The sequence below is a fragment of the Calypte anna genome, chromosome 3, assembly GCF_003957555.1.
Source record: "Calypte anna isolate BGI_N300 chromosome 3, bCalAnn1_v1.p, whole genome shotgun sequence".
Lineage (NCBI taxonomy): Eukaryota > Metazoa > Chordata > Aves > Apodiformes > Trochilidae > Calypte > Calypte anna.
The window spans coordinates 112806031-112948459 of NC_044246.1; the positions used below are offsets into that span (position 1 = coordinate 112806031).

Here is a 142429-nt window from a genome sequence, read left to right on the forward strand (position 1 = left end):
GCTCCCAGTGTCTCAAAATCATCATCAGCTTCTAAAGGGTACTCATCAGACTCATCTTACCTGGCAAGGTGATCTTCTGATTCTTACAATCTTCATGGGTGTGGAAGGAAAAGAATTTCTCACAGACAACAGTAGGAGTCAAGTTGATGCCATTAAAATTTCTGTTTCTGCAAAACATCTCACTGGGACCTCAATGGCAAGTTTACATCTTATTCAGTCTGGATGACTTCCAAACAATTTAGTTTTCATCTTCTTCCCCAACTCGAGGTTTCATCAGAGAAGTGTCACCTACTGTCTGGCTCTCCAGACTTGATCATACTCAGTTTTTCTGAGCTTGTGAAGGTTTTCCCAACAGGGGAAACAAACTAGAGGTATATTCAGAAGAGAAGAACTGGTTCTGAAAACTGCTGTGGACAAGAAGCTGTGACAAATTGGCAATAAGTGAAGAAACAAACATTAAGTAGGCCAGGGTGGGCTTGATTTTCAATCCAGAATGGGTTGAAAAGTTCAAGATAGAGCAGAACAGCATTGGAACGTGTCATTAGAAAATCCAGAGTTCCACACACTTTTAAGATCATGGACATTATGAGTATTGCTGATAAGATTCACTTGCTCTGACTTAGATAACTGAAACTCTCCAAACTCAAGACAGTGCTGCTCAACTTTCTCTTTGATTCTTGGAGAATAATACTCACTTCTTCTATCTAAAGAAGGAGAGATGAATCAGTTTCTGGAAATACCTCTTTCTTTCCTCTGACTACAAAAGCAGCCAAGGGTGATTCTTTAGCACAATGTGGCCACTTTCTGTAGGCATGCAGCAAATTCTTTTCTGTAAGAATGAGACAACATTCCTGCTGTCCTTTCTTCCAGCTACAATTCATCAGAGGAGTTCAAATATGAACGTCCAAGGAGCAAAGCCAATGTAGATGGTAGAAGTCTTCCTTGTTTCCTAGAATAACAAAGCCTACCCCCTCTCAGCCAGCCTCCCAGGCTCACATCCCAAGGCTAATTTTAAGCAGCATGGCTTATCAGATTTTGAGCACTATTTTTCTAACTTGTGAGCTTGTGCTTTAAGTATCTGAGCATTTTCTAGGAAGGCATTAAAGGAATCTTCATGGACATCCTGTCTTCTCAGCCTTTTTGGGTTAGGTTTGTGCCTCACTGTCTTGCTGTTCCTCAGAGATTAGGAGAAGGGGAATTGATTCTTTTACAAGGATATTTTTGTTGTTGTTGTTGAATTTATCATTTAGATGGATTTTTTTGCTTTAAAATAATGATCATAGCTAAATAAATGCCTTTTTCAGTGAGGCAACACACCTGGCACATGGCTCCATAGTGCTCGGACTGCTTTTTCACTTTTCACCAAGCTTCAAGAGGAACCCCTCATTTAATGAAAGCCCAGTGCAGAGGAGCACTGTGATAAAATTCATCTAATCCTTGAACTTTTCCTCTTTGAAGGGATAAGAATTGTTCCTCATGAGGGATTTTGTCAAGCTCTTTACTTTCAGATGAGCCAGATTGATACGAGCTCTCGTGACATTAGGACTGATAACCAGCACAGGATGGGTTTTTTAGAAAAAAAGGAGGGATTTTTAAAAAAACAAGGTGCAGTGGCAGGTTTGCCACGTGGAGGAGCTCCTCAGGGCAGGATGGAGGGACCTGGGCTCCTACACAGAGGGATTTTGCAGTGAGGAGCTGAGGAGTGATGGGGCAGCTGACTGCAGGAGCCAAGACTGATGGGAGGATGCAGTGTCTGCCAGAACTGATGTGTGGCTGCTGGTACAACCAAGAGCATCCCAGTCTTGTACTGGACTCCAGCTGTTTCTTACAGCTTCCAGTATAAAATCTCAAGTGGGGAAGGGATTGAAAACCTTGGAAAAAATTTTTTTCTTTATCTCCATCAAGCTCAAAACTTTCCTCCAACCACCTCTGGCTGGAATTTCATTTAGATGAAGATTTCAGATGAGATTTGCAAAATATGGGCTTTATTTTTTTTTTCTTTTAACATCAGAGACCATCCTTTAGCATCCTTTTTTCCTTTCCTAAATCATTCCTTCTAAGTAATTCTGCAGCCTTTCCCACCTGAGTGTATTTACTGACCTCACCATCTGGAGTGGGGAGAGAAGCTGCAAGAGGCATTAATCCCACTCAACTTTCACTGCCTAAAAGTTGAAGCACCAGGTCTGACCTCTTGGCATCTCTACCATGGGTAGAAGGAGACTGGAGAGGAATTCATCCCATACATCTCACACCACTTTTTTGGGCTCTAACTTTCTGGCAAATAACTTGGTCTCAGTTAAAACTCCACCTAGTTACCTGAGTGAAGGCAACTTGAGGAGACAGAAATTGCTGAATCAAGCACTAAATAAATTCCTGAAATTCTCTTCAAGGGACAGGGATATTTTTGCTGTAAGCCTGTATTTTAGGTGATTATGAAGTCAGCTGGATACCTCTCCTTGGAGCTGTGATTTAACCTGCAGCCTCAGTTCATCCTGACTATTTTCTGGTTACTGTATCTTCTTGCTTAAATAAGATTCTATTTGTTTATAAAGTAAAATCCATGTGTTTGACTAAATTAGCAACTTACCATCAGGCTTCTACTATTTTAAAGCTTGTTTAACTCAGAGAAACCAAAGCTGGTTGCAGTAAGCCAGTAATTCTTGCTAAACATAAGCAGATTTAACATTGAATTAAAAAATAACTTTTTTAGCTGTGGTCAGAACATCCACCAGTTCCTCTTTTTTTCCCCTTATAGATCACTTTTTCACCTTTTGATCAGTGAACTCTGCTATTTCATGATGAGCCAGGTACTGCCAGTTAACAAACAAGAGTACTCACAGGAATGCTTATAAGAATACATCAAAAAAGGATGTCCTAAGTCTGGTGGTCAGGTCCACCATGTTGGAGGGAAAATTCAAGTTTCTGGCTTCACTGCCCTTCCTTCTGTCTCTATAAAATCAAAGATAAAGACCTGATCTTGTCCATGCCAGCTAGAGATGCTGCTAGGGAGCAAGTGCAGAAACCAAGATGGCATAAGGCACTCCAGAGTCCTTAGGTCAGGGTGTAGCTCATGGAGAATGACTTGGAACAGGGGGAGAGTTTCTCTCTTAGGAGAGCATCCATAACCTCTCATTGGTTTGGGTTTCAGCAGGTGTGGATTAAAGCTTGGGCATCACCCTTCTTGCTGTCATAAATGTCAGTGGCTGGCCAGTTAAGTGTCCCAATGCAGATGTCCCATCTAACACAGCTGTCTAGATCCCCACTGCAGTCAACAGAAAAAGAGACATTTCTTGAAAATGATCCAGGAGATCAGGATGGGAGGAGGGCCCCACACAGACATTTTACTCCTGGTTGGCTATAGGTGGGTGCATGGCAGGGGTAAGGCCTTAGTACCTACTCTGTGGAGTTTCTGCTCTGCTTCCTGCTCCTCTCTGGAAATAATTCTACCTGCTGTGGCCACACCTGATAGATGGAGATGATTGTCTGCTTTCTAGAACATCTTGGCACTTAGAACTAGTAGTTATTTCAGGTTCTTTTTCTGTTTGTTTGATTCAGTATCTTGAACTCCTGGTAGTCAGGGATGTAAGGGATTATCTCACCCCTCATAAGTCAGTGTAAGAAACTTCTCCACTTGAACTTGTTGTGTATTTTACACTTATTGTGCATACCCCTGTGTATACCCCTTGTGCTACCTGAGCAGAACAGGCACTGCCAGTCTGTGATTCATCACATTTCGGCCACCTCCATGACCAGAAGAAGAATCATAGCCTAAAAGTGGCAGTTTCTACCAGACAGGGTGTAACATGAGATTGTTGACTGTCAGTCTCAGTGATTTGGCAGGATGGATGGATCTCACCTTTGGAGATCTCCCATTATGTCATTTGACTCTGACCTGCTGCATCTAGAGGTGCTCGGTGACCTCTGCCAGTGGTCCATGTAGGATGGAACATCCACCCAGTGCTTCCCTGAGGGTTTAGTCTTCCCTGCCCGTGAGAACAGAGAAAGTAATTTGACTGCTGTGTAAAGCAAACTTTCCAGCAGGGATGTATCTCCAAAGGAGACCATTGGAATTATTTGTATCTCTTTTGACAGAGCTGAAGGAGTAGTAGGAGCTCATTTTATACCCATTAAGTCCCATGCATGTGTTGAGGGCACGTGGTGGGTGAGATAGAGATGTGAGCAGAGAAAGGGATGATCTCTATTTGCAGTGTCACCACGAGTGAGAGACAAGCAGCACAGTGATGGTTCCTCTCTGGACACTGGGATGTTGTGCTGTGTTTTCAGAATAGACACAAAGATGAAGTTGAAGGACCTCAGATGCTCTCATCCAGCCCCAAGAGACAGGGCAGTGGGCTGCACTGACATAATTCTGGGTTAATTCTTTTGAGTCAAGAGGTTGAATTTGGTTTCCCCCAAGTGATTTCCAGAATCAGCTCCTTCATGACATCTTCTAGGTCCCTGCTTCCTTAGCTGTGAACTTGGCTTTTTGGAGTAGGAGCTGAGCATTCTCTTTGAGTTCATTCCACACAGTGGGTTATTTCCTGGGCTGCAGTTATTTGCATCTCATCTTCATAATTTAAAAAAAAAAAAAAAAAAAAAAAGGAACTCTTTCCAAACTCATCTGTGGAGTCACGGGGCTGGTAGGGATGCTCCTTCATGATGGAACTCATCTCATCCACACCAGAAAAAAGCAGATCACTGAGAATGTTAAGTGCACAAACTCAAACCCCAGCTGTGGGAAGCTGAAAAAAAACACTTTACCTGGTGAAGTAGCAGTTTGGTGACACCAAAACACCTCCAGGAGCTCAGTGGGGTGGCAGAATGCTGTGACTCAAACACACCAACGTGTCCCTCATCGAATAGTTTTTTTGGCATTTCTTTAAGTGTTGGGGTTTCGACCAAGTTTTCATGCTTTTTTAATTGAGGCAAAAGTCCGTGCTTGTGAACTTGTGAATTTGATGTGTTATTTTGTATCTGTTTAAAAGAAAAAAAAAAAAAAAAAAAAAAAAAAGAGAAAAAAATGAAAAAAAAAAAAAAAAAAAAAGAAAAAAAGTATTCAAAACTAAAGAGCCGTTATTGTGCGGGGTTTTCTCTCAAACTGGTGCATACACTTTACATCAGGGACCTACTATACATAATCAAAATCAGTGCTACAGTTACTGTAAAACCAGATACACACCTTTTACTGTAATAATAACTTTAAAAACCTTGCACTGTAATGGTTACTATTAAAAAAAAAAAAAAAGAAAAAAAAAGAAAAAAAAAAAAGAAACCTCTTGTCAGAACTGATTTTGTATCTTTGATTATATCTGAAATTTTAGCATTTTTGTATACTGACCATGTCAACAACTGCATCCTCCATGGTTACTTTTGGGGTTCTGTTTCCTTTCCCTCTCCCCCCCAACACGCGCGTCGCCCAACGCCGATGGGCAGGGTATGGCCATGGGGACCCAGTTGGTCACCCCCAGCTCTTGTTCAGAGAGGTGAGCCTGAACAAGCCGAGTAGAAAGAAAAGCAAAGACTCCCCCCAAAAATTATTTGGATGGTTTCTGAGGTCAGAGTTCCAGCTGCCCCCATGGGATTGACCTCTCTTTATCCTGGCGTTGTTCCGGCCACATTGGCTGCCCAGCTCCATCCCATTGAGAGTAGGGAGGAAATCCAAACCAACAAGTTAACTTTGCAGTCACTCAGTTTATTGTTTTGGGTTGTTTCTTTATTTTTTTTTTTCCTTCCCCTTTTTAAATATTATTTTTTAAATGAGATGTATTTGGAATCAGCACAGTGTTGCAGTTCTTTCTGTTTTTAAATACTGATACAGTCTGTGTGTAAAGTCTTGTTTCTTAGCCAAGAGGATCTTAAACGTGGAGCTAAATTTGAATCACTCTTTTTCCTTGTTGTACTGTGATTTGGGAATTATTTGGATGTAATCCTTTTAATTTGGTAGAAGATTTCCCACACCTTCTCCCTCCTTCCTCTCATCATTTCATATTTTTTACAAAACTGAAAAAAACAAACAAACAAACAAACAAACAAAGGAACAAATAATCTTTTTTTCTCTCTGTAGGCTGTGTAATGTTGTGTTGTCCAGATTCTGTATAAAAATATGTATATGATGTATCTGATATTTGGCAGTGAACGGCTGCAACTTTAACCAATATAATTAACAAAGAAATGCATAATGTTGGTGTTTTAAAAAGTAAAAAAAAACAAAAAAACAAAAAAACCTAGTTAAGATGTTTGTGTAAACTTGCATGGTTTAAAATGTACTTAGTGCATTGAGAAATGTTGTTAGGGTCCTAAGTGAAAGGCTGGTTTACTTTTTGATTCTAATGGTGATTGGTTTGTTGATCAGAATATCCCCTATACTGTCTGTCTTAGTTTACTTAGCATATTTCTTTCTCTTTCTTTGGTTTTGGGTTGTTGCGTTTTGGTTTATTTTAATTATTTTCTCAAGATCTAGCATAGTGTATCTATCTCTATGTAATACTGTTCCTTAAAACCAGGTTGTGGAAACTGCGTTTCGTCCACCAAAATGCTGTTTTTTGCATCATGGTTGTGATTCAGTTGCATTCCATTTAATTTTGCTGTGAAGGTCCAGGTTTGACTTTCCCTTTGGGATCTCACTTGTTGGTGGGGAGATGGCTAAAGGCCAGGCTGCCAGTGCCACTGGGATAAGGAGGACCCAGCTGGCTTGCTCCTGTCGGACACCAGGACAGCAGCATCAGGCTTGGCAGTCCCTGAAAATGGAGGGGTCTGAGGGCAAGGTTTGGTCCCTCCTGCACAAACCCAAGGCTGGGATTTTCCTCTTGGCAGCGTGGGTTTTATCAGGATCACAGCAGGCATCTCCCTGGGGGTTTCTCCCAGCTCTTGAATGGATGAATTTGGTTTTCAACCAACACGAGCTCCTGGCAGCAAGGTGTGGATGGATGACCACCAGGAGGAACACAGTGAACCCCCAGCAGTTGCAATAAGCTCCATGCTTCCATCCAGAAGCACAAATCCACTGTCTTGAAGAGGAGCTGGCTTGGTGCCCTGCAGCCCTGAGTCTGGCTGATGGGTGCCAGGAGAGCTACGACCAAACCTCCAAGCAGTGGCTGCCCGGGCAATGGACATGGTTCATTTCTCCAAACCTTCTTCCCAGTTTTCTCCAAGCTTTGCTTCTGCTGAACCACCAGAATGGGGACATTTCCCAGCCTCTAGTGGGTACTGCACCAACCCCATCAAAAGCTGATGGCTTTAGTGACCATCCTGGGACTGACCTTCTTCCACTGGATATGTTCTTGTCTCTTATTATTGCCTGAAAGATCTCCAGTGGCCTTTCCCAAAACCAAGACAGAGCTGGACTTAGATACATAGAGCTATCCAATTTCTTCATGTTCTTCATCCCAGAGGATCTCAAAAGGGCTTTTCCAGAGTATCAACACCTTGTTGTGCATCCTGTAAGGTGGCAGAGCACTGTCACTCACCTCCAGCCACCCCTGATGTCTGCCAGCCCGCAGTGACTCTATGCAACAGCCTAGGGCAAGAGGTGTGGATCACATCTTTGGGAGAGCTTAGCAAATGTAAAACATGCACAAATCCCAGCTAAGTCCACGCTGAGACCAGAGAGGAGAGGTTGATTAATTTAATTTTCTTTTTTACTGAGCAGTTTTCTTCTTTTTTTTTTTTTTTTCCCCATCCTCACACCAACATCGGGGATTGAGCATTTCCAGTTTGCTTTGATCAGCTCATTCTTTCCTAAAAGCTTTTATAACACTCTTTTCATACAGGAGAATAGGGAACAAATTGTCCTCTCCTCTGTTCCAGAAATAAAACAGCTCCATCCCTCCCTCTTTCCTTGCCTCCCTTCCTTATACAAAGCTCCAATTAACCTTCAGTCTTCTCTGATCTCCACTACTTCTTTCAAACCAGGGTTCCGCTCAGATTTTGCTGCTTGACGTTCTAACTGGTTTTAACCCTGACAGAAATAAACAGCCTGACATTAGGGACTGGCAGGAATCCTTGCTTGGCATGCAGATCTGTGCACTGTCCCATGGCCAAATCCTACAGCTTGATGGATGCCAGCTTGTGGCCTCACTGCTGACTACAAATCCTGTGATTTGTTGCAGGATTGGCTGCATCTCTGAAAAGCTGCTCCTGGTGATGGGCTCCCCAGCTTGGTAAGCTTCTTACTTTGTTCCCCATTCAGAGTTTCTCCAGTAAAAGAGTGGAAATACCCAAACACTGGCTGGCTGGCAAGAGGAGGAGGTCACTCGGTTGATGGTTCCTGGTGTGACACTCAGTAGATCTCTCTCTTCTAAGTCTGAAGTCTTCATATAGAAAAGCTGAAATTAAGGTACTTCAGACCCCTGGAGCTCATATGTGGAGCATCCTCAGATGGAGAATGCCAGTATTCAATCCCTTGCAAGAGCCTTTCCTAATAGTCAAGATTTGCTTCTGCAGAGCTGTATCTTGACCACGTCTGGGAGAAAGAGCTGGGCTCTATTAGAAAAGAACTTATTCCTTGGATAGATGCAATCTGGAACCATGTTCATGGAATGTCACCTTGCCTTTGGTTTAGCTGACTGTGGCCTCACACACATCAAGAGGAAGGTGGCTTTTAGGGCAGCATCCTGCAAGAAAGTCAACCTCTGGTGGTCAGGTCTTCTCCCATGTCTGGAGGCCAGCATGAAAATGTTTTCATTTGAGCAATTAACCCTATATCCAATGTAAATTACCAGAGGGTCCAGAAATAACTGGGGCTAATCTCTCAAGCTCCAGCCAAGGGCAGGCACAGGTCTCTTCCAGCTGCCAGAAGGATCTTCATCTTTTAGGTGTCTACCAAGCTTTGATTTGTACTGTAGCAGCATGTTCTGGATAAAAACCCTATTTAAAAATATTACACCAGTTCACCAGCTGGGCACACTGCTTCATCCACCCTTTAACCTCACCCTCTAACCTCATCCTCACCAGCAACCCATGAGAAGAATCTCCCCATGTAGACAAACTCTCCCTTTCCTGCCCTTAAGAAGAAGAAATCTCATGACCAGCTTAAATTCCCACCCTTGAAACCAAGTAAAAATAAAACCAAAACAAAACCAAACAACAAACAAACCTTAAGCTCCAAACCCTGAAAACCTTCAGCAAAGTCCAGGTGAGGCTGAGATTTTGCAGGCCAGAGCTGTGGATTTATGCAGGACTTTACATGACTGTTTTCTTTCCAACGCAATAAAGAAAAACCAACTTATTGTAGCAAACCTTGTGCCAGGTGCTATCTCCCAAACTTTCTGCATGGGACAGTCTGCCCTGGATTCTCTCTGCCTAGCAGCACTTTGCAGAATGTTGGAAGGGAAAATTCCCCTTTTGGCTCTGTCCCAGCAGGGGCAGATTGCAAATGGGGAATACTGTGGCTTTCCATGTGGTTTTCCTTTGGTTTGCTCTCTCTTCTCTTCTCTTCTCTTCTCTTCTCTTCTCTTCTCTTCTCTTCTCTTCTCTTCTCTTCTCTTCTCTTCTCTTCTCTTCTCTTCTCTTCTCTTCTCTCCTCTCGTCTCCTCTCGTCTCTTTTCGTCTCTTCCTTCTCCTCTCCTCTCCTCTCCTCTCCTCTCCTCTCCTCTCCTCTCTCTCCTCTCCTCTCCTCTCCTCTCCTCTCCTCTCCTCTCCTCTCCTCTCCTCTCCTCTCCTCTCCTCTCCTCTCCTCTCCTCTCCTCTCCTCTCCTCTCCTCTCCTCTCCTCTCCTCTCCTCCCTCTCCTCTCCTCTCCTCTCCCCTCCTCTCCTTCCTTCCTTCCTTCCTTCCTTCCTTCCTTCCTTCCTTCCTTCCTTCCTTTCCTTCCTTCTTTTTCTTCCTTCCCCTCCTTTCCCTTCTTCCCTTCCCTCCTTTCTTCCATTTTCCTTTCTCTTTCTCCCTCAGTCTCTCTCACTCTCTTTCCCTTTTTGCTTCTTCCCTTCCTTTATCCTTTCTTGTCAGACCAGGACGGTCAAGCCCCTGACTCTTTGATACCCAATTCCTTGAGAATTTCCATCACAGTTTCAAAGTTCAGCTGAAAATATCCTTGTGGAGAGCCCACAGATGTCTCTTTGGAGCTACCTTTTTTGTGGTGGTTTTGTTCATGTAACCCCTCCTCACCTGACTTCTTACCTCTTCTGGATTATCTTTCAGTGGTGTCATGCCCAGTGACATTTTTTGATCTTTAACATGCTGAACCCTGGACTTCAACCAAAAAACCCAAAACAACAAAAAAAAAGGAATGTTGACACATTGTCCCAGGAGCTCCTTGATCTGTCTCTCCCAGCTTCCAGCAGACAGCCACTTCTCTTCTTTAGAGAGGAAATGCTGCTCAGAACAAGTCTGCCCTCAAGGATCCCTGGATCCTGACCTTAGCTTCATCTCTTACTTGCTCTCTACATCATCGAAGTGTGCCTCAGTTTACCCACCCAGGTATAATAAAATCTCCTTCATGGGGGTGTTGTGAGGCTCTGTTACTGAGACCTTGATCTGGAAGGTGGGGTAGAAATGTCCGCTGTTCACATCTCAGCTCATCAGCATTCCCTGTACCAAGTTTTTCTTGAGACATCAGTGTTGGAAGAAGTCAACGTTGTTATGAGGTTTATTCATGAGCTGATGATTCCAGGGTTTGGGGCATTTTCAGACCAGGCTGGAGATGACATGAGGAGGAGATCAGATCTGGAAAGCTCTGCTCTTGATCCAAAGACAGCCAAAACAACCACCACAACTGCTGACAAAAGGGGTTTTGCCCTCCTCTCCCAAGTCTCCAAAAACCACCAAGTTGATCTCTCTGCCACCATGAACATCCAGGCTTTGGATTGGGAAATCTCAACCTTTTGGCTGGAGATGAGCTGCCAATCCAGGCTGTCCTACAGGAACATCCAGGGAAATGTTTTCTGGTTGCAAGACATTTTGAAATCCTTTCTCTGCTTTGCTAGGGGTTTAGCACCTTGATGATCCTTGACCACACACACTTCAGTAGAGAGATTTAGGCTCTAGAAGACATGGATCAATCCATGTCTCAAATCCATTGCCTCAAATCCCAGCAAATGGCACTGGAGGAGAGGAGGACATTCCTGAAAAATATTCTTATCACATTCCTGCCTACCCTGTAGTCAGCCAAGGATGCTGCTTCATCCCAAGCTTTATCTCAACCACGGTTAACACAATAAAAACCATTAACACCAGTAATCTAAGGACCTTCACTGCAGTGGCTTTTGAAAGCTGCAAGAAAACTGGATGAAGACATAAAACAGTAAATGGAAACAAACAAAAAAGGAGCAAACTTTCCTCCCAGAGGTGGAAAAGGAGTCCACAAAAGACCCTTCTTGTGCACCCTGTGATTCTGGTTACAGGAAAACCTAAGGATAAAATATCTCCTCTCACCCACACTGGTGCATGGAAATTCATGGACACGTTTCAAGTAGGTTTCCTTCACTGGAAAGCAGCACTCAGAGAACTTCTGTTTCATTTGACCTTGGAAAACTGAGCTCCAGATAGAAAAAATCCAGAAGGGGAGAGCTTTAGCTAAGCTGAATCAAGTTTTCTGCACAGGGGAGTTGGAGAGGAAAGAACTGTTCCATCCCTTACCAATTGTTGTGGATTTGTTTTTCCAAGCCCCGTGGAAAGCTCAAGGCTAAGAGCAAGCATGAAACAAAACTGCATATGCCAACCAAACCACTTTTGGTATCTTGGAGGGAGATGGTGTTGACATTTCTCTGTTTGCATCCTCCTTTTTAATTATTATTTTTTATTAATTACCTTGCATTTTGAAATGAAAAGCTGTTACGAAATATAAGAAAAATAAATAAAAAAATAGAAATTAATGAAAATATCAAAGAATGTCTTGGAGAGCCTCAAATCACGCCCTTCATTTCCCCTTGGCTGTGGTATTTTTCAGCAGGAAACAGCCTGAGGCTGACATTTCCCAAGGAGTTTTAATTGTGATTCACTGACTTCTTTTTTGGGGGGGGGAAAAAAAAAACATTTTTCCAACCAATACCCTTCACAGCCCTTGACCTTCTAACCCACACCCCCCCAACCTTACAAGGCTCTCTTTTGCCTTTGATATTGGAACCCTGAGCCCAAAACAACATCCAGATTATTGCAAAGTTTCTCTCAGGATCTTTCCTCACAGGATGGCAACAACCAAGTCCCCAAGAAGTCCTCAGCTTGCAGAGCACCAAGGAGAAGAGCACAGGAAAAACCACCTCAAGTTCTGCCCACTCTTCAACCCAGCCAGGATGGGGCTTTTTTTTCTTTACAGAGCTGATAAAATCTCCTACTGCCCCAAATCCAACCAACCAAAGAAAATCCCCTCTTTGGTTGATGCAGTTTAACCTGCAGGACCTGTACAAGGCATCAAGAAGTTTGACCTAGAGGTTGGCAGGAAGATGTTCTTTCCTCTCAGTTTTAATGTAACTGTGGTTTGGGTTTTTTTTCCCTTTGGGATGGAACTTGGCAATTTTACTGGAAGTATGGGAAAAGTCACCACTGTCCAACCAGAAAGTCCATCAGTAGCTCACATCCTGCCTCAAGCAGCACCTTGCCCATTGCCCCATAGTGACAAGCACATGGTAGAGGGACCACAAGACCCTGACTATGGTGACAAAGAAATAAGCACATTGTTGAGACTAAAGCACACCAACCAGCCTGCTCCATGATCCTGATAAAAACCCACAAACACTGCCCAGGAAGGAATTCCCCACTTTTCAAAGGTCCCAAACCCACATTTCACACTTCCCCTTCCTCCTTTCCTGCTCTGCAACCTCTTGTCTGGACATCACCCCCCACACACACCTCCTCAGGCCAGGTTTACACCACTTAAAGTGGTTTTCACCTTCACCACCACCAAGAAAGGAGCTTCTGCAGAAGGTCCCCATCTGCCAAGGGGTGATTATCCCAGGAATACCCCTGGGAGCTGCAAGGGAGCCTGGAATGACCCATGTCAGCAAGCAGGTGGATCTCCAACCCTACCTTAGGTCCATGCTGGCAGCTCTTGGAAGCTTCCCAAGTGGCTCATCCATCCCAAAGCTCTTTTGTTTAGACCTGGCCAACCCCACCAAGAGCTTTTGCATCAGATCTGGGCTTTGTGCGCTTGGCCTCTTCCCTGTCCCATTTTGCCCCCGCTTTGCTTTCTGAGCTGGTTTGTTGGGGTTTTTTTGGGGTTTTTTTTTGCACTGTTGGGAATTTTTTAAACCGTGTTACGTGTAGTCAGCTGCATCCTGTTTGTTAGGCCTCTCCACCAAGCTCTTTACTGAACGTCAGTGGCTGTCTTCCCTTGGACAATAATGAATGTATATATCGTAAGTGCAGACTATACAGAAAAGTGGCTAAGTCAAGGATCAAGAGGGTTTTGTAAAGCCTGTTTATTTTTTTAAATGAGTTTGAGCATTTCTATTTTACCACCATTTACGTGGTTTTGGGGAACCCAGATTGTGTCAAGATCTCATGCCAAAACAAGCCAAAAGTTGTTTGATTTCAACCTTTTTCTTCCATGAACCATATTTTAAATGATACTTTTGTCATTTTAAGTGTTTTCTTGAAACATGTACTGAAGAAAAAAGAAAAAAAAAACCACAAAAAAACCACAAAAAAGAAACGAAATGTCATCTTGACAAAAGATTTATACATGAATCAGAAAGTATTTATTTCAATTTTGTACCTTTCCATTTTAATACATTATAATGTATTGACTCAACTGAGATAATATAAACAGTTCATTTTAATAACACGGTTGCAGTGTGCTCTGTCTTTTCCTTTTTTTTTTTTTCCTTTCCACTCCATGCTGGACACAGAACCTACAACACCAACAGCAGATCTGCAAGATTGCAGAGTTTCTTTTAAACTGACTTGTTCCAGTACTTAAAGGGGGGGGATAAAAGAAGATGGAGACTCCCTATGGACAAGGAGTCCCATGGACAAGCCAAGGGGCAATGGGCACAAGTTGCTCCTGGGGAGATTCAGATTGGACATGAGGAAAATTTTCACTCCAGAGATTGGAATGGTCTCCCAGAAGTGGTGGATTCCCTTTGGGGCTGGGATGTGGAGGAGATGGAAGAGAAGAAGAGGAGGACATAGGGATGGGGCTGCAGGGATCCCAGGAGAGTGGGAGAAGCTATGAAGGGACCAAGGGGAAGAATAAAAAAGCCAGGGACACTTTTGAGGGTGGGAGAGAGGCAGAAATGCATGTCAAGGGAAGAACACCAAGGGGTTCAACTCACACCAGAGCTAGAGCAGGGCAGCAATCCTGGAAAGACCTAGAAGGGTGGGGAAAAAACAAGTGAAGAAATTGCTTTATACAGCAATTACATCTTTCTTCCTAACACCCATCTGCAGGTCATAGGTCTGACAAACAGACTCCCTGTTCCCTTTCATCAATCTGCCAAGTTCCCCTTCAACATTTTCCTTAATGCTTTTCCCTGGCTTACTACTAACAAAAAACTTCTGGAAAGGACACCTTCAGCTCAGCCTCCAACCTGACTGCTTCTTACCTGGTTCCTCCAGCAGACTCCTTGCACGTTGCAGCACAAGGTAGGTAGCAGTTTGCCTCCATTTAGACCAAAACTTCAATGTGAATTTTCTGGACACTTGCCCAGTCCTGGCCTGAGACACTGCCAGGGATGGGGCAGCCACAGCTTCTCTAGGAAAACTGTTCCAGCATCTCCCCACCCTCAAATTAAAGAATTTCTTCCCAAGATCTCCTCTCCATCTCCCCTCTTGCAGCTGGAAACCCTTCCCCCTCATCCCATCCCTCCAGTCCCTTGTCCCCAGTCCCTCCCCAGCTTTCCTGGAGCCCCTTCAGGCACTGGAAGGTGCTCTAAGGTCTACCTGGAACCTTCTCTCCTCCAGGGTGAACACCCCCAACTCTCAGCCTGGCTCCAGAGCAGAGCTGCTCCAGCCCTTGGATCATCTCTGTGACCTCCTCTGGACTCACTCCAACAGCTCCACATCCTTATCATCTTGGGGAGCCCAGAACTGGGCACAGAGCTGCAGGGGGTTCTCACCAGAGCAGAGCAGAGCAGAGTAGAGCAGAGAGGGAGAGAATCACCTTCCTCAACCTGCTGGTCACACTTCTTTTGATGCTGCCCAGGATACAATTTGCCTTCCTGAAATGGAAGTAGCAGCTGAACCATGATGTCTGATGGCACCTTGCCCTTCAGCAAAGTGTCAGACCCCTTTTCAACCTCTGTACCCTTTCTGCAGCTGCAAAGTACCCTGCTGGGGCATGGAATCATTCCATAGATTCACAGAATCACTGAGATTGGAAAAGACATTGGAAGATCCCCATGTGCAGCAGTTGTGATGTGGGAGGGAATGGTGGCAAAGTGGAGGCTCCTGTGCCAGAGCTGCAAAGAGAAAAGTTGGTGAGTTGGCAGAGTTCTTGATTCAGGCAACTCCAGTGATACCCCCAGGTAGGAAAATTGAGGTTGGATGTAACCTCCCCATCCAGGGAAGCTCTTGGTTTATTCTGATTCACTTTAATAAGAGCCTGCAGGTCAATTCCTACACTTCTAGGACTCACCTGCAGAAAAAGCAACTGCAAACTGTGTTTGCTTTGCCTGATGGGCATAACTCACATTTCTTCCCTCTGATCTACTCAACCAGGCTTGCAAACCCTGGGGACAACCCTTGTGACACTGATCAATGGTGGTATGGAGCTGCCTGTTCCTTTTGAGCTCTGTGATCAACACAGTGCTCAGCTTGCTCGTGAAAGATCTGTAGCAAGATTAGGAGATCTCAGGACTTCCCCACCCCTAACAGGCACTGGTCCAAAAGAAGATGGCTGCATCCATCTTGCTCTTGAGAATAATTTTAGGATCATCATCATCACATCTTGTGCTGTGCTGTCAGTGTCAGCTCCAGAGTCCCCACAGGCTTGGGGAAATTCCTTTGATGTCACTCAAGTGTCTGGGTTGTAGGGAGAGATCCAGCTGGGATGAACAGAGCCAAAAATGCACAGAAAGTGAAGTAAAGGCAGGAAGGTTGCAAGCACCTCTGAGCCTGGTACCCACCTTGCTGGCCCCATCCCCCCCTGGGGAGACCCTTGGAAGGGAGAAGGGGGGAAATGAGATTTGGGGGTGTTCAGTCTGGAGAAGGCTCTGGGGAGACCTTAGAGCACCTTCCAGTGCCTGAAGGGACTCCAGGAAAGCTGGGGAGGGACTTGGGACAAGGGTCTGGAGGGATGGGATGAAGGGGAGGGTTTGAAACTGAAAGATGGGAGATTTAGGATGGACATTAGAAGAAATTCTTTGGTGTGAGGGTGCTGAGCCCCTGGTTGCCCAGGTTTCCCAAGGAAGCTGTGGCTGCCCCATCCCTGTCAGTCTCTCAGCCCAGGCTGGATGGGGCTTGGACATGGAGGTGTTGAAGTGAGTCCAGAGAAGGCTGCAATGGGGAGACCTTAGAGCACTTTATAGTGCCTGAAGGGGCTCCAGGAAAGCTGGGGAGGGACTTAGGACAAGGGCCTGGAGGGATGGCATGAGGGGGAAGGGTTTCCAGCTGCAAGAGAGGAGATGGAGATCTTAAGAAGGAATTCTTTGCTGTGAGGGTGCTGAGCCCCTGGTTGCCCAGGTTTCCCAGAGAAGCTGTGGCTGCCCCATCCCTGGCAGTGTCTCAGCCCAGGTTGGATGGGGCTTGGAACACCCTGGGCTGGGGGAGGTGTCACTGACCAACGAGGGGTTGGAACTGGATGAGCTTTAAGGTCCCTTCCAACCCAACCCATTCTGTGATTCTATGACATCTGTTTAGCTGGACTCCTGGTTGCTTCTTGAAGACTTCTTTCCCATTGAAGACTCAAGTGGATTCCAGGTACCAGGAGAGGCTCTGAGCACTTTGGAGCCTGTGTCACTTCCCAACCTATTTTCCCTGCATTTTCCTTTCCTTGAGGCTTGTCTTACCACGGGCTTCATGGGGGGAACCCCCTTTTCCAATCTGGGAAAATAGGAAAGTGCAAGAAGATGAACTGCCCATGAAGCATTGCAGTGCCCATCAGCCCAAGGCAGCTCCTGGCATTCTCCAGTCAATGTCAGTGATGAGCTCACAGGTCAAAGTAGTGAGTGCAGATGAGAGAAGGGAAAACCAATGTGTAATTAAAGAGCTAATGAGCCCGTGTTGGCTATTTTTAGTGCTCTTTTTATTTTCCAGTGGTTGCTCAGACAGCCCCGAAATGACAGTACTGGGTCAGCCTTGAAAGTGCAACTCTGCTTTGAAAAGTGAGCAATGTCCTTGTGGGTTTCCTTCTTTATTTCTGTTCAAAAAAGCCCTAAATCTCTTTTGCTGTGTTTACAAAGCTGAAACCTGCTGAGATTGGGAGCAATGTTGGTGCTGAAATCTTCTGAAGTCACCTCCAGCCTGCCACCTGAAGTTCCCAGGCAACTAGAACTAATGAATAAAATGGGCTATAAACTGGATGCATTAAAATACTTTAAAAACTGTTGCAGATCAATTTACTTTATATTTATTTACATTTTTTTGCCACTGCTGACCAGTTTGCTGCTTGATTTTGACAACTCATTAATTGACAAGTCATTCTCATTAATATGAGAAATATCATCAAAGTGATAATGTAATAATCACCAAAATACATCAAAGTCTGTTTCATGACATTTCTAGGCTGAGCTTTACCCAAGCTGCAAACCTCCAAGTAGCCACATCAACCCTCTCTTCCTACCCTAGAACCTGCACTGTTCAATTCCATTTGGCAATCTGGGGGAAGACTGAAACACTGTTTTTCCCCCCAAATTTAAGATGCAGTTGGCCCATCTTGTCTAGACAAAGCTTTTGCCAAGAAAGGTTGGACCAGATGATGCTTGAGGTCCCTTCCAACATGGTCTCCTACAGTTCTATAGAACATGCAAAGCTTTTGCCTCCTGACACTGTTTCTTCTGGGCTTGCTAGCATGTCACCTACAGTTTCAGGTGGCCCATCCTGCCCTGTTCTCTTCTTATTTCTCCTGCAATGGTTTTATAAAGCCTGTGTTTGCTGACAGCTGCACATTTCCTGCTGATTTTATCTGTAGCTGATGGTTGCTGAGCGTGCATCTGTGCAAAGACTCTTGACCAGTTTGCAGATCTTGCAGTCCTGGTCCATGGCTTGGTTTCCAGCCCCCTCCTCAATCTCCTCTCACATCAGCCTGGTCCTTAATGCTTTCTGACCCTGCCTCTCTTTATCTATTTTTTTTTTTAATCAACCTGCCCAAGGCTGTTCCAAAGCCCTGAGCTGCTGTCCATGTCTTTGGGATCCTCATCTTCACCCCTCCTGTTGATGACAACGCAGACTGCCCTTGGGTCCTGCTGACTTTTTGGCTTCCTGACCTTCTCTGGACTTGTCCATTAAGGACTCTCTGGTGTCAGGCCTCACCCTGAAACTCAGAGCAATGCTTCCAACCCACCTGCAGCACAGCCAAGAAATCTGACCACCAAACCATCAGAATAATTAAAAACAAAATTAAAATCAAGAACCTTGAACACCAAAAACTCCAATCTGTGCCTGGCATAGAGTCATGGAATGGTTTAGGTTGGAAGGGAGCTTAAAGATCCTATTACAAGAAAGACATGGATTCTCCTCCTCAACTCTGCTCTCATGAGACCCAACCTGAAGTTCTGTGTCCAGTTCTGGAGTCCCTGTGACAAGAAAGACATGGATGTGCTGGAGTGTGTCCAGAGAAGGGCCAGGAGAATGCTCAGAGGGCTGGAGCAGCTCTGGTATTGGGAACAGACTGAGAGAGTTGGGGTTATTCAGTCTGGACAGGAAAAGGCTCTGAGGAGACCTTATTGTGGCCTTCCAGTATCTGAAGGGGCTACAAGAAAGCTGGGGAGGGACTTTTTAGGATGTCAGGGAATGATAGGACATGGGGGAATGGATTCAAACTAGAGGAGGGGAGGTTTAGATTGGAAGTTAGGAAGAAGTTCTTCCCCATGAGGGTGGTGAGACCCTGGCACAGGTTGCCCAGAGAGGTGGTGGAAGCCCCATCCATCCCTGGAAGTTTTTAAGGCCAGGCTGGACAGGGCTCTGAGCAACCTGATCTGGTGGGAAGTGTCCCTGTCCCTGGCAGGGGGGTTGGAACTGGATGAGCTTTAGGGTTCCTTCCAACTCTGAAAATTCTAAGATTCTATGATCCTCTCATTTCCCCCCCTTGCCTCAATATCAGTCTCATTCCTCAGCAGCACCCAACTTGATATTTCAGAATATCTCCACCAGAGATGTCAGCTGTTAGTGCTTTGATTTCTACATCCTGCCCGTGCCTCAGTTTCCCTCTCTGCAAACCACAGCTGCCTTTCCATCTGCTCCCTTTACCAAACCTCTTACAGCAGGACTTCAGCTTCTCATCCCACGAAGCCCAGGCTGATGGAATAACAACAGCAAGAGCAAAGATCCTAAAAGCCCACTGTGCTCATGGAATAGAAGGAAAATTGCCCCAATTTCTCCCTGCTGCCTCTTATCATAGAATCATAGAATTAGCCGGGTTGGAAGGGACCTCAGAGATCATCTAGTCCAACCCTTGACCCACCGGAGCAGTTGCTAGACCATGACACTGAGTGCCACATCCAGTCTTTTTTTAAATGTCTCCAGGGACGGAGAATCTACCACCTCACCGGGCAGTCCATTCCAATGCCTGATCACCCTCTCCGTGAAGAAATTCTTTCTAATATCTAACCTAAACCTCCCCTGGCACAACTTAAGACTGTGTCCTCTTGTCTTGTTGAAGGTTGTCTGTGAAAAGAGTCCAGTTCCCACCTCGCTACAGCCTCCTTTCAGGTAGTTGTAGACAGCAATGAGGTCTCCCCTGAGCCTCCTCTTCTTCAGGCTGAACAGCCCCAGCTCTCTCAGCCTCTCCTCATAGGGCCTGTGCTCGAGTCCCTTCACCAGCCTGGTTGCCCTCCTTTGGACCTGTTCCAGGACCTCTACATCCTTCTTAAACTGAGGGGCCCAGAACTGGACACAGTACTCGAGGTGTGGCCTAACCAGCGCTGAGTACAGGGGAAGAATCACCTCCCTGGACCTGCTGGCCACGCTGTTCCTGACACAGCCCAGGATGCCATTGGCCTTCTTGGCCACCTGGGCACACTGCTGGCTCATGTTCAGTTTCTTGTCGATGCAGACTCCCAGGTCCCTTTCTGCCTGGGAGACCACTCTGTCCCCAGCCTGTAGCGCTGCATGGGGTTGTTGTGGCTTCTGCCCACCCTCCCATTCCCTGCCAGGCACTGCTCACTGCTCCTGGGTCCTTCACTGGAAGCAGTTTGAGGAACATCAACTCCTCACCTTGTTTCTTCTCCTCACCTGCCCCAGTAGCTGTTCTTTGAACCCCTCATCTCCTGGCTGTGGGCACTCATCCTGACAGCTTTTGCTCCACGGGTCAGATGTTGTTAATCTCTTGCTCCTTGCCTGCCACTCCACGGGTGACTTCTCTGCTCCTCTCCTACATCTGGGGACCAGAGCTCACCTCTAATCCGTGTGTTCCCTCGAATCATTGTCCTGAGTCAAAGCTGTCTGCTCAGTTTAAGGTCTCCAGGGCAGTCTTGTCCCTTGTGCTTCCATCACACCTCTCCCAGGACTCACTCAGTAAGCACTTCTCCTCTGGCCTTGGGCCATGAGCACACAGGGGAGGTTGGATTTGCCTCACAGCTGATCTGTTGCACAGCCAGGACTCAGGTTCTGGTTCTATTTCTTGCTCTTTTTTGCTCTTTTTTTTCCTTTTTTTCATTTCCTCTTCTGCCTCATCACATCTCCCTTCTTGATGGGGCGTTTGAATGGGGCACAGAGAAGGAAAAATGGGAGTGCTGACTGCTGCTGCTTTGATGAGATCCCACCAAGGTATCCAAGACTCCAAGAAAGACCTGGAAAAGCTTGAGGAAAAGGTCTGGGTGAGACTCATGAGGTCCAACAAGGCCAAGCACAAGGTTCTGCAGATGGGTCAGGGCAACCCCTGGGCTCCACCCAAGGAGGAAGGGATGGAGAGCAGCCTTGAGGAGAAGGACTTGGGGGTGTTGGGTGATGAGAAGCTCAACATGAACCCAAAAATTGTGCTGGCAGCCCAGAAAACCAAGCAGATCCTGGGCTGCAGCACCAGCAGTGTGACCAGCAGGTCAAGGGAAGGGATTCTCCTCCTCTACTCTGCTCTCCCCCCTCAATGCTGTGCCCAGTTCTTGAGTCCTCAGCAGAGGAAAGACATGGAGCTCTTGGAATGAGTCTGGAAAAGGGCTAGAAAAATTATGAGAAGGCTGAAACACCTCTCCTGTGAAGACAGGATGAGAGAGTTGGGGTTATTCAGCTTGGAGAAGGCTCCAGGGAGACCTTACTGCAGCATTTCAGTACTTAAAGGGGGCCTAGAGGAAAGCTGGAGAAGGACTTTCTAGCAATAGTACAAGAGGTGATGGTTTGAAACTGAAACAGAGGAGATTCAGACTCGCTATAAGGAAGAAATTTTTTACAATGAAGGTGGTGAGACACTGGTCCAAGTTGCCCAGAGAGGTTGTAGATGCCCCATGCCTGGAAACACCCAAGGTCAGGGTGGACAGGGCTCTGAGCACCCTGATGTGATCTGTTCCTCCTCACTGCAGGGATGTGGGATCAGATGACCTTTCAAGGTCCCTTCCAACCCAAAACATTCAACATGTCTCTGGTTCTCCATTTGAAGTAGGGAGGATGAATTCAGATCCAGACATCTCCTGCAGGCATCTCGTGTTGGGGGAACTCAACTCCACCTGCAGGTTCCTCTCTATCAGCTCCAAGGGGGTCACTTCCCAGATGCCACCCCAGTGTCCATAGGTAGCAAGGGACTGGTGGAGAGCTCCCTGTGGCATCAGCCCATTGCTGGAACCTGTGGACCTTCTGTGGAGCACATGAGCTTCTCTTTAGCTGGGAAATGTCATTATCTTAGAAATGAAGAACAGTTTGGGTAGGGACATCAAAGCTCATCCAGTTCCAGCCCCACTGCATGGTCAGGGACACCTCGCCCAGCCCAGGGTGCTCCAAGCCCCATCCAACCTGGGCTGAGACACTGCCAGGGATGGGGCAGTCACAGCTTCTCTGGTAAACCTGGGCCAATGTCTCAGAACCCTCTAACTAAAGAATTTCTCCCTAATATCTCGTGTCCATCTCCTCTCTTTCAGCTTCAAACCATTCTCCTTCGTCTCATCGCTCCAGGCCCTTGTCCCAGGTCCCTCCCCAGCTTTCCTGGAGCCCCTTCAGGCACTGGAAGGTGCTTTAAGGTCTCCCTGGAGCCTTCCCCAGGCTGAATAAACCCAACTCTCAGTCTCTATTCACACAAGAGCTGCTCCACCCCTCTGCTTAACATCATGGCCTCCTCTGGACTCACCTGAACACCTCCATGTCCAAGCCCCATCCAACCTGGGCTGAGACACTGACAGGGATGGGGCAGCCACAGCTTCCTTGGGAAACCTGGGCCAGGGGCTCAGCACCCTCACAGCAAAGAATTTCTTCTAATGTCCATCCTAAATCTCCCCTCTTTCAGTTTCAAACCCTTCCCCCTCATCCCATCCCTCCAGGCCCTTGTCCCAAGTCCCTCCCCAGCTTTCCTGGAGTCCCTTCAGGCACTGGAATGTTCTCTAAGGTCTCCCCAGAGCCTTCTCCAGGCTGAACACCCCCAAATCTCATTTCCCCCCTTCTCCCTCCCAAGGGTCTTCCCAGGGTGGGATGGGGCCAGCAAGGTGGGTACCAGGCTCAGAGGTGCTTGCAACCTTCCTGCCTTAATTTCACTTTTTCTGCATTTTTGGTTCTGTTCATCCCAGCTGGATCTCTCCCTACAACCCAGACACTCCAACCTGTGAGTGGCATCAAAGGAATTCCCCCAAGCCTGTGGGGACTCTGGAGCTGACACTGACAGCACAGCACAGCACAGGCTGCAGCCACCTTGTGCTCGATAACGATGTGCCAGGAGGAAAATACCCTCCTCAGATCTCTGAGCCCTGAATGATCTTTCCTGTGCTGGCTGTTGGGAAACACCTCTTTTTAAGTAAGGCCCTTGGGAGGACTCACTGGAGAACTCTGAACATCTTGCCCACCAGGCATCTTTAGTGCTTCAGTTTGCAGAGAGGAGCTACTCCAAGCAGACTGGAAAGAGGATTGCAGGAGATTTTCTTAAGAGGGCCATAATCACCTGAATCTTCTCTTGGATGAAAATAAATATCCAAGCACACAAACGTATGTTTCTTGGCTGTGACTCCAGCTTTTACTCAGGTATGTAATGGTGAAATCAAGTAACTGCCCCTGGTGGGATCTTCCCTTCTTGTGCTGGGCCTGATTTCACTGCCCCAACACAAGGAGAACCTGGAGCTGTTGGAGAAAATCCAGGTGAAGCCACAAAAATGATCCAAGAGCTGGACCAGCTCTGCTCTGGAGCCAGGCTGAGAGAGTTGGGGGTGTTCAGCCTGGAGAAGGCTCCAGGGAGACTTTAGAGCATCTTCCAGTGCCTGAAAGGGCTCCAGGAAAGCTGGGGAGGGACTTTGGATAAGGGCCTGGAATGATGGGACGAGGGGAAAGGGTTTAAAATTGGAAGAGGGGAGATTTAGGATGGACATGGGGTGGTGGGAGGTGCCTCTGCCCATGGCAGGGGGGTGGAACCAGATGAACTTTAAGGTCCCTTCCAACCCAAATTATTGTATGATTTTATAAACTTAAATGTCTTTAGGATCAGCACTTTAGATTACTAATCTTCAAGAGCTGTGTCTGCACCTGTGTAGAAGAATTTGCACTTTGATCTCAAGCGTTCTGTTAAGCGAAGAGCAGCTATGACCTCATCTTTGTTTTGAGCTGGGATCTTTTGCAAGCAGGGCAGTCAGGTTTGGGAGCAGAAGGGGATTGATGGAGTCGAATATTAAGGCTGGAATAAAAAGGAGAAACAAATCTCAACCTCAAGGCATCCTGTAACAGGAATGAGTTCCCATCTCCCCCCCTCAGTGATGTCTTTATAACGCAGCAAAGCTGCCTCAAACCTTTAGGGATGCTGCTCCCTACTGGAACCGGGAAATAACTGCACTGGCTTCTCAGCCAGATGACTTTGCCCTTTCCAGACCCAAAACTGGAAGCTGGATTGGGAAACTGGATTGGAAAACTGGATTTGGAAGCTGGATTTGGAAGATGGTGTGAAATGGTTCACCCTGCAAGTGACCACATGAAGACCTAAGGCCGGGACTGACACAATTTAGTTATTGTACCAGAATCACACAGAATCATAGAATTGGCTGGGTTGGAAGGGACCTCAGAGATCATCAAGTCCAACCCTTGATCCACTCCCCCCGTGGTTCCCAGCCCATGGCACTCAGTGCCACATCCAGGCTCTTTGGAAAGAGCTCCAGACACGGAGAATCCACTACTTCCCTGGGCAGCCCATTCCAATGTCTGATCACCCTCTCCAGAAAGAAATTCTTTCTAATCTCCAACCTAAACCTCCCCTGGCACAACTTGAGACCCTGCCCTCTTGTCTTGCTGAGAGTTGCCTGGGAAAAGAGCCCAACCCCCCCCTGGCTCCAACCTCCTTTCAGGGAGTTGTAGAGAGTGATGAGGTCTCCCCTGAGCCTCCTCTTCTCCAGCCTCAACACCCCCAGCTCCCTCAGCCCTTCCTCACAGCAATTCTGCTGGATCCCTTCACAGCCTCCTTGCTCTTCTCTGGACCTGCTCCAGCACCTCAATCTCCTTCCTGAGGGGCTGAGGGGCTCAGATCTGGCTTCACCTCACAATCTTTAAAAACCAGGAGAAGTTTTTAAATTTTAAAATTTCAGGAAAATTTAAATTTTCCTGAAGTTACCCTGACAAGCCCAGCTGGGCTGCAAGAAATCTCTTAAAAAGAGCCTGGATGTGGCACTGAGTGCCATGGGCTGGGAACCACGGGGGGAGTGGATCAAGGGTTGGACTTGATGATCTCTGAGGTCCCTTCCAACCCAGCCCATTCTATGATTCTAAGCTGGGATGCTGTCCAAACCCTGGGAAGCCATCCCATTGCTCTTCCCTCTTTTCTCCTCCCCCCACGACGAGCACAGAGTTTGGGGAAACCCCAGATCAGCCAGGGCATCCACCTCCTCCCCCCAAGATCCATCCCCACACCCCATGATCCATCCCCGCCCTTTGAAACCTCAGCCCCTTCCCCACCCCAAGAACTCCCTCACACCCACTGCCCCTCTGGGGTCCCTGAAACACCCTCTGGGAACCCAACCCCGGCTCGCAGCGATTTTCGCAGCGTTTTTAGCGACTCCGGGGCAGCCCCGACCCCACCCCCGGAGCGGCCCCGATCCCTGTGGCAACCTGGGGCGCAAGCGCCGTTTATGTTTTGCTGCTTATAAAGCTGCCTGTTCAATATCCGAGAAGAAAAGCGGTCGACAAGGGCGCGCAAGACACAAAAATCCATTCCTAATGTTTGAAGATATTTCTTCATATTTAAATTATTTTTTTTTTGTTAAAAAGAGACCAATCCTCTCGCTTACACTTAGAGTTTTAGAGCAGTCATTGATGCGGATTTCTAAATTCCGCGTCCGCGCTTATAAAAGTCCCCAATGGAGGGGGGGGATGTGAGCTTTAGAGCGGCGTTTCCTCACTACGCGCCGCAGAGAGAGAAAGGTCCCCAAGATGGCGATGCTGGCGGAGCGTGAGTGCAGATCCCCGGGGGGAGGAACCGCGCCGGAGGCTCCCTCAGAGCGGGGCCGGGCGGGGGGGGTGAGGGGTTTCCCCTCAGAGCGGGGGCTCGGGGCTCAGAGCGCTCCCCTGAGGGTGGCTCAGGAGCTCGGAGTCATCGCCTCAGAGCGGGGCGAGGCGGGAACCCCGGGTGCTCCCCACCCCACTCGCTGTTCCCTCCCCAGGGGCCCCGCGGTGCTTGGGGGGGGGGATTGCGGGGCTCTGATATCTCTCCTTGGAGCGGGGATGAGGGGCGGTGATGTGTCGCACACACAGGTTAGAGAATTTTCCTTCAGGAAAGTGGGGGTGTTGAGGCTGGAGCAGAGGAGGATGAGAAACCTGGACAGACTGGAGAGTTGGGCTGATTCCAATGGGATGAGGTTCAACATTCCAAGTGCCGGGTCCTGCACTTTGGCCACAACAACCCCATGGGGAGCTCCAGGCTGGGCACAGAGTGGCAGAAAGGGACCTGGGAGTCTGGATTGCCAGGAAGCTGAACAGGAGCCAGCAGTGTGCCCAGGTGGCCAAGAAGGCCAATGGCATCCTGGGCTGTGTCAGGAACAGCGTGGCCAGCAGGTCCAGGGAAGGGATTCTGCCCCTGTGCTCAGCCCTGGGGAGGCCACAGCTTGAGTCCTGTGTCCAGTTCTGGGCCCCTCAGCTCAGGAAGGAGATTGAGGTGCTGGAGCAGGTCCAGAGAAGAGCAAGGAGGCTGTGAAGGGATCCAGCAGAATTCCTGTGAGGAAGGGCTGAGGGAGCTGGGGGTGTTGAGGCTGGAGAAGAGGAGGCTCAGGGGAGACCTCATCACTCCAACTCCCTGAAAGGAGGTTGGAGCCAGGGGGGGGTTGGGCTCTTTTCCCAGGCAACTCTCAGCAAGACAAGAGGGCAGGGTCTCAAGTTGTGCCAGGGGAGGTTTAGGTTGAATATTAGAATTTCTTTCTGGAGAGGGTGATCAGGCATTGGAATGGGCTGCCCAGGGAAGTAGTGGATTCTCCGTGTCTGGAGATATTTTCAAAGAGACTGGATGTGGCACTGAGTGCCATGGGCTGGGAACCACGGGGGGAGTGGATCAAGGGTTGGACTTGATGATCTCTGAGGTCCTTTCCAACCCAGCCCATTCTATGATTCTATAAGCATTTGGATGATGCTCTCAGGCACATGGGGTGATCCTGGGGGTGCCCTGCACAGGGACAGGAGTTGGGCTCCATGATCCTGTTGGATGTTCCCTTCCAACTTGGTGTATCCTATAATTTTATCATTCTGTGATCACTGATATCATTAGGGGGTTGGATAAGCTTGTGAGTGTCAGGACACTTGTAACATGAGGGCATAGTTTATTTGGTTAACTGCAGAACAAATGGAATTAAGTATAATTAATATCAATAAATGATGGAAGTGAAAAGACTAATTAGAAAATGTGGCTTCCAGTGAAAAAGACAGATGTGAATCAAGAAAAACAAAATTACAGTTTCATGTACAGTTACATGTGTAATTTTCTAATTTGTTTTTTAAATACAGACTTTATTGGTGCCATTTCTTTTTTCAACATTTCTTCTTTATTTTACTTGTTCTTGGCACCTTTCAGGAATCACAGAATAGTTTGGTTGTGAAAAGGAGCTTTAAAAGTCACCTCACCCAACCCCCCTGCAGTGAGCAGGGACATCTGCAGCTAAATCAGATCACTCAGAGCTTCATCCAACCTGACCTGGAATGTTTCCAGTAGGATGGGGCAGCTCTCACCTCTCTGCACAACCTGCTTCTGTGTTTTTAATGTTTTATAAGCATTTCTCAAGTGAAATGTTTGAAAACAAGCCCAGTTCCTGAGAGCCCCATTCCCAGAGTTCATACCTTTGCATCTTCAGCTGCCATGCTACACATGGGAGTTTTTCTTAGAAGCTCCACATCAAGTTCTGAGGATTTTTTTTTTTTTTTTAATTTATCCCCCCCAAAAAGTTGCAGGAGGGAATTAATTGGACTTAAAAAGTAATTCCTGAGTGTTACTCAGGACAAAGAACAAGGAGTGCCAAGTGGAACACAACAAATCCCATCTTTTTTTTTATGGGATGGGTGTCCAAACACTGGAACAAAGTGCTCAGAGAGGCTGGGGAGATATTTGGACCCAAACTGGACACAGTCCTGGAGAACCTGCTTAAAGCAGGAGGTCATGGAATGGGTTGGAAGGGACCTTAAAGCTCATCCAGTTCCAACCCCCTGCATGGGCAGGGACACCTCCCCCAGCCCAAGTTTTCTGTCATTTTTCTCCTCCAAAAGATGAGATCATCTTTTATCAAGATTCATATCATTGTATCATCTTTTATCAAGATTTTCTTGATAAATCCTTCCAGCTTTCATGGTGCTGTGAACTAAACTGAGAAAGGAGAAGTTTGATCATTCTGTGCTTGTGTGGTGGGAATTTAAAATTTATTGGAGAAAAGGCCAAAGTTTTATCTTCTAATCCTCTATTTTTCACCTTTTAAAAAATTCTTTTTATTTTCACTTAACTATAATAAATTGCATATTGTATTAGTGCTTATCAGGGAAAAAAAAGCCTATGTTAATGATGGGTTTCATAGCTTCAAATGAAAATAAAATCCATTCTGAGTCCAATATATTTTTTCCCAAAATTTTTGGAGAAACTTCACCTGTTTATGTCTTTCCATGCTGCATTTCACCACATTTGGACACACAGCAAGCAGGGGGTTGAGCAGACAGGGAACTTTCAGAAACTCAGTTGAACACTGAGTTAGTCTTAGTAAAAGGGTTTTAGTAATTATTTTTTTTAATTGTAAGGTAGCCAAGTGTCAGGGTTTAACACTGGCCTGGCAATTAAATCAAATAACAGATGCTCTCTATTAATCCCCTTCCCCTTCCTGATAAAGAAAGGAGAGAGAATAAGGGAGAGAGACTGATGGGCTGGAAACTAAACTACACAGCTTTAATGAAACAGTAATGAGAAATAAGAAAAATGACTAAATCTATACAAATATACAGGAAAATTGATCCCAGGTTCCTCCCCCCTTTCCCCCAATAACTCTCCCATCCCCACTGAGGCTGCAGGGCAGCCCTGGGAAAGTCCAGGCTGGAATCCTGGGGTCAGCAGCAGTTGGGAGCTGGAGGCAGGAACACACAGATTCAGGCTGGCATGGATCAGGAGCACAGGCAGAGGAAGGGATGGAATCCTCCCAGGATGCCAAAAAAAAAAGGGACAGGTGAAGAAGGGGAAGCAGGAAGGGGTTTGAGCCTGGTGATCCCTCAAATTTCTCCTGAGTATGAGGTGTATGGGATGGAATACTCTGTTTGGTCAAGTTTGGTCATTTCTCTTGTCCATTTCTCCCTAAGGGAGGGTTTCAGGTGGGACCTTTTTACTCCTTTTCTCCTTCTGGAGGGCCAAATGTTCCTCAGAGCTGAGCAGTTCCTTGGTTCTGCAGCCCATTCCCAGCTGTAACTATAACCATGGAGTGGGATCAGTCCCAGCAGCAGACACTGCCTGAGAAACTTGCTGTTCATTTCAGCAAGTGCAGCTCCTGACAAGAGACTGAGCTGGAAGCAAAAGTACAAGACAGAAAATCCCCTTTATCCTGGCCCAAAGCAGGACAGCAAGTGAAAAATTACCCAAGGAACTGATGGTTTTGTCCACTGGGTGGTGCTGCTTGCCCAGAGTTGTGTTACTATCTCTAGTATCATTTGAACAGCACAGGTTGGGCTTAAGTCCTCAGCTCAATTTTTTACCTGGGTGTTAATATATTGCTGCTTTTCTTACTCCAGGACATGTTTGATCTGGTCCAGGTTCTGTTTGATTTTTGTTTTTGCAATGAAAAGCTTTTCTTGAGTTGGTAAAAAGAACATATAAAGAAATATAAAAGAAGTATAAAGGAAATATAAAGTTGTTTGAATTTTTCCTTCCTGCTGCAGCCCGTAGAAAGCAGAAGTGGTCTGTGGATCCACGGAATAGTGCTTGGAGTAAAGATGAATCTAAATTTGGCCAGAAGATGCTGGAAAAGATGGGCTGGTCTAAAGGAAAGGTAAGACCTAAAAGAAGAATTGTGTAGCTGGAAGGTGGAAGACTGCTGGGGGATTCTTGGTGTTTAATAGTGCCATGTTTTTCTCTTGTTGTTTTATTCTTTTTAAGTCTGGAGAGAATCTGAGCAGTGTTTTGTTTCTGGAGGTTGTCACAAAGGTGCTTGGTTGCTCATGCCTGTCCTGCTCTCCAGGTTTTCTCCCTTCTTTGACAAGGGAATGTCCCCTGGTAAGAGGAGGAGCTGGCACCTTAAATCAGGTGATGATTAAAGGCTTTTAGGTGCCTTTATGCCCTCACTGAAGCAACTCCAGGGTTTGCTTTACCCTTTTTTAATCTTGAACCTTTTTAAAGGTTGCTTCTCATCTGATCCTCACATGGCCAAAAAGCAGAGATGTGGGGGCTCTATGCACATCAGCATCTTAAGTAAAGCAAAGACACACAGACCTCCCACCACAACTCACTGAATTCTTCTAGATTTCCTCTCCCAGCCTTTTTTTGGAGAAAGGAATGAAATTAGGATCATTCTTGAGTTCTGTGATTGCATTTAAACTCAGAAAAATTATCCTGCTCTTGGATTTCTCAGTGTAGCCTTCTGTTGCCTCAGCTTTCTTATAGTTAGCACATAGAAATCTGGCTTTTTATTGCTTCTCATTCCCCAAACAAGCAGTGATACCTGATTCCAAAGCTGCTGAAGTCAAGAAACTGGAATTGGCTTCACTAGAAACCAGACTGTTAAAAAGTACAAAGCTCAAACACTGTCTTTTTATGTTAATTGTGTGCATAGGTGGTTTATGTGTGTAAGATTAAAGTAGATGTGGAAACCAGAGTTGGAAAACAGGCTGTTAAATGTTCTGGTTGTATTTTCCAGCTTCTCTGACTGCAGGTAGCTCCTTAGCTGTTAAAATACGGGTGTGAAAGGAAGGCCATGGGTTGTTTTTATCTGTGATCTCCCTCATCTTTCCAGCATTTCCTACTTGGGATCTTCCTTTACAGCAATTACAGCTGTACAAGAAGGATTTATATCTCCATTCCACTATAAGCTCAGACAAATGGAACCTTAACTTGATCAAATTAATGGGGAAAAGCCCATTTGTGCAGCAAAATGAAGCTGCTTGCACTACTCCTGCTATCAGTTTTATTGGAATTGGGTCACAGCAGGGTGTGTAGCCAACTGTCCTGCTTCTGTCCAGACTTTTTGGTTAGCAGAAGTTTCAAGGTGATTTTTCCACCCAGCTGACCAAATAAACACTGCTGGAATCCTAAGAGCCAGCAGCCTTTTCAAAATATGCCTCATTGCTTCAGATATGAGCTATGCCCAGGATCTATCCACAGGGTTTCTCCCCACTGCTCCACCACATACATGTTTCTTAAAACCCCACACTGAGCTGGTGATTTATTACTGGTGACAGATTAGGGAAAAAGCAAGTAGATACCAAGAACAAGGTTTTAAACCAAATGCTCAGTCTTCTTTTTCTCCTGATCATCCAGCTAAGGAAGAGAATAGAGGGCTGAAATGTTTTTTCCCAGACTTGTATGAGTGTATCTTTAGGGTAGACAAACCTGACACTTGTTTGCTCCAATGTCTTCATCAGCTTCTTAGTGTGAGATGGAAGAAGTTGTTAATATCCTGCTAGCTCCAGCCTGCCTCTTCCCCTCTTCCTTCCCCCTCTATAATATTTTTCTGTGCTCTGCATTCTCCGTGGCATCTGTCTCATGGAATCACAGAATATTCCAAGTTGGAAGGGACCCCTCAGGATCATCAAGTCTTAACTCCTGTCTCTTACTCAGCTGCCTTCCCACTGAAGGAGGTATTTTTCATAAGAGGCATGTTCTTGTGTCTTGTTTTGGAATTGTAAACACTTAGGGCTTGCCTAGGAATGTCAGGTGGCCTCCTGATTAATCACCCAGCTACTTAATGTTGTTGCTATTTTAGTGTTAATAATACTTTGCTGGAGGCTTAAGTAGTAAATTTAAAAAAACCTTAGTACCTTGTGTGTACTAATGCCTGGAAATTAATTCAGTTAAGGCAAGCAAATAAATAGTAAGTTGTGGGTTCTTGTTCTTTTTCATTGCAAACTGTCTTACAGTACAAAAGCTCCAGTTGCTTGGTCACTGCTGAAAAATCCTTACATTTTTTTACCCTTAAATCCTCCCTTAGGGCCTTGGGGCTCAGGAACAAGGAAATACAGAACACATCAAGGTTCAGGTGAAAAACAACACACTGGGGTTAGGAGCAACCATCAATCATGAGGTGAGCAATAGATCCAGGTAAGGAAATGGCTCTCATTTCAGCTTCAGGACAGTCTTTGGGATGGTACTTTACCAAAATCTGTGGTCACATCTGGTGGCAGCATGTACCTACACAAATGCCTCTGCAGAAACTCTTAATAGGAGTTTGGTTCTGCTTTGTTGGGTATTTTAGGAGTAAGAACTTGCTTGGAGAGGTCACAGTGAATTCTGGGAGCAGATTATTCAGAGATTTGGTTTTGCTTCCAGGCAAATCACTGAAATACTTTCTGCCCATGTTTTTTGCCTTGCTCAGCTTTATGCCTTCTGTCCCTCTTCCTGACACAGTCACCTTTGGCTGGGGTTCAGATAGATCAGCAGAGCACAACATGGCCCTAAAGATGCTTCTCTCATAATCAACATCATTAGTAATATTCTTGCTGGGGGGAAAAAAAAAATCCTTCCAACTTTTGAAAACTTCTCCTGTAAATGGGGGAGACACAGAGAGCCAACAGCAGCTCTGTTGTTTAAGGAGTTCTAAACCCAACCCTTATCATTTTTGCACATCAGAGTGACTGAAGTGAGCTCTTGTCAGCATTGCCCCCTGTGGAGCTTCTGAGGGTCCCTCCCACCAGCAGAGATTGGGCATATATAAAATGAAAGTGCTTCATAGAATGGAGAGTCTGTGTTTTGCCACAGCCTCTATTAGTGCTGAACACTTGCTTTGTATTCATGTGGGTGACATTTACAGGACAACTGGATTGCTCATCAGGATGACTTCAACCAGCTTCTGGCTCAGCTGAATGATTGTCATGGACAGGGTGAAACAGGTAGGTTCATGCTTTGCTCAGCTTAGCAGAGTTTCCCTTCTTTGTTTACCAAGGCTGACTTGACTGATGCCCAGTCCTTTGGGCTGCTGCTGGTCTTCTTGCTGAAGCTGACAACTCCTCCCTCTTCCCTTTCTTCCCCCAAATCAGCAGGAGCCAAGGGAGGTGTTGCCATCCAACCCTGCACACGATTTGTCTGCTTGGACGTGTAGATCTTGGTGGACTGGTTTTCCTCTCAGGCCCCTGTGAAATGCTTTTTGTAGGGGAATGCACAGGAGCACCCTGTGCTGGGTTAGGAACTGGCTGGAGGGCCGGGCCCAGAGAGTGGTGCTGAACGGGGCTGCATCAAAATGGCGGCTGTGGTGTCCCCCAGGGATCAGTGTTGGGCCCAGTTCTGTTCAATATCTTTATTGATGATTTAGATGAGGGGATTGAGTCCATCATCAGCAAATTTGCAGATGACACCAAGCTGGGGGGAGTGTGGGTCAGCTGGAAGGCAGGAGGGCTCTGCAGAGGGACCTGGACAGACTGGAGAGTTGGGATGATCCCAACGGGATGAGGTTCAACAAGGCCAAGTGCCGGGTCCTGCACTTTGGCCACAACAACCCCATGGGGAGCTCCAGGCTGGGCACAGAGTGGCAGAAAGGGACCTGGGAGTCTGGATTGCCAGGAAGCTGAAGAGGAGCCAGCAGTGTGCCCAGGTGGCCAAGAAGGCCAATGGCATCCTGGGCTGTGTCAGGAACAGCGTGGCCAGCAGGTCCAGGGAAGGGATTCTGCCCCTGTGCTCAGCCCTGGGGAGGCCACAGCTTGAGTCCTGTGTCCAGTTCTGGGCCCCTCAGCTCAGGAAGGAGATTGAGGTGTTGGAGCAGGTCCAAAGGAGGGCAACCAGGCTGGTGAAGGGACTTAAGCACATATCCTAAGAAGAGAGGCTGAGGGAGCTGGGGGTGTTCAGCCTGGAGAAGAGGAGGCTCAGGGGAGACCTCACCACTCTCTCCAACTCCCTGAAAGGAGGTTGGAGCCAGGGGGGGGTTGGGCTCTTTTCCCAGGCAACTCTCAGCAAGACAAGAGGGCAGGGTCTCAAGTTGTGCCAGGGGAGGTTTAGGTTGGAGATGAGAAAGAATTTCTTTCTGGAGAGGGTGATCAGGCATTGGAATGGGCTGCCCAGGGAAGTAGTGGATTCTCCGTGTCTGGAGATCTTTCCAAAGAGCCTGGATGTGGCACTGAGTGCCATGGGCTGGGAACCACGGGGGGAGTGGATCAAGGGTTGGACTTGATGATCTCTGAGGTCCCTTCCAACCCAGTCGATTCTATGATTCTGTGATAACATTTAGAACTTGTTTATTTTATCCAGGACCACAACCTGAGGGACATTTTTTGGGGGATGTACAACAGCACCACTTGTTTCTTCATAAAGCAACCAGAGCCAGTGTGAAGGTTGACAACACAGTCATCCACCACTGCAATCCATTTGCCTGCCTTTCTTTTACTAATGAACTGTCACTTCCATGCTCTGGTGATCCCTTCAATACCTGCTTTTCCTGTCCTCAGAGAGCTGCTGCTTAACTTTTGTCACAAGAGTTCTGCATCTCTGGTTGGAGCATGGTATAAAGTGATTTGTGGAGCCCTGATGTAGGACACACAAGTGGGGAAACTCCACAGCTTTCCCAAAAGGGCTATTTATAAAGCCTTTTAATTTTTAATTTAGTTTGATTTGTAAAAAATGAAGTTATGCTGAACTGGTGGGTGTGAGCTTACAGAGAGAACTGTACGTTCCAAGTGGTATAGTTAGACTGGCTTGTCTGTCCAGTTTAAAATCTACTCATGGATCTTAACACTTCTCTGTGGAGTGTTGTTAAACTGAGGGCTTCTGCTAGGACACAGCAGCCTCTCCTCCTCCTGCTAGTGACAGAGTTGCCAGCTTAATAAATTTAACTACTGTTCATTCATCCTCAACAGCTGAGCACAGAAGGGTTTCTAGGAGAGGAAAGGTAGAAAGAGGTTGAAAATCAGATGGCAAGGATCAAACTTGATTTCTGCTCTTTGCAAACCAGCATTCAAATTCTGAACCTGATGCAGTATTTTAATTCCTGTGTAATTTATTCTTGTGCACTGGAGCCCTTGTTGTGGTCTGAGGCCAAAGAGTGCAGAGTTCTGTAGCTGAAGTCCTCGAGAGGTTGGATAGCATATCATGGGGAAATTCCAGAAGTTCCTTTCTACCTTTATAACTAAATCCTCCCCAAGTTCCAACTTGAGCCCTGGGAAGCTCAGTTAGGTGTAACTGGTGGGAAACCTGCAAGCTGATGAGCAGAGAGCTGAAATGACTTGCCCAGGGACACAGTGAGTCAGCACAGAGGCAGGTTCATTGAGCAAGGCTGTCCTGTTCCTAAATCTGTGTAGTTATTCCCTGGATCATCTGAACTTGATCTTTTCAGGAGCTGGGACAAAACTTTTCAATCACTCAGGACCAATTTGAGCTCCTGTTGAAAACTCCTGGTCAGTGCCACCTTGGGTGATTTTTGCAGACTTCAAGCCTTGCTCTTCAACTTGGTTTTGTGGCCGTTCTTGAAGCTGGCAGAACTCATGCAGATCACTCTGCAGCTGTGCTACAGGATCAAGTGTTACATTATTGGCCATCATCCAGACTCAAATTGCATTAAAAGTCAGCTGAAAAACTTCATTGTTCTTAAAGAAGTAGTGGAGTTGCCAGAGTTGCTTTGCAATTAAAGGTTGGAAAGGAAGGGCCCCTTGGTGGTTAGTATGCCAACATTCAGATACCCTTGATCTACATAGTTTTAGCTTTCTTCTGCTTTTTTTTTTAATTTTTTTAATAGCTGAACACCTAAAGAGGAGTTTTGATTCCTGTCTCTTACTGCACTACTAAGGGATGATGAGTGTGACCCCTTTTCCATTCATAAAATGCAGCAGCATCATGCTGGCTGGGTCTGTATCATGCTTTGGAATGTTCATCTCTGTCAGATTTGCTGTAGAAATGACACGTGGCTTTATTGCTAATACTAAATTGCTTTAAAAAGCACATTAATATTCTGCAGTGCTTGCTCAGAGGATTTGCCAGTATATACCTACAAGTTCAGATCAAGTGCCAGCACGTTTCAGCAGCTGAAATTCCTCCTTTAAGGCACAAGGTGGTGCTGCTGCCCCTTTTGCTGTAAGAATGAAGAGGAGGAAACCCTCTGGAAATCCTTTGCAGTGTCCCCTTGGTCCAAGGGGATTGGAGAGCAGACTCAAAGAGCTTTATCTCTGGTCAGGATATTTTAGTTGTGATGCTTGTTTTCCCCACAGACTCTTTAATAAAAAGATTTTCAAGTTGACTGCAAACTCTGTTTAGCACTGGGTTTGTTAGTCCTTCCCCTTCTTGTTAGAGCTTAGTGTGTAGAAGAAGAGTATATCTCAGAGTAGAGAGGAAGAGTAGAGTATGAGTAGTTCTCAGACTGCTTTCTGGTAGTCAGCTCTCCCACTGCAGGCTGCAGATTTCATTTTTAGGTCAATGACTCTGTCATCAGGGGTCAGTACCTATCAAACTGCTGTAATTCCAATATCAGAAAAGCTTGGCCTGGGGAGCTTTCAGGGGTGGGATCATGTGAAGAAGGTGACTCAGGTTGGTCCTCAGGCTATGGGTTGATTTCCCTACCCATCTCTGTTGCCACTGGGAGGAAAAAAAAAACATCTCACCAGAGTAGCTTTTTCTAGGGTTACAGAGTACAGAATCTTGTGCCTGTTTCTTTTCAGGACAGGACTAATAAACTCTGGACAGCAGGTTAACTCCTTCTGAAAATTTCTTGTAAATTACCAGGCTCTCTGGATGTAAAGGGTATGTCTGTACCAGCAAAATATCCTGCAACAGCACAGGAATTTGATATCTCTACTGTTAAATATTTAGACTATTCTTTCACCTGGTTTTGACCTGCACAAACTAATCTTCTCCCAAACAACTCCTGAGTAAATTTGGGACTTGGCCAACTCCAGAGCTCGTTCCCAGTGGACAGTTTAGCTGCAGCCCCTCTTCTAGGAGAATTAAGTAATATGGATGTGGCAGTTTATTCTAGCTGGCCTCAGGGTCAGAAAAACTCTACCACCACTTGAATTTCCTTACACAGATAGTGTCCAGATAGAGGCACTTTGGTGGCATTAGAAGTGGAAATCCTGCCTGTGATTTAATTTTTTCTCCCTTTTCTTTCTACCCAGTCAGGTTCAGCATTTTAGTTTGTACTATTTCATGCATCTTTCTCAGACTCTGGCACTGGAGATATTTTGTAACAGCACAATAAATCCTTTCTTAAAGTAGAAATGGTGTTAAGTGAGACTTTGCCTTTGACCTGGAGTACTCATATCTGCCTGTGCAAATTGTGTCAGATTGGAAATGGGAAAGGAAAGGGATGTGGCAAAAAAAAGAAGTCAAGTAGTAACATGTCTCAGACAAAACCTACCCTGCTGCCTTCAGTAATATATTGTGATATATTGTTGAGGTTTGGTTTTGAGAGGGAAAGTTAAATACACTCATGTTTGAATGTGGTGGGTAGAGTGCCTCTAATAGGGTGGAACCTGTTTAGTTTTCTTTTTTTGGTTTTTTTTTTCCTAAGAGTCCCCAGTGAATAATCAGAAGACCTTCAGTCTAGAAGAAAAATCCAAATCTTCCAAGAAACGTGTCCACTATATGAAGTTTGCAAAAGGTAAGAGGAGTTTTGTTGTTTCATAAGCTCTAGCCAAGATTAGGGGAAAAAAAAACCCATAAACCAAACGTGTCAAGGTGATTTGTTGCCTTCTGGGGTCTAAATGTGCCAAGTAAGATCTAGGCTTAGAAATACCCCCTGCAGCAACTTACTTAAAGCTATAATACACTGTCCCTCTTTATTTTGAACAATTTTGGATGACTTTAGGCTGATATTGTTGAATAAAGCAGTTTTCTCTCTGAAGGAACCATGAGCTGAATAAAGGAGCAGTGAATATTCTGAATGATCTGTGCGTGGGCAGGGGATTGGAGGGGGAGGCAAAGGTGCTCAGAGAGTTCCTTGAGCATCTGCACCACACTATCCTCTGCAATCTCCAGTAACCCTTGCTAAGAGATCATGTGGATAAGATCAGTGATCAGATTAAACCTGAATGCAGGAAGAGGAAAACCCTCTTAGATCTATCTGGTGCTTTACTGGACAAACGAGGACAGCGGTTGGTGGCCAGAAAAACTCTTCTCAAGAACTTATGGAGTTTGGTAATTTTTTTCTTGGAGCAGTGACATTATTTCAGCCATCCCTGGTGTGGGCTCCTGAGCACTGGTCAATCCCTTGCTGTATTCATTGGCGATTTAGATGAGGGGATGGAGTCCATCATCAGCAAATTTGCAGATGACACTAAGCTGGGGGGAGTGTGGATCAGCTGGAAGGCAGGAGGGCTCTGCAGAGGGACCTGGACAGACTGGAGAGTTGGGATGATTCCAACGGGATGAGGTTCAACATTCCAAGTGCCGGGTCCTGCACTTTGGCCACAACAACCCCATGGGGAGCTCCAGGCTGGGCACAGAGTGGCAGAAAGGGACCTGGGAGTCTGGATTGCCAGGAAGCTGAAGAGGAGCCAGCAGTGTGCCCAGGTGGCCAAGAAGGCCAATGGCATCCTGGCCTGGATCAGAAACAGCGTGGCCAGCAGGTCCAGGGAAGGGATTCTGCCCCTGTGCTCAGCCCTGGGGAGGCCACAGCTTGGGTCCTGTGTCCAGTTCTGGGCCCCTCAGCTCAGGAAGGAGATTGAGGTGCTGGAGCAGGTCCAGAGAAGAGCAAGGAGGCTGTGAAGGGATCCAGCAGAATTGCTGTGAGGAAGGGCTGAGGGAGCTGGGGGTGTTGAGGCTGGAGAAGAGGAGGCTCAGGGGAGACCTCATCACTCTCTCCAACTCCCTGAAAGGAGGTTGGAGCCAGGGGGGGTTGGGCTCTTTTCCCAGGCAACTCTCAGCAAGACAAGAGGGCAGGGTCTCAAGTTGTGCCAGGGGAGGTTTAGGTTAGATATTAGAATTTCTTTACCGAGAGGGTGATCAGGCATTGGAATGGGCTGCCCAGGGAAGTAGTGGATTCTCCGTGTCTGGAGATATTTCAAAAGAGACCGGATGTGGCACTGAGTGCCATGGGCTGGGAAGTGCAGCGGTGGTTCAAGGGTTGGACTCGATGATCTCTGAGGTCCCTTCCAACCCAGCCAATTCTATGATTCTATTATTCTATGATTTCCTGTTGCTTGTGTCCCCCAGTCAGCCTCATGCACATGCTGTGGGCATGTATGTGTGTCAGGATAGGATCAGGCTCCATATACAGCTCATTTATTGGCCTTGTGGCTCTGTGGGATGTTTTCTAACAACAGATACCTGTGTTAAATCAAAAGTAATTGGTGCCTGACTAGAGACCCAATTCTGGTATCAGGGCTTGGGTTTTCTGATAAAATAATTCAGCTTAGAAGTCAACCATGTTAACACAGCCCTGCCACTTTTAAACAAATTGTTTCAAGGCTTACAAGTCCAGAAGCCATGACCAGTTTGAACTAGTAGCAAAAAGGATTTCTTTGGATTTGAATTTGACCTTTTAATATAGAGGAATAAAGAAGTGCTTTTTGAGCATGTAAAGTACAAGCAAGGCTTTCCTGTTAATATTCCATAATTGGCTGAAGGGTTTCTATGAGCCAGACCCCTGCTTGATTGAACCCTCTGTGGTCTACAACAGGGAAATTGGCCTTTTTTTTTCAAGGAAAGAGGAAAAGTTATTTGAGAAAGGCTAATGTTGTTGTGTCCCTTGTTGTTAAAGTCCAGTCCTGCTTCCTTTTAGACTAAACAAGATGAGCTCACACAAAAGCTGGAGAAGGGAGCAGCAAGGACAGAAAATGCAGCTTCCGTTTCTTGGGGTGTTTTGTGGCCTCACTGCTGGAGGAACGTGGGCACCACACATAACCTTAGCAACCACCTTTGGATTGAGGAAATACACACCAAGATGAGATTAAGGCAGTGATTTCAGCTGCTTTTCTAGTAACTGTTCCACTGTGATGCTGGACCATCAGCTGAGTTGGGTTTTTTTATTAGAGAATGCAAAACAAGGAGGAGGATACATTTGAAGTGGGGTGAAGGCATGGAGAGAAAGCTTAGAGTGAGAGGAGGAGCACTAGGAATGGAGGAATAGGTCTCATGTTTCAAGCTTTGGCCAAGTTAAAGCTGGAAACAGCCACCAGCCTCAGCCAGCTTCCTTTGACTGCCCAGTGAGGTACCAGAAAGTTGGGTAGCACTTTCTCCTGTATGTTGATGTGTCTGCCTACCCACTGAGGGCAGATCCTGAAAAGAAAAAAAACAGATGGAATAGTCAGATTTTTATTAATTTTTTTTGTCCCTTACAAGTGCTTAAGTTTTATTTTGAGCTCAGTGATTTTGGAATCAGTCAAGTGGAGCAGGAACCCAGTAAACTCCTAATAAGTTGACTTTTTGCTGACTTTTCTTCAAAAAGAGTTTTCTGAAACAATCTGTGGACAAATCATAAAGGCTTCTGCTTTGTGGAATTGACTAAACTTGCCAACATTTCAGAATATCACACTGCACCCTTGTTTTTCCCCCTCCCTGCTCCATGTTTGATACTTATCCAGCCACACAACAGTCAGGTGGGAATAATGGTCCTGCAGGAACTCAGAGAAATCTTTGCTTCACTCTTAAAATTGTTTTAAGTTGAAATAGTCCAATGTGTTGCAGAGATGGAGGTTTTGCTTCATGAATCAAAAGCCCCCACTGAGGAGAGATGGATTTTTTTTTTCCTCACTTTACAGAGAATCTTTAATTCCCTCACTTTGTTAGAAATGGGGAATTCTTGTGATAACCCCAAGATGTGCAGCTTCTCCTAGAATTTTCCTTGTGTGCAGGTAGTTGCAGCTTCTCTTACCCTTTTAGCAAAGAGCAAGTTTTTTGCTTCATCTTACAATTGCATTATCAGGTGGGGGGAAACAACCTGTTATCATCACAGTGACCAGATTTGAAGATTTTGGTGGGTTTTTTTCCCTCCTCTTTACACTTTCAGGTAAAGATCTGTCCTTGAGAAGTGCAGATGATCTCTCCTGCATATTTGGGAAGCGACAGAAGAGTCTCAAGGCACAGGTAAACAAAGAGGCTTCACCTTTCTCTTGTTCCCTGACATTTTATCCCTTTTAACAAAACCATATTTAAATGTCTTCCTGCTGCTGAGCTTACCACTTGCCCATCAAAAGCCAAGGGGTCATCTGCCTGTGAAACTCCTGTTGCTCCTACCTGAGGGCTGCATGTGGAGGGCTGTGCTTTGAGCTGTTAGAAAACAAGAGTGAATTTTATACTGATTTTGATGAATCACTGTGATGTAAGGGCTGTGGAGTTAGGAATCTCCATTTTCTTACTTTACTCTTCGTTAAGCAACAGGCATCACAAAGTAAATCAGTTTGGTTTCTACTGAAAGTTCCATGAATCTCCAGAAGAAAATCTTGACACTGAGCAGGAACTGGGCAGTCTCAGCAAACTGCTTTTGTTTTTGACAAGAACTGGGGAAGGCTGAACAGCTGCAAAGCCTTGCTCATCTTTGAACACAGGCTTCAAAGATGGCTCAAACCCTGATAAATATTTAATGCACAGACTTTTCTCCAACTTTGTGTCATGAGATCCAGGTTTGTGCATTTATTTTATTTTATTTTTGTATTCAGTGGCATTTTCCACTTGCAGAGAGTAGGCCTGCTAGATCAGTATATAAAATGACTGATGTACTCTGCAACATGACTAATGGCTCCAGAAGAATTCTTTGGAAAAGACAATCATAGAAAGGGTTAAGGATCTTAGAAATCATCTGATTCAACATCCCTGCCATGGGCAGGGATGCTTCTCACCTAGACAAGGTTGCTCAAAGCCTGCTCCAACCTGGCCTTGAAATAACACCTGAAAAAGCATTAATTAATACATTGCAAGTATTGCCCTGTTGGTTCAGAGGTCTCTGGAGTCTCTTTTAGTTAGAGGGGATGATGGGGCTGAAATGAAATGGAAATTTCTGAAATACCTGGGATTTGTTTGACACTTTGTTCACTGTGCAGTACTCTTGAAAATTGTTCTGTAACATCACTCGAGGCCATGATGAAGTTTGGGAGGAGAGGAACAGGGGGAAGAATGTGCTAGGAGATCATGGGTGGCAGTGGAAGTAGGTTTGTAGCTGTATAAATGTGAGGCAGAATGGCAAGGGAGCTTGTGAAGAACAAATAGGGTTTCACTGGGGATTCTTCACTGGAAAAAAATGGCTGTAAAATATACTTCAGTGGAGTGTCTTGAATTAAAGAGTTTGAAGGATTTGTTCTTGCCATTGTGTGTTTATAATTTTAGTGAATCTGCTGTAGGCTTTAAAGTTATTGGTAGGAGAGAGAAAAATGTCAAATCTGTTTTCTGAGTGCTGCTCTCTAAACTACAAAAATAGAGTTGGTTGAACTGGGAAGTTAGAAAAAAATTTAAATGAATAAAGAACTGTCCTGTCTTGTGTGACACTGAAAAACAGTCTGAACCTTTGTTACAAGTCAAATGGTTTGGCTTGAAAGGTAAGAGCTTGGGAGGAGGCCATCAGCCTCAATGAGCCCATCTTAGCTTGGACTTGAAATAAGCATTTGAGGACTTCAAGTCCAAGAGGTCTCTCAGAGGTCTCAAAGGTTTTAGGTAAGGTTGCACCATCAAATCCCCCTTGATTAAAGCTTCCCATTAGCTAAATATGCCATGGATCTCCTCAGCTCCCTTGCTGTCAGATCAATACAAAGCACAAAAAACTGGGATTGAATGCAAATCAACACTGCAACAGTTGAGGGAGTAGATTTTGCCCACCCAGGAACTGTCCCACATAATTTCTCTTGTTTCCTCTGTATGTCTTTCAAAACTGAAAGTAAGTTTATAAAGTGTTTTTTGCCTCTTCAGGGTCAGAATCCAGTGGGGTGTTTGTTAGTTTATTGATAAACTTAATGTTGTTTGCAGTTGTGGCTGCTTGCAAGGGCTCCCTGAAGTTTGTGCACACTTTTTGCTAATCCCTTGAGCAATGCAGCAGTTGGTTGGTGGCTGCTGTGCAGGTTTCCTTTTTCCCCTCACTGAACACTGAGCTATTGGGTCAAGGTTCTGGCAAAAAGTCACAGACTGTTCCTTCTTAAGCACCCAGATTTCCCCATCCAAATACAGGCAGGAGGTAATGTCATTTGGAGCTGCATTGTCCTCTTCTGGCCACTGTCTGCTGCTAAGCAGCCACAGGGAAAGCCAGAGGCAGCATAATTGTTCTCTTTCTTCTTTTATTTTTTTGCCTCCCTCTCCATTTCTTCATGGATCAGAGATCTGTGGAGTTTGCACAGAGCAAAAAAATGCATTGCTCAGGCTCTCCAGCTCTCAGCAATTTCATTTCATTGCACCCATGAACTCTCATGATCCCTTTCCATCACGTTCCAGAGCTTGGTCCTTAAGGTGGCATAAATGAAACTGCTCCATGAGGATTTGCAGTACTGTTCCCTGGGTGTGTTTGCTTTCTGTTTTGAACTCCCTAGGCTCAGGACATTTCCCTGATGGAGCAGAGGGTGCACTACAGCAGCAGGAAACTTGAAGTGAGTTGTTCATATCTGTTTCTGTGGTAAGATAATGTAGAGGAGTTCTGGTGTCCATCAGAGCCCTGGGTTATCCCTTCAAGCTGTGGTAGGCTGCAGACCCTAATTGCAGATCCTAATTGCAGCTCCTGCAAACCAGCAATAACAGTTGTGTGGTGCTGTCCCTCTTCACAGTAGATGAGGAAAGGTTCCTTACTCACAGAAGTGTTGGAACTGCAGCTGCCAATTAATCTAATTGCAGGCTTCCAGGTGTACTTGCAACTGAGATGATACAAGGAGTTACCTGTAGCTTGAAGTCTTCTCTCTAGAGCTTTTTCTAAGGCATTAGATTCTTCCTCTTTTTTCAGAGGTGAAGTTTAAGAAGCTTTAAGTGCAACTTAGGTTTCAACCAGGTGACCTGTCCTCAGAGCTCACAGTGGAGTTAGAATCTTTTGACAAAGATACCCTGAAAAATTCACAGGATCACAGGATTGGGATTGGAAAAGACCTCTAAAATCACCACATCCAACTGTCAGCATCCCCTACTCCCCCAAAATAAAATAAGAAAACATATATGTCTGTCTGTCTGTCTGTGTGTGTATCACCATGGCCACTAGAAGTGACCTGAATGTCCTGAAGTGCCTCATCTGCACAGTTTTTTAAATACCTCCAGGGATGGGGACTCCACCACCTCCTGGGCATCCCATTCCAATGCCTGACTACTCTCTCAGTAAAGAAATTCTTCCTAATATCTACTCTAAGGCTCCCCTAGTGCAACTTCAGGCCATTTCTTCTAGTTCTGTCCTTGTTCACTTGAGAGAAAAGCTCAGCACCCACCTCCCTACAACCTCCTTTCAGGGACTTGTGGAGAGCAACTGATTGTTTTTAGTTGTCTCAGTCCAGGATCATAGAATCATAGAATTTGGCCAGCAGGACTAGGGATGTAATTCTCCTCTTGTACTCAGGGTCTCACCTCAGGTACTGTGTCCAGTTCTGGGCCCCTCAGCTCAGGAAGGAGATTGAGGTGCTGGAGCAGGTCCAGAGAAGAGCAAGGAGGCTGTGAAGGGATCCAGCAGAATTCCTGTGAGGAAGGGCTGAGGGAGCTGGGGGTGTTGAGGCTGGAGAAGAGGAGGCTCAGGGGAGACCTCATCACTCTCTACAACTCCCTGAAAGGAGGTTGGAGCCAGGGGGTGGTCGGGCTTTGCTCCCAGGCAGCTCTCAATCAGACAAGAGGCCATGGGCTTAAGCTCTGCCAGGGGAGGTTTAGGTTGGATATTGGAAAGAAATTCTTTCTGGAGAGGGTGATAAGCCATTGGAATGGGCTGCCCAGGGAAGTGATGGAGTCCCCATCCCTGGAGGTGTTGAAGGCAAGGCTGCTGTGGCACTGAGTGCCATGGTCTGGCTGATGTGGTGGTGTTGGGTTACAGGCTGGACTTGATCTCAGAAGTCTTTTCCATCCTCAATGATTCTTTGACTCTGTGATGCAGTGATCATCTTGGGTTCTTCATGGAAAGATGTAGGAACAGCTTTTCATTGAAGCACAGAATACCTGAGATTGGAGGACACTTGGAAGTCTCCAGCTGCCCTACTCAAGGCAGGATCAGCTGTGGCAAGTTGCTCAGGACCTTGCCCAGCTGATTTTTTTGATATCTGCCTCCCTTCAAGTCTCTGATTCAAACCTGTGACAAAACGCAGTGGATGGATGAAAGAAGAGATCACTTGAGCAGAGATGGGAACGTTTCAGAATAACAAAATGGTTGCACTGTAAATGGATTTGGGTGATCATTTGCAGTTCTGTAGACATCAGAGACACAGTGGAAGTTATGGAAATGTTTATGGATGTATGCAATTGGTGGCAGAGTTTTTCATCTGACTGAGTTGTGGACCTTCTGTTATTCCTGAGAGATGTTGTACCCATGGCCCTGGAGTTTTTCTGGTTCTTCCAGTGGCTTGGCATGCAGTGGATGCTGGCAGTGGTATTACCTTGGTGCTCATCAGCTTTGTCCTGCTAGGTCTGTCTGGTTGGTTGGTGTTATACCACACTGTTCTTAAAGATTAGGAAAGGGAGGGGAAAAGTGAAACCCAGGAAAACTCCATCTGTGTTTATGGTTGAATGGAAACCTGGTGGAAGGGCACAAGGCCAAGTGACATGGTCTCTGGACCTGCAAGATAATCCTGGTTCTTCTGATGTGCTTGTCAAAAATCCATCAGCTCTGACTGCAGCTGTGATAAATGGTGTCTCAACAAATCAGATTTAACACAGAGACACTGATCCAATTAGTTGTGTTCAGTCTTTTCTAGTTTAGCCCCTAGCAATCATTTTATGATCTTGACCTCTGGGGTCTTTGGCAGAAGTTTCATGCTATCTGAGCTGTCTTAACTCACTTTTTAACTGTCTCAGTAGCCTAGGAGTGGCCTGGCTAATGGATCTTTTCTCTTGTTTCACACTGACACTACTTCAGCAAGTGGGGATGTTGCAATTTGGATTATCTGCCTTATCAAAGGAAGAGGGAGTTGGCTGAAGGATTGTAAAGATTGCAGAAGAGTGGAATTGCAAAGGATAGGAAAGGAAATACTGTTTGCCCCCAGGGGTCAAAAGGAGTTTCTCTAGAAGTAATAAAACTGAGGTACTACTTGGAGGTGTTGTTTTGATGGTTCTGGGATATGTGTTGCTAATCTTAGGCACTTAACAGCCTTTAATTCTTCTGAGCACTAGGCATAGCAGTACTTTAAAAATTATTTTTGATAAATCATGTGTCCCAACTAAAACCTCCTTAATAAACTACACAGGGACCTTTGTTTAAAAAAAAAAACAAAAAAAACAAACAACCACAAGTCAGAAAAATGGGGGGAAGAAAACAATGGCTGGGCTTCAGGGTGGACCTAAATTGAAAACGTTTGCAGTTTTTCCCAGGGAGGGTAAGTGATCAAAAATATTGAATTGTAATTATGATGCTCTCTGGAGACTTGCAGTGAGGACCTGTTTTGCAGGGTGAGATCAGCCAGACTTTTATATTTATTTTTTTTTGCCCCCACTTTCCCTCTGATTTTCTCACTTGTTGAGGAACACTGGGAGCTGGGGAGACAGAAAAACAAATTCCATTAGTTCCTATCTGGTTGAACTTCCTGGAACCCCCACTATTTTTTTGGCTTCTCAGAATTTCCTTCCTCCATCCAGCTGTGTTTCCTGATGAAGCCTTATCACTGGAGAAAATGCTCCTGAGTGAGACTGAGGATTTGGGAATGAGTTACAGACAGTCCCAACTTGGTTGCTGAACAACATGATTCTGGCACTGATTTTCCTTTGGGGGTTGGGGGGAGCAGCTCTGATTTGCTGGCACATTTGTAATAACTCAGGTTGAGATTTGCAGAAAACTGAATGTTTTGCCTCCATCTCACTTCCATGCCTTGGGTCATTTGATGAGTAATCTGCTTCCTCCAAATTTTTGTGACTTGGATGTTGTAAACCTGCGTAAGTTCCTTTAAACCACCTAATCCCAAGTAGCCCTAAAGTCTCAAATTGGCAGTGATTTCTTCCTTGTTGGTCATTAGAAATGGAACCATCCACCCTGTTGCTTTTTTTCACTTTTTTTTTTTCTTTTTTTTTTTTTTTAAATCAGGAAATTGTCTCCTGACACATTTTGCAGAACTTCCTCAACTGACTTACGTTTCCCAGCACTTATCAGCAAAGCATGTTAGTTAATCTTAGGGGACCTAACTGAAAAATCCATTAAAGTCTGGCTCTGCCATGGGCTCACTGAAGCTTTTGGGTAAAACTGACAGAATTTCCTATGCTTCAACTTTCTGCAAAATAACCAATCATGAGATTGATGTTTGTGGGGGTCTCAATATTCTGATTTTTAGGCATGTCACAAGTTCAGGGCTGTTGTACTTTTTTACCTGTGGCAAAAATCTCTGTTGCAGAGGTGGCATAGAAATTATTTTGCTGTTCTTTCTTCAGCAGTGTCGAGGAACAAAAAAAACCTCCAAAAAACCAGCAAGAGAGAAAAATCAGTTAATTTTTAACTCCTAAGTTTTTCACTGTTCTGCTTTGGAGACTGCAGCAGTGTAACAGGTATTTGGAACTGAGAAGCAGAACAGAAAAAGGACCTGAAAAACCTGGAGTGGGTCCAAAAGGATTTAGTAAAGTGGGTGATGGGGTTAGAGGGCATGTCCTAGAAGGAGAGAGTGGAGGAACTGGATATGTTCATCTCAGTAAAGAAGCAGAAAAAGGTGACCTATCTGCCTATAAATATCCAGGGGTCAGGGGGAGGGAGAAACAGAGGAAGGGAAGGGATAGTAATCAGGGTAGCCAAAAGCCAAGAATGGTGCTGGGGGTGAGAACTTCAATTAGAAAAAGGAAGACACCAGCTTACTCTTCAGCAGGCTTCCTTGCAGTGATGTCAGCAGGGCAGTGGAAGAGTCTCCAGAGGGAAATCCCAGCTCCTTTGTAAATGATGCCAAGAAAAAAAAATCAATTTAACACTTTTAGACCCGTTGGAATGGGTAAAGCTGAATTAGTTGAAGTAAACCATCTCCTAACAGGTTATTCTGTGATAACTCCAGTCCTGAAGCTTTGATTTCCTGTGGTTTTGTTGTGTTTGGATTCTCTGGGGCTAAAGGAGATGAGCTCTCACTGAATTCCTTGTCCCTGCTGATCTCTTTGCCTTCTCTGCCCAGCTGCCTGGTTTCATGAAATATTTTAGTGTCTGAAGATCTTCAAAATCTCTAATATTCTGTTAGGCTGGATTAAAAAGTTGCTGGAGAGAAAGGAGTGTACACTAGTACCTGGGCAGAATGATGGTGGAAACTTTGCTTCCTTAAGAACTCAGGGTAAAAATTTAATTGCTGTCAATGTGTTCTGGAGGAAGACAAAGTAAATACTGAGACAGTGTCTTCAGCATGTTTCCTTCTTTTTTTATTATACATTTTTTTGTCAGAGAGCAGAATTGCATTTTTAGAGAAACTGAGCATCTTGTGCCTTGGTGTTATTATTCCCAGGTTGTGGAGCTTGTTGGATTTGGAGTTAAAATTTGGAATGTCAGAGTGTTTATTCCTGCATATGATCAGGTTATCAGCACAGAAATATGTAAGCAGAAAGTCTTAGGAGCTGGAAGGGACCTCTGGAGATCATCTTGTCCAACCCATCTCATTGGGGAAAATTACTTTGTTTTACCAAGAACCAAGGCAAATTAAAGCCAAAGTAACAAAAGATGGGATTTAATCCCACTGGACTTTACTGGTAGAAGATTTAGGCATCTTCTCTAGCGTCCCTTCATAGTGATGTGGGACAGGTGCCCAAGCAGAAGTGTTCACTCTCTCCCAAGGTGGACAAGATGGATGAATCTGGATCCTTCCTAGAGATACATGCCTGGCTCTTCACTGATCTTAGGGCCCATCTAGTAGTGAGGTGCATTTGTAGAATCATAAAAACATTTAGGTGGAAAAAAACCTTTGTGATCATCCAGCCCAACCATTAACCCAGTACTGACAATTCCAACCAGGAAATTAAATTCCCAATCTGTTGTTTCAGTGCAAATGTTGAGTGTGTTCCTGTAAGCAGGTGATTACTGCTCAACCCTCTTGACATGGTCAGTTCTTGAGAAGGCTGCATTTTTCATTTATTTAAAATGTTGGTTGTTGTTCTGCAGCATCAGTATCAAGAGGATACCAGCAGGTTTGGGGACTCACCTGGTCTGTTTTTCTCCTTGATTCTTTGAATTAGATCTATTAAAATTGCCACTAGCAAAGGCTTTTTCCCACTTGTGCAATGCTGCACTTTCTTCTTTTGGGTTTGTTCTACTGCATACCATGGACTAGAACAGCCAGAGGGATTATTTCTTAAAAAAAAAAAAAAAAAGAGGAAACAAATCTCAAAAACAGCTTCTGGCAGCAGATAGCAGAACAAGGCCTTTGCTTGCTTGAGGAGCAGCCACTCCAGGTTGGTGCCCCCAACTCACAAGGAGGACAGCAATGACAATACAGCTGAAGGGCTGAATGCATCTTCTGCTGGACATGAGTGGTACAGATACAGCAAATCTTCTGGCAGCACAGACTGGCATAAAATAGATCTTAAGGAGGGCAACTAAGCTGGTGAAGGGACTTAAGCACATATCCTATGAAGAGAGGCTGAGGGAGCTGGGGGTGTTGAGGCTGGAGAAGAGGAGGCTCAGGGGAGACCTCATCACTCTCTGCAACTCCCTGAAGGAGGTTGGAGCCAGGGGGGGGTTGGGCTCTTTTCCCAGGCAACTCTCAGCAAGACAAGAGGGCAGGGTCTCAAGTTGTGCCAGGGGAGGTTTAGGTTGGAGATTAGAAAGAATTTCTTTCTGGAGAGGGTGATCAGGCATTGGAATGGGCTGCCCAGGGAAGTAGTGGATTCTCCGTGTCTGGAGATATTTCCAAAGAGCCTGGATGTGGCACTGAGTGCCATGGGCTGGGAACCACGGGGGGAGTGGATCAAGGGTTGGACTTGATGATCTCTGAGGTCCCTTCCAACCCAGCCAATTCTATGATTCTATGATTCTATGATCAAAACCTTGCTGCTCTCAGCTGGTAACATGGGGCATAGTGTTTAGAAGAATGAATGTGTTAATTTGGGCTATATTTTCAATCCTTGAATACTCCATGCAGAGAAGATGGCTCCAGGAGCATCAGTAAAAAATTCCTTTACCCAGCATGGTGTCCTCGTGGTGCTTTTGATAAAAGGAGGAAGAGCAGAGTATTGATGTTGTGTTGCCTGTTCTGTAAGCACCTTGTTAATCAACTGAGGATAAATTATTGCTGCTCAGATATCAGCAGAGAGGGAGAGGAGGAGACATCACCCAGTTTGGAAGAAATGGTGCTTTTTCTTCTCCCTTCACTGAAGAAGAGTCTCACCTCCAGTGTTCATTCCTTGGGGGGTTGTTAGGAAGAGGAAAAAAAAACAAAACTGGGGGGAGCTCTTTTGATTTATCTTCTCTCCTTCCTTTTTGGTCACTTGGATAGGCTTAAAGAGCAGAGTTGGCTTTAATGTGTTACCATTAGAGCCCATGCATTAGCTGGGATAAACCATCATGCCTCAGAGTGAAAAATCTCCCTTGATCAGCTAATTAATCAGTCAAAGGGGAATGACATGGCCCTTGGCTTGAGGGACTCTGCTGCACAGGTAAACAGGTCATTGATAAATGGGTTATCCACAAATTCATATATCAAGAAAACTTAGTCATTTTTTAACTGTACTTTGTGTGAAAGCTGCATTTTTTTTTATATATATTTTTTTGTTGTTGGAGGTGGATTTTTTGCTGCCCTTGCTTTTTACACTGTGGGAGTTTTTAGGTTGTGAACGTTTTCCAGAGGAAAAGCCCAAAGAAAACTTCATTACTGTTGTAGTCCTTCTGCTTTCTGAATTGGAAAAAAACAAAAAACCCTCAGGTTTAAAGAAAGAGGAAAAAAAAAAATCACTGTCATGGCTTTGTACTGAGGTTGAGGGGGTCTCTAATCAGAAAGATTGAGTGGTTTTTGTCATTTAAATATACTGAGACTGTTGAGTGGGTCATGACCTCTCAGGCACTGTATCCATAAAGGGGTCTAATGAAATAACTGGGGAAAATAAAATGAAGTAATATGCAGGTCTGTGATGGTAAAAGACTTGATCTAACTTCATTCAGTTAGGCTGAATTTTGTCATCTCTCCACTGTGTAACACCTTATCCTGAAGGGTTGGTTCCCCAGTGGGATTCTTCACTGAGAGTTAAAGAAAGGAAGGAAAAAAAAAAAGGAGAGAAGGAAGCCAGCTCTAGAAATGGCCTAAAAATGTGATCCAGAACCACTCTTATGTGAGGTGTGTAAATAGAATTAAAGGAATCATTTGGCATAGCTGCTTAACTGGGTGCACAAACCAAATCCTAATTATGCTTTTTTTGTTCTTTTTTTCTTCTTTCTTTCTTCTTTTTCCTTCTTTTTTCCTTCTTTTTCCTTCTTTTTCCTTCTTTTTTCCTTCTTTTTTCCTTCTTTTCTCCTTCTTTTCTCCTTCTTTTCTCCTTCTTTTCTCCTTCTTTTCTCCTTCTTTTTTCCTTCTTTTCTCCTTCTTTTCTCCTTCTTCTTCTTTTTTCCATTTTGTCCTTCTTTCTTTCCTTCTTTTTTTCCTTCTTTTTTTCCTTCTTTTTTCCTTCTTTCTTCCTTCTTTCTTCCTTCTTTCTTCCTTCTTTCTTCCTTCTTTCTTCCTTCTTTCTTCCTTCTTTCTTCCTTCTTTCTTCCTTCTTTCTTCCTTCTTTTTTCCTTCTTTCTTCCTTCTTTCTTCCTTCTTTCTTCCTTCTTTCTTCCTTCTTTCTTCCTTCTTTCTTCCTTCTTTCTTCCTTCTTTCTTCCTTCTTTCTTCCTTCTTTCTTCCTTCTTTCTTCTTTCTCTCTTCCTTCTCTCTTCCTTCTCTCTTCCTTCTCTCTTCCTTCTCTTCCTTCTCTCTTCCTTCTCTCTTCCTTCTTTCTTCCTTCTTTCTTCCTTCTTTCTTCCTTCTTTCTTCCTTCTTTCTTCCTTCTTTCTTCCTTCTTTTCCTTCTTTTCCTTCTTTTTTCTTCTTTACATGTGTCTGTAGTGTGAGAAAGGAATGTGTCAGTACCTAGGGATATGGGCTTGAGTACCAGAGAATAAAATTAACCTTATTTTTGTCATGTGTAATCTCTTCCTCCCAAACAGCCCTCGTCATGGCTCTGCACTTTTATAGGACAGCTTTGTCTTGTTTTTCCTCTTAAAAATATTTGTGTCATCAAAGAGATTTCCTTAAAAACCCACACCTAAAATATATATATATATAAAATTCCAGAGCACTAATTCAAAACAAGGAAAAGTACCTTTTTTTTTTTCCTTTTTTTTTTGATCCTATCATAACAGGATTTGTACATGGAAGTGAGCACTGAGCAGGTGGCTTCCTGTTGATTTTCAAGCCAGGTGGGTAAGTTCTTGACAGAACCTTGATCCTCCCAGGCTGCTACCTGCCCTCCTCTCTCTGGTTCTGAGTGTTCTGCAGGCTCTTCCCTTCAGCTGCTGCAGCACAGAGCCCAGGGGGTGGCCCTTCATAGAATCATAGAATTGGCTGGGTTGGAAGGGACCTCAGAGATCATCAAGTCCAACCCTTGATCCACTCCCCCCGTGGTTCCCAGCCCATGGCACTGAGTGCCACATCCAGGCTCTTTGGAAATATCTCCAGACACGGAGAATCCACTACTTCCCTGGGCAGCCCATTCCAATGCCTGATCACCCTCTCCAGAAAGAAATTCTTTCTCATCTCCAACCTAAACCTCCCCTGGCACAACTTGAGACCCTGCCCTCTTGTCTTGCTGAGAGTTGCCTGGGAAAAGAGCCCAACCCCCCCCTGGCTCCAACCTCCTTTCAGGGAGTTGCAGAGAGTGATGAGGTCTCCCCTGAGCCTCCTCTTCTCCAGCCTCAACACCCCCAGCTCCCTCAGCCCTTCCTCACAGGACTTGTGCTGGATCCCTTCACAGCCTCCTTGCTCTTCTCTGGACCTGCTCCAGCACCTCAATCTCCTTCCTGAGCTGAGGGGCCCAGAACTGGACACAGGACTCAAGCTGTGGCCTCCCCAGGGCTGAGCACAGGGGCAGAATCCCTTCCCTGGACCTGCTGGCCACGCGGTTCCTGACACAGCCCAGGATGCCATTGGCCTTCTTGGCCACCTGGGCACACTGCTGGCTCCTCTTCAGCTTCCTGGCAATCCAGACTCCCAGGTCCCTTTCTGCCACTCTGTGCCCAGCCTGGAGCTCCCCATGGGGTTGTTGTGGCCAAAGTGCAGGACCCGGCACTTGGAATGTTGAACCTCATCCCATTGGAATCAGCCCAACTCTCCAGTCTGTCCAGGTCCCTCTGCAGAGCCCTCCTGCCTTCCAGTTGATCCATACTCCCCCCAGCTTAGTGTCATCTGTGAATTTGCTGATGATGGACTCAATCCCCTCATCTGAATCATCAATGAAGATATTGAACAGCACTGGGCCCAACACTGATCCCTGGGGGACACCACAGCCGCCATTTTGATGCAGCCCCGTTCAGCACCACTCTCTGGGCCCGGCCCTCCAACCAATTCCTTACCCAGCACAGGGTGCTCCTGTCCAAGGTGTGGGCTGACAGCTTTTTCAGGAGGATGCTGTGGTCCCTTCTGTTCTATCATCATTAAATTTTATGTAGAAGCATTAAATGGAAGTGTTCAAGGCCAGGATGCATGGAGCTTTGGGCAACCTGGAGATGTCCCTTCCCATGGCAGGGTGGTGGGAACAAGGTGATCTTTGAGGTCTCTTCCAATCCAAACCATTCTATGATTCCAGGATGTGTCAATTGCCAGTATTGTGGTGATGATGGTAATGATGATGATGATGATGATGGTGATGGATTACTCTTCTCCATCACAGAATACTTTGGGGTAAGGACCTCAGATTTGGTGGTGAGGATGATTTTGTCCAATGGGGATTGCTGAGCCAGACTATTGTTGAAAGGACAGGGCAAGGAAGCAAGGGTCTAACAGCTCAAGTAAGCAACAGAAAAGGGAACAAAGAAGAGCTCAAGCAAACCTGAGTTTTGCTGAGTGTTTGGGTGCTGGACTGTACAGATTCTGAAGTTTCTGGGCACATAACAGTGCCTGAACTCCTCCCTGCACTGCATTAAGGGAGGTGACATCTGTCTGCTGGGTGTAGTTTTTTCTTTCTCTCCCTGGGGTGAAATGTTGGTGAATTCAAGTGTTTTGCTTTGGCAGCCTCTCAGCAGTACAAACCCAGCAGGTGTAAGTGAAGCCAACTTGAAGTGTGCTCTGGCTTTGGAGCAGAGGATGGTGCTGTTTAGGATAAATCATTCCTGTGGAATTCTCTTGCAGAGTCTGGGATGCAACTCCAGAGGGTTCTGCAGAAAAGGAGGTTTGACCATGCTCGTGTCCCTCAGAACCCAGGGTCACCAAAGGGGTTTTGGTGAGCAGCTCACACATCCCCTAAAGCACTAACACTTTGTTCCATGGCCCTTCCACTGAACTTCAAAACTCCTATGAAAAGGACAAAACCAAGGTTGATTTGGGAAGGAACAGTAGAGGGGGCAGAGAGTGATAAATGTGGCTATCCACAGTGTTAAAATTTCTGATAATTCAGTCCTTTTTCATTATTACTGTTCAAATCTGCTCAGTTCTCACCATGAGCTGATTTTTCCCAAGTTCTGGGACATGTTGTTGACAGAAGCAGCATCAAACCTCAGGCTAACTAGATCCTATGTCACCTGTGTGTTACAGGTTGTTTGTTTTTGGTTTTTTCTTAACAAATGAAGAGAAGATCAAAAATACTGTTTGCCCTAAAATCTTGTTTTCTGGAATATTGAAGAATTTAAATGTCACTCAGTACTTCAATACTTGAAAGCAAATTATTTATTCTCAATACTTTTTTAAAAAAGAAATTTCTGCAAGCATGGGGAGTAGAAGAAAGTTTGTGGTAGAGTGAGTCAAAGGCTAATGCTAATTAGGAAATGCTTTTTAGTTCACATAAAATATGAGCAGTTTTCATTGGAAAAATTCTTTTAAAACACTTCCATTTAAAATAGTCAGCTTTTGTGTTTTGCAGTGTATGTTTGCAGCTGGAGAAATAGGGATGACAACAAATGCCTTGTGGCCAAGTGGAAGCTTGCAGGTGTTTTTCATTATTATATTCAGACCACTGTATCTCATAATGGAAGAAAAATCTTAGATGAAGGAAAAACTCTTTGAATTTTAGTTACTTCTTAGTTCAGGTAAACTTTTGTGTATATATATATTTGTTTGATGTCTTATTGATATAAATGTGGTTCATGTTTTACAAGGAGAAAGAAGGGGAATAGTGTAAGTAATTAAGCAGGAGATTTTTGTTAATTATCCCCACATCTCATCTACCTTTAACTCTTAACCTGTATTTAGAAAACTTATTCTGTCCCAAACACTCCAAGGGATGTTTCTGAGGTTCAGCAGTTATTCAGTAAAATAACTGTAAAACTATTAAAAAAATAACTCTGGATAGGTGTAGATGTGGAATTTCTCTGCAGTTACTAATGTAGTAGCTAAGAAAATTGGTATGAAAAGAAACAGAGAAAGCAACAAAGACAACATCTTGAATTCTGGTTTTCTGCACAGCATATCAAAGGTTTCTAACTCTGCCTGCCACTGCTGTCACCTTCTGAGCAGAAGCTGTTTCCTCCAACAATTCTCAAATTATCTGAGAGCTTCCAATCTTTTATTTACTTGCCTGGCTCAGTTTGTCCATCATCAGCAAAACAACACATTTAGCCCAGTGGGTTGTTAAGTTTTCTGAATCTCTTCCTTTTCTATGTTCTCAGCCTGCCCAATAGTGGCATCAGTTCAAAACTCAAATTGTTCCACGAAGACCACCATAATAGTCTGCTTATATAAACCTTTTGGTGCTGCTCAGCTTGAATCTGGGGCAGTGATATAATGAAACACATGACTGGTGGGTTATCCAGTTCTCAAGTTTGCTTCTACCTAAAAATGTTTCTCCTCCTGAATTGAAGTATTAATGTTCAGAGGGGGGAGGGATGGGGGGGACAGTTCAGCCTTGGCCAGAATGACCTAATTTCATCCTCTTAATATCTGTGACTCTGCTAATGCTGAAAGCTGAGGCATCCACTGACATTTCATCTGAAAAGCTGGGCCAGCCTTGGAGGTGGTGAGAGAAAATTGTGTAATCTTAACACATCAACAAGCAACTGGAAGTTTTGTGTTGTAACTTGCACACTAAGAAGGCAAAATGTCCCTGTTTTAACTTAAGCCTTCTAGGAGTCCCTGCTTCTAAACTCCTCTCTCTCAGCCCCTTGGCACTTTCATGGATTTGAGGATGTGCTTTGACATCACCCAGCAGTGGATCCCAGGAATGTGGCTCAGGTGAAGCACAAGCAGCCTCCTGCCAGGGCTCTTTGGTTTGTTTTCACCACTGTCCTACTCAGGTGTTACACAGCCTTGGGTCAGGTCACTACTCTGGGTCCCAGTTTCACAGTCACTAAATCTGGGTTGGATTCACGTAGAATAATTAAAAGTTGGAAAAATGGCTTTGAGATCATCAAGTTCAGCCATCAACCCAACACCACCAGGGAAAGAATCAAGTCCAACCATCAGCCCAACACCACATACCCCATCTGGGTGTCATTAGCCTAATTTGAGTTAAATTTATATAGTTCTTTGTGAAGTACATTGAAATATTCCCATCTAGGTGTCATTAGCCTAATTTGAGTTAAATTTATATAGCTCTTTGTGAAGTGCATTGAAATGTTTAGATAAGAGAGAATGTTTAAGTGCAAAGTATATCATCCAGGTTCAGTTTCTCCAGGTTCTTTTTGGAGAACTAAAAGAGCTGCTTGAAATGTCCTCTATGTGCTTACCTGGTTACCTTTTGAACTTTGCAGCCACAGTGCCTGGCAGAGCTGGATTGTGGTTTGAGAACCTTGTAACTTCATTAAAACTTTCAGAGCTTCCTGAAGCATGACTGGCTCCAGCTTTTCTGAAATCCCTGCAAAAACCAAGCTGTTTACATAAAATCTGAACAGAAAGAGGGGGGGGGGGGCACCCACATTACAGTCACGACCCAGTGGGGGGGGTAATGCAACCCTGCAGATTTGTGAGTCTTGCAAAGTCGAGGTCAAGGAAGAAGTGAAGAAGTATCTACCTGCAGGAGTGTTTGTATAATGGGTTGCTCCTGGTCCAGTGAAGTAGCAGCCCTTGTTTTGACAGCTAGTACTTCATGTATCATTTGAGCTGCTGATTCTCTGACATCCATTCATTACACCAGACCCCCTCTGACCAGCTCTGAGCACTGCAGGCACTGATTTTCTTTCTTTTCTTTTCTTTTTTTTTTTTTCTTTCCCTTTTTAATAAGCCTGGAGTTTCTCAGTTACCAAATGGCAAAGGAATGCTGTGTGTAGCAACTGCAGTGGATCTCATCCAAAGGCACAAAATGTGGCCCATTCCTTTTTCCTCCCTTGTGGTAGGGAAATGGGTGTCTCCAAGAGACGCCCAGCACTGCAGCCCTTGCTGGGTAGTTCTGATTTTAACACTTGCTCCTAGAGAACAGAAATTTGTCACTCCTGGCAACTGACTTGACAAAAACACTGATAACAATAAAGGGCTTGGTGCCCAGGCCTGGCTTGTGCTGGCTTTCTGGGAATCTTCCAGTGTAGTGGTGATGCTGCCCCTCTGCTTTAAACCACAGGGCTGTCCCTGGATGGCACAACTCACAGCATGTGAGCCTGTCTGGTCCTTGATGCCTTCTGTACCTCAAAGTCTGGCACATCCAGGCACTTGAAAATATGTAATTTATGTTAGGGAAAAAAAAAAAATCTTGATTTGATTGTTTCAAATCAAATAAATTCTTGAATTGATTTAATGTTAGAAAGAATTCTTTCCCATGAGGGCAGTGGAACAATGGCACAGGGTACCCAGGGAGGTGGTTGAGGCCTCATCCCTGGAGATGTTCAAGGTGGGGCTTGAGGAGGCTCTGAGCACCCTGATCTGGGTGAGGGTGTCCCTGATACTGCAGGGGTTGGACTGGGTGAGCTTTAGAGCTCCCTTCCAACCCAAATTATTCTATGCTAAAGCTTTGCAGATACTGTTCAAATCACAGAATTAAAGTTCATTTAATCTCGAAGCTTTGGTCTTTGCTGTATTAGTGGAGCAAAATGCTCTTCTCCTGAGCACAGAAGAGCTTGGGTAAATCCATGGGGTTGTAAGATGTTTCCTTTCCCAGGAATCTTGCTGTGCTGCAGTCAGCTGAAGAAAAACAAGGTTCATATGCTTCAGCCACTGGTAAACAGTGTGGCTTCTCCATTTAATAAATCAAGGTTGTTCTGCACTAGAGGGATTTACAGGCAGATGTCCTCCAGTGCTGATCTGGCTATGTAAGGATGCCAGTGACCTTCAGCAAAGAGATGTGCAGAAAGGGGGTTGCTGACATCTTCAACACCAAGATTTGCCAGTGTTTGCCTGTTAAAGCCCAGACCCTTGTTGGGCAAAGTCAAAAAATGCTGATGAGATTCTTAAAGGAAAGAGTGTGGGACCATGGCAAGAGATGGGAACTTGTAGCACTCTGGGAGGAAGCTTGGAAGGATGGGAACTAAAAAAAATTCTCTCAAGGTCATGTCAGGCAAAAAAATATTAGAATTTAAAATATTAGAATTTAATACTTATTTTTCCAAGAAGCTTTTCTTTCTTATGATTAAACACGTTGAACTGAAAGCTGCAAAAATCTTCTGTCCCAATTAGTAATCAATATTTCTGGAACCTGTATTGTCAGGGGCATTGGTAGAGGAATTCTCTGTCCTCCTGGGTCTGAAGTCCTTGGAAGAAACGACCTCAAGGGAGGGTCATGGGATTTAATACCACTTAAGGGCCCTGACACAATCATCTTCAGGGTGTCATGCAAGAGGTACCCACTTAACTTTCTTGTTTTGTCCTTCAGGGTATCTTGTTGCTGTGGAGATTTGCTGATAATGATGGGAGTCAAGAATATTCCCCAGTTGTTTTAGAGTTAAGCTAAGATGCCTAAAGCAGAGGGAGATTAATCCTAGCTGAGTGGTTAAATGCAGTGATGTAACATGTAAGAAGCAGGGGAAGAGAAAAGCACCAGTGAAGGGCCATTTAACCCACTTCAGGTATGACCTGTGTGTTTGAGGGTCACCTCTCTCCATTGAATATGATGATTTTGGCCTCCAGATTTAAAGCTCCTACTTAAATCCAAATATTTGGAGTAATCTGAGCTTTGGGTACAAAGCTCTTGGTTTATATAGGTATGTTTTGAATATATAAAAGGTTGATATTATTTTCCTTTCCATATGGATGCTTAGGTAAAGTGTTAAATTTGGGACAGTTTATCTTCCAGATTTAGCACTGCTCAAAAGGAACCTTGGAAAGGACCACATTTATACAAACTATTCTGTAAATTAATGCCATTTCCTAACCTGACATAGGCAAATGAGCCTTCCATCCCTTTTTCTCAATCACTTTCCTTGATCAACTTCTGCAAATAAAAATCCCTTTATGTGGGAGATCCAAGCAGAAAGCCTTCTGAAGGTGGTCCAGTAATTTACAGGTACCTTTTCCCCAGTGTGCAGCTCTGAATAAGAAGCTGGTTCTTATTTAGGAGGGCATATTATTCACTTTTCTCTACCATTTGGGAAAGCAGGACATGCTACTTGTTTGAAAACCCTCCCAGCTCCTTTATCACTGCCAGTCACAGTCAGCAATGCTGCATTCCCTGCTTGACACAGAGGAGGAGGAGGTTTGCCCTGAATAAATATAGTAGATAAATGGTCTTTCTGTTCCTCAGAAGAATTTGGGCCACTTCTCAAAGTTGGTGCCAGAAGTACAGTAGCAGAGTGGTGTGGTTCAAGTTAATTGCACTCAGATTTTAGTTAAAAGTCTAACTAGCTTGTCAGCTTTGAATTTATATTTTCACAGTTCACTAGGGAGTGATAATAGGAAGGCTTTGATGTAGCTTGCTCTTTTTTTTTGCTTTGTACCCAAAGCATCAAAGTTTAGTAAATAAACTTTTACTGGGGAGGGGGACAGGACATGAATGACAGCTTCAATCCAGACAGAAGAATCTCAAGATACCCTCACCAAGGGGCCACAGGGGGTTTGTTGCTGCCTGGCTGGCACAGTAAAGATGATTTGTGTGGAGCACCCACCAGGGCTGAGCTCTCTAAGAAACAGCTCATCAGAGGTTTGTTAATTAGGTGTTACTGGAGTCTTGCTGAAACAGGGAAGCTGGGATGCACAGAGCACTACCTAATTAACTCTTTAATAGCCCTGTCGTGCATTTGCTAGTTCTCTCCACTCAGGGAAACTGAGGCAGGCTGTTTGAACTGCTTAGGCTTCCCAAGGCTGTCCTGAACTCCCAAGTGTTTAAGAGAATACAAATTTGAGACTGATTCAAGGCTCACACAAGACTGTGGCTTCTAAGCCAAGCAAAGCCTCTCTAAAATAATTGTTTTGAAAGATGGTGGTTCAGGCTTTAGCTAGAACCACTGTATCTTTTTCATATTATTATTTTGAAATAGCTTGAGAGAAAGGTATGGGATGTGTAGAGCCATATACTGTACCCCTAGCCTGGAACCACCTGGAAAGGACCCAAGCTGGTCAGTGATCCTTCAAAAAAAATAAGCAAAAAGGCACATTTAAAAGCATTAATGGGGTTTGCTAGATCTTATTCTGATATTATTGGTTAGCTTTCTATTCAGGAGATTTCTCAGGCTGATATTTCTGGTTGGAGAGCAGCTCAACTTCCAAAAGTTGGATTAGGCTCCCCCTAATTCTTTGTAAAACCATTCCTGAAGACTTGCAAAGTATTTTGAGATAGGTTTTCAGTTCTTTCTTACTGCATGAGAAGGAATGATTTCTTTCTGTGCTTTATCTGCTACACCTGGGGTTACCTGACCAAACCCCTGAGCTGGTTGAAGGTCTGAGTGGTTCTCTTGGAGCTGTAGCCAGTTGCATTTTCCTAGATGGATGAATTCCATCACCAGGATCTCATTGCAGTAAAGACCTTGCCTCACAGAAGGTTCCTTCCAGCAGCTAGGAGCCACCATCTCCCATAGGATTCTCCTGAAAAAGCTCAGCCCATAGCTTGGAGAGGAGCACTCTGTGCTGAGTTAGGAACTGCCTGAGGGCCACCAGAGAGTGGTGGTGTTGGTGGCTGTGGTGTCCCCCAGGGATCAGTGCTGGGTCCAGTTCTGTTTAATATCTTCATTGATGATATAAATGAGGGGATTGAGTCCACAGAATCATCTGGGTTGGAAAGGACCTCTGGGATCATCAAGTCCAACCTTTGATCCACTGTCACCATGGTTCCCAGCCCATGGCACTCAGTGCCACAAACAGTCTCTTCTTAAAAACCTCCAGGGATGGAGAATCCACCCCCTCCCTGGGCAGCCCATTCCAATGCCTGATCACCCTCTCCAGAAAGAATTTCTTTACAGCTTTTCAGCTGAATTTTCTTTACAGCTCCCTCAGCCCTTCCTCCCAGGACTTGTGAGGCAGTTTGTCACTGCCTCACAATCAGCAAATTCACAGCTGACACTAAGTTGAGGGGAGTGGGGATCAGCTGGAAGGCAGGAGGGCTCTGCAGAGGGAGCTGGGGGTGTTGAGGCTGGAGAAGAGGAGGCTCAGGGGAGACCTCATCACTCTGTCCCCTGAAAGGAGGTTGAAGCCAGGAGGGGGGGGGTCGGGCTCTGCTCCCAGGAAGCTCAGTCAGACAAGAGGCCATGGGCTTGAGCTCTGCCAGGGGAGGTTTAGGTTGGATATTGGGAAGAAATTCTTTCTGGAGAGGGTGATCAGACATTGGAATGGGCTGCCCAGGGAGGGAGTGGATTCTCCATCCCTGGAGGTTTTTAAGAAGAGACTGGATGTGGCACTCAGTGCCATGGGCTGGGAACCACGGGAGGAGTGGATCAAGGGTTGGACTTGATGATCCCAGAGCTCCTTTCCAACCTGGATGGTTCTGTGATTCTCCTGCAGCAGAGCCTGGCTGCCAGGAGTGCTTGAGAGTGGAAATCATCTCTAAAATGTTTGAGCAGCTCAGGAAAGCTGTTGAATATCAAGCCAGTGATCATGAACTCCCTCTTTGCCAATCTTTGAAGATGGGGTGGTCAAGCTGCCCTTTTCTCTGCAGGTGGTTTGGCCAAGCAAGCTGCCAGCATTCAGACATGAAGATAAAGTTCTGCTGTTGTACCTGAGGTTACACAAGATCTGGTTGCCACTGCCAGAGTTGGGCTGAGAAGAATGTGGTCTGATCTTGTTCTGGCTAACCCCAGTGAAAATGGGAACATGTGTTGCCACAAGAATTGGAGCATCCAAGTTGCTCCAAGGAGTCCAACAGGCTACAGACAGGTTTTAACCATCTGAGTGGGAAGTGATTTTCTGTTTTGCAAGCCCTGTAAATACTGATTTCAGCACCTGTCTGGATGGTTCAGAGGTAATGTCATCACCTGAAGGACTAGCTGGCTTTATTTGAAAGAAAATCATAAAAAAAAATCAAAATGATTTGGGTTGGAAGGGACCTGGAGGATCAAGAAAAACTGGGTTTTGTCCATTCTGAAGTGGAAACAATAAGACTAAAAATTTCATTGTCTTTAGAAGATTCTTGAAGGGGCATTTGACAAAAAAGAATCCCCTTAAAAGGCAAACAATGAAATATTTACTTGTAAAATCATTACTGCTTTAACATAACATATAAAGAGACTTCCTAGATTTCAGTGCAAGCTGAAATACTGTGTTGATATTTAACAGAGCACACTTAGCTTCTGCATGTTTGAAATAAGTGAATGTCCCAATGGGGGACACAGTCCAATATAAGTTGCTGGGTTTTTTTTTTTTTCCAGTCAGTTTTTATTAAAGTGTATTTTTGAGTTTTGGTTGTACTCAATTTTTAAAGTTTCACAGTCACTGCTTGCTGTCATAAGTGCTGTGTCTGAAAATTATTTGTCCAGAGAAGAAGCTGCTGATTTTTATGGCAAAGTTTTGAAGGAAGTTTCTCTGATGCCTTTTAAAAATGTCCATGTTCTTCATTAGGCTGTCTTGGCAGTGCTTGAATTTTTAAAAAAATCACAATTTTTTTGTTTTTCTCTACATAGCACACGTGTGGATGTTGCACAAGGAATATTTAAGCTGTCGACCAACTTTGATGCTTGTACTTAGATAAGGTTGGGATTGCACCTTCTCAGACAGAGTTTGGGCTGGCTCCTGGGTGTAGAGGCAAGTTGGCTGCACCCGTGGGCTGAAGTGGGTCAGCCTGTGGCTCCTAGAGGCCTTTATATAATGCACTTCTACAGTTAGGAGGTTAATGTTTATTTCACCCTTTTTTTCTGCACTATATGACCTCATTTCTCAATACAGAGTGTGTGGAATTGAACCCAGTTCAAGCACTGTTTTGTGTGAGTACTGAAAAACTAGAAATGCTGAATCTGAAATTGGTCATGTAACTTGATTCCCTCCAATTCTACAAGAAGATTATTTAAACAATCACAATTGTTAATTGCATAATTATCTACTGTTCAGTTCTTGGGAAATAGCACTCACATAACGAAGAATTATTCAGTATTTTGTGTTCATTCAGGGTGTGACTTTGGTCTTTATTTACTGCACACAATGCAAATACTTCTCAGAAAACAGAATTATAAATATTCTTGGTGGCTTTCTGTGTTGTTTCCTACAGCCAGATCTCCTTCCTTTCTTTTCAGCCTTTCCTATATGGTATGGAGGTACCATACCATATGAGGATGATCAGGTACTTGTAGAGGACAGAGTGTTATATTCTGAAGTAAGAGAAGACAAAATCTGGAGGAGTTTGAGCAAAGAGAATACCCTTCACCTGTCTCAGTCTTCACAATATTACTGTGAGATGGAGAGGATACAATCCCAACCTTTTGATGGGCAAGGAAGCTCAAACATTGGAGTACCAGCCTGCTCACCAACCTCCCATGCTCTTAAACTGGAAGCACAGTCCTTGGCTAAGTCATGATGGCATTCAGTGTCTTGGCCTGTTTTAGGGAGTAATTTGGGTTCAGCTGCCCCATTTGGGATGATGCAATAGAAATCTCTGCTGATTTTAGGTTTTGCAGCTTGAGATGCCAAAGACATCAGCTCATTTTTTGTTTTGTTTTCATAATTCTACAAATCATAGAGTTGCATCTCTTCACAGTACTTCTACTCTTGACTTTAAGAAAAAGCCCTAAGTGGTTTTCAAATTGGGGTTTTTGATAGGCACTTCCAAGAGAAACAAAAACTAAGGGCATGACATCATATCAGTGTGCTCTGTGGCCAAAGCCAAAGTAGAACTGAATTTCTCAGGTCAGCATTTAGCTAATTTAACCACTAGACTCTTCTTTTGTTTGGCTATATGTGTATCTTGCATCAGATGAGATGTGGTCCTGCATAGCATTGCTTCCATCACTGTAAACCTCTTGGAATCATAGAATACCTGGAAGGGACCTCAAGGATCATCTGATTCAACTTTTCTAGATAAAAATATAGTTTAAATCAGGTGGCCCAGCACCCTGTCAAGCTGAGTCTTAAAACTGTCCAGTGTGGGGGAATCCACCAGGTCCCTTGGGAGATCATTCCAATGTCTGATTGTTCTCATGGAGAAACATTTCTCCTGGAGTCCAATCTCCCTAGAATTTAGAGTGGATATTAGGAAGAAGTTCTTTAGTATGAGGGTGGGGAGAGTCTGGAATAGGTTGCCCAAGGAAGCTGTGGCTGCCCCATCTCTGGCTATAGATCCAAGTTTAAAAAACAAACAAACAAACAAACAAACTCCCCATGTGTACTTAAAACCAGGAACCAGAAAAATAGAGGTTGAGGCCTCCTCAACCCCTTGGGCCCCTCCCTCTTACTATAATATATATATATGTATGTATATATAGGGTCTCAGGCCAAGTTGGATGGGGCTTGGAGCACCCTGGGCTGTGGGAGGTGTCCCTGCCCATGGCAGGGGGGTTGGAGTAGATGGCCTTTAAGGTCCTTTCCTGTGATTCTGTGATTCAGAAGTAACTTGCACCCATTACCCCAAATCTTTTCCATGTGAGTTCTTGTAAAACAGGAGTCTCCATCTTCTTGGCAGCCACCTTTAAGTACTGGTACATGGTAATAGGGTCTCAAACCCCTGACTGATCTCTGAGGAAATCTGTTTAGCTCTGGAAATTCTCTTACTGTAATACACATTTGGAAACTCAGGTTCACACACCTGGAGCTGAAAATGTAGTTTTTCACTGTGAGTTTCTGGCAAGAAAACTCTGAAGTACAGAAGCAGAGTTATTGCTGTCAGGCCTGCAGCTTTGTGGCAGATGTTTCCACATATTTACTATATGTGGAAATGTTGTTTTCATCCTATATATTCCTTGATTAAAGAAATAGGCATTATTTCAGGTGATCCTCTTCATGACTGCACAGTCAGAAGTTGTAATTTTATTAGGGAGGCAAATTATGCCTTGGGGAAGTCAAATCCCCTTTCATTTGGAAGGCTCTCTGGTATCCAACGTGACCGCATCCAAACCAGAGAAATTTGGAATTTTTTTCCCATTTGGTTTCATTTTTGGATGCATTGACACTTCTGCCTTTTTTGGGTTACAGCTTCCTATCAGAGCACAGCCAGCTCCCAATGGGAGGGGATATAAATCCCTGGCTGGAAACTCATCCTCTGAAGCTGCTCACTTAATCCGTGCCGTCGGGGATGCTTCTTATCTCTGTCACCTTGTGAACAGTGCAGGTGAGAAAAGGGAGCAGGAGAGCTTCCCATCCACACTGTGGTTTCTGGGAATCCCCTGGGTGATATTTTTAGATGCCTTTGGGTAGCCAGCTCTGTGTGATGTCCATGTGTAGCATGCACACATACCTGGAGCCTTGCTTACTGCCACGTCTCTGAATGCTTACTGCCACGTCTCTGAATGTGCCTGCCTAGAAGTGATGGTGAGCACTAATAGACAGCCCATGTCTTAATAGCATGGCTTATTAATTAGCCCTAATTGATTGCACTCATTGGGAATTCCCTCTGAACACTTCAAAGCACTCCATGCAGATATTTGCTTGCTAGCATGTGGCTCCTGGTGTGTTAGTTACTGCCGTGTGGCTTGAAGACTTCTTGAGTCTGCAAAGTGCCTCATTTGTGAGGCATAAAGCTGCACAAATCCTGCAGTCTTTAGACACTGGGAGCTGGTTGAGAACTGTGTTAATTGCTGTGTTACACTGGGGAGGGCTCTGCTTCCCAAGCTCTTAATCAAAGGACCACAGCCCCTTGGAGAGAAACATCCTGCAGCCTGTGTTACCTCCAAGTGTTGGCAGCTGAGGGAGAGTGAGGTACCAAAGTAGTTTATATTGAAGTAAGCAAACCCGTTTTATCTTACAAAACCCTCATTTTAGTGTTTCAGTTAGCTTTTTAATTAGGTACTGACTGCTGTGGGGAATGGGTTCTTGCCTGTGTCTGCCTGCCTGCAGTGTCTTGTTGGTGTCAGCTGAGTGCAAAGGGATTGCATGGTGATGGGGGGGTTGTTTTGCAATCATCCCATGACCCACCTTCTAAATGGCTCACAAACCAGCAAGCTAACATCTTGGTTACAGAGCAAGTAAGAAGTGAAGCTCTCCTTTTCCTTCTGTTTTCATGAAAAAAAAAAATCTTTAATTAAAAGGAATATCTTACAAAACGTCAGACTGGTTGGGAAGACAGCAGTTTGCTTGGTGCACCTGAGTTAAAGAAAGAAAAGTGCAGTGTGTACAGGAAAGTTGTGTCTTTATACTCCAGTTTATGTGGTTGCCACCAGAACCTTCTTCCAGTTTGCTGGAATCACAAATTGAATATTCCAGTAGTTTGGGACTTTTGCATTAAATGTAAAATGTGTCACCCTTGTAATGCAGCAGCAAAACACAGCTTAAACCCCTCTGTAATACCTCAAAATGTCCATGCTTATGTGTGCAGAAATTATTTATGTATTATTAGTGTGGAGTATTTTAAGAGTAAGAGTAGGAGGGGTAGTTACAGGTCAGGTAAAAATTTCTTGTGCCAGGATATAAAGGTAACAGTTGTATGTCAGTGCCTCACCATGAGATGCTTCACCATCGTGTCACATCCTTGTGACATTTTTCATCCTCAGCATTTCTGCCTCCATGGCATGAACTCTGTTTTGGGGGAAAAAAAAAAAAAAAAAAGCAAAAAAAAAAAAAGCAAGCTTTGTGTTTCTTGGAGAGTTGTTACAATTAATCCTGGAGAGCCAGAAGCTGCTCAGGTTTTCTTCCCTTCCGAGCACTTGAGGTGCATGTTATCACATCTTAACTTATCTTGATTAATTCTGCAAAAGATAGGAGAGCAGTTCCCTCGAGTTCTTGTGAAAATGAGAGGGACATCCTATCTCCCCATCATCCTCTCTTGGCGTCAGAGTGTCTGTCTACTGGCATTACTCTAAGCCAAGGGAAATTGCTTGACATCACTGAAATTTCTGAACAGCCAGACAGAAGGAGTTTGGCACTCAGAGGGTGAATTCTGAAGCCAGTTTTATCCATTGGATGGTATAGATCATGTCAACACACATTGCTGCTTTTACTGAATCCTCAAGGTTGAGTTCCCCAGGTGGAGTAGCAGCAATTTCAAGGCAAGATGCTAACCAAGATCTGGAGTTTTTCTTCTTTTTTTTTTTTCTGTCAGAGATGGGCAGGTGCTGCACTCCTGTCTAAATACTTCTCAGCACAGGTTTGGGATTATGGTTGCTGTCAAAGGAGAGATCCAGATGTTTCTCAAAGTCAGAGGTAAATCCTCTTCTGCAAAATGTGCTCAAATAAATCTGCACTTTACAGAGAAAGTCATAGAGTTTCACTACACTGGTATCATATCCAGGTAATGGGGCTAGATCTATGTAAATTGCTTGTCTTTTAGACAGGAGTTATTAAAATGTGTCACTTTGGGCTCATTTTATTTGATGAAAATCTTTTTTTTTTAAATAATAAAAAAAATTCAAATAGCCTACTTTCTGCTAGGGAAACTTTCTTCTGAATTGAGCATGAAATGTTGAGTTTGGGGGGTTTTTTTTGTTTGTTTTGTTCTGGTTTTTTCCCCAGAAAAAAGATCTTTTTCAGATGTGTTTCAGACATTTGCTTTGATCAAGAAACAAGTTGCCAATCAGACTACTGAAGTTTGCAAAAGGCTCTATACTGCTTTTCCAAAAGAGACCCAAAAAAAAAAAAAAAAAAAAAAAAAAAATCCTTTAGGAAGTTCATTCTAACTTCTGTTTTTTCAGACAACAGCTCCAAGCCAAGCTTTGCCAAACAGATTCCCCCTGAAATGGCTGTTGTCTTTTTCTTTTTCTTTTTCTTTATTTTTTTTTGCTTTTCATTTTTGTTGTTCTTTGACAAGACTATCTTAGAAGTGTCAGAAAGGACCTCACTTTACCAAAACAGCAGCCCTTAACAATATCCAGTCTCTGATCAGTGTTTTCCTCCTGAGACTCATGTAAGTTTATTTTGCCATTCTTGAGAGGTGGTTGCTTTTACAGTTAACTCTGCCTTTGATATTACAACTCAGTAAAGCTTCTAAATTTGTCCTGGCTGTGTTTTCTTTATGAGGATTTTCTGGACAAGTGTTTCAGCTCTTCCTTTCCTGTTCTGTCTGATATCTAGGGATAAACACACCCAGACACATACACACACACACTGTTTTATCCAGAAATACTGTATCTACTGCTGCTCTTGCTTTCATATAATTAGGGTCTTAAAATACTTGTTTCATTCCATTTTGGTTTTGAAGAAATATTTGATTTTTTTGATTCCATCACCATAATTCTCTTCCCCAGGGATCATTTCCTCACCAGGCTGTGCCATATTCTCACCTTATTGCAGGGAGTTTGAGTGAGTCAATTTTTTCTTTATTGCAGCAAAACTTAAAGAAAAAAGATAGAGTCACTTAGGCAAATGCTGACAGAGCAACATCTTCCTTTTGAAAGCTTTACCTAATAGCAGTCAGAATAAACCACTAAGTTTTTGTATTTCCTGGATGCAGGGTAGTATTTTTTTCACTTTATGAGGATACTGAATCAGGTTTAAGGGGAAAAACGTATCAGGAGCCCATTAATTTTTAAAGCAATATTTTGGAAGCTGTTTACCTAACAGGAAGGTCCTGCTTGCACTAAAGAACCACTGTGTGGATTAAAGCTTCAGTGGTTTGTGTTCATTTTACATCTCCAGATGTTCTTCTATACAGATGTGCAGGTAGATCTTTAAGTCACCTGCAAAATTACTGAGTTTGAGGTTACTCTGTGCTTTTAAAAAAATGAAACTGAGCTGTTCCTTTACACTTTACCCAAAAACCTTTTCCTACAAGACATTAGTAACAGGAATGAGTCTTGGAATCAGAAGTCTTGACCTACTCAGTGACATCAACAAAGTTCTCCCCCCACTTCTCTGACAACCCATGAGTTTCATGATGTGCATTCAGTATCTGCTGCAATTAAATGTGGTGTATTTCCTAAAAAATGTTTAAATGTGTAAAATGCCTTGCTGTTTTATTTCCTTTCTGTGGGCAAGAGTGGATTGGGGTTTGGTAGTTCAGAAAGGCAATAAGAGGTGCTCAGCAATCATAATTTTAATAATGATGTACATTGAGGTCTGTGGAGGAGTATGGAATATCTGGAAGGTATTTATCACCTGTCTGTTCAAGTCTCAGTGGAGGATGCCTCCTAAAAGGGTGTTGATGTGTTAAAGGGGGACTTGGGGTGTGGATCTTTTCAGTTGGGGTGATAAATGTCAGTATTACTATCACTTGGGCAACTTGGTGGGGTCTAATTCGAGAGTCTGCCCTGGGCAGTTGGCAGCATCCCTGGAAGGTGATGCTGATTGTCTCAGTAGATGTCAGAAACACATTATACACCTAGGCCTCTAAATGCTTGATCCTGACAGGCTTGCTCAACCACCATTTGAGGAGAATTTGGGAAGCACAACCACATCTTCCACATGTTTAGGAAGAAGCCTTTAACTTTGGGTTGTTCAGCCTGGGGAAGAGAAGGTGCCCATAGAGGACCTCCCAGTACCTGAAGGGGCTACAGGAAAGCTGGAGAGGGACATTTGACAAGATCATGGAGTGATGGGATGAGCAGTTTCAAGCTGAAAGAGTTTTAGGTTAGATATTAGGAAGAAATTCTTTCCTGTGAGGCTGCTGAGCCCCTGGCCCAGGTTGCCCAGAGAAGCTGTGGCTGCCCCATCCCTGGAAATGTCTCAGGCCAGGTTGGATGGGGCTTGGAGCACCTGATCCAGTGGGAGGTGTCCCTATCTATGGCAGGGGCATTTGGACCAGATGATCTTTAAGGTCCCTTCCCATCCAGATGGGTCTGGGATGCTGTGATTTGGAAAATCCCTTTGTTGGGCCAAGGTGTTGCTCCATCCCTGTGAGTCCATCTCAGGTGTGTGTGACAGTGCTTTAACAAGAAGGAACAAGGGGTGTTTTATGCAGGGTTGAGGCTGAAGCACCCATAAATTAAGTCATAAGTGGGTAGGTGATGGAAAGATAGGACATAAACCAAGGGCCTTGGAAGCTCTGTAAGAAACACTAAGAAATTGAAGTGAAAGGACAGGAGTAACAGAAAGAGAGGGAGGGAGCAGAAGAGAGAGAATGAAAAGCAAAGGAAACCATAGGATAAAAATGTTAATATATCAATGTCATTTCCATATGAAAGAAATGTCCTTTTGCCAGCTAATTGGTTTATTTGCAAGGGGAATATTTCCATCTTTCATGTCATAAAGGCTCCTGTTTAACTAGTGAGATATGTTTTAAATGTAAGTCATGCTGGGTGTGCCAGAGGAGCAGATGAGTGTATGCTGAGGACACAGAAGTTTTTAGGTAGTTTTGAGTCCTCCCAAAATCCCTAGCATGAAATTTTCCCCAAAAAACTTCAACCTTTTGGATTGCAGTTATGAGAAATACTTGAGTGTCTTTTTTTTTTTTTTTTTCCTTTTGCTTAAGCAAGTTTAATTTTTTACTGCCAGTCTTGGTGGTGTCTGTTCTGGAGAGTAGCAGGAAAAGCTGATAAGGGCAGAGGACAGAAATCTTTGTGCTTATCTCACAGCAACACATGGAGCTGAGAGTGCATCCTTTTCCTGTCCTAGGACAGGAGACGTAAACTGACCATCTCCTGACAGCAGTGACTTCAAACAGAGCCCCAAACGTCTGGAGGGTATGAATCTTCTCTCAACTTCAGAGGCCAGCTAGGTGAAAGTGGGTCACTGGCTGTTTAGAAAGCTGTTTTTGTGCCAGCAAAAGAAGGAAAAAAAAAAAAACCAAACCACATTTCTGATAACTGCTGGGTCAATAGACAGCTCTGTAGACATTGTAGTGTTTTGTGGTGTTGTTTTGTTGGTTGGGTTTGTTGGGGTTTTTTTTCCCCCAAAGGGCATAAATTCAGCATGACTCCTAATTGTTTGTTTAGACTTCTGCCAGAAGGTAAATTAAGGGTTGTTTGGGGTTTTTTTTTGTTTTTTTTTTTTTTTTAATAACTGTTTTTTGCTAAGAGAGTTTTGTAAAAATCAGGGTTGGGCTATCAGATTTGGAACAAAGGTCAGACAAAAATTGTCCTCAAAGAAGGAGTTATTTGGACAGTGAGTGTCTTTATAGACAAACATCAGAGGTTTTCTTTTATGTATTGTCTTTATGTGACCTAGAAATGAAGGGTCTAAGTCAAGGGGAATGTGAATTGGAGCAAAGAGAACCTTCCACCAGGACTGCCTGAGCCTCGGTGTGACAGGACCCAGGATCTCAGCCAGGACCTGTACATTGGTTTTAACCAATTCTTGGAAAAATATAAACACAGTTATGAATTGTTTTAACCCACTCATTTCTGTTTCACTGAAGAGTTTGAGTTCATTCCTAATTTTCACCATTAAGATAAGCTCAGGAAGCCTCAGCTTGCAGCTCTGCTTCTGGCCACATGTGGAAATATATCTCAGGGGCTAAAGCCCAGGACTAGAAATTCAGGAGCAAAGTCAGAAATACCACATCAAATATTGATGCTGTACAGTTTTGGGGCAAGCTGCTTCACTGCTTTCTGGGCCTTGGTGTCCCCATTGATAAAACAGACCAAGAACTCCCTGCTAATGCCAAGTTCAACACAGAAGATCACAGTGGGAAAGAAACTTTGGAAATATATGATATTTTCTTCTAATTAAGTGCCTGGCAACCCAGAACTTTGTAGAATGACTGTGCTCTGAAGTCTTCCTTTAGGTAGATGTGGTGCCAGATCTTCCACGACCCAAAAACCTTAGGATTGAAGCAGTTTGCCCAGGTTTGTAGTGTTGCTGCCACATCAGCTGAAGGTGCAGCCTTATTATTTGAGCATTTATTTATTGCTGTGCCATTGGCATGCCTCACTGATGCAAGTCTCCTCATCTGTTTCATATGTTAACTTCTGAGACCTGACCAAGGCTGCAGAAATAGGTATGATCTCATCCTTTCCCTTTGTTTCAGGATGCAGAACGGTTCCTCCAGATTGATTGATTTATTTTTTTTTTCTTTCTTTTTTTATTTTTTTTTTCTTTAAAGTCACTCCTGGTAAATCTGAAAGCCCTATGAATGATTAGTATTAAATCTCAAAGCTTTTCAGCCCTAATCTGGAATTTGAGGTTTGCTGCAAATCCTTAATCTCAGCTCGTGGTCACATAACTTTGGTAGGGGCTGTCTTTGAGTGGAAAACCAGAAAACTTTTCCCTCTTCCCACCTTCCAAGCAGATACCTTTCTGTCCCAGCAAACCCCAAATAACTTCCTAAATGCAGCTCTGATAGTACAAAGCAGCAGGTCCAGGGAAGGGATTCTGCCCCTGTGCTCAGCCCTGGGGAGGCCACAGCTTGAGTCCTGTGTCCAGTTCTGGGCCCCTCAGGAAGTTCAGGAAGGAGATTGAGGTGCTGGAGCAGGTCCAAAGGAGGCAACTGGGCTGGTGAAGGGATCCAGCAGAGATGCTGTGAGGAGAGGCTGAGGGAGCTGGGGGTGTTGAGGCTGGAGAAGAGGAGGCTCAGGGGAGACCTCATCACTCTCTCCAACTCCCTGAAAGGAGGTTGGAGCCAGGGGGGGGTTGGGCTCTTTTCCCAGGCAACTCTCAGCAAGACAAGAGGGCAGGGTCTCAAGTTGTGCCAGGGGAGGTTTAGGTTGGAGATTCGAAAGAATTTCTTTCTGGAGAGGGTGATCAGGCATTGGAATGGGCTGCCCAGGGAAGTAGTGGATTCTCCGTGTGTGGAGATCTTTCCAAAGAGCCTGGATGTGGCACTCAGTGCCATGGGCTGGGAACCACGGGGGGAGTGGATCAAGGGTTGGACTTGGTGATCTCTGAGGTCCCTTCCAACCCAGCCAATTCTATGATTCTATGATTCTATGATTTAGGACCCTTCAGCAGGAGGATGAATGGGACCCCTGGAGTTGTATGATGAATCTCATTATAATCTCAGCTTTCTAGTTCTGAGTCCCCATGAATCAGATGCAAATTGTACCCTGTGGACTTGGCTAATCTCTCACCTGTAGCAGACTGTCAGCTACCTATCCAGAGCTTCTCCTCCTGGTATTTAAGAAATCCACTTGGAAATTTGCAGGTTGTCTTTCTCATGTGGCTATCAGCTCTCCAGGAGTCGTCCTGTTTTCACCTCTCTTTGAAGATAGAAGCACAAGTTCTGGTAAAAGTTGTACAACCTTTCCTTAAAGTGCTGCAAATCTGAGACTAGTTTACATTTATGGAAACTGTTTTTCTTCTGCCTTCAAACTAGGGATGAACTAAAGGCATGAATTTTGACAGAAGTTTTGCATCCAGAACCCAAATACAGAGAAGCAGAGCAGCTTGAGGTGGGAGTTCAGTTCCAAGCTTATACCCAGAGCCCCTTTTCTTGAAGACAGAAAAACTGGAAACTGGTCTGAGCACTGGGTGTGGAGATCCCAGGCTGCAAGGGAACGTACCACACCTTGTACACAGCTTACCCTTCCCCTAGACTTGGCAAAATTAGATCAGCTTTCTGCTCTGTGAATCAGTTTTACCTTTACACTGCGTCTGGCTTCATGGTGTGCTCTGAACTGGGGCACAATATGCAGAGCCAGAAGGTTGGATGGTGATTCTACCCACCTTTGGTTACTTGTACCCTTCCTACTAATATTTCCTTGCAAGTTTCCCTCATTCACAATACTTTGGCACTATTTGGGTCTAAGACTGATGCAGCATTTTGGTGCATTGCCAGAGGAAGGACATTGCTTTGAGTTTTGCCTGGTTCATAGCTCCTGTGGAAGGGAAATTCCAGGTAGCTGTTGGTTGAGCAGAAATCTCTGTTGTCTCACAAGGAGCCTGATCTGCAACAGCAATTTATCTCCCATCCTCTCCATCACTTGGCCACCATCCAGAAGGACACATTACCAGATTTTAGTCATTCCCTCTGCATGTAGCACAGCTCAGGGAGGCTGTCACTCATCTCTCAAACTCCCCAGCATGGTAGGAACCGTTGTTACCTGAGTCCCATCAGCTTTTCCGTGCCCCAGGACATTTGGGAAGCTCACCCCCACCACCTTCCCCCTGCCTGCCAGAGATTTCATGGCTGTGGGTAAATTCCTTGGTTACTTGAGAAGCCGTTGCTATAGAAAATGTCCTTTTATGCATGTTTGTACTGGCTGGATTAAATGAGTGTCAATACCAGCATCTGACTGGGCAAAAAAAACCTGTCAGTATCTGCCTTCTGATGTTAGCATTGGCAGCAGCCTCTTGTAACTGTTGCAGGGAAGTAGCTCTGGTGCCCAGATTCTTTCAAAATTCAGATATTACCTGTTTAACTCTTTCATGAGGTCTCTGAATCTCACCCTGTTCTATTAGCAAGTTGCTGTTGGTTCAGGAGGAGCTCCTCAGGACAAGATGGAACCATTTTTCACTCACAGGATGCAGTTATTCACTCCTCTCTTCTGTGTTTCTGTGCCTCAGGTTTCTTTTTGTAGGAGGTAAGCAGGGAAAAGACCTTAAAGGCTCATGAAATCCACCACTTCTTTAGCAGGGATCAGCTCTGCTTTCATGAGCCTTGACAGAGATGTATAAAAAAGCCACTAAATGAGTGCCTCTCTTCCATGAACTCCACAAACTCTGCAGGGTGTGTTGTGTGCCTGACTAAACATTGGAAGGCTTTTCCAACTCTTAAAAAGTGTCTCTCTTGGTAATATTTGAGATCATTATTTCATCACTGTAGAGAGCAGAACATGGGGACAAGACCCTTGTCCTCATCCAACCTCTGACATTAACGTTGCTCTAGGAATAGTAAACCCCAAGCTGTGCATGCCTACTTGTAGCCTTGGTTAGAGTTTTAATAGCTTCTGGCATGCCAGGCAGAGATGTGGCTGGCATATTTTCAGGGTTTTTTTTTTTTTCAGTCATGAGCCTAAATTACCATCTTCCTACTTAGAGCAACCTGGCCAGCCCTTAGTATGGATGGGAGGAAAGCTCAGACTCTGAGTCTGTTGCATGGCATCTTAACCATTCCCATCACCCTAAACAAACAGACTTGTGCTGCATCTGGCCTTTCCTCTCAACATATTTTAGGGAGTTAAACAATATTCAATTGCTTTTCCAGTTTAGAAATTATGTCTGGGAAGTGGGGGAAGGTGCTGCATTGGGCAGGGCAGGTTGGAAGGGAAGCTTGATGCAGCTTTGCATTAGGTTCTTTGGAGTTACAGCTGTGGCTGCCCCATCCCTGGCAGTGTCTCAGCCCAGGCTGGATGGGGCTTGGAGCAACCTGGGCTGTGGGAGGTGTCCCTGCCCATGCAGGGGAGTTGGATCTTGATTATCTTTAAGGTCCCTTCCAACCCAAACCATTCTATGATTCTATGCTATAACTTGGTCCCCTCCTTTTCCCTCCTGGATCTTGGTGAGCAGACATCTACATAAGTAAATTCCCTCCCAAATTCTGCTTTCAAATGAATGAGCTGTTTCTCTCCAAGACAAAACCTGGAGACTTCTGGAAATAGTTTGTGCTTGAGACCCTTCCCAGTCCAACTGCATGGAGAAGACTGAGCCAGGTCTGGGTCCTTCCACCCTATATAATATATATATAATCATCCCATCATCATATATAATCATCAGCCATTCCAGCTGTCTTCAAACTCCCAAATGTGCCCATCTCCCTGCAGAGGATGGGGAAGAGGTGCCATCAGCTTGGTGATGGGAAAGCAGAGATGCCACAGGGCTGGTTTGTGCAATGTTCAAGGTGCCTGGGTGGGCTTTGCAGCTTGCAGGGCTCCCTGTTCCTGCAGTTTTACTGTTACTACTTTAAAGCTGGCTTGAAAATACATCCAGGAGAAGAATTCCCAGAGTGGCATCCTAGGGTGAACTCCTCCTGAACCACAGCAGAGAGATAAATCAAAGTTTGTGCTTCTTTAACTACTTCAAACGTGTGGCACACAGGGGTAAGACTATTAGAGAAAAGAGAATATGGGCTCTCTCCAGGGAGCTGAATCTGTCCTAGTGACTCCAGGCATAACAGGATATACAAATGGTTCTATTTCACTGCTTTGTTCTAATGTTGATTTGTTTGTAGTCTGCCCAAGATACTAATTGGTGTTTTACAAGTATAAAGACAAAGGTGTCTGCCCTGAAGAACTCACTAATGAAAACCACTATGGTACAGTCTTAATGCAGTCAAATTTTCTGCCTAATGACCCAATCACTTTGATAAAATCTTGATCTCCTGGTGAATTTTCTGTTTTGATTTTCCCCTTGACTCTCATCTACTTTTACACCTCACTTTGTATTCTTCCTGGCTTTGCTTTAAATTTTGGGGGGCAGTTAGCACTTTAAGCTACATTTTACAGTGTATCCTTGAAAGGAAGTGAATCACCTCTTTCATTAGGAACAAACGAAGTCGGTCTGATGTTGCAACTCTGTGGATATTTAAGCTGAGAAATTGGAAGACCCTGGCACAGGATTTTCAGAGGAATGGTGGGGCTTTTAATCCCTTCGACATGCTGTGGTTGATAACAGGTTGTAACATGGATGTTAGTGCCTACATTTGCAGTGCTCATATCCAGAGTAATAATTGAACAATTCCTCCTTTTTAGTGGTGTGTTGGCTTCTTACCACCTATGACTTAGCATGGATTCTTTTTATTTTTATTTTTTTTTTGTCTTCAAGAGGTGTTGATTGCTGCAAAAATCATCGTGTTAATGGTTGCCATCTGCACCTTACCCTCAGCACTTCCAGTTGGATGTTATTGCCCCATTTTCCAGAGGTGATTTCCTCTGCAGCAGAGGTGCTGGAGCAGACTCCCTGCTTCTCATCAGCTTCAAAATCATCTTTAGTGGTGGTTTGTGCTGTCATTATTGCTTCCTGTTTCTCATGGAGCCTCACTTCCATCTTAAATCAACACCTACCTGTTAGTATAAACCATGTTCTCAGGAAGGAGATATGTCTGAGGAACTGGTTTAAAGGTAATGTGGATGGGCATTAATGGTAAGCAGTGCTGACACTCTTCATTCTTGGGGACTTTGGACTTTTACAATCAGCATTACATGGATTTTCTTTAGAACCTGTATCTAGTTGCTAGGTTGCTTTTAAAGTTGTCCAACCATTAATGCATACTGTGGTTTAGACTCAGAACTACCAGGGGCAGGCTGGGAAGTACATCCTAACTTCCTAATTTTTATATTCTTTTAATCTTAGGTTATCTTTCACCCAAGTGCATTACTTTTTATTTATCAACAATATCCAATATCTGAAGAGGTCTACAAGGAAGCTGGGATAGGGCTTTTTACATGGCTGTGTAGGGAGAGACCAAGGGGAAATGGTTTAAATGTTGAAGAGGGGAGATTTAAGTTAGATATTAGGAAGAAATTCTTTAATTTGAGGGTAATTGGAACAGGTTGCCCCAGGAGGTTGTGGCTGCCCATCCCTGGCAGTGTCTCAGCCCAGGTTGGATGGGGCTTGGAGCACCCTGGGCTGGGGGAGGTGTCCCTGACCATGCAGGGGGCTGGAACTGGATGAGTTTTAAGGTCCCTTCCAACCCAAACCTATGATTCAACCTTGGTTTCAATCATAAAATCCAAAATTTATGAGCAGCACTTTCTACAGAGGGGACTTTTTTGAAGGTACAGTGTTAGCATGGCATCTCTCATGTCCATTGCCTCTGCCCCTTCTACAAAAAACTTGAATTTAAAACTTGAAGAGGGGAGATTGAGGTTGGACATTAGGAAGAAATTCTTGAATTTGAGGCTGGTGAGCCCCTGGAACAGGATGCCCAAGGAAGCTGTGGCTGCCCCATCCCTGGCAGTGTCTCAGCCCAGGTTGGATGGGGCTTGGAGCACCCTGGGCTGGGGGAGGTGTCCCTGACCATACAGGAGGTTGGAACTGGATGAGCTTTAAGGTCCCTTCCAACCTGAGCCATTCTGTGCTTCTATGAACACTGAATTTCTTTTGCTATCATTCCCACTACTTAAAGAGCTACCTCATTTTAAGCTTTGTTTCCAGGTCAGCTGAGCACATATGATCATTCTGCAGGGGGGTTGGAAGCAGATGATCTTTAAGGTCCCTTCCAACCCAAACCATTCTGTGATTCCATTTGTTTCTTCCAACCCTCTCTCCCTGATTTCAACCCCATTACATAGGCAGTCAGCAGCCTTACAGATACGAAGCTCCCACTACTTTGTGAAAATCAATGTTTGCTTAAGCAAAGGAAAACCAAATTGTTTTCCCAGCTGGGCTCAACTGTATTATTAGACATCAGAGAATCCATACAGAGGAAAACTGTTATGAATGCTGTAACCACAGGAACAGCATCTGTCAGAAATGGCACTTCATGAGATAGAGGCTCATCCAGCCACAAGATGCAAAGCCACAGGAAGCCACGTTGCTTTGCTGAGAGTTACTCCAACTATCTTTTTTTTTTTTTTAAATGAAAAACGTAACTGAGATCCTTGGAGTAGCCGTGCCCTTCATCCCTGCTTGGAACAACTTCTTTAAAAACTCCCTGGCTCCACCCTCCTCCTTTTCTTGTGGCATTAAGTGTGGGGTAATGAAGGGAAGAAATAAACCTGAGCTGGCATTGCTGAGTCAGTGCTGAGATTTGAGCTGGGCTGATGTGATGTGGAGGGACCACCCAGAGTTCCCCGGCAGCCAAAGGGATTAGCAGAGGACTCCACACCTCATGAAAGGAAAGTGGGATAGTTAGGAAGAATGACTTGAAAGGAGGTGAAGCCAAAGCAGCTTTTAAGGCTGTATTGTTAGAGTCTAATTGGGGATAAACATAATTTTTTTAAGTTTCTGTGCTGTTCCTGGGTGACTCAGGTCTGTTGGACAAGGGTCACCTTTTTCTCTTTCTCTGCACCCTCAGTGTCAAGCAAAAATTTCTGTACTGTCTGGTGCCTGATTTCCCTCTGCTTTGAGACACTTCTGACATCGAGGGGAACTACTCCAAGCCTTCCACTGAGGGTTTCAGATCCCGACCAACACTGCTTCTCTCTCAACAGAATAATGTCCCACAGTGTGGCTGAGAGACTGGAGATGGCAGCTGAGGTTTACACTTTTGCCTTTCCTTATCAACAGCAGAATATTAGAAGTAAATGAGACACTGGGAACAAATTGATCTTTCCTTTAATCTGATGTTTCTTCTTGAGTCATCATTTTGCTGCCTGTTCCTGGAGTAGTTTGCTGTTAAGCTGGATTCAGCATTCCCCCTCTGCTCTGCTCTGCTGAGACCCCACCTGGAGTTGTGTGTCCAGTTCTGGAGTCCCCAACATCAGAAGGACACAGAGCTCCTGGAAGGTGTCCAGAGCAGAGCCACTCAAATGCTCAGAGGGCTGAGCACCTCCCTGGGAAGCCAGGCTGAGGGATTGGGCTTGTTCAGCCTGGAGAAGAGGAGGCTCCCAGGTTAGCTCAGAGCAACCTTCCAATATCTGAAGGGGCTCCAAGAAAGCTGGGGGAGGGCTTTGGACATGGGGGGGTAGGGAGAGGACAAGGGAAATGGGTTAAAACTGGAAGAGGGGAGATTGAGGTTGGACATGAGGAAGAAATTCCTTAATTTGAGGGTGGTGAGACCCTGGAAGACGTTGCCCAAAGAAGCTGTGGCTTCCCTCTCCATGCAGTGTTGAAAGCCAGGTTGGATGGGGCTTGAGCAGCCTAATCTAGTTTAGGGTGTCCTTGGCCGTGCAGGGGGTTGGAACTGGATGAGCTTTAAGGTCCCTTCCAACCCAAACCATTCTGTGATTCTGTTCCATCCCCACTCCTGTGCCAGGAGACGTTCCGGCTTGGAACACGGACGCTGCCTGGGGGACTGCCTGCCTGGCAATTATATGTATTGTGTTGTAGCCACTCATACCTTCAACCTGCAAGTCCCTCGAGGCACAGGTTATGTGTTTTGTGTGGTTCACTGGGCAACCACAGAGCACTTCACTCCCCTTCTGGCATTTACATAAAGTGTTAATAATAAAATCCTCGGAAGTCTATTTGGGTTTACAGGCACGGGGATTTTCTCACTGTCATTTTTTACATTACTGCTAAATCTTTATGCAGCACCATGAAGCTCAGACTTAGCATAATGAAGGATGTGTGTCTTTAAAGCTTACCCAGGTCAAAATTACAGAAGCAACCATCACAAAAAAAAAAAAGAAAAAAAAAAAAAGAAAAAAAAAAAAAGAAAGTAAGGAGGAAGGGAAAGTACAAATGAGGGTGTGAAATGAAGGCTATGGCTTGCAAGGTGCAGAAGTCAGAGGTAAGAAAAGCAGAGCAGAAATACAAAGGTCAGCCATGGAAAGCAAGCCAAAGGAAATGAAGGGGTTGGAAGGTGGAAAGTGAAGCTTTTTACTCCCAGGGGAGGAAAATAATAATGTAAGCCCAAGAGTCAGACTTGAACAGGTACGGATGTGAAACACAAACTCTTAAGTTTCCACCTTTAATGTTTGGGAGATGAGTGCTGGCTTACCTATGAGCAGAAAATCTAAGATAAGACCCTGCCTGTGAGGGTACAAACTGTCTCAGTGTTGAATGGCCATTTAGCAGACCTGTCCTCTTCACTTGGATAGTTAAAATTTTCTTTGGCATTGAAGCAAGCCTTGGAAATGCAGATATCGTCCATGCTGATCTCAGCTCTTCTCTCCTCAAGTGGCTTGCTTGCTTAGGTTAAAACAGATGAGTTGTTTTGCAGGTTGAGAGAGCCAAAGTTCTGCCAAAGATTGCAGATTTCCCAAACTGACCATGAAAAAACAGCATCTTTGTGCTCAGGTTACAAAGTCATGCGGGCACTCCTGGTTTTTCAGAGATGACCCCTGCAGTAGTGCCAGCTGCTTCATGGCAGGCTTTGTGGCTGAAGACCACCTTAATTTGGTATTTCAAGAGAAGATCAGCTTGGATTTAAAAATAGTATTTCAGAGTATGGGAACCCTTGCTAATGTACTCAAGAAATGTGGAGATGTAATCCCATACTTTCTCCCTCCACTTTCCTGAGCGTTGTTCCTCCTCTGAACCTCACAGGTGGCATCTTTCTCCATCCCAATAATCACTCCAAACTGATCTTTTCTTTCCTCCTTTTCTTGAAAAGACATCAAGCTGTTGGAGAGCATCCAGAGGAGAGCAAGAAGGATGGTGAAGGGTCTGGAAGGGACTCAGGACGAGCAGCTGAGGGCACTTGGATTGTTCAGTTTGGAGAAAAGGAGACTGAGAGGTGACCTCAGTGCAGTCTGTGGCTTTCTCACAAAAGGAAGAGATGGGATTGGCACCATCTACTTCACTCCTGTGACCAAGGACAGGACTCAGGGGAGGTTTAAGTCAGATACCAGAAAAGGTTTTTCACCCAGAGGGCAGCTGAGCAGTGGAACAGCTCCCCAGGGAAGTGGTGACAGCACCAAACCGGAGTTCAAGAAGCATTTGGATGATGCTCTCAGGCACATGGAGTGGTCCCAGGGGTACCCAGGGACACAGGGACAGGAGTTGGACTCCATGATCTTGATGGATCCCTTCCAACTCAGAGTATTCTATGATTCTTCCCTTCTTTCATCTTTCTTTATGCTTTTTTACCTCCCCAGGTCACCACAAAATGGGAAATCTACTTCAGGCTCATTAGAAATCTTTATCTAATTGCTTTGACACCTTAGCAGTCAGACTTATTATGCAGTATCAAGGGGATAGAGACAGCATTAAAGGTGTACCCAGGGCTCTCTAGCAAGTGTGAAGGAGGCTGAAATACCTGAGTTACAGTAGGAAGCCCCACAAGTGGGAAATAAGAGGGAGTTTTTAGGCTTTGGTAGCACACCAACAATTGCTGCCATTCCCTACGAGCTGTCAGGGAGTGTGAGGATGAATGCCCAAGAATGGAGTTTTTGTCTTTGCCTCCTCGAGCTGTTTTTCTGTACAAAATGATGTCACTTGCAAAGTTTGTGTTGCATCTTGCTCATGGTTACAGTCATCCTGCCTTTCCTTCCTTTGATACTCCTGTTGCCAAAGTTAATTTAGAACCACACGATAATCCTTTCACCTCCAATTCTGGAATTTATTAATGGGGGTGGGCTGTGGAAATACCACTGGTAATGAATGTGGAAAAATAGCAAAGCCTATAAATCCAAATAAAGTCAGAACATCTCATGTCTTCTTTAAAGCACAATGTTCACCTTTGCTTTTTTTGCTGCTCAGAGTATAATATATGCCTCCAGGAACTTGGAAGCTAATGCTGCAAGTGAGTGCAGAACAATACAAGTCTCTGCAGAAATGTTCCTCTGATAACTTAGCTTTTTTGGCCTACATTTCTCGGTGGTTATTATTTGTTAATTATGTTATATAGTGCTCACATGTGGGCTAATTACTTCCCCAGAGAGCTTAACAATAAAATGATGGACAGAACAAGGGCAGGATGTTACACATAGCAGAGAGTAAAAGGGTAAGGTAGGACATGGTTAGTTAAACACATAGGTCTGTGTGTAAAAAGGGAGTAGCCTTGTGAAGCCTGGCACAGAGGAGTTGGGTGGGCTTGGGGGGGGGAGAAGATGAGTGTTAATTTGAATTGATCTAAGGAGTTGACTTGTCAGAATAGTTGCAAAAAGAGGCACCCAAACTCAAGTGCAGCACTGAGGAAAAAGATTGATGAAAGAAGGCAGCAGGCAGATTGTACCTGGCTTGGTTATGGTTGCAGGGCTGTGTGAATTTAAAAACAAGAATAAGGTTTGTATGAACTGGAGGTGCACTGCAGAGAATCACAGAATGGTTTGGGTTGGAAGGGACCTTAAAGCTCATCCAGTTCCAACCCCCTGCATGGGCAGGGAAACCTCCAACTAGACCAGGTTGCTCAAGACTTCATCCAACCTGACCTTGAAAACTTCCAAGGAAGGGGCATCCATAACTTCCTTGGGCATGAATGATACTCCTTGAAAAGTCAAACTCTTTCCTCAAACTTTTTTTTTTTTTCTCAGAGCATTATAAATGGGAGAGAAGAAACAACTGTGCATAACCCCCCCTCCCCCTGCAGCTGTATTTCATCTTGCACTTCTCATTCTTGTCATTTTGTTTTCCTGCATCTGTCTTTTAATCTGCCCGCTTTCAGGCAGATGGGCTCTCCTGGTATTTCTGCTCTCTGCTGCTTTAAATCATCATGTTCTGATTCATTTTCCTGTGCTGCAAATACTTTTTCACACCTGCTTAGAGAAAAGGAACCCGAGTAGAGATGAAGGCATTCTTGACAAACAAGTGACTGCAAGGCAACACGAGGTTTCTCGGCAACTCCTCGGCCACTGCTGGTGCTGAAAAACAGGAAATGTCTGTACCCTTGCACAGAGCTCTGACTTGATTTGGATGCATGGATCAGCTCTCCAGAATATTGCCCTCTCAGAGCAGAGGAGTGGAAGGAGTTTTCAAGTGTGTGTTTTCCTTTTGAGAAGCATTTTCTAAGGGGAATGGGAAAGGAAGGATGGTTTGGCTATTGAAACGATCTGCTTCAAATACTCCTAGGGGCACTTGGTGTATACACAAATGTGCTTTTCTGCTTTTATTATTAGAAAAGAGATAGAAGAGAAGTTTTTTTATGGGTATTATTTTCAGATTTCAAAGTACATGTAGTTTCCTCTGCCACAAGCCAAGCTGAGATGTTGGCTTTGCTTCCTCTCCGAATTGCAACCAGAACTCCTTTCTCTCCTCTGGGTGCTTCCAATGATTTTTATTTCATCCTTTCTCTCAGTGGCTTATCTCAGCATCTTAAATCTTAGGTGTCCTTGTTAATACCTTTGTTTATATTCACAATTGGGCTGGCCAAGCCCACTTGTTACCTCTCATATCATTCATCCAGTTTCTTCTGTATCTGTGGATTAGAAGAAATCCTGAACTCGAGAATCAAGATTGAATTTGGTCATCTGAACCCTGATGAGAAAGGCTTAACAGCAGCTGCCTATTCCACACACATTGCAGAGGGGATGATGAAAAGTGCCCAGGGAATGACACAAGAGTAGTAAACTATTACGTATAGGTGACTTCTGAGTGTGCCTGGCAGTACTGCTGCCTCATGAACAACGTTGGGATGACTGTCCTGGACTTCTGAAGTCATTGAAATTTTGAGTGTGGATACAGGACAAAAAGATGAGGCTACATTGATTTGATTATAGTCCTGCTTGCTCCTTTAAAATGCTTTCTTTGAGAGTCTCTTGATTATTTGGTTATGTGGAGGTATATTTGCAGACCAGACAAAAGTTGTGCTGTGCCATAGCACAGGTGAGTTGCACAGCAGGGTGACTTCAGTACTTGCACATCTCTGATACCTCTTTGAAGGACCTCAAATTACTTTACAAACACTTAAGGAAACTCTTAGGACTGCTGCAAGTTTCATGCAGTTGATAAGGCATGTTTTGTGCTTTGAGAGCCTGTGCCAGAGCTGGAGGGAATAACTCCTTCTCCTGAGCTTCCCACCAGCTGGGAAGAAAACTTGGGAAACGTGACCTTCCCAGTCCTGGGCTTGCTTTGCTGGACCAAACTTCCTCTGTTATTCAAGGTGAGAACACAACAGTTAGGATTGATTTAGGTGCTTCTGGGAAGATGAAGTCACCATGTTTGGATCTCTGTATCGTGCCAATAGAGAGATCCTAGGGGAAATCACCTTCCTTTAGGTTTGTTTGTATTCAGTCTAACGCACGGATGTAATTTGCAAGGAAATGTGAAGGAAAAGAGGTTTTGCTGGCCTCAGCAGCATATCTAAAGTGAAATGAGATGTCACAAGGATATCTAAGTGTCTCCCAAGGTGTGAAAAGGATTTGTCTTTTCTACAGTGTGCTGATTTTTTTAACTCTTTCCCTAGCTGCCTTCAGTCTTCTGCACCTCTTGTGCTTTACCTTACTGTGTGTATTTTCCTTTGCCCTCTCCAGCTGCCTTCTGATCAGGGATTTTACTCTCTGTCTTTGTTTGCTAAAACTTAAATGAATGCTTCTTGGGTTTGATATTTTTGTTGGGGTTTTTTAGTGCTGTGTTTTGGTTTTTTTTTTCTTTTTCCCTGAAAAGTGTCGGAACAGTAGGAGGAAGTTTGTGTGCTCTGTGCAACATGCTGTCAGGGTTCCCATGCTGACATTAGAAATACAGGTGTTGGAACTACTAATACTGTAACTGTTAGTACTGCAGGACTGACCAGGATCTGATAATGACACCTGGAATGAATCCCCATGACTAACACTGTAATCAAGTCTTTGGCCAAAACTTAATCCCTTGCACTTTTTGCAACCCTGTTGCTTCCTGTGACGCTGGTGTTATCAGGCTGAAGGGAAAACCTGGCTGAATATTACAACTTTATGAACAGCTCCTGTTTCACTGATGGAAACAGACTGGGATCCAGAACATTGTAGGACACTAAAAATGTCTTTATGTGATGAGCAAATGGTGGTTTAGATACCTACAGGTTCTTTTCAGCAAGAGAGGTGGTGGCTTCTCTTGTAGCAGTAGTAATGTGTGAGTTATAAAAATAAATAAAATATTCTAGAGTTGGCTACTTGCTGAGGGATAATCTTTTGGCAAAAAGAGAATTACAAGACAGCCTGGGAGAATGTGAATCCACTTTTAATAGAAACACATCACCACAGGATTTAAAACTCAAACAATGGAATCAGCAGATCCGATGTAAATGTACTTGAAAACCAAGCACCTGTGGTTTTATACAGTAGGACGAAGTGGGTACTGTTATGTGGTAATAAAACCTCCTCACAAGGATACAGTGCTGCTCAAAAAAAGATCTCCAGAAAGATTGTGGAACCTCCATCCTCAGAGGATTCCATCAGCTAAAAAAAGCTGAGCTGGTCCAGTGTTGCTGGTAGTCCTACTCCAGGCAGGTTGGATTAAAGACATCCAGAGTCACCTCCAACCTGAGAATAACCCCAGAATTATTCTAAGCAGAGCTTTATTACAATAAAATCCCTTGGAATTTTTAATGACAAGAGGAGCAGTCTGACTTCTTCCCCTTGTAGTTGCAGGTGGGGCAGGTGTAGCAAAACTGGATCTTCATAATTCCATGGAGAAAACAGTTGGAATTTTTTTTTAAAAAAGGGGTTTTTTTCTCCTCTTTCCATTAGTTACTTCCTAACATTCTTCCTAACCTTTCTGGGTAAAAGAGAGAGCTGACAGTTAATGTGGTATATACAGTATACCTATATACAGTATAGTATATATACAGTATATATATATCACAGAATCACAGAATCAGAGAATCCTAGGGGTTGGAAGGGACCTCGAAAGATCATCTAGTCCAACCCCCCCTGCCAGAGCAGGGCCACCTAGAGTACATCGTGCAGGAACGTGTCCAGGCGGGTTTTGAATGTCTCCAGTGAAGGAGACTCCACGACCCCCCTGGGCAGCCTGTTCCAGGGCTCTGTCACCCTTACAGGAAAAAAATTTTTCCAAATATTCAACTTGAACCTCCTGTGCTCCAATTTACACCCATTACCCCTTGTCCTATCACTGGTCACCACTGAGAAGAGCCTAACTCCATCTCCCTGACACTCACCCCTTACATATTTGAAAACATTGATGAGGTCACCCCTCAGTCTCCTTTTCTCCAAACTAAAGAGACCCAGCTCCCTCAGCCTTTCCTCATAAGGGAGATGTTCCACTCCCTTAATCATCTTAGTAGCTCTGCGCTGGACTCTTTCAAGCACTTCCCTGTCCTTCTTGAACTGAGGGGCCCAGAACTGGACACAATACTCCAGGTGCAGCCTCACCAATGCAGAATAGAGGGGGAGGAGAACCTCTCTTGACCTACTAACCACACCCTTTCTAATGCACCCCAGGATGCCATTGGCCTTCTTGGCCACAAGGGCACATTGCTGGCTCGTGGTCATCTTCTTGTCAACCAGGACCCCCAGGTCTCTTTCACCTACACTGCTCTCCAGCAGGTCAGCCCCCAACCTATACTGGGACATCGTGTTGTTCTTCCCCAAATGCAAGACTCTACACTTCCCCTTGTTGAATTTCATCATGTTTCTCCCTGCCCAACTCTCCAGCCTGTCCAAGTCTCTCTGAATGGCAGCACAGCCCTCTGGTGTGTCAGCCAATATATATACACACTGTATATATATATACCTATATAAAGTATATACTATATACAGTATAATAGGTAACATCCAACTGCAGGATAGCAGCTGATTTTCCAGTGTATTCTAGCACAGAATTTATTTTAAGGGAGTCAAACAGGAAAGTGCTTTTTCTATAATAATTGGAATGTGCCCATTTCAAAAGTGCTATCATGTCATACAGCCCAGCCAGGTATTAAGCATTCAGGATTTTTATTCCATTTCTCTTAAGTGGTTTCCTTGCTGTATTGGCACTCAGGATAAATTGTCAAATTCAACCTTGCTATAGTTATATGAGGCACCCTGGTGATTAAAATACCAGGGTTAGCAGAAGAAGGAGATTGCAGCTGACCTGAATTTTTACCATTTCTTTCCAGGTTTCTCTCTTTCATTCAACCCTCTTTTAGTACCAGGAGGTCAAATTGTATCCCTGTTGGAATTTTTAAAGCATTACATGACTGGGAGATGCTTCTAGAGCTCAGATTTTCCATTTCCCATTCCAAGCAAGGATTAACTCTACCAAACATATTCCTGGTATTTGTCTGAGTTGCTTTCAGTGAGACTCCCAGAGGCTTCACATAGGTGCTGATGGATTTCTCCACCTAGCAGGGTTTTGTGTTGGTAATTCACATCTGCTGCTGCTCATAAGCATGGGGAAAATTGTCCCCTTTTCTCTTTGCATCAGAAAAAAATGGAATTTTGTTGTCAATAATTCTATAAGATGCTGGCAATCTTGATCAGGTAAACTGAAAACAAAAGAGCCTCCTGGGTGCCTTGTTCTCATGTCAGAACTGACTTCAGAACTGATGGTACGTGGCCTTATTTATGGACATATTTATTTTAATCCTGTTTAAGCTCATCCTGCTCCAAGTCTTTGTTCACCCTCTTGCTTGTTTGATCCCAGTCCAAATGTTTATGCTGGTACTTGGAGTTGTCAACTTCTTAAAGCAAGACTGTCATCCTTGATGTCTGCCAAGCTCCAGAGTGACTTCCTCTGCTCTGCTTCTCTCTCTGACGGCCAGATCTGGGTTTAGAAAGATCCAGAGATGCCTTCAGCTCTTCCCTGGCAAATTCTGTGCACTTCATGAAGGGCAGAGCAACCCACTGACCAACAGGAGCTGAAGGGACCCACACAGAATGGGATTGTATTGATCTTATTAATAGGGTTTCTCACCAAGCAAGTAGCTGGGGTTCAGCCATCCTGCAGAAAGCTGGTCTTGTATTTTAAAGCCAGGAATGATTGTGTGCTTGCTTTATAACTCAGGCAGGAGGTTTAGCCATTTAGCTTCATCTAGCCCATTTTCTGTACTTTAAGTGAGGTTGTAGTTTACCTTTCTCCTGCCTTCATGCTCATCCCTTCTGTCCTTGTCTTTTTTAGGAATTAGAGCTAACAAAATTCCTCATGGATTTGTACCCCCTCATTTGCAAATGAAGAAGCAAAGGCATTTAAAATTACTCCAGCAGTGGTAGTTTCTGTGTGGCAGATCTGAGGTGGTATAGTAGATTTTTCTGATTTTTTCTGATTCTAAGTGCTTAGAAGGAAACACTTGGAGTCTGAAAAGGAGGGAAAGTTCACTAAACTCAAGCTGCTCCTGTTGCTCATGTACTGCCACCCTTTTTCTTTGTTGCTTCTTTCTTGCTCCTTCTCTTCCCAGAGTTAACAGGCAGATGCAGTTTTGCTTTTTGCATTTTATTTCTTCAACCTCAGCTCTTAAATCCCCCAAAATCTTTGGGTTTAAAACTCATTTGAGTTCATGAAGTGTTGAAATACTTACCACTCCAGGCTTCTGCTGTTGCCAAACTGTGAATTTTTTCTAACTGACCATACTCCTCTATTTTTATATTTTTTTGTTGTTGTTCACTAAAAACTGTGGCTGAAAGGTACTCTGAGAGGTCCAGTGCCTTAGAAATCCAATCCCAATCCTGCAGGGATCAGGAAAACCAGGATTTCACTCCATATGTTTGGTGTACAAACTTAATGATTAGATCAGCATTGTGTGTCTCAAGTGAAGAAAGAAGGCAGAAAAAAAACACCACAGAGGTACTTAAATCCTTTATGTGCTTCATGTTGTTTTCCATAGGTTTAACTAATTACATAAACAGATGATATTTACAGGGGACTTCTGGCTATAATTGACCTTCATCCTTTCCTGTGCACTTCCCAGCCTCCCCTTGAATTTTCCTATTGTTTCCTCTCAATCATTCCATGCTGTACAAGCAGTGTTTCAAGCAGTCCTTTTCACTTAGAATCCCTGAATCTCAGGTTGGAAGGGACCTCAGGGCTCACCTGCTCCAACCCTTCTGATATTGTTTATCTGAGATGTCCTCATTGAGCTGAGACTTCAAACAGACATCCCCCCAACCTGCTGCCTCTGCCCTGGGGTTTAGTTCAGTTTTTGATAAGCTCAAGGGTAGCTGGATGAAGGGACTAAGGTCTTCATAGAACCTAAAATCATGGGATGTCAGGTTGGAAGGGACCTCAAGCCTCACCTGCTCCAACCCTTCTAATATTATTGCTTATCTGAGATGTCTCAGCATCCCATGGAGCTGAGACTTCAACCTTCCCAAAGTGGGGGAATCCACCACTTCTGGGAGACCATTCCAATCTCTGGCTGTCCTCAGAGGGAAAAATTTCCCTCTTGTGTCCAATCAGAATCTCCCCAGGAGCAACTTGTGCCCATTGCCCCTTGGCTTGTCCATGGGACTCCTTGTCCATAGGGAGTCTCCATCTTCTTTGTATCCCCCCCTTTAAGTACTGGAACATGGCCATAAGGTCTCCCCTGAGCCTTCTCTTCTCAAGGCTGAACAATCCCAGTTTTCTCAGCCTCTCCTGATTTGGCATTTGGACATTTGACACCTGCTTGGGACAATCCTACCAATTCTTAGAGGCCATTATTCCCAGCTGCTTTCAGCTTCACCTCCTCAGCCCCATTTCATTGCCAGTTTTGGAACTCTCAGTATCCCAGTCTCCAGACCTCCCACCACTTCCACCACGACTGCTCTTTTCCTTTTGCATGATCTGGGGAGCCAGGGGTGTTTCTTTCTTACAACCTTGTGCAATAAATTGCTTTTGAGAAGCTGCAGCAACACGGTGCTGCATTCATCTATATATATATCTTACTTTTCTTTGAAATCTTTATACGTGTGTGTTGGGGCAAGCAAGGGAGGAATTGCATAAACTGTGAGTTCCCATCAAGAAACCTGTGTTTAGAGTTCAGTGGTTGTTCCCATGGCTACTGGGACAGGTACATCACGGGTGGGGAGGACTTCTGGCACTGTGCAGCCTTTCCAGGTGATTTATGGTTTCACATAAGCTTTTCCTAAACTGAGAGGTTTTCTAGGGTTGGCAACACTTTGCTTGTCTCCATGCCCTGTTAGTTCCGTGTTCAATGGTCCATGGTTATTAAAATTCTTATCAATAAAGGAGTTTCTGAGCAAGGTTCTTACTTGCTGGGATCATGCAAACCTTCTGAACTCCGTTTAACCAAAGGAACTTCTTTTCTTTTAATGCCTAATGTATTTATATAAAACAGAAATGTGTAGAGTTCAGGTAATATTTGCCTTCAATTACAGTAATTAAGTTGTCAGGACTTGAAGTCACCAAGGGAATGAAAAAATCCTTTCCTGGTTGGCTGGGGAGCAATTGGTGCTCTGGTTGCAAGTCCATTTTACATATTGGGGTGGGGAGGGAAACTGTTCTGGCTGGCATCTGCAACAGAAAACCTGGGAGACTGTTTGTCATTTTGCAATACAAGGTGTCAAAACCCTGCCATGGATAGAAAGAAAAGGAAAAGAAAGTGACCTGTTTAACTCAGCTTTAGCAGGGCATCTATTTTTGCTCCACACAACGCTGCTTGCTTGGGCTGGGAGGTTTCTCTTATTAAGAAGAGAGGAACTACAAACGTAGCTCAAGCCACTTATTCTGTGGATTGTGTCTTCTCAAAGTTCTCCTATCAAATCTAACCTGTACAGAGAGATGTCTGTAAATACATGCTTTATTTTTTTCCCCACCTTCAACATCTCGAGTACTGTGTCCAGTTCTGGGCCCCTCAGTTTAAGAAGGATGTAGAGGTCCTGGAACAGGTCCAAAGGAGGGCAACCAGGCTGGTGAAGGGACTCGAGCACAGACCCTATGAGGAGAGGCTGAGAGAGCTGGGGCTGTTCAGCCTGAAGAAGTGGAGGAGGCTCAGGGGAGACCTCATTGCTGTCTACAACTACCTGAAAGGAGGCTGTAGCGAGGTGGGAACTGGACTCTTTTCACAGACGACCTTCAACAAGACAAGAGGACACAGTCTCAAGTTGTGCCAGGGGAGGTTTAGGTTAGATATTAGAAAGAATTTCTTCACGGAGAGGGTGATTAGGCTATGGAATGGACTGCCCGGTGAGGTGGTAGATTCTCCGTCCCTGGAGACATTTAAAAAAAGACTGGATGTGGCACTCAGTGCCATGGTCTAGCAACTGCTCCGGTGGGTCAAGGGTTGGACTAGATGATCTCTGAGGTCCCTTCCAACCCGGCTAATTCTATGATTCTATGATCTTGCAGGCTTCTTTGCCAGAAGTCAAATAGTTTCATTTACTCCATAAACCTCCCTTGAAGGTACACTACAAGGTATTCCTACAAGAAAAACACCTGGTTTTTAGAAGTGCCCACACAAACATTAGTGGCATTTTAAGTGTGGCATTGCTTTCGTTCCACTGGAATAGCTTTGAAACCAGTTGTGTGAGGAAATCACTGCCTGTAATGCATCACTAATGACACAAATTTGGGCATTCCTGCTCATGTGAGCAAAAGTTAGGGATGCATCAGGAGTCAGACCTGCAAAACCTTACTCACCAACCCCAATAAACCCCATTTCAGCCAGAGAGTTTAATGATGCCCTGAAGAGAGCCAGCACACTTAACCTCCACCATCATGCAGTAACTATAAAAATGGGGAGATAAGTGGGTTTTTATCTCCCAGTTTGTCCCTGGGCTTCACCCTGTCTATCAGCTTGTGCCAGGGAAAGTGGGGAGTGAAATATTACCCCTGGGACTTGGTTGTATTTTGTGATCACTTTAGATCACATCCAAGATGCTCCTGTTTACCCACACATTTATCAATGGAAAAACAGTGAAGCATCTCTGTCAATCTCACCACTGTGGATTTCCCTCCTGTTCAAGAAGCATGTTGTAGGTCAGATGTTGGTAAGAATTCTACACAATTCTTACCTGCTCACCTTTTTCCATCACAGAAGGTGTGCTTGATTACCCACAGTTCATACAAGGCTTTAAAAACCACCAAAAACCAGTGTAAAATTTGGGACATTTCCAAGAGTCACTTGTTACTTTAGCCAAGCATGTGCCACAAAGGGTTAGTTTTGAGTGCTTCACTATCCCTACAAATGAGTCTGAATTTCAGCTGCCTTTTTGGGTTGTTTATTTTGTAAGTCACAGATAATTTAACAAGTTTTCTATTTCCATCCTGTTGCATTTGTTGCTTTTTCAGAGTCAGTTCTCTTCTTGCCATACATAACAGCCAGCTCCAGAGCTATACTTTGTTTTTTGGTTTATATTTACTTTCTAGATACAAGACTTGTTTTTTTTTTACAACTCTTCACCAGCAGCTAGAGCTGAGCAGCTATTTATTTTGCCTATGCAGAAGCCTTGTAAGATCTAACCTATGATGTTGTTTTTGCCATCTGATAACATATGATCAAATGGAGCCTGTTTAAATAACAACATCTAGGACACAATGACAGTAAACCAGCTATGAAACAAACATTTCTAAAGATCAGATAAGATGGAAGAGATGCATCAGTGCTGGATTGCTCCCTAGACTATAAGTTCTTGAACTTGGCTGGAGAGGTATTCCAGGCATGGGATTTCCTTTATGCCACAGGGTAATAGATCAGACTGGGTTATTTTTCAGGTTGTTTTATATCTTGCAGAGACATGTGCCTTTGCAAAGTCAGTGTACTACACCGAGTAGGATAGTACTATCCATAACCTGCATGAGTTGCAGAGGAGTAAACAGTGAGAAATTCAAAGCAAAAGAGAATTCTCTTGGTGAGAAACTTCTGTATTTCCTCGCTGCCTTCTATCCTGCCACCTCCTCTCTAAAGCCACACTTGCCTTCAGGGCTGCCTCTCACTTGGCCAATTTTATTATCAATTTTCAAAGCACTGTATGATTTTTAAATGTTTTTCTTATTAGCATGCAAAAAAAAAAATAGCCTTATGATCTGATCTAGTAAGAGGTGTCCCTGCCTGTTCCGGGGGGTTCGAACTAGATGATCTGTAAGGTCCTTTCCAACCCTGATCATTCTGTGTTTAAAGCAATTATTTCTGACTCTCTTTATTCACCTGCAGGAGGATATGACTGATCCTGAGTCTCAGGAAGGGAAGAAGAGAAGCCCCTGGCTAGCTGAGCCTGCAGATGGCTACAATACAGTGAAGAGTGTTCTCACAGTACAGGAATATTTTGCCAAGCGCATGGCAAAGCTGAAAGGATCCCAGGATGAAACAGAAACCAAGGTGGAAAATTCCTGCCCAACAGCTGATGAAGCTTTGGAGCCTTCAGATGAACTGAAAACCAAAGTCAAAAAGAAAAAGAAGAAGCAGAAGAGGGATGAGGCAGAGAGTGCAGAGCAATGCGAGAAACCAGAAGTGGAACAACTAAAAATAGGTGGCTTGAAAGGCAAGGGACTGGGTGGTCCCTTAAAGGAGTGTTGCCCAGGGAAAAAGAAAAGGAAACATAAAGAGCAGCCTGAAGAGGAAACCAATAACTGTGATGAAAATATGGGCACTGGTGAAATTTATATGGGAATATCTGATGGGGAAGAACTGGGTGTAAAGGACTATGAGGCAAAGCAAAAGAAATGCCACAAGAAGAAACACAAAAGGCAAAAAGAGGAGACAGATGAGTGTATAGAAGGAGCACAGAGAAAGAAAAAGAAGCACTGCAAGCACATTTAACCATTTAAGAGTCACACCAGGGTGATTTGAACTTTATCAGGGTTGAGGAGAAGCAGTAAACACACCAGCCAGACATCGTGATGTGCTCTGCTCTTGAATGCACTGCTCTACCTCCAGCTGAAACCACAGCCTGTGTTCATACATAGCTCTTCCAAGGGAGAACAGGGTCACAAGCCACCCTGAGCTTCAGTGCCACCTAAAAAAGGTCTTGTGTATCTGCAGAGCAAGACTAGGTAAAAACCAGTTTGGCTTTGCTCCTTCCAGTGTGGCAGATGTTGAGCTCAGTGGCTTTGCAAGAGCAATGTTTGGACTCATGCTGCCTTCAGCCCACATTCCCTCTGGTGCAACTCCACTCAAGTCAGGTAACAGCAAGCCAAACCAGGCCTGGTTTCAACTGTGGTTAGGACTCTGACAGCCAGTGAATTACTATCTACTGCTTCACCCTTCTCTACTGCCTTTCTTATTAAATCTCCCTTTTTCACTTCTGATAGCCCAGCTCCCCTCCTGGACACAGGAGGGGGTTTGCAAAGCTCTGTGTATAATTCTCACTGACTTTTGCTAAGTCCTCTTTAATTTTTTCATTGATCTCCTTTTTACAGATAAAGTGAATGTTGTTTCTTCCCCAAATACGTAGCCTAATTAAAGGTTTATACCTGAGTGTTAGTAATAAAGAATGAAATTTTAAAAACAAGGCTCCCATTTGTTTCCTCACCAGTAGTTAACTATTGTCAAGCAATTGGAACTTTGCAACAGAGCTAAAGAAGCTGATTGACCAGATCAGACAAGAGGGCAGGGTCTCAAGTTGTGCCAGGGGAGGTTTAGGTTGGAGATTAGAAAGAATTTCCTTCTGGAGAGGGTGATCAGGCATTGGAATGGGCTGCCCAGGGAAGTAGTGGATTCTCCGTGTCTGGAGATATTTCCAAAGAGCCTGGATGTGGCACTGAGTGCCATGGGCTGGGAACCACGGGGGGAGTGGATCAAGGGTTGGACTTGCTGATCTCTGAGGTCCCTTCCAACCCAGCCAATTCTATGATTCTATGATTCTATGATCTAAGTCTCTGGTGCCCAGGCAACATTGAGGGTACCTTCAGTGCTGCATCTGGAATTCAAGATTTGTCTTAGATGGGCAAAGGTTTCCTGTAAAATTGGGAGATTGGGTGGACTGTAAAAGTGTAGCTGGTCAGATGCCATTTATATATTGAAAATCTGCAGTTTAGTTTTATGACCAAATCAATCATGGAAATAAGTAATGCTGGAACTCAGCACTACCATAAGAAGTTTTGGATGAGAATTCTAACATCCAGCATGGATTTTAGCATCTCACTTTAATTCAGCTAAAAGCTGTCAGAAGAGATGGGTGAGCCTGGAAACAAAGTGGTGGAATTGGAAGAATCGTTCATGGAATCAGAGAATGGTTTGGGTTGGAAAGGACCTTAAAGCTCATCCAGTTCCAGGGACACCTCCCACAGCCCAGGGTGCTCCAAGCCCCATCCAGCCTGGGCTGAGACACTGCCAGGGATGGGGCAGCCACAGCTTCTCTGGGAAACCTGGGACAGGGTCTCACCACCTTCAAATTAAAGAATTTCTTCCTCATGTCCAACCTCAGTCTCCCCTCTTCCAGTTTTAACCCTTTTCCCTTGTCCTCTCCCTACCCCCCCATGTCCAAAGCCCTCCCCCAGCTTTCTTGGAGCCCCTTCAGATATTGGAAGGTTTCTCTGAGCTCACCTGGGAGCCTCCTCTTCTCCAGGCTGAACAAGCCCAATCCCTCAGCCTGGCTTCCCAGGGAGGTGCTCAGCCCTCTGAGCATTTGAGTGGCTCTGCTCTGGACACCTTCCAGGAGCTCTGTGTCCTTCTGATGTTGGGGACTCCAGAACTGGACACACAACTCCAGGTGGGCTCTCAGCAGAGCAGGGAAGAGGGGGAGAATCCCCTCCTTGGACCCCTGCCTGTGCTTCTTTGAATTCCCCATCCTTGAGTCCAGTTCTGATGTTGCTTTGGCCACAGCAGATTGGCAGCACAACCCTGAAACCCCAGCAGTTACCGTGGCATAATCCAGAGTAGTTTGTCCAGAATGCAAGCCCATTAGCTCTTGGGTTGACTTTGGGCCTGTGTTTCATCAGTGTAAATCTAAAACATCCCCTTGGCCTGCTCTGCTGAATAAAAGGGGTACATATTTTTTTATTGTCTTAGCTCCATCGTGTTGCTTAATGTGGTTTTGAAAAACATTGTCATGAAGCAGATGTTAATATGAAAAAATTCCCTTCCACTGCCTCTATTGTCCAGTGGCAGAAACTTAGGCTGCAGCACACAGTCCAGTGTGGCACAGATGGGTTGGTTGCAGCTGAAATCTGCCTTTCCAAGAGGAAGAGTTCAGATCTTGGTTTGCAATGCACCTCTCTTGCCCTCAGGACATGCTCATTCATTGCAGCAAAATTATTGTATTTTTACTTATTGTAAGGGGGAAAAAGATGCCTTTCTCTGTGTTCCACTGGTGGCATGCCAGGAGTTTTTAACCCTTCTAAAATTTGTTTTTCAGTGTTAAACAAATATGAACCATTACGATGCTGCTGTGGCTCCTTCCCTGGCTGCCCTCAACAAAATGCCACTTCATACTGGGAGACTTGGGAGTGAACTCCATGCTGGGGGTGAAAGAAAAAAAAATAAGCTCTCTGGTGGTGATTATTGTAATAAATAATTATTCATGTTACACTGCAGCATCTGAAGTTGTTGGTCCCCTGCAAAGCAGCTCCTCTATATTTCTTTTTCACCAGGGGTTTGGATTTTTGTTTGCTGGTAGAAGGCAGGAGTGGTTTTGTCAAATGTTTTGTTAACTCTTAAGCAACTAAACTTTACAGTCTTGCTGGGATTTTCTTTTTAAAAGGTGCTAGTCAAGGACCAAGGTTTCCTTCTCCAAATACTGCTGGGCTTGTTTGTTTGTTCTCTGTGTTAATCTTCAGGAGTTTCTATGTGCTTGTTCTTGTGTTTGGCCAGATTCCAGTGCTAGTTATAGAAAGAAGAAAACCAGGAATAAGTCTTTAAATTTATTGTGTTGCTACAGTTAAGCAGAGTGTGGCAAAGATTTAAATCTGGCTCAGACTGAAATATCAGCTACAAGCAGAAGATTCTCTGTTTGCAGAAGACAAAGGGGGAGTTTCACCTCATTCTGGGAAATGGAGGATTTTTGTGTCCCTTAAACTTGAAGAGAAGCAGCATGTGCAGTACATGAGTTGTAAGGAGGTAAAAATTCATAATTAGAGTAACATTTGCAACAAGTAATTCTGCTCGAGGGGTGTTAGTGGTCAGCCCACTCTGCATTACTCAACAAAAAGCTTTTCTGAGCAGATACTGTCTATTGAAATGGATGGGTTGAACAACAGGGACATGTTTCAAAGCAATAAATTGCTGACTTTTTTGTTTTGTTTCGTTTTGTTTTTTTATAGTGGGTTACAAGTCCAGTTTTAACCAAACTCTGGTTTGGCAAGGAGGTCTTTTTTAGAAAGCATAAGGAAAAGAATTATGTCATTATGCAACTAGTGAAAATAGCTGAATGTAAGCACAAAGAAATGACTTGGTTTCCTTTCTTTGAGAATAAGACTTTTAAGCAGCAGTCTTTTGTTATATATGTGTCCATTGTACTTGGACATTGCAGCACAAAACTAGGGACCTCCAAGTGAAATGACCTAGAAACTAAACAAATTGAGAGTCACCACTCTGCTTTCACTTCCAAATCAAGAGTGAGACAGGCGTGTAGATCCTAACAGATGTCCAGACATGCACAGAGCAGAGATATTAAAATGTTTTCAGTTTTAGTAATCCCAGGTCACAGTGACATAAAAGAATTTTTTGCTCTGGAAGCCTCGCACAGATGTTGGTTTCATTGAATCACAGAATGGTTTGGGCTGGAAGAGACCTTAAAGCTCATCCAGTTCCAACCCCCTGCATGGGCAGGAACACCTGCCCCAGCCCAGGGCAGTGGTGGATTCCCCATCCCTGGAGGGATTTATAACTTGTGTAGATGTGGTGCTGAAGGACATGGCTTAGAGGCAACCTTGGCAGTGCTGGGTTACCAGTTGGGCTTGGTGATCTCAAAGGTCTTTTCCAACTAAAATGATTCCATGATTACATAAAAGCACTAAACAAAGCCCAGGTCCCAGAACAAGTAGTTGTAAGGTAAATCCTAAGACTTGGAGTAGGGTTGTGCTTGGGGAGGCACATCTCAGTGGTGAGAAACATCCCATACCCTGGAATTCACACTGTCCTCTCTGCAAAAACATTCCCACCTCTTACCCATCCTGAACAGCAACACTCAGATTATTTTAATCCAATTCCAACCCTCCTGCATGGGCAGGGACACCTCCCCCAGCCCAGGGTGCTCCAAGCCCCATCCAACCTGGGCTGAGACACTGCCAGGGATGGGGCAGCCACAGCTTCCTTGGGCAACCTGGGCCAGGGGCTCAGCACCCTCACACTAAAGAAGTTCCTCCTAATCTCTAACCTAAATCTGTCCCAGTTTAAAACCATTACCCCTTGTTCTCTCCTACAACCCCTTGTAAAAAGTCCCTCCTCAGCTTTCCTATAGGCTTCCTTAAAGTACTGGAAGGTCACTATCAGGTGAGGCCACAGCTTGAGTCCTGTGTCCAGTTCTGGGCCCCTCAGTTCAGGGAGGATATCGAGGTCCTGGAGCAGGTCCAAAGGAGGGCAACCAGGCTGGTGAAGGGACTTAAGCACATATCCTATGAGGAGAGGCTGAGGGAGCTGGGGGTGTTGAGGCTGGAGAAGAGGAGGCTCAGGGGAGACCTCATCACTCTCTCCAACTCCCTGAAAGGAGGTTGGAGCCAGGGGGGGGTTGGGCTCTTTTCCCAGGCAACTCTCAGCAAGACAAGAGGGCAGGGTCTCAAGTTGTGCCAGGGGAGGTTTAGGTTGGATATTAGAAAGAATTTCTTTCTGGAGAGGGTGATCAGGCATTGGAATGGGCTGCCCAGGGAAGTAGTGGATTCTCCGTGTCTGGAGATATTTCCAAAGAGCCTGGATGTGGCACTGAGTGCCATGGGCTGGGAACTGCAACGGTAGTGGATCAAGAGTTGGACTTGATGATCTCTTAGGTCCCTTCCAACCCAGCCAATTCTATGATTCTATGATTCCTGGAGCCTCCTCCAGGCTGAACAGCCCCAGCTCCCTGGCTTCCTAAGAGAGGTTCTCCAGCCCTCTGGATTTTTGTAGCCCTCCTTTGGACATGCTTCAACAGGTCTACATCCTTTCTCCTGAGTTCCTTCCCTTCTTTGCAGGTAGAGTGTTTTTCTCTGCTTTGAGCTTTGAAATTCCCTCTCAATGCCAAGGCTGCTCAGTGCCATGGGGTGTGATTTCCAAGAGCAGTTTTGCAGCATGGCAATATCTGTGCTGAGGTCTGTGCTTCCCATCACCTGCAAAGCCCAAGACTGTATACTGAAAAATAGAGGGCATGGAAAAATAGTCTGCTAGCAGCATCTGACCAAAGATTCCATGAGCTTTGTGGGTTTCAGCTGTTTTCATCTTGCTCTGTCTGACTCTGCAGAATCTTCCTGTGAGCCAGGGATGGGAGATTGGAGAGGTGGACACCGTGTGAAGCCTGATCTGTGGGACAGGCACACAGTTCCTTGGATTTCTGACCAAAATACTAACTACTGCCATGGTGAGACCACACCTGGAATACTTGATCTGTTCTTGGGCTCCCCAGTTCAAGAGAGAGAGGGATCTAGTGGAGAGAGTCCAAAGGAGAGTTGTGAGGATGATGAAGAAAGGGACTTGAGCATCTCTGCTGGGAAGAGAGACTGAGAGACCTGAGAAAAGCCTTGAGAAAAGAAGGCTGAGAGGGAATCTTAAAAAAAATTATTTATATTTGTTTTTATATTTATCTGAGGGGTGGGTGTCAGGAGGAAGGGGCCAATCTCTTTTCGGGGGTGCCCAGGAACAGGACAAGGAATAATGGGTTGGAGCTGGAACAGAGGAAGTTCCAGCTCAAGCTGAGGAGAAACTTGTGGAGTGTGAGGGTGAGGGAGCCCTGGCCCAGGCTGCCCAGAGAGGTTGTGAAGTCTCCTTCTCTGGAGCCTTTCCAACCCCCCCTGGATGTGTTCTGTGTGTCCTGCCCTGGGGGATCCTGCTGGGGCAGGGGGGTTGGACTGGGTGAGCTCTGGAGGTCCCTTCCAATCCCTGACATTCCATGATTTTGTGATTCTTGACACACCACCAGCATTAAACAGAAGAAAACAAGGGGGTTATTTCAAAGCACAGATGTGTGGTGCTCTAATGTACAAGTTTCAAGACAACCCACAAAGATTTTAGAACCCTCTATCCTTGTGTCTGTGGGAGCTTCTGCCCATGAGATTGTATCTGAGAGGCAGCTGCTTTGTGAAACTTAAGAAATGGACTCAGGGAGCCATCCAACTCCCCATCCCATCCATTTCCCTTGAAGGAAAAGGTGGTTCTGGTGCTGAATTCTTTCACCTAATCAGCTCTGAGCTGAATGCACCGGTGTAATTAACCAGTTTTCTCCTGTTTAAACACACAAGATTGAAGTTCTTGAAGCAGCCACCTTCAAAAGGCACCATTTACGTCACAAAACCTCTGAACCTGCCAGCACTGAGGGGAGGAAGGAAGCTCCAAGAAGAGAGGAAAACCACACGGAGTCTATTGGAAACACTGCACAGCATCCCTCCTGTCTCCAAAAAAAAAATAAAATAACCTTCTCCTGGTGTGTTTTCAACCAGCATGAGGATTGCTGGAAGCTGGGACAGTCCTTTGCTTAATTCCTCCTCTTTCCTTTGCTACCCCAAGGGTCACCTCATCTCTGTGGCTGAGGAGCCCCCAGGGAAAGCTCACAAAGGACTTGGACAAGAACCAAAGTTCTGGACCTTATTCCCATGTGGGAATAAGCAAAGTTTTGCTTCTCTATGCAGACTTTTTAGTGGGTTGGGACTGGTGAATATGGTACAAATATGTTGTGGTGACAGGAGTGGGACCTGAGAGTCTTCCAAAGCCAAACTGCAGCTCGGTTTCTCAGCAAGTCAGAACTTAAATTCTGCTGCTGAGTCACTGAAAGATTTTTTGCTTCCTTATCTTAATCCTTTTTTTTTAATATTTTAAGTGTAAGAAGGAAAACCTGCTAGTCCCTTTTAACCTAAAAGGACTCAAATGTGTTGACTTAGTAAGTGTTAAAGCTGAAAATTTGAAAAATAGAGAAATATTCAGCACCATGAATGTAGGTGCCAAAAGTTTTAGCATCTTTTGGGGTTTTTTAATCTATATTTTTGCTTCATGGTGTGTAAGGGGAGAGCTCTGGCTTCTCCCCCTAGCATAGAAATGGTCCCAACAGCAATCCTTGGGGAAAGCCTGATGGACCTGGAGAGGATGGGTGATGAGCAGGGTTGGTTCTCCTGTCTCAATAGCAAAGCAGAAAGGCTGAGATCCATCTCTTGTGCTGGGAACCCCCAGGTTTTGCTCTGCAAAAAAACTTCCTTTGGGAGAGGGGAGAGTTTCATCAATAATTAAGGCAGCTGTGGAGATTGGACTAATTTAGGATTTCCACTTTTCTCACAGGTTTTCATCTCTCTGGAGCACGATGGGGAGCAGGGGCAGGGCTGGAGGTTGTGACTTGGGTGGAAATAGCCCCGTGGTTTGCAAAGCAAGTAAAATGCCAGATGTGGGCTCCAGGCCAAAAGGTTATTTTTAAAAACCTGGGGACAGTCTCCCAAAAGCCAAGTTCCAGCCACGGATTTTCTGCACGACCCCTGGGATTTGCTGCCACTGTTCCCCCCTCCGTGAAAATGGGGAGAACAAAGCTTTCTTCCACCCTTTGTCTGCTCTGTCTATTTTAGCTTTGTAGCTTTTAACCATCATTTCCCTGTTCTCAAAGCCCTGGGAGAGCTTTTGCTTCTTCCTGTGCCCCAGATACAGGTAAACGTTGCACCAGAATTGGGAAGGTAAGCAGAAAAAAAAAGTCAAGATGAAGATTTTTGTTGTTGTTTGTGGGTTTTTTGTTTTTTTTTTTTTTCCTTCCAGACTGCTGCTAATTACCCTGATACGGTCACAATTAAAAGGTGGCATTTTCACATAGCCCCAGCTGCCTTTATGTAATGCAGAGCTTCCACCAGGACAGGTTTAACCAGCATTTTAGGCAGGGTGCAGGATGAAACCCATCTTACTAATGCAATCAGAATGCCAGGTGCTAAAGGAGAGGGGGAGAAAAGTGAAGGAAATAAATAATAATAATTTAAAATAAAAAAGTTTATTATTTACACTCAAAATGTGGCATGGAGGACCTTAAGAAGGTGGGAAAAAAATCCAAATGGGAAATAATTTGCAGTAGTTTTGTCCTGCAACCACACAGGGGTCCCAGGGAGGGTCTTGGGGTGGGGAAATCATGGAACTATGGAATGGCTTGGGTTAGAAGGAATTAGAGAGCATCTACTCCAACCTCATGAGTTTATCCCTGGGGGAGATCAGGTGGTGTCAACCTGACCCCCCAGAGGGAATAATGAGAGCCAGGAAAACCCAGGAAAACTCAGGTTGCTCTGAGAGCCTCCAGGCATCTGCTGCAGAGGTGGATGAAGGTCCCATCCCTGCTCTGTGCTTTATCCTCACCCAAGCCTCCCATCCTACTAGGAAAAATGGGATGGACACGTGTCATGTAAAAGGAGTGGAATTCCTCTTGTTCCTTTTTTTTTCCCCTTGCAGGGATGAATTGTACTCCTACTATTCAAATTATCTGGCTTCCAGGGCCTGGAGGAGAGAGGTGGTGTTTTTATCATCATAATATTCAGGCCCTGTGCATCCCGAGGCTTAAAAAAAAAAAATAAAAATAACACTGAGCAGTGTAACACCATCTTCAAAACAAAACCTTCAGGCATTTTTTTTGTCAGAGTGCTTCAACCAGAAGGGAAATGAAAATAAAATAAAATAAAATAAAATAAAATACAAAAGAGAGAGAAATAAATAATTTATTTTTTATGATTTAAAAAATATTTTGGGGGTTTTCTTCCCAACTCTGCAAAAATACACCCAGGAGACCCGTTCAGAGCAGGATGGAGGGTTTAGCATCCTCTCTCCCTGCCCCATCTTGGCACTTCCAAGGGGTGTGATGGGCATATTTGGAGACAACCTGAGTCTGCAAAAGCCTAGGACAGCACGGGCTGTCCCCAGCTGCCAGCCCAGCTCCAAAACACAGATAAAAAGCAGTTGCTATGTGCCGGGCTGCATGTGTGTGTGTGTAAGGGGTTTATAAATCTGTCCTCAGACCAGGAAATCTCCTGCGCCTTTTAGATTTAAGAGAAGTTGCCTTCCTGTTGTATTCCCAGATAACACAGCTCTGATCGAGCCCACTTGTAAATAACTTCATAGATTTAATCAGTTCCTTTGGAAAACCTTGGTGTTCCCACAAGCTTTTTGTCGGTCGTGTCCCGGGGAAAAACGCTCAGAAACAAATTCCCCAAAAGAAATTGGGGAGCTTCCACCACTCCAGACCCCCCCCCACACCCCCATAACCTGCAAGGAAGCAGCTCCATAAGGGGAATCCAACTCCTTGGGCAATGGAAGAGGAGAGAGACCAGGAAACCCAAGCGGATGCTGAACCCCCCTCACATTTACCTCCTGCCCTCTCCATCACTTCTAATCTGACAAGAGTCAATAGGAACACCCAGGCACGTGGTAAATCACTGCACAAACACCCCGGCTTGGGATCCGTGCTGGGTTTTTCCCCTTCCCTGCACGACTTGGATGGGGCAGCAAGCCCAAGGAAATGCCTTCCCAGCTCCTTTCCCCCCCCCCCCCCCTGGCTTCGCTTGGCAGCCTGGGGAGGAAATCCACAGTCAGTCAAAGCTGCAGCCCTGCAACCCATGTCAGGGGGTCAGAATCATAAAGGAATCACAGCAACTAAATATATTCCTCAGGGCAGGTTGCAGGGATGAGCTGGGCAAAAAGGTCTTGGGTGGGTGGGGGGGTCCCACTGGGGATTTTTGGTCCCCTTCCCCATCCTGGAGTATCCTTTGTCCTTGCTGGGGGGATGCTTCTGAGGGGTGATTTTTCTGCCCCCATGAGCACCTAAGGGTGTAGAAGGAAATATTGCTGTGTGAGGGTGGTACTTCCAGGGTGGCTTTGCAGGATGGGGGAAGTGCACCAGAAAATGCAGCAAGAAGTAAAAAAAAAAAAAAATAAAAGGCAAGAAAGCACAAAACCAACCCTTTGCCACCCAGCTGGGACCAACTGGGGATGTCTCACCCCTTTTGGGCCATCCCTGCCCTGTGTGGACCCTGTAAAGCTCATTGTGGAGCTCATCCAGCACTCACCAGCACTTCCACTGGGTCTCCCTATACAAGAGGAACTGGGAATTAGGGTTAACTGGGTGAAAACCCTCCCGGGAGCAAACCACAGCTTGGAGGAGTGGTTAAATCAGGAGGTGAGGGGGAAAGGGCTGCAAGGACCCCGTGCCTTGATTTCCCCTTGCTGCAGCTGGGGAGGGGGCTAGAAGTGGGGGGGGGGACACTTTGCACCCTTAGGGACACCTTCCTTTTGGGGACATTTTCCTTTTCCTTCCAAGTTCATGCCCTCCCCCCAAAAAACATTTCAGTGGCTTCATCCCTCCTCTCTGCATCCCCCCCAGGCCTTGAAGTTTTAGAGGCTTCAGGGCACGGAGGGGGTTTTTGGGGGGGGGGGGAGGGTATGTGACAGAGCCATTTGCCTCCTCCCTCCTCTTCAGCCTCGCAGCGGGCAAAAAACCCAACTAAATAATAATTAAAAAAAGGATAAGAGAGGGGGGCGGGAAGTAGAAAGGGGAGGGGGGGGGCATTGGGGCAGAGGGTGGGGAGAAGTTTTCTCCCAGCTCCATCCTGGCCCTGGGGGCTGAGGAGTTTGCAAACAAGGAGGAGCAGCCGAGTACCTTCGGTGTCATTGGAGGAGGGTGTGTGGTTTGTGGTTTGTGTGGTGGTTTTTTTTTTTTTTTTTTTTTTTTTTCCTTCCCAAGGAGCTCATAAATAGAGGCGAGGCCAGAGCGAAGAGGTTGGGACTTACGAAGGGGACCCCCGCGGGCAGGTCAGGGGTTTTTTTGGGGAGGGGGTGGGTGGGTGGGTTTTGGCCTTGGGGCCGGGGTCATGGCTGCGCTGATGAACACCTACCCATGGCCGGAGAGACTGGAAGGGGACGGAACCGGGGGGCTGCAAGCTGGACCACCCCCATCATCACTCCCAACCCCCGCAACTCGTTGCCAAGCGGGGGAAAAAAGCTCGGAAAGCCGGATCCGCCGCCCCATGAACGCGTTTATGGTGTGGGCAAAGGACGAGAGGAAGAGGCTGGCGGTGCAAAACCCCGACCTGCACAACGCGGAGCTCAGCAAGATGCTGGGTGAGGAGGGGTGAGGGGCTTGGGGGGGGGAATTAAGGGGAAAGGGGGGGGACTGGGGTGCCCATGCATCCACTCGGCTCTCTCCTGGGGTGTAAACCGTGTCCAGATCCGGGATCAAACTCTGCCTGGATCCAATGCGCCGGGGTGAGCAACCATGCACCCATCCGGACATCCCCAGGGGGGTGCAAACTCTGTCCAGATGCAGTATTCTGGGGTGGGCACCCATGCACCCACCCGGACATCCCCGGGGGGGGGTGCAAACTCTGTCCAGATGCAGTATTCTGGGGTGGGCACCCATGCACCCATCTGGACATCCCCAGGGGGGTTCAAACTCTGTCCAGATGGGGACCCAGGTGCCCTCCCTGCCATCCCGGGGGTGCTAACCTTGCCTTGGGGTGAGTAGGCACCCACTTGGGGATCCCATGGAGTTCAAATGCTCTCTGGAATCCACACCCCAGGGTGGGCACCCATGCACCCACAAAGGCACCCCCAGGGGTGTAAACCCTGCCTGGGTGGGGATCCAGGCACCCTCTGTGCCACCCTGCTGGGTGCAAGCTCTGCCCAGCCCTGGTGCCAGCACCCTGGGGTGCCTCCATCCTCCAAGCCACCCCATGAGATCCAGGAAGGTCTGGCACACAGCAGTTGGGCACCCAGCCACCCACAGGGGCATCCCCAGGGGTGCAAACCCTGTCCAGATGCAATGTCCCAGGGTGGGCATCTGTGCACCCACTTGTGGGGTGCAAAACCTGCCCGGGTACAGCACCCTGGAGCAACACCCTCATGGGGTCCAGCACCCAAGGGGACAGGCACCCATGTGCACACCCTGACACCCCTGGGGTGCAAACTCCTCATGCCAGGGATCTCTGGAAAGCATGCAAGGAGGGACACCCACATTTTCCTGACATGACTTTGCTCATGTCCCTTTTTGTCCCTCAACTCACTAACCCACCCCAATACTGCATGGATGGGGACTGCATGCCTGGTTCTGTTGTTTTTTGGGGGGGCTCAAAACCCATCTGGGACACATTTGTTTCCCACTCGCCATCCACTATTTCCCCCTTTTCTTCATGCCCTTAAAACCTTAATTTTTTAATTTTTTTTTTAACTCCAAACCAAGGGGGCAAACAGAAATAACCAGCCCAGACAGCCTGAGAAAGAACTGCTTGAATTGCAACACAGTTTTTCTGTCCAGCTTCTTACTCAAAGTCTGTGTTTCCTTGGACAGTTTTGTGGTGTTTTCTTTGGTGGTTTGGTTTGGTTTTTTTTTTTTCCTCCTCACTGCTTTGCTGTGCAGCATTTCAGCTTTTGTTAGTCTTACTTCTCCTGGCTCTTTGGCAACGGGAAGGCATCAAAAAAGCTTTGATCCACATCCTCCTTTTTTCCCCCCTACCCAGCAAAACAGCCTGGAGTAGCCCCACCATAGGATACCTCCCCCCCCCCAACCTCATCCCGGCGCTGCTTCCCTGTCCTGTGTCTTGGGGACATTTTGTGTATCTCAAAGAGGGAGCAGTGAGGTCCTGGCACCCAGGTCTACGTGTGCCCTGGTGTGATTCCCAGCAGGGCACAGGCTGGGACACAACCAGGGACACCATGTCCTGACCTCCTGCTCAGCCAAGCATGGCCTTGGCTGTCCCTGCTCAGCAGGCGTCCCGGGTTGTGGAGATGGAAGGAGTTTATTTGCCCTGATTTATTTGCAGTAAGGCTCAGCTAACCCTCAACCCACCCTCTTTGAGGAGCTGGGATGGGTGAGGGAGTTGGTGGACATACAGGAGCTTCAAGCCCCCCTCCCCACCACCTTCTTCTTCTTCATCTCATCCTCCCGTGGGGTTTGTGCACTGCACCCTCCATGCACCCTGGCTTGGATTTTGGGATCCCCCACTTTGCTTACACCAAAGCTTTGGGAAGCAACACCCTTTCCCCCCCTTCTAGCTACGGATCCAACCACCATCAGCACTCAGGGTGGGGTTTGGTTCTCTTGTTTCAGGGAAATCCTGGAAAGCCTTGAGCCTCTCACAGAAGCGTCCCTACGTAGAGGAAGCAGAGCGGCTGCGGGTGAAGCACATGCAAGATTATCCCAACTACAAATACCGTCCCCGGAGGAAGAAGCAGGTCAAGAGGATCTGCAAACGGGTGGATCCTGGGTTTTTGTTGGGCAGCCTGACACGGGACCAAAACACGGTGCCAGAGAAGAGGACCTGTGGCCGGGCTGGGGGGGAGAAAGAGGGGTCGGGTGAGTACCCCCCTCGCCCGGGTCTGCCGCCCATCCGGGGGTACAGGGAGGCTCCAGGCAGCAGCAGCAGCACCAGTGTGGACACCTACCCCTATGGGCTGCCCACCCCCCCGGAGATGTCGCCTCTGGATGCCATAGACCCCGAGCAAAGCTTCTTCTCCTCACCTTGCTCGGATGAGCATCACCGCTCCCACCTTGCCGGAGCCACTTACTCCTCGGAGTATGGGAGCAGCTCCCTCCCGTGCAACCACCACCCTCTCAGCCCCATGTCACAGCCAGCCACCTGCATGATCCCCCCAGCCACCAGCTGCCCTCCCCTTCCTCCACCTCCTCCTCCTCCTGCCAACTACTACACACCCGCCTTCCCCTCCCTTCACCCCCCCAGCCTCCATGCCCACCTGGGCCAGCTCTCCCCACCTCCTGACCACCATGGCTTTGACACCTTGGACCAGCTGAGCCAAGCAGAACTCCTGGGGGAGATGGACCGCAACGAGTTCGACCAGTATCTCAACAACCCTGCTCATGGTGACCACCATGGGGGGGGCTTGGTCAATGGACAGGTCCCAGCATCTGGCAGCTCCCACACCTCTGAGACCAGCCTCATCTCTGTCCTTGCTGATGCCACAGCCACCTACTACAATAACTACAGTGTCTCTTAGACCCCCCCAACCCCCTGGTTGGGGCCACCTGGACTGGCTGAGGAAGGACCTGACACAGTATTATGAGGAGCTGCTCCCTGGGGACATCGCTCTCCACCCCTCAGGGTGACGGAGTTGGAGCCACGAGGGTGACGGAGTCTCCTCGGTGGTGTAGGTAAAGGATTTTGGTCCTTGGCTCACCACTGTTGCAAAGTCTCGGGTGCTCTGCTCCCCACAGGGCCAGGAGGGGAATTTCCCAATGCCAAAACCCTTTGGCCAAATCCCTGTCACAAAGCAGAGATGCTCCTGGGAGCGTGGAAAGGCTGCCCCCCCGTCTTCCCTCCCCTGTTTCAAGCTCTGTTTTGGAGTCAGGAAGGTGGCAGCATCCCCTAAACAGCAGGTCTGAAGTCTTGGTAGGGGTAAAAACCCCTAGAAGGGGAAAAAGCAGGGATTTGGGTGGGGAAAAGGAAGATTTTGGTAAAGGGGTGCATGGTCTGCAAGGGCTCTCAGCTCTTGGTGTCAGCATTGCTGACTAGTGAGGGTTAAAGCCCCCCATCCTCTTGGCCTCCAAACCACTAGTTGGGGGCTTCATCCCTTGGGAAACTCCAGAGGGGACAGGATGGGATGGGACAGCAGGGATGAATACCAGGGGTGCAGCCATCCCCAAGGGTGCTCAGATTCTGTGTTTCAGACCAGGGGGACATCAGGGAAAGTCAAGATCTGCCCAGCATCCAGCCCTATGGCTTCCCAGCAAAAACACTCCAGGAGGATGGGGCAGCATGAGCTGCCAGCCCTGCTGGGCTGGGATCAGATCCTTGGGCCAAACACCTGGGCAAAGAGGTGATGTTGTAGCAGACATGTTTGGTTTTTGTGGGGTTTTTTTGTTTGTTTCTTTTACCAAAACCTCCTCTGAAGGAGAAGGTTTCACATTTCGATGCCTCTTCTAACTCCGGCGTATTATTGCTTGTAATAAAGTTGTACATTGATTTATTCCCCCCATTATTCCTCCCCTCTGATTTTGTATTGCTCGATTTCTCTTCCTTTTCATAAAGACGAAGCTTTCTTTTAAATCAGTTATATGACATGATTAATCTTAGTGTTTTCTGTATGGCACTTGGTAATGATTAGTTAGTAGCATGGTTATGATTTTCTGGTTTCAGTCCCGAAGGTGTATTAATAATAATTGCAAATAATACTTTAAAAAAACCAAACAAAACCCAAGAAAACAACCCCCCAACTTCACAGGTTTTTAAGCTAATACATTCCATCTTTTTTTTTTTTTTTTTTTTTTTTTTTTTTGTGTGTGTGTGTGTGACTCTATACATATTGAATGAGTGCAGATATGAGTTGGCATAAAATATTTAATTTAAATAAATATGTTTTTATACAATGATTGTTTTATGATTTAAATTGCTGTAGCTATTGACAAAGTTTTCCAGACAGAACGTTTCCTGTGTGAGAGTGTGATTTTTTTAAAAAATTTTTGTTGTTGGTATTTCCAGCCAAACTTTTCTACTTCCATTTTTTTTAAAAAAAATAGTAATAATTAAAAAAAAAAAACAAAACAAAACCAGATCTGTGGTTATCTTTACAACTTGTGGGCTGCTTTCTAACCAACTGACTGGAGGTATGATGGGTGCAGACCTTCACTTGTCCTGCTGTGCTCAGGCTTAGCAAGTCACTTTGATGGCCTTGATCTTCCTTTCTCCTTCTCCTATGACCTTTTCATTCCCAGTTTTCTGGAGCTGTGTTGGTGAGCACCAAGGATGTTGCCTCTTTATGGGTTTTAGTCCCATTTAAGGTTGTCTTTCAGAGTTTGTGCTCGTGAGGCTCTGTTGAAGATGCTCACTGGGCCACAGTGCAAATGCAGAACAAGGTGCTGAGGCCTCAGAAATGGAGCTTGGGTCCATTTTTGGGTGCTATGTGATGGGTGGTCTTGTAGGTTGATGTTGAGTGGTGGCTTTCAGGTAGAGCTTGGGAAAATTTGGTCCTCTTTCACTTGGGAAAAGTTTAGTCCTTGTGCTGGCCCATGGACCAACCCTCTCAGCCTACCCTTGCCAGATCTTAAACCAAACTGTGTCCCTGCTGTCCTTGAGTCATGGACACCTTCCAAAGTACTGTCCTTCCATCTCTGTCCTCCTGTTTGGCCCCAAAAAGTGGAAGAAGAAGTTTCCTAATGTACTTTGAGGTGTGTTGGTTGGAAAGGGTCTCTTGAGGTCACCCAACCCAACCCAAGGTAACCCAGCCTGCCTAACCTTGCCTCCCATAAATGACTTATCTGTGACTCAGGGAGCCCACAAATCCAGAAGGTGGAAGCCTGGGTGAGTATCTGGGGTGTCACCAACATACCCCTGTTCTGTGCTTCTGGTTGTCCTTTGTCCCCCACCCATAGCCACCCTGGAGCCATCCCTTCCATCACATACATACCTTTACCCATCCAAACATACTCTTGGCCCAGTGCAGCTGGGGGGGGGGGTACATTTTATGGGGGACAAAATGGGTGTCTTTGGGTGTCCTGCTGGCATCATGGACTATGGTGGTTCTTTCTGCACAAGGACATGAAAACTTGGTGCAGTGCCAAGGGGGTTGGTGGAGCAGCTCAGCATCACTCTCCCAAAGGGATTTGTGAATCAGGATTTGGAGGGAGGGAGATGCCACGGACCTGTTTGGTCTCTCTGCCCAGCAGCCTTGATGCCAGGGGCAGGAGCAGGGCTGGAGAAGTCCCCCTGCTCCTCTACCCACCATGCCTGTGGTGCCTGAGGACCAAGGGCTGCTTCCAGCCACTCAGCAGCACATGGAGAAGGGTTCCTAACAGGGGTTCCAGTGCAAACCTGGATCTGCCTTGGAACCAGAAATCCAGGGGGCTGCTCCCTTCCAAACAGTTTCTCATTAGAGAACAACACAGCCCAGGGCATCAGAGGAGCACCCAACCCAGGGCATCAGAGGAGCACCCAGTTCAGGGCATCAAAGCAGCACCCAACCCAGGGCATCAGAGGAGCACCCAGCTCAGGGCATCAAAGCAGCACCCAACCCAGGGCACCACAGGGCACCAGCCACCTCAGGGTGCTCTGCAAGCAGTCCTGTCTGTCAGGTCTTCTGCAAGAGCAGCTGAGAAGGGTGTCATGAGTTTTTAAAGTGCCTCGTTGAGGGAGCAGAGACCTCAGCCATCCCTGTTCCCCCCCAGCAAGATCAGCTCAGGGTGTTGCCACCAGGATTCCTGTCTGGTTCATCCTCCCAGTGGGACCCTCTCTCTGGGACAGAGAGTCCTGGGGACACTGCTCTCTCCTGCCTTGTCCTGGTGGAATGGGCTGAAAGACCCCAAAAACATCTTCCCAGCTTCCCTTTTTGCAGACAGAGTCCCATTCATGGGTGGTGGTGGCAAAGCCCAACTCAGGAGCTCCCAGCACTACAGAAATCAGTAGCCAGAGTCTTGTTTCCTCTTGGAAAAGGAACAGGATACCAGGCTGGGATAGAGGGAGACTCCCACCAGCTGAGCTTGTCCCCACTTGCTCAACCCAGAGCCACGTGAGGAGAAGTGGGAGCTTGTCCCCAATGCTCCTTGCACGTCAGGAACATCTACAGGTCCCAACCAGGAGCTGGGGCCCCCCGAGGGTGTTGGGAGCCTCAGCCAAGGTGAGGTGTGGCTCCCTGGGAGCCAGGGCTCACCCGTAGGATCCTGGTACACACCCAGCCCTGGGAGCAGCCGAGATGAAATTTGGGAGCCTTTTCTCCTGCGGGATGGAAAAATGAAACGCTACGGGTTAACCTCCCCCCCCCTCAACTCTCTGATGTGTTTTTGGACATTGGTGCAGAAAATAAGTGGTGGGCAGAGGTGGGAAGGAGACTTTTTAGCTTGGGAAGTGGATGTCCCAGCAGAGGGCTGGTGGCTGTGGTGGTTTATGGATGCTGGGGGGCCCAAGTAGGACTTCTGCATCAGCCTTGGATACATTCCTCCTCCCTCCCTGCTCCAAACCCATGGGCTCCAGGTTGTCTCTGTGCACACCAAGGAGTCTTGTGGTTTGTGGGTTACTTTCTCCAGGCTGGAAGGGGCTGGGAAGCAGCAAGAAAATGAAATCAGGACTGCAGGAAGGGATAACATGATCTCACAACACATTTGGGCTCCTATTTAGGGGCATTGGGCTGGGACAGAACAAGGAGTTCTCCTTGCCAGGAGGTGACCAGGGGGTGAGTCCTCTGCTCCCAGTGTCTGGTGGCACCAGTCAGCCCTTGTCCCCCGTGGGTGTGTGGGTCACTGGGAGCAGGGATGAGGTCACCTTCCTGGATAGTGCTGGGATTTGAGCTGGCCAGGATCTGGGGTGTGTGTCATGGCCTGGCCCTCCCGAGGTGGGTGATTTCCTTTGGATTCCCTGAGCAGGTGGTGGATCCTCTCCATCCTCCCAGTCCATGTCTGCTTGTCCCAGTGCCACTGGGAACCACCATGCCTGGAGAGACACCTTGACCCCTCTGACAAGATGTTCTTTGCCTCAGTTTCCCTTTTTTTTTTTGTAAAATACAGAGACTATTTCCTTCTATCCCATCTTTTTTCTCTCCAGTCCTGGGACATGAGCTCCTTACCAGGACCAAGAGCTTGTGCTGCCCTGTGCAGAAGGGGTCTCTTCCCCATCTGAGAGCTCCAAAATCAGCTGGGAGATAATTATTTGCCCTCTTCCACTCTCAAAGCAGGGGAGGGAAGTAGAGGCAGGGAAAGGGATGAGGACACTTGGCTGAGATCCCCCTGCAAACCAGTGGCAGAGCCTCAGGGACACCACCAGCTCCCCCAAATCCCCTTTTTACCCCCCATCCACCCTTTCCTACAGACGAGTAGCCCCCATCCCCTTCCTTCTCCCTTTGCCCCTGTCTCATCCCAACTCCAAACCTCAGGGAAAACCAGTCGGGGGAGGGCCAGGATCAAGTCCACCCTCCCATTTCTCCAGAGTAGGGAATGAGAGAAGCTGCTGAGTGGTTTCCTGCCCGGCACTGCCAATGGGAGCTGCTCAGGGTACCGGGAGCAGGGGAGGATGTATCCGGAGCTGAGTGTTTCCTGGCAGATAAGGACAACCCCTCCTGCCGGATGTTATGAGTCCAGGTCCTACCTCCACGTTTCAAGAGAAGGGGCCGTGGAAAGGCTTTGGATGTTTATGTCAAGGAAAAATAACTTCTCCCTCTGTGTACAATCCCCTGGCTCCCTACGGGGCTACGTGCGGGAGGGGAAATGCTGGGAAAAGGGAAACGGGGGGTGAGGGGGTTGGGTGGAGGTGGGTGATGGGGGAGAAGGGTTTGGGTCCAGGGCAGGAGGGGTGTGGGCAAGTTGGGGGTTTCACCCTCTCTCTGCTGGGTGCCAAGGCAAAGGCAAGGGGAGATCATAGAATCATTCAGTGGGTTGGGTTGGAAGGGACCTTAAAGATCATCAAAATCCCCCCTTCCCTCGTGCAGAGAACAGAGCAGACTTCTGCAGAGAGCAGTCAGGGGTTTGAGACCCTATGACCATGTGCCAGTACTGAAAGGTGGCTGCCAAGAAGATGGGAGACTCCTGTTTTACAAGGACTCACATGGAAAAGATTCAGGGTAATGGGTGCAAGTTAATTCTGAATCATAGAATCACAGAAAGGCCTAGGTTGGAAGGGACCTGAAAGGCCATCTACTCCAACCCCACTGCATGGGCAGGGACACCTCCCACAGCCCAGGTTGCTCCAAGCCCCATGCAACCTGACCTGAGACACCTCCAAGGAGGAGGCATCAACAACCTCCTTGGGCAACCTGTTCCACTACCTTACTACCCTCATGGTGAAGAATTTCTTCCTAATTTCTAACCTAAATCTCCCCTCTTTCCATTTAACACCATCACCCCTTCTTCTGGCACTGCCCTCTCTGGTGAAAACCCCTCCCCAGCTTTCCTGTAGGGTCCCTTTATGGACTGGAAGGCCCCTATAAAGTCACCCCAGAACCTTCTCTTCTCCAGGCTTAATAGCCCCAACTCTCTCAACCTGTCTTGGTAGATGGGGAGATGAGCCCAGGGGTGGGTAGAACAAGTTCAGTCCCATGGGTTCAGGCTCAGCATCAATCCACAGTCACCTGGGCAAGAATCCACTTGGCCAAATGCAGCAGGACAGCTCTGGTGCCCATCTAGAGGAGATGCAGCCTTCCATAAGAACTTCCTCAGAAGGGCTCCTTCAAGGCAGGACCCAGGGTTCCCCTCACCAGACCTCAAGGCTGAAGGTCCAGGGTTATCTCATGCCCCCCTCTGTCACCCAGGGAGTCAGAAAAAAGGATGTTGGAAGAGTTGGGTCCAGCAGCACCCAACTGGGGAGGAGGGAGAGGCTGTGCATTGGGTATGGAGGGGATGAGACAAGTAGGGTTCTTCTCCATCTTTTTGTAATAAATGAATAAAATCCAGTGCTGGGCAGACTCTTCTCTTCTGAATGCAGCTTGTGAGCTCCTGCCACCCTTCTGGGGGCATCCACAGGGCTCAGTCCAAAACCTCTGCACTGCCTAAAGGATGGGATCTGCTCAAGGTCACCTCTGAGCACTGGAAGGGACATGGGGAGATCTGCATTAGACCCACACTGGTGAAGAAACCAGGAAAGGGAAGATCCCCAGTCCCCAACCTCTGTCACCTGCAGTGTGACATTACCAAAGTCCCCAGCAGAGCAGTGCCCAGGCCAACAAATCCTGCTCCAACCCTGGGGTGGGGTTAGTGAGGACACCCCCAGAGAAGGTTTGGATGTGGCCACCTGGTTTCAGTGCATCCAAACTAACTCAGGGGCCTCAAGGCCAAACAGTTGGGCCTGAGCACAACCAAGGAGTCTGCAGATGTTTGTGTTGCTGGTGCTGAGCAGCTTCTGACTGAGACATTTGTCTTTGGCATCAATGGAGAGAAGTCTGATAGCAGAGAAAATCTGGCAGTCTCCAGTCCAGGGCAGTTCACCAGAGCTGAGCTGCCTTCCCACTCCTGCTTATTCCCATTTCAATGGAACAGGGACTTCTGGGGGTCCCATTTCCCACCCAGTGGGCAGAAAGGGGACAGGAGGTCATCCTGAGATGAAAGAAGAGAGGAGGAAGCTCCTTCCCTTCCTCCTTCTCATGGCCCTGAGGGTCCCCACTGGTATCTGAGGAGCATTTTTACCAGCAGGGAGATTTTGGGGTTAAGAAGGCTCATTTGAAGTCCTGACCATCCTCATCTTTCTTCCCACAGCACCCCAAAGCACCTCCTGGATCCCTCAGCCAGCCGGGACGCACCCCGCCTCAGCAAACCCAAGATGTTGTTCTTTCCCTTTGATTTCCAGGAGGTCCCACTTGGCCTCCAGAGCTTCACAGTGAACAAAACATCAGAAGCTGGTACAGGAAGGAAACCAGCTCATGGGGGGGGCTGAGTCATGATCCCACTGCTCCCTCCCAGCATCCCAGGGAGCGGGCGGCATCGGGTACCACGGGACAGCAGATCCCGCTCCTCCCTGTCCAGCTAGAGCAGAAAAAGTCCTTCTCTTGTGCCACCAGCCTATTGTCTGACTTTTGAGAAACAAAATGCTGCTTTTGAGGTTTGTTTTTTGTTGTTTTTTCTTTTCCCTGCAGCTTGGGTGGAAAAGCCTGGATTTGTTTCTCCAGCAAGGGAAAAGTCTCCACGCTGCCCTTCTGGGCTTCGGCCAAAATCCAGGGAGGATGCTGAGAACCTGAGTTTAAAAGAGGCATCTGAGCACCCCTGACCTAGGACCAGCTTTTTTTTGTTCTCTGCTGTCAGGATCAGGCTTCATGCTTTGAGCATCAGCCAACACCACAAAGGTTGTCACCACTCAGACCCCTCCAGAGCAGGAAAAACCTGAGGTCTAATGTATCTCTGAACCCATGGTACTTTCAACTCTACTCCTCTCATTCACAGGAGATAAAACCTCTCATGGAGTGATAGGACACAGGGGAAATAGTTTTAAGCTGAAAGAGATTTAGGTTAGATATTAGGAAGATATTCTTTGCTCTGAGGGTGGTGAGACCTTGGCCCAGGTTGCCCAGAGAAGCTGTGGCTTCTCCCTCTCTGGAAGTGTTGAAGGTCAGGTTGGATGGGACTTAGAGCAACTCAGACTTGTGGGAGGTGTCCCTGTCAATAGCAGGGGGTTGGGATGAGATGATCTTTAAAGTCCCTTCCAACCCAAACCAGTCTGAGAGATCTTGTGATACGGACCCACACAGGCCTCATCTTGCCATACCCAGGGCCAATGCATCCCATGATGTTTTTTTCTGATGGGGTAAGGAAAACATGTCTGAAGATGAGTATGAAACCAGGACAGGTGGAGCAATCCACTCCAGCATCTCTCCCTCTTCAGACCATTTGCAGCTCAGAACTTTGTGAGTTCTCTGTCTTAACCTCAGTGGGATTTTCCTCTGTATTCAGGTTTGGGTTTAAAATTTTAGGACCCTTCACTCAATGTGAAGAATCACCTCCATCTCCTGCTTTAATCCTGCCACCTGCCAGCTTCATTTCATGGAACTTTAGATTCCCAGGTTGGAAGGCACCTGAAGGATCACCTGGTCCAACATTTCTTAGGAAAAGTATAGCCAAGACAAGATAGCCCAGCACCCTATCCAGCTGACTCTTAAAATTGTCCAAAACTGAGGAATCCACCAGTTTCCTGAGGAGATTATTCCAATGGCTGATTCTTCTCACTATGAAAAACTTTCCTCTTGTGTCCACTCAGAATGTCCCCAGGAGTCCCTTGCACCCATTACACCTCATCTTTTCCATGTGACTCCTTTTACAAAGGGGTCTCCATCTTCTTTGTAGCCACCCTACAAATACTGGAACATGGTGATGAGGTCTCACCAGAGCCTTCTTTTCTCCAGGCTGAACAAACCCAGTTCTCTCAGCCTTTCTTCTTAGGCCAGGCTTCCCAGTTCCTGGATCATTTTTGTGGGCCTTCTCTGGATCCATTTTCATATTCATTTTCATATCCATTTTCATATTTCTCCAGTTCCATTATTCCTTATTTACCCTCTCTGAGCCACAAGTGATTTTTGTAGCCATAGCTCATATTCTACCCCTTTAGCCACCTCTTTTCCAGTCTGGAGACCTCTCTGGGACTCAGCCTACCTTAGGAGTGCTGAGACTTTAATTTGCTTGTTCAGGAATATTTGTTGAACACTGGGGACAGGTGCTGCAGAGGCAGACTTCGGGTGCTGTGGACTTTCAGCAGCTTTAAACCCTCATTATTGGCAGAGGAGACTGGGTGGAGGAGGCATCAAGGCATGCTGGGTGGGTGTGGGAATGGTGGCAAGCAAGAGACTGGGGGTGGGACATGGTCTGGGAGAGACAGGAGACAAGGATTTGGGGTGTCAGGGACAGGACTTGATGGTGAAAGAGGCTGGAGAAGGCAGCCAAGGAAGGAGGAGGTGGGTGTGAACAGCCAAGCTCTGGCAAGGAAGGGTAGGGCTGGGAAGGAACTGAGCATGAATGGATAGACAGAAGTCTGATGAGGAACCAGAAGAGGGAAGAGGAATGGACCAGAATCATAGAAGAAATCTCTTGGAGTGGGAAAGGGAGAGGAGGGATGTCAGGATGCTGAACCAGGTGGGGATGACCCCTTGTGTTAGGGCCAAGGGCTATGGGAAAGCAGAGAGGAGAGAAACCAATGGCCCAGGGTTGCCCAATGCCTGTGAGTGGGCAAGCCAGAGGACAGAGGACAGATGAGCCATGGCTTGGAGACAGCAGCATCCCCTAGTCTCCTTTTCCACATTTGTCAGCACAGACAGGCAAAAGCCTCAGCAGAATGCACGTCCCCTGTGTCCTCTTCAGAGCTGCCCTGGGAGAGGTGAGAGCCTCCTGTTGTGGCATGGTGGTTCCAGAGGTCCTGATAGCTCATGTGGATGCATCTGTGCAGTGAAATAAACAAATCAACTAATCAACTCTGGACCTGTTTGGTCCCTGCTTGCACTAAACCCTCTCTGCCTCCAAAAAAAAAAAAAAAAAAAAGAAAGAAAAAAAAAAAGAGAGCACCCAAGAAGCCAACTGCAAATGGACCTCTGCTTGTACTCACCTTGAACCTCACCTGGGTGCTGGCTGCATCAGCATCACTTGACCTGGGCTAAAGTCACACCAGGGCAAATGGGGACAATGCAGGAGTGTGTGTCCCCCCCTGATGTTGGTCTTATTTATTCCTGAGTATGTTATATATATTATATATATATTATTATATTCCTGAGATGTGGACTTGGGCCCTTGGGTAACCCCAGAGGGTGGGATTTGGGTGGGTTGAGCTGCTGGGCTCCTTCTAACTTTAGGAAACCTTCCCACTTCCCTCCCCCACCCACACCAGGATGGAAGAAGTGTGTAAGAGTTGCAGAATCAAGTGCTCCAGGATTAGGAAACGCCGGGCTGGAGCGTGTTTGTGCAACCTCTCTGCTCATTCCAGGTGCCAGGCATTGCAGGAGCTGCAGGAGATCCCAGGATGTGATCATGCAGCTCGATCACATGGCACGATTACACGTGAGCTTTTCCACCACCACCACCCCCCCTTTCCTTGGACCACCACTTCTCCCAGCTCCCAGGCAGAGTTGGATGCATCCATTCAATGTTCAACGTTTAGCTGAACCCTGCCAGGTCCCTCCCCAGTGATTGCACAGATCTGGGCAAGTCTGATCAGTGATTTAAAGTGGGATTTACTTCCCAAACATGCCCAGCTGTCTCCACTGCTATCCCAGGGTGCTCCCAACTTGAACACCACAACAGAAGCATCACTTAAAGGGTTGAACTTAGACCCCAGACCTTGTCATTAGCAACTACTCTCTTTTTATTTTTTTTTTCCCTCTCTTTTCACTTGTTGTCCAATTCTGGGCTTTATTTTCTTATTTTCAAAGGACAGCCCACACCACAGCTGATGCTCATTAGCACCACAGCTCCTGGTTACAAACTGCTCATCTGAAAGTTAAGAGAACTGCAGATAGTGACCCAGCAGAGTGGTCCCCCAGCAGCTTGATGGACAGTCCAAAGGTACTGGTTCTCCAGGGGCAGTCTTTGTCCATCTGAACACTGAGGAGGAACAAGCATACCCAGCCAGCATCCCTACATTGTTCACTTCATATCTTCTCATGTCCTCAACCATCAAGGGAAGTGCAGGGGGCAAGGGTTGGGCTGAAATCCCCAGAACTTCCACCCTGAACTATCCTATGATTCTCCTTTGTAAAACTTGCAGCTCTCTCCCCTCCCAGCATGAAGAACTCCCTTTCCTGGATGCCTAAAGAGGGATGTCCCTTCCAAAAAGGGATCCTTTCCACAAGAGGTCTTGTATGGTAATACACCTTGGTGAAGCCACAGTGTCCCAGTCCCTTTGGGAATCTGTAAGCCAAGGGGGGATGCTGATCAAATCCACCCTGGTGCAGCAGAAATGTTGAGGTTGTACAGGATGTCTGGATATCCTGTATCCTGGCCTGTATCCGGAACAGCATTGCCAGCAGGTCCAAGGAAGTGATTCTGCCCCTGTACTCAGCCCTCGTGAGGCCACACCTTGAGTACTGTGTCCAGTTCTGGGCCCCCCAGTTCAGGAAGGATATCGAGGTCCTGGAGCAGGTCCAAAGGAGAGCTACCAGGCTGGTGAAGGGACTCGAGCATAGACCCTACGAGGAGAGGCTGAGAGAACTGGGGTTGTTCAGCCTAAAGAAGAGGCGGCTCAGGGGAGACCTCATCGCTCTCTACAACTACCTGAAAGGAGGTTGGAGCCAGGGGGGGTTGGGCTCTTTTACCAAACGACTTTCAACAAGACAAGAGGGCATGGACTTAAGTTGTGCCAGGGGAAGTTTAGGTTAGATATTAGAAAGAATTTCTTTACGGAAAGAGTGATCCGTCATTGGAATGGGTTGCCCACTGAAGTGGTGGATTCTCCGTCCCTGGAGATATTTAAAAAGAGACTGGATGTGGCACTCAGTGCCATGGTCTAGCAACCGCAACGGTGGTTCAAGGGTTGGACTCGATGATCTCTGAGGTCCCTTCCAACCCAGCCAATTCTATGATTCTATGATTCTATGATTCTATGATCTCTACCAAATCTTTCCTGAGCTGGAGGCTCCGCTTTGAGGTAGAAGAAGGTGGGACTCTCCTGAGGTTGAAATGTCCTGATTATGTTACAAAACATTTCTCTGGTGACTGAGGAGGGCTTGAATGGGCCCTTCACTTAAAACAGAAGCTACATCCCTACTAGAAACAAAACAGAGCCTGTCTCTGGTTAGAGGGAAACTGTTCACCAAGGATCCACAGAGGTCCCTGCTCACTACTCAACTCTCCCAGGATCTCCCAAGCCAGAGCTACTTCCAGTCCAGGCTCCTGCCTACTTGAGGGAACTTTCAGGGACATGGTTTAGTGGTTAGGGACATGGTTCAGTGGTGGCCTTGGCAGTTGTGGGTTAATGGTTGGACTTGGTGATCTAAAAGGTTCCTTCCAACCAAAACAATTCTGTGATTCTATGAACCATAGAATTGCTCAGGCTGGAAAAGACCTTCAAGATCATTGGGTCCAGCCATGTCCTAACCCTGTCACCCTATTCCCAATGACCCCACCACTAAGCCATGTCCCCAGGCACTACATCCAGGTGATTTTTAAACCCATTTAGGGATGGAGACTCAACCACCTCCCTGGGGAGGCTTTTCCAGTGCTTAACAACCCTTTCTAGAAAGAAGTTCCTCCAGATACCCAACCTAAATCTCCCCTGACTCAACTTGAAGCCACTTCCCCTTGTCTTGTCATCTGTCACCAGTGAGAAGACACCAACCCCACTCTCACAACAACCTCCTTTCAGGTATTTGTAAAGAGTGATAAGGTCTCCCTGAAGAAAGAAGAGAAGAAACCCCACAACCCAGACCACCACCACCACCCCCCTGCCTGCCTCCCATTCCCCAGCCTCCCAAGAAGTCCTGCAAAACAACTCAGGGAGCATTTCTTCCATTCCCCAGCCTCCTGAGAAATCCCCCAAAATGACTCAGGGAGCCTTTCTTCCATTCCCAAGCTTCCCAAGAAATCCCCTAAACAAATCAGGGAGAGTTTCTTCCACGGATGAGACTCAAAAGCAAAGGACCTGCTGCAAATTAAATGACCCATTAGAGCTTCCTGGTTGTTCTTCCCTGCTGCTTTCCCCGGGTTCAAAAGGTGATTTAGGATGACATGCTCTGCTCTACATGAACTTGCCAGCTTGTGCCAGCAGCATGACGAGACGCCCCTTCATTGTACATTAATTCCACTCGGCGTACGGCCCAACAATCAAAGCACCTCATTAAAGTTTAATTAAATTTCCCAAGTGATTAGCTCCCGGGCTGAGAACCCGTCATGCAAGCTGAAGCACGTCTCCACGTGTATCTGTTTGTCTGTATGTCTGGGGTTTGGGTGTTTTGGGGGTTTTTGTTGTTGTTATTTTCACGTTGATGTGTTTCTTTTTTTTTTTTTTTTGGGCTTTCCTCAGCGTTATCACCAGTTCAGGGCTGGGGGAGGAAATCCAAGCAGAGGTGGCAACCCAGTCCACATTTTATGAAGAAAAGCCAAATCTTACAGGCTTCCTGCACTCACCACTCCTGCTGAGAGTCCTGTTTTCCTGGAAGAACAGCAAGATTTTCCACTGCAGTCCTCTTGGAAGGCAGAGGCAGGAGGGGCAGTGATCAGGAATTAGAAGTTACCCTCAGATTATTTCCCACTATCAAAGCATGGCAAAAAAAAAAAAAAAATCCCCCCAAAACCAGAAGGACAAAGGAATTCCAAACTCAACAGCTTTGGAGGGCAAAAAACCCCATAAAACCATAGAATCACAGGTTGGTTTGGGTTGGAAGGGACCTTAAAGCTCATCCAGTTCCAACCCCCTGCATGATCACACCTCCCACAGCCCAGGGTGCTCCAAGCCCCATCCAACTTGGGCTGAGACACTGCCAGGGATGGGGCAGCCACAGATTTTGGGTACAACCTGGGCAACCAGGGGCTCAGCACCCTCAGAGTAAGAAGTTTCTTCCCAACATCTCATCCAAATCTCCCCTATTTCAGCTTGCAGTTATCTCCGCCTATCCCACCCCTCCAGGTCCTTGTCCAAAATCCCTCCTCAGCTTTCCCAGAACCCCTTCAGGCACTGGAAGGTTCTTTAAGGTCCCCCTAAAGCCTTCTCTTCTCCAGGGGCTGATCAGCCCCAGCTTTCTCTGTTCCAGCCCTCCTATCATCTCCCCAGCCCTCTTCTGGACCCAGTCCAGCATCTCCATGTCCTTCTCGTGTTGGAGGCCCCAAAGCAAAATACAGATCAGATAAAGCAGATTGATTTATGTCAAAGACAAGTTCCACAGCTCATCCTCACCCTTAGGGTCACAAGTGAAAAATGCAGAGGTAAGAAGAAGGTCTGAGAGTGGATTAGTGGCAGAGGGATGGAGCCAACTCCAGCCCCTCCAGCCTTCTCCAAGTGCTGCACCAACAGCATCTCTCAGCAGAGGGAGAGGAGGGGTTTATTGCTCCATCCAACTTCTTTCCTGGGTCCTTCCAGTGTTGTGTGCACTTTTTCCAGGATGGGATCCTTCTCATCCCTCCCTGTCTTGCAGAAGCAGCTCACAGGTGCATTTTTGGATCTTGGTGTCCAACGAGGCCAACAATGTGGTGATGTTGGTTTTCAACCTCTCTGCCTCTTCCATCCTCCAGTGCACATGGAGGGCACACAGCCCTCCAGGCTGGTGTAGCTCTGTCACCACAACTTCCTTGTGCTACAGCAAAACTTGTCAGAGGTGGAAATGTTTGAAGTACCCATTGAGAAAGTAACTCCAGAAGATGCTCATACTGAGTGGTCTCAGCTTTGGCTCATGGGCTGAGACTTCATCTCAGAAGATTTGAAGGGCTGGGGAGATGGTTAGAGATGGTTAGACTTGGAAAAAGATTCTAATGGCTCCTGAGCTGTGGATTTAGACCAGTGAGGAGAAATAGAGCCTTCCTAAGGCTGCTCCTCTTGCTTTGAGTTCTTATTAGCTTTCCAGAGGAGGTCACCTCTTCCCATGGACTCTAGAGAAAGACTGGACAGATAAAATCCTTTAGGAACCTTAGCTGTGTGCCCTAAGGTGAGTGGCTACAGGCAACAGTCCTGCAATGACCAACACACACTCCTGGGGTACTACAGTTACCATCAACTGATGATCACTCAGCTGGAAACTATAACTTCACCTCCTCTCCCCTTCTCCTCACTATTTTATTCCCTGCAATTCCTGGCTGAGCAGGGGAGGGGATGGGAGGCTGCTGTTTCCAAAGAACTGTTATGCCAGTTCTTGTTTTAGGATTCTCCAGGATATCCTTGTACCCTGTGACTAGAGGATTTTGACAAGTGAAGCAGGAGAACAAGGATTTGGGGAACATTCACCAAAGGGCAACAAAGCCCCTTCCTCTGCTTTGCTCCCTGGTACAAAAATGCATTGGAGTCATGAACCTCAGAGAAAGAAAACCAGTCCAGGATCAACCCAAAAACCTTCCTTATAGGCAGAATAACCCAAATCAATGCCCTTGCTCTGCCTTGGTGACCTGGCCTGGTGGAGTCCATATAGCTAAACTCTCTCCAGAGCAAGGTGATTCCATCTGAACAACCTACCAGGAATGGTCCTTGGAATATTCTGTCTCCTGACCTATGTCTGGGGAGCATCTGGATCCAGGCCAGGAGGCTGAGGCCAAAACCAAGCCAAAAACTCTGCTAACAACAGTGCAAATGACTGAGCTCTGATGGCCCAGTCCATATCAAGATCTATCCAGGTCGTCTCTGTTATTTCCTGCAAGATGGAATTTAATCTCCAGATTTCAGTCCCTTGATGACAAAAGAAGGAGCCAAGACCGAGGCCTCGTTCAGGGGACTTTGCAGATCTCCAGCACAGTGACCTTGCAACTCTGAGGGCAAGAGGGAAAATTTTCTTGTATTTTTCCTTGGCCTGGAGTGGATGGACAGCAAACAAAAGCAAATACTGAAACACTTACTCATGTCGAAAGAAGTAGGAGCACAAAATCCAGTCACCTCCTTGAAAACTCAAGTGAGGTGGGGATTTCCATGTATTGCATGTGTTTCCAGATCAAAAGATAAGAGTACAGCTGGTCAAACATTTTCCATTGATGATTTCCTTGCAGAAAACATCCTTCTAGGGAAAAAAATAAGAAGAAACTTAAATAAGAACCTAAATTCTAGGTTTCACTTAGTTTCTCTTAAACACACGTTAAAAGAAAATGCATCTTACACAACTTTTTCCCTTTCCTTTCCTCTTTAATGGCCCACAAGCACTAAGGAAATATAAAAGTGATGACTGAGTGGTCAGAGGGAGATTCTGTTTTTTTCTTTAAAGGCATGATGGATATTTTTATTTTAAATAACATTGTTCCTAACAATACACAAGCTCCAGCAGAACATCCATGGAAAAACAGAAAATTAATTTTATTTTTCTAATGCACCATACTTATTTCTTTCTCTTAGCTGTAATTAACAGTTTCTTGGTGAAGTTGGGCTTTATTCTCAGCATCAGATTCTACCAGTTTGAAGGCCTGTTTAGTTTTATTAGATGAAAAAGAAGGAATACTATTTTTTTTTTAATAAAGATGAGAACACCCTGGCCCAGGTTTCCCAGAGAAGCTGTGGCTGCCCTATCCCTGGCAGTGTCTCAGCCCAGGTTGGATGGGGCTTGGAGCAGCCTGGGCTGGGGGAGGTGTCCCTGACCATGCAGGGGGTTGGAACTGGATGAGCTGTGACATCAAAAAAATGATGGAATATTTCTAAAAATCAGGTTGTGGGGATTAGTTTGGAGGCTGAGGGGAAATGGGGACCCACTTCCTAACCCCACAGGCTGAGTTATGTTGATGGCAAACATAACTATGAACAGGGTGAGCCAGGACTCTGCAAAGGGTCTGGAGGATGGGTCTGAAGAGAAGCAGCTGAAGGACCTGGGGGTGTTGATCCTGGAGCAAAGGATGCTGAGGGAAGACCTTCTGGCTCTCAACAACTCCCTAAAAAGGAGGTTGGGGTCAGGGGGTCTGTCTCCTTTGCCAAGGAACAAGCAACAGAGGGAGAGGACACAGCCTCAAGTTGTGCCAGGGAGGTTTAGATTGGAGATTAGGAAGAATTTCTCCAGCAGAAGGGTTGTCAGGCCCTGGAACAGGATAACCAGAGACAACATGTTCACCATCCTTGGAGGTAATCAAAAGATGTGGTGCTGAGGGACACAGTTTAGTGGTGGCCTTGGCAGTGCTGGGTTAGCAGATGGACTTGATGATCTTCAAGGTCTTTTCCAACCAAAACAATTCTATTCAACCCAATTTTATTCTAATTCCTGCCACCAAATCACTGCATTCCCTTTGGCAAGCCCTTTAACCTCAGTGAGCTCTGGCTAACCTGCCTGCAGTACTGGGAATGATAATTCCTATTTTAAAGGAACTGGGAAGATCTGTTATCCTCTGAACAATCCTGCAGAGCTGGGGAACACACACACTGCTGTTAATTTCTTCAAAGGTGACAGTAATGAGTTGGAGAGAGATTGGTGTCTGTGGGGAGATACTTCTGTAGTAATAACCTGAGCCTTGGGAGAGGAAATGGTTAGCATGAAAACATTTGCCTGGGAAGGAAGATCCACAGCAAAAGAACAGCCAAGCTCACTGAGGAATGCTGAAGAAATTGAGGTGGTGTTCAAATTCCCCATTCCCTTGATGCTTTTTGATGGGAAATAGCTGAAAGAGTTTAATGCCATGAGGATGGAGGAGCCTGATTCCCATTGATGTCATGTGGAGGGATAAATCCCATATTTTTTTTAGGCTTGAGGTCCCCCAATGAGTTATTCTGTGGGAATGGTGTTGGGGTGAGAGCAGGGATTGTCTGGGTGCACCTCATCCTTTCTAGGCATGAGGAACTTTCAGGGATCCTGTGGGATGAACAGGAATATGTTGTCACTGTTCAAAGTACCTGAATACCCTCCCAGTCTCTGGCAGACACAGGTTCCTACATAAAAGGGGAGTCTCCATCCTTTGTGCAGTTCTTCAGGAAGGACCCTGCAATTAGAATTCCCCCAATTCCTATCATCATTACTGCCAATACTTCCACCCCCTGCTTCTCATTTATGCACAGCCCCATCCACACCACTGATCAATGCCCTGATGGTGAAACTGGCAGGAGAAGCCTCAGCATCCATCTTAGGACCACAGAAAATCTCTAGGGTGCTATTTATCACTCCTAAATTTAGGCACTCAGATGTGTTATGTGTCATGGCCATTCCCTGCCTAAACCCAAAACCTAAACCCAATCCTAATATTAAACTTTATAGGCTGGTGGACCTACACTGATGCTTGGGAATCACTCTGAGCAGTCTAACCTCCCAAAATGTGCACAGGAATTTGTGGTTGGCCAAGGAAAAGCCAAGCCAATGTCTGAGCTGTTTACCAGGATGGACCATGATGCTCCAGAACTGGTGCCTTGTGACTCCTTAGTTTGTTAGAGGAAGCACAACCTAAGAATCCAAAACTGAGTGAATATATTTATGCCCCTTGGAGTCAAAGGGGAAGGCTGAGCTCCTCTGGAGGCAGCCCAGATATTTGATACACTTATTATAAAATAAATAAAAAGTCTTTTTGTCCTTTTAAAAGTGTCCTTTATTCATACTCACTTCTCCAGAGTCCTCCAGAAAGCATCAAGAGAAGGAAGAGCAGGGAGGTTGGATTTGGCTGGCTCCAGAGTGCTTCCTGCAGTTCAGTGAATCCAAATAATCCATGGGGAGCCTGGAGCAGCATCAAGAAGTTTCACCACCAGTGTTTTATGGCCTGGGTAAGCTGTGTTATCATCCCAGCACCCAGCAATGCCCCATGCCAGCTTCTCTCCCAACACAAAACAAGAAGAAAAAAGTCTTTCACCCCAAGAACTTTACAAACAGAGACCCAGGAGGCTAAAACAGGGAGTAACCACATTAATATTAGGATATGGCCTTCCTCCAGCCACATGCTGGTTTCATTCTTTACAACCCCCTAGAGGGTCTATGCAGCTCCTTCACAGTTGTTTCCATGTAAGTTCAGGCCCAGCAGCTGGAGCTCACTCCACCCCTTCCTAGCACCCTTTTAGCACCTAATCACACCCATGGCAATGGGTGGGAGCTCCACAGAAAGAGGGTTACCCCAGATTTATGGCAGCCCCTCACAAAGCAGAGTGAGGTGGTGTGATTTCCACCCTGAGACCTGCAGGGAAGAAAGAGGCTGAGGGGACATCAAAGCTTGGCTCTAGCAGGAAGAGAGCTCAAGGTGTTGGTGAAAGTCCTGAGCTCCCTGCAGCAGCCAAAGGTGCTTAATGTTTAAACTCTTTGGTCTGTGGTCACACAGTTTAGGAATACCTGAGCATTTCTTTGCACCAGTGCAGAAACAGCTAAGATGGAGCACAGCCTGTGGGTCTGCCAAGGTCCCAGTTCTCTGTGAAACCTTTTCCCTCTCAAAGGAAACAAAGAAATACATTTAAAGCACAAAGAATCATAGAATCATTGAATGGTTTGGGTTGGAAGGGACCTTAAAGTTCATCCGGTTCCAACCCCCTGCATGGGCAGGGACACCTCCCCCAGCCCAGGGTGCTCCAAGCCCCATCCAACCTGGGCTGAGACACTGCCAGGGATGGGGCAGCCACAGCTTCTCTGGGAAACCTGTTCCAGCATCTCCCCACCCTCAAATTCAAGAATTTCTTCCTCATGTCCAACCTCAATCTCTCCTCTTCCAGTTTTAACCCATTTCCCTTGTCCTCTCCCTACCCCCCCATGTCCAAAGCCCTCCCCCAGCTTTCTTGGAGCCCCTTCAGATATTGGAAGGTTGCTCTGAGCTCACCTGGGAGCCTCCTCTTCTCCAGGCTGAACAACCCCAATCCCTCAGCCTGGCTTCCCAGGGAGGTGCTCAGCCCTCTGAGCATTTGAGTGGCAGTGGATCAAGGGTTGGATTTGATGATCCCAGAGGTCCTTTCCAACCTGGATGATTCTGTGACTCTAGGATTCTAAGACCTCTCTTTGCCTCCATTCCCCACTTTAAGCCACCCATCACCCACCACTTTGTAACCACTTCCATTTGCTGCTCCCAAAGCTAAGGTAGGGTTAAGAGAGGGAGCACAATCTGCTCCTAACTCTACACCTCCACCTCTTCCTCCAAATCCTTGGTTAAAATAAGCTTCATCTCAGAGACATAATGTCCTGTCTTTGCAGGAAGACTGTAAAAGTGAGGGAATGAACCAGAACAGTGCTCTTTCCACTCCCCAGACACTTGCTTTTTCATCCCAATTCATGCAGATGTTGGCTGCTGCCAAGCTGAGATTGTTTTGTGCTTTACCTGTCTTTGCTTTTCCAGCAAATAGAGATGTCCTGCACTGGGGCAAGGCAGGAAGAGTCTTTCTGCTTTCTGAACACAAAGTAATTTAAGGTGGCTTAAAATTACAGTTTAACCAAAGCCATACACCACGGTTACAGCCATTAACCTCAGAGTTTGTGTTAAAATCCCTTCTGATCAGGGAGAATTTCTAGGCTCCTATAGGTAATATAAGCTGGGGGGGAGTGTGGATCAGCTGGAAGGCAGGAGGGCTCTGCAGAGGGACCTGGACAGACTGGAGAGTTGGGATGATTCCAATGGGATGAGGTTCAACAAGGCCAAGTGCCGGGTCCTGCACTTTGGCCACAACAACCCCATGGGGAGCTCCAGGCTGGGCACAGAGTGGCAGAAAGGGAGCTGGGAGTCTGGATTGCCAGGAAGCTGAACATGAGCCAGCAGTGTGCCCAGGTGGCCAAGAAGGCCAATGGCATCCTGGGCTGTGTCAGGAACAGCGTGGCCAGCAGGTCCAGGGAAGGGATTCTGCCCCTGTGCTCAGCCCTGGGGAGGCCACAGCTTGAGTCCTGTGTCCAGTTCTGGGCCCCTCAGGAGTTCAGGAAGGAGATTGAGGTGCTGGAGCAGGTCCAGAGAAGAGCAAGGAGGCTGTGAAGGGATCCAGCACAAGTCCTGTGAGGAAGGGCTGAGGGAGCTGGGGGTGTTGAGGCTGGAGAAGAGGAGGCTCAGGGGAGACCTCATCACTCTCTCCAAGTCCCTGAAAGGAGGTTGGAGCCAGGGGGGGGTTGGGCTCTTTTCCCAGGCAACTCTCAGCAAGACAAGAGGGCAGGGTCTCAAGTTGTACCAGGGGAGGTTTAGGTTGGAGATTAGAAAGAATTTCTTTCTGGAGAGGGTGATCAGGCATTGGAATGGGCTGCCCAGGGAAGTAGTGGATTCTCCGTGTCTGGAGATCTTTCCAAAGAGCCTGGATGTGGCACTGAGTGCCATGGGCTGGGAACCACGGGGGGAGTGGATCAAGGGTTGGACTTGATGATCTCTGAGGTCCCTTCCAACCCAGCCAATTCTATGATTTAGGCAAGTCCTCTTCCAAGCCCTACAACTCCCAGTGTCTCCTTGCTCCTCATCCCCCAGAGATTTTTCTCTCTCCCCCAGTAGCCCACATCCCTGATGATTTCCTTCTTTGGTCCCTGTGTTTTAGGGACTGTGTTAAAGTACAAGCTCCCTCAGAGCTTATTTTCAAGTATTAGGACTTCTGCTCCAGTTTCTGAAATATTCCCCCAAAATGCAGCTCCAGACATTTGTCTGGACCTCACAAAATCCTCAAAGTTTTCCATCCCAGCTTCTTGAAACAAACTGATTTTTAAATTTTTTTTTTTATTCCTCGTTCCAGTCCTCCTCTCAAAAAAAAAAATAAAAAATGTGGAAGTACATTCTGTCTCCTTCTCAGGACTTGGGACTCTCATTTGCATCCCATGCATTATTCATTGGGCTGATTATGAATGAATCAGCTTGGATCCCTCCCTGTTGAAAGCTGAGAAAAGCTGCAGCCTCATCAGAATGTCCCCTGTCCCTTCCCAGCTGACTGCAAAGGGAAATTTGATTTCTTAGTGATGTTTAATTAAAATCTAATTAACTTCTTAAGAAGCCATATATATATAGGTATATATATATATTCTGAATAGATTTTTATTTCAAAAGGAATGCTTGAAAAATCAGTGCTCTGATCCTGTGTGGTGTTAGAATGGAATGAACATAACTCTTCACTTTGGTAAGGAAGGTGAACAGGTTGCAAGATCTGTGGGGCAAAAAGCTCAGGAGGGTTTGAGGTGGGAAGGGGGAGAGCTCTGATCAACAGCTGAAGCTGTATTATTGATGAAATAAATCAGGAATAAATTACTGGGGTGATTCTTGGGGTTCCTGTCATGGTGTGAGCCTGATAACAAAGGATTTACTCCCCTGACCCATTTTGGGATGATGAGGAAGAATCCCACCCAGAACTTTGTGGGTCAAGACAAGGTCTAGGAGGGTTCCAGTTATGGTCCTGGGCAGAGCAGACTCAACTGGAGGAGTAAAATCAATTTAATTTAGCCTTAATCAAATCAGAACAGGGCAAAGAGAAAACACAAACCAGAACTTCAACACGTTTCCTCCTTCTTCCTGGGCCCAAATAATTTTGTTCTTGGTATCTCCACCTCCTCCCCCGAGCAGCACAGGGGGACAGGCAGTGGGGTTTACAGTCCCGACCTCACAGGTTGTTTTCTGCCTCTCCTTCCTCCTCAGGGAGGAGGTTCACAACATCTGCTCCATGACATGGTCCAGGAGGTCCAGAGAAGTGATTCTGCCCCTGTGCTCAGCCCTGGTGAGGCCACAGCTTGAGTCCTGTGTCCAGTTCTGGGCCCCTCAGCTCAGGAAGGATATCGAGGTCCTGGAGCAGGTCCAAAGGAGGGCAACCAGGCTGGTGAAGGGACTCAAGCACAGACCCTATGAGGAGAGGCTGAGGGAACTGGGGTTGTTCAGCCTAAAGAAGAGGCGGCTCAGGGGAGACCTCATCACTCTCTCCAACTCCCTGAAAGGAGGTTGGAGCCAGGGGGGGTTGGGCTCTTTTGCCAAACAACTTTCAACAAGACAAGAGGGCAGGGTCTCAAGTTGTGCCAGGGGAGGTTTAGGTTGGAGATTAGAAAGAATTTCTTTACGGAGAGGGTGATCAAACATTGGAATGGGCTGCCCAGGGAGGGAGTGGATTCTCCATCCCTGGAGGTTTTTAAGAAGAGCCTGGATGTGGCACTCAGTGCCATAGTTTAGCAACTACAACGGTGGTTCAAGGGTTGGACTCGATGATCTCTGAGGTCCCTTCCAACCCAGCCAATTCTATGATTCTATGATTCTATATCCTCACCAGGATGCAGGTCCATAACATCTGCTCCATGATATCCTCACCAGGCTCCAGGTCCTCAACATCTGCACCATGATCCATACCAGGATGCAGGGACACAACATCTGCTCCATGATTCTCACCAGGCTCCAGGTCCTCAATGTCTGCTCCATGATCCTCACAAGGATGCAGATCCACAGCCTCTGCTTCATGGTCCTCACCAGGATGCAGGTCCTTAACATCTGCCCCATGATCATCACCAGGATGCAGGTCCCCAGAATCTGCTCCATATCCCTCACCAGGCTCCAGGTCCACAGCTCCAGCCGTGCTGCTCCAGTGGTTGCAGGGGGCAGCTGCCATCTCATAGGATGTAGAGAAAAAAAATCCCTTCAAGCTCCTTCTCCCTCTCCTCCCTCACCGACCTTGGTCTCTCTGCTCTGGCATTCCTCTCCTCTGATGTTTCTCTCTCTTCTGGTGTTGTCTTCACGTGTTGCTTTCTCTCATCTCCCCCTCTCCTCTGCCCTACTCACTGTTTCCATGTATGTCCCCTTCTTGACTCTGTGTTAATCACAGAAGAGAAAATAATTTTTGTTCACTGATGGTCTAAGGTGGGGTTGGGCATCTTGGAGCAGGGAAAGCAATTCCAGATGCTTACACGAGCCACCCTTGGGGGAGGGGACCCCTTCCCTGCTACCAAAACTGGCACCACGTGAACCCAGAACAGTGCCTGACACAGGGACAGGAGTTGGACTCCATGGTCCTGATGGGTCCCTTCTAACTCAGCACAATCTATGTTTCTAGGATTGAACATCCTCTGATCTGAGGGGTCAGCAAGAAGCAAAGATCCACTTCAAGTTGGTTTGCTTTGGCTGGATTCTCTCTGAACCAAGCAATCCAGGAGCATTCCCACTAAAGTTCAGCTGCCTTTCTGATTGCACTTTTCCTTCCTTCCTTCCTTCCTTCCTTCCTTCCTTCCTTCCTTCCTTCCTTCCTTCCTTCCTTCCTTCCTTCCTTCCTCCTTCCTTCCTTCCTTCCTTCCTTCCTTCCTTCCTCCCTTCCTTCCTTCCTTCCTTCCTTCCTTCCTTCCTTCCTTCCTTCCTTCCTTCCTTCCTTCTCTCAAATTCCACCCTGCAACAATTTCATCAGACTGAGGCCTGATCCCTTATCGAATGTGCTGAAGGGATAAAATCTGCGGTAGGAACAAGTTGTCTGTGAGATTAATTCACCTCTGAAATCAACACTATGCAAACAAGACCCACCCTAATTTCTGTGAACAGGTTGAGCGTTATCTTCCGATTAAACATCTCTGCAAGACATAAAATACCTTATCCCTCAGCCTTCCCTGTGCAGGGTCTAATCCAGGACAGAGCAGGATGTTCTCTTCAGCTCTGCTCTGCACCTTTACCACAAAATTTAGAGCCTGGCAGGGAGGGAGCCTCAGCACTCTACAGGCATCAGGAGTGGAGACATCATCACTGTGGAGTTAGGTGTCTTCATTTCATTTTATAGGTTCATGTGGCATCTTAATTTTATCTTGCATGCACCCTAAAAACTGTATTTCATGGGTGCTCTGAAAACCCCGGTGGGCAAACAGGTTTACTCAGCCATTGGCACAAAACTCTGTTCTCTCTCTTTGGCCATGGGGTGGGCATGGAACACCTCCAAAAGGTCATAGAATCATAGAATGGTTTGGGTTGGAAAGGACCTTAAAGCTCATCCAGTTCCAACCCCCCTGCATGGTCAGGGACACCTCCCACAGCCCAGGGTGCTCCAAGCCCCATCCAACCTGGGCTGAGACACTGCCAGGGATGGGGCAGCCACAGCTTCTCTGGGAAACCTGGGCAACCAGGGGCTCAGCACCCTCATGGGAAAAAAATTTTTTTTTAAGATCTCATCTCAGTCTCCCCTATTTCAGCTTAAAACAATTTTTCCTCATCCTATCCCTCCAGGCCCTTGTCCAGAGTCTCTCTCCAGCTTCCCTGGAGCCCCTTCAGGCACTGGAAGGTGCTCTAAGGTCTTCCCGTTGCAGCCTTCTCTTCTCCAGGCTGAACACCCCAAATTCTCTCAGCCTGGCTGCAGAGCAGAGCTGCTCCAACCCTCTGATAATCTTTGTGGCCACTTCTGAACTCACTCCAAAACCTCCATGTCCTTCCTGTGTTGGGGACCCCAGAACAGGACACAGGAAGATTGAGTCAGATTCTCCTTGGATGTTCAAAATGAAAGGAGAAGAGGCAATGGACGTGGATTGCAAGAATAAAAATCCCAGTAAGAAATAAAGGGGTAGAGTGGGCAAATCCACAACAAAGACTCCAAAAAATTGCATCACGGGTATTATTCCTGACACTGGATTTAAGGGAAGTTTTCAGGAAGTTCAGCTAAGCTTCCCAGTCAGAGGTGAGTGCCCATCACTGCTCGGAGCTGTGCCAGGAACACACCAGACACACCCTGGGGTGAGAAGCAACTCTGTTATCTCCCAAGCAAACAAGTCAAGTATTAACTTTAATTTATTTCTTGGCAGCAAGTAGGGGCAAGAAAGAAACAAAATGCCTGGTGGTGTTTATAAATGGCCATAAAAATACAGATACTTCAAAGAGTTAAAGTACTGAGTGGTTTTGCCCACTCTGAAATCACAGGGATGATCCAAACCAAGGCTCTTGCAGAGTAAAGCCCTTAAGATATCAATATATTCATACCCTACAAAGCCACAACCAACAGAGACAACACTGAAAAACTTATTGCAATATCAGTAAATCAAACAGTGCTTTGTCCATCCTCTGGGGCTTGGTCTACCTGATAGAGTTTGGCCATATCACAGAATCACAGAATTGTCACAGTTGGAAAGGACCTCTAAGATCATTGCATCCCACTGTCAGCATCCCCTTCCCAATAAAATATGTATGTATCAATATCTGGAGCATCCACTGGAGCATCTCCTGAAGTGCCTCATCTACGTGGCTTTTAAATACTTCCAGGGATGGAAACTCCACCACCTCCCTGGGCAGTCCATTCCAGTACCTGAATACTCTCCCAGTAAAGAAATTCTTCCTTAGATCTCCCCTGGTGCAAATTCAAGTCATTTCCTCAAGTTCTGTCACTTTTCATTGCTGGCCTTGAGAGAAGAGCTCAGCACCCACCTCCCTACAAACTCCTTGCAGGGAGTTGTAGAGATCAATAAAATCTCCTCTCAGCATCCTCTTCTTCAAAACAAACATTCCCAATTCCCTCTCCTCCCAGGATTTGTTCTCCAGACCCTTCACCAGCTTGGTTGCCCTTCTCTGAGCTCACTCCAGCATCTCAATGTCCATACTGTCAAATTCATTCTTTAAAACAGGTTGGTCCTGTATTAACTCCTCATCCATGCCTGGGAATAGTTTGGGAGAGGGTTTCAAGGTCATGGTAAACCCTCTGAAGGGACATGATGGTAATTTTAGTCACAGCCATAGTTGCCAGTGACTCAACTAAGGGGTTCTGGCCATTAATACACACAAAGACACTTTAGGGCTAATTGTGTCCTTATATTCACCAGAGCATTCCTGGTGGTCCTCAGGGGACTCCACTACTGGAAGTGAGTAGAAAATGCTCCATTCAAGATCTTCAAACTGCTCATTAAAGACCTGATGGTGAAGACTCTTCAGTGAAGAGTCAGAGGTGGGCAAGGTGGTGACCAGCTTGCAGAAGCAGGGGTGGGGGATTGGCAAATCAAAACAGTGGTTTTGGAAGAAGAGAAGCAGTAAATGGTGTCCTTGTTCACTGGGAAGAACCCATCTGCACTGGGGTTTGCAATAGGGGCATAGCCAGCTCTCTGCAAAGCACCCTCCAGCAGAGCCAAGTTCTCTCTCCTGCTGAGACTGTCATACCCAACATGATTAAAATCCCTCAGCATCAAGTGAGGGCTTGAATTCTGGACTAATTTAAATGCTATAAAACCATAGCAGCTCCTTCTACAGTGATCTCATCACTTCAGATGGATACCACTGGGATGGAAAACCTTTATTGAAACCTGGTGGCCAAGAACTTGCCTAGGTCCAAATTAATCTGATTTGCAAGTAAAATCATAGAATGGGTTGGAAGGGACCTTAAAGATCACCCAGTTCCAACCCCCTGCCATGGGCAGGGACACCTCCCACCACCCTAGGTTGTTCCACCCAACCTGACCTTCAATACTTCCAGGGAAGGGGCAGCCACAACTTCCCTGGGCAATATGTTTTTGCTGCTATGCAAAGGACTGAAGTCTCACTTTTTTTCTTTAAGTTTTCTCTTCAGTTGTGGTGCAATTACACGATTAAACAGTTGGGACAAAGACAGCACAAGGAAAGTTTCTGGATAGAATCCAAAACCAGAGCCCAAACCCATGTTTGCCTGAGCTAAAGAGTCCAAGATGAGGGTTACCAAGGTGTGAGCATCACTTCACCCACCTCAGCAGGAGCCATGGGCAGGACCCTCTCCCCTGCTGCCCTCAGGGATGTTTTTTACCCACCACACTCAGCTCCCTGCTTGGCAGGGGATGGAGGGATGGATGTTGTCATCTTTGTTACAAAACAGGGAAGCTCTTCAGCAGCTCACTGGGAGGTAGGGTGAGGGCATGATTTCATACCAATCACACCAGTATGAAAATGCCAACAACCCTACCAGACTTGTTCTGCCAGGCTGTCCTACCAGACATCTTGCCCAGAGCATTGCAGAGCATGACTGTTCCTGGTGTCCTCAGCAACCACAGCTCCAACAAACCCTTCCCTCCTGGGCTTTTTCTATCCTGGGGCAGCTCTCAGACCATTATGGGCTTTTCTACCTCTATACACAATGCAAATGTACTCCCTCTCTGAAAAAAAAACCCAACAAAAAACCCAAAACATCTACTAACACCTGAGTTTTTGAGCTAAGCATCCCATGGGCTTTACAAAAACCCTCACTGGAGGCACCTTTCACTTTTTGTTGTCAGAGAAGACCCAAAGGTTACAACACATCTTACTTTGACCCTTTGGGAAGAACCAAACTTGTTCTTGAGGATGAAAAGCAAAAGAACATAAGGTAAAAACAAGAGAGAGGGGTTGGGAAAAGTAGAGGTTAAGTGAAGCAGCTGAGGTGGCGGATGCTGAATCTCAGCTGCCGCAGGTCCAGGGAAGGGATTCTGCCCCTGTGCTCAGCCCTGGGGAGGCCACAGCTTGAGTCCTGTGTCCAGTTCTGGGCCCCTCAGCTCAGGAAGGAGATTGAGGTGCTGGAGCAGGTCCAAAGGAGGGCAACCAGGCTGGTGAAGGGACTTGAGCACAGATCCTATGAGGAAGGGCTGAGGGAGCTGGGGGCTGTTCAGCCTAAAGAAAAGGAGGCTCAGGGGAGACCTCATCACTCTCTCCAACTCCCTGAAAGGAGGTTGGAGCCAGGGGGGGGTTGGGCTCTTTTCCCAGGCAACTCTCAGCAAGACAAGAGGGCAGGGTCTCAAGTTGTGCCAGGGGAGGTTTAGGTTGGAGCTGAGAAAGAATTTCTTTCTGGAGAGGGTGATCAGGCATTGGAATGGGCTGCCCAGGGAAGTAGTGGATTCTCCGTGTCTGGAGATCTTTCCAAAGAGCCTGGATGTGGCACTGAGTGCCATGGGCTGGGAACCACGGGGGGAGTGGATCAAGGGTTGGACTTGATGATCTCTGAGGTCCCTTCCAACCCAGCCAATTCTATGATTCTACGATCTCAAAAGGCTACATAGTGTATCCTGTAATGTTGTTGTGCTGGGGAGTTTCCAGGCATTTCCATTTTCAGTGAAGCCAGGAAAAGTCCAGGTCACTTCCCCCGGAGTTTTGTCCCAAGCCCCAGTGCTGTGAATAATTCTCTCCCTCTAAATGTTTTTCCAAGAGGGACAAGTTCAGGTGTTGGGTGAGCACTCTCTGGCACTTGAGAGGCTTTAGTTCATCACAACCTCTCCAGGTGTCTTTCAGGACACAGTCATGCTCTTGGTCATCAACCAGGATCATAAAACCCCAGACAGGTCTGGGTTGGAATGACCTTAAATATCACCTAATTCCAATTTCCCCTGCGTGGTCAGGGACACCTCCCCCAGCCCAGGGTGCTCCAAGCCCCATCCAACCTGGGCTGAGACACTGCCAGGGATGGGGCAGCCACAGCTTCTCTGGGAAACCTGTTCCAGCATCTCCCCACCCTCAAATTAAAGAATTTCTTCCTCATGTCCAACCTCAATCTCCCCTCTTCCAGTTTTAACCCATTTCCCTTGTCCTCTCCCTACCCCCCCGTGTCCAAAGCCCTCCCCCAGCTTTCTTGGAGCCCCTTCAGATATTGGAAGGTTGCTCTGAGCTCACTTGGGAGCCTCCTCTTCTCCAACAACCCCAATCCCTCAGCCTGTCAGATCCTTTCACTGTACAGAAAATAAGGAATTATATACAAAATGAGGTTCCATGCAGCAGAGTACAAGCTATGAGGAAGCTCAGCACCTCCTGAAAACAAGAAACTTATATTTCTTTGTGAGCAGGGAGTAAGCTTTTTGCCCAAATTAACCCCAGTTGTACTGCACTGAGACTTTCTGAGTGAGACCCAGCTAACACCTTTGGTAATTTCAGCTGTTAAGTGTAAAAGCTTTAAATAATAGATTAGAAACAGGTGCTAATAATACCCAAACCCAGGGAGGACTTTCTAAGAAGAGCTTAGGGGGAGGTTCTCCTTGTCTCTCAGTCAGCACATTTTCTCCTGTCTTCCACTCAGTTTCTCAATGTTGGGTATTTATTACCCAGGTATTAGAGATATTTATTAGGGGAGGAGAAGGGTTAGAAATGGATCTCCTGTGTTTATGGCATGACCTACTCATGTGTCACATTCCATGTCCTATCCCATCTCCCTCATTCCAAGATCTTCCAGGATTCTCTATTTGGAGTAGAGAGAGGGTCAGGACAGCCACTGTGGTGAGGAGCTGTGATTCCTAATTTCTTAAAAAAGGAGTTTTTAATAGCTTTTCACCTTGGGTGTTTTCTCTCCCTTGTAGACATGACTGAGATTCAGCCCTGAATTTCAGAAACATTCCCAGCAGGAGTTTTCTCAACACCTAGTTTTCCAAAATGCCTTTTCCCTCCTGAGTTCTCCCTTAACACTTCACAAAAAAAAAATAATCCTCAGCCCCTCTGGGGTTGAGGCTGTTTTTATTAATGCTTCCTGGAGATTTGCAGGTGTAATCAGCCAGGGAGGCTGCCAAGCTGCAATTAATGCTGATAATTAATTTGTAAGGCAATCCAGGAAGAGCAAAAGGCTGTCCATCCCACTCCGAGCCACTGGCTGGGTAATCTTCTTCTAGAAAATCACCCTAAGGTCAAGCTGCTCGTGTGCAGCTTTAATTTCTGAAGCCATTTCATAAGGAAAAAGCTGGAGAGGATCCCCTGGGTGCCACGAGAAGGAGCAATCAATCCATCCCCCTGGAGAGACTGAACATGATACCTGCCTGAAATTACAGCCTGCAACATGTGGAGTCCTCACACATGTCTGAAATGAACCCTGTGTTCAGCTGCAGTTTGCCCATCCCTGCAGATGGGATTTAAGCCTCAGGTGGGAGAGAGTGGAATAAAGAAGCTGGGGTACAACAAGTAAAAAGAAAACCTTTTTGCACCATGATTCTTGTGGCCTTCTCATTGAGGGCATTATTTTTGGGGAAATAATGAAGAATTATGTTCTGCTCTGGTTACAGCTGTTGAATAATTGATTGCCAAGAGCCTTTGGTCTGTCCTCAGCAGGGCAATAGTCACTTGGAAGGGTAATTCAGAGGTGCCTGAGGTCTTTTCTTGTTTTCCTGCATGCAGAAGAAACAGAAGAACCTGAAGGGACTGCTTATGTTGTGTCAAGATGGAATTCACTATGGGGTAAGGATGGAATTCAGTGTAGAGACACTGAGCTCTCTATGCTTATAGGGTATGTATTTTGTGTCTGATTGTGGTTCCTCCTTGGTGAGACTTGGTCAACAGAGGCTGGAAAATGGTTCAGCTCATTCTAAAGCAGAGGGCCCAGAGGTGTTTGTCTTTCTCAGGGGGAAATTCCAAAATTTGCAGTTTTCTTCCCTAATTTTTCCCTCTGAGAGAAAAAAAACAAACCAAACAACCCAAAACCAGAAAACAGCCACACCAACTTCTAAGGGAGACAGTGCCATTTCTACCTTCAGCACAAAGCTCTGTTAGGGGTTGGATCTCTACATGTTCTTGGTCCAACTCAAATGAAGCCCAGATGAGGAAGTGGGAATGGAGCTTCAGTGAAAACTGGGAAGTTTCTGGATGTACAATCCCAACAGGGATTCAAAGCACACCAACTTTCCAGGCCAGGCAATGTTTTTTTTTTTTATGTAAGAAAACATGAGGGTCTTTTGGGGGAGAAATCTGGTCTGGGATGAAGGCATTGAGGTAGGCACGAGGACATCCATGGTCCACACCTGGCCTGACTGTGGAAAAAAATGCCAGAATTTGAAGATGCTTTTTTTCACACTGATGTATGAAGAATAATATTTCCTCTCACCTCCTGGGTTCTGTTCTTTGTCATTCCTGATCAGCCATGAGTGCCCTTGAAAAGCTCTAGATGGAATATATGAAATTTTTTCATGGAAGAAATACTCTCTTGTGAGGGTGGTGAGGGATTGATCTGGGTTTCCCAGAGAGGCTGTGGCTGCCCCATCCCTGGCAGTGTCTCACCCCAGGTTGGATGGGGCTTGGAGCACCCTGGGCTGTGGGAGGTGTCCCTGACCATGGGAGGGGGGTTGGAACTGGGTGAGCTTTAAGGTCTCTTCCAACCCAAACCATTCTATGACTGAGTTTTGGAGACTGAAAACCTGGGCTTTGTGATCAGAAATGGCAAGAAATCCTTTGCTGCCGGGATTCAGCTTTTAATTTGCCTTCAAGCTCATGACTCTAAGATGTGTGTACAGAGGAGAAGGAGGCACTGGGTCATGGTTGTCAAGCAGCAAAGAGCAGGATGCACACAGTGATGCAAAATTCTCACTCATCAGAGGAGGAAGGGGGGGAAAAAAAAAAAAGAAAACATCTTCTTTAAACCCTGATTAGTTAATCATCATCACCACAGATGGTGCCCAGCTGTAAGCTCCTTTCTGCTCTTCTTAATCCCATTCCTAGTGGTTACCCTGAGCCACTGGGTTTTCTTTTGTCTGGAGAAGTGGTGGAGCAGGGGAGGAGATGGAGGTGTGGAAGGCTGTGAGAAGGGGAGAGATGTAAAGCTTTAAGAGGAGAGGTGAGGGCCTGTCCCTCTGTGGAGGCAGTGAGTGAGCAGAAGGGCTCCACTTGCCAATTTTAGGGCTGGGAGACATAAACCTGAGAGATTTCTCTGCTTGGCTTCTGATCTCTGCAGGGAAGCATGACCTGGGATGGATTACTGAGCCCAGCAGAGCTATGAACCTGGATTACCTTCCCTGTGGTGAGTGGAATCTGCCTCTCCCTGTCCCTCTGTACCCTTATGAAGCAAAAAGGGCAAAAAAGGGCAACAAGGGAGATACTGGAGTGATGGAGAGCAGGCAACAGCAGGGCTGGTATTAGGATTCATTGCCTTTTTTGTTGTCCTGTTTTCCTTCCATCTTTGTTCCTTGCTAGGAAAGTGAGGTGGGGTTGATGTTCACGTGGGAGGAATAGGTGTCCCTAATAAGTAAGAATTATACAGATGAGGACATTTTGCTGCTGTGATCAAAAGCAGAGCTGGTGGCTTCATTTTGCTCTGCTGAGCAATGCAGATGTTACCTCTGGAAGATTTCCAAAGTGTTTTCCTTGGGAGGTATAACAGTGGTCTCTGAGTCCATCTTTTCTGGAGCCATTTCCCTTAGCAAAGAGCTCTCATTTCTAATCCAGAGCTGGAATTCAGTTTTCCTGACATAACTTGCTGCAGCCTCTTCTGCTCTTTAGGGATAACAGGAGATTGAATGGATCAAGGGAGAGGGGACTCCTGGCCATGTTAAGCAAGGCTGCCCAGGCAGGGAGCCAAGCTGGTCCCAGCCTTGCTCCAACACTGGTCCTTGATGGGAGACATTGGGACTTTCATCACAATCCCCATTTGGGTCTAAACCACTATTTCAGCTTTGATTTTTATTTTTTTTTTCCCTGTACAATCTGAACTGTCCACAAGATTTTATTTATTGATTGATTTCCCCCCCCACCCTGTTTCTCTTTCTTGTGTTGTCAACCCCTCAGCCTCTCTAAGTACAAGCTCAAGGCATGCCTTGTGGTTTTTTGGCTAAGGCAAGCCTCAGGTCATTAACCCTTGATGGTTCTTCAGTGAATTACTGTTAAAAAATGAACTGATTTCTTGGGGTGCAGAGAAGTTCACAGAGTTGATGACAGAAGGGTCATTGAGGTCATCAAATTTGACCCTTCAAATAGTACAGGCCATGGAATTACATCCCTTAGGTCCTGGCTTTTCATTTATAGTCTTTATACAGCAAACTCATAATGTCAGGACCACATATTTAGAGGCTGAATTAACCCAGAAAGGAGGAAAAATGCTGATATAAATATACCAGAAGGCTGTAGGTCAGCAGCTCATTGAGCCCTTGAAGAAGAGAGCTTAGCAACCCCCAGTTGCTTCTTACTCAAACCCCACCTGATTTCATCTGGTTATGAAAACTATTGCCTGGTGGCTGGAATCCACTCTGTGGATGGATCTGGGAATTTCTGTGTCTTTCTGACTCTTCTTGTAGGGTTGGGACCAAGACTTGTATTTGGTTTTGAATGGCTGAGCTTACAGTAGGTTCTTAGCCTGTCTCTAATCACTAAGAATTATTGGTTGTGGTGGTGATTGATGGGGATTTATCTTCTGCTCTCCCAAATTGCTTCTTACATCAGCTGAGGGCACAAGA

General features: G+C 46.0%; 2 protein-coding genes across 2 annotated transcripts; both read left to right on the plus strand.

Moving 5' to 3' along the window:
• The first annotated feature begins 25552 nt into the window (after positions 1 to 25552).
• Positions 25553 to 94877, plus strand: PINX1 (PIN2 (TERF1) interacting telomerase inhibitor 1). Its single transcript, XM_030447601.1, has 7 exons — positions 25553 to 25581; positions 29517 to 29626; positions 31781 to 31873; positions 32600 to 32678; positions 37274 to 37363; positions 40712 to 40788; positions 93620 to 94877. The coding sequence occupies exons 1-7, from the start codon at positions 25563 to 25565 to the stop codon at positions 94223 to 94225; spliced, it is 1074 nt and encodes a 357-aa protein (XP_030303461.1). The 5' UTR covers positions 25553 to 25562; the 3' UTR covers positions 94226 to 94877.
• Positions 94878 to 105336: 10459 nt separating this feature from the next.
• SOX7 (SRY-box transcription factor 7) lies at positions 105337 to 109659 on the plus strand. The gene is made up of 2 exons (XM_030448481.1): positions 105337 to 105592; positions 107577 to 109659. The coding sequence occupies exons 1-2, from the start codon at positions 105343 to 105345 to the stop codon at positions 108479 to 108481; spliced, it is 1155 nt and encodes a 384-aa protein (XP_030304341.1). The 5' UTR covers positions 105337 to 105342; the 3' UTR covers positions 108482 to 109659.
• Positions 109660 to 142429: the final 32770 nt, after the last annotated feature.

Excerpts from the sequence above, each read along its gene's own strand:
- PINX1 (XM_030447601.1), top strand. Across the intron at positions 32,679-37,273 it reads TCATGGACAGGGTGAAACAG|AGTCCCCAGTGAATAATCAG; the intron begins GTAGGTTCATGC and ends TTTTTTCCTAAG. Across the intron at positions 40,789-93,619 it reads AGAAGAGTCTCAAGGCACAG|GAGGATATGACTGATCCTGA; the intron begins GTAAACAAAGAG and ends ATTCACCTGCAG.
- SOX7 (XM_030448481.1), top strand. The coding sequence starts at position 105,343 with ATGGCTGCGCTGATGAACACCTACCCATGGCCGGAGAGACTGGAAGGG. Across the intron at positions 105,593-107,576 it reads GGAGCTCAGCAAGATGCTGG|GGAAATCCTGGAAAGCCTTG; the intron begins GTGAGGAGGGGT and ends CTCTTGTTTCAG.